Here is a 144,179-nt window from a genome sequence, read left to right on the forward strand (position 1 = left end):
ACAAATGGATTCACTCAGAAGAACAGATTTTTACATAAAGTTAATCAATTATCCAAGGTGTAAGAAGCACCAGCACCTGTTCATTGGTGAAATGCAACAGCTGTTTTGTTCTGCTCCAGCACAGCCTCACCAGAGTGCATGCTAACAGCCGTGCCCATCAACATGTCTCTTAAAATTAGAAGTATCATATCTAATAATTGGAAATATTGTATCTAATTACTATTTTTACATTAGCTTATTACCTTTAAAGGAAAAAAAAAAAAAGCATTTCAATTTTTCTAAGAAAAAACAAAGAAATTCACAAGACAGACCCCACGTTAAGACAGAACTGGGTACGAATGCAAACATATGGCCTCATCCCTATGTCTGATAAAATCTGCCAGATAAAATCAAGGCAGACCACAAGGAACTGCAAGGTCCAGGGAGTAGCTGCAGAGGTGCAATCCCTAGATCAGTTGGAATTGGTGCCTTCTCGAGGTGCACTCATGGTTGCAGAGGTGGTCCGGTGTGACCCACAGAGCTGTGGTCTCCTCCACCAGAGCCGTGCTGCAGGAGGTGGAAAAAGCAGAGCTAGGACTGTCTGTTTGATGAAGAAATTATCTTTACCAAAACCTCTGTGAAAGTCTATAATCACTGGTGATGAAATTGCTAACTCATGAAGGAGGGTTTTCAATTAATAGGTGGCCTAAGGCATGGCAAAAGGCTTAGATCTCTGAGAAGATGCATGTGGCTCTCAATAGTTATTCACAAAAATAGCAGCATGGTCAGCACGCTGAAATTTTTTTACCTACAGTATTAAAGCAACATGTATGAAAATTATTTAACTCATTATCTAATTTACATGAAAATTACCAGAAGAATTAAGATCTCAAAGGTATGACATTGCTACAATTTAAGACAAAGCAAAGCCGTAAGAAACACATCCAGGCAGGAGAGAAATGCTTTGCACATCACTAAAAACCATGAATCAGTCCCAAATCTTACCTGATGTGAGAGCTAATAGAAACAGCCCAAACAATAAGCAAAGCTTCAATCAGGTCTTGGACCTCCCCAGGCACCTGGAAAATTTGTAGGACATGACAGTACAGGACTTGAGAGCTTTGGGTGCTTCTGCTAATTCTTCAAAGCACAGAACAGGGTGAAGATGAGGGACTTGAACAACTGGGAGTCCTGCTGGGAAGGTACTACAGGGTGATTACAGTACCGTGTTACAGGGGAAAAAAAAATTATCCAGCAGATAAGTGACTATATAAAATCTGGAATATCTTTTCCTTTTAACCAACAGGGTAAACTGACTGAATATGCAAGAAGGCAGGCAACTTGGGTGAAAGATTATGTGAAAATATTATTTGTAACTCCTAGGAAAAAAAGAGAATAGAATTAAAAACAAAAGAGGTGAACTGTAAAGCTGCCAGCTTTTCTGGATGCTTTCAATTGCATTAGGGCAATTGTTTCTACAGATGCTTTGCAAACAGAGCAAATGATTCAGCTTTAAGAGCAAAATAAAAATAAATCTTTTTGCTGGATTATTTTTAAGCTGGATTGGTTTTCTGATCCAAATCACAGCTCACTGGAGAAACAGTTGTGCTGGCAGCACAGAGGGCTGCGGCATGAGAATATCTCAAGCCAGTGTCGGCCAAGACTGCCTTGTAAAAACCATGAACTTAGATTTGTTCTCTACTATGTTTTATTTTATTGTAAACTCCAAAAAAGCAATCTGTTTTCTTAAAGAAATAATGTGAAGGGCATAAATGGAGACCACCCCAATGTGAAAGGAAAATAAGATGAGTATCACGAGACAAACTTGACTAAATTGAGAGTTCTTCAATGATCTTGAAACACTAGAAGGAAGTATACGCAAGTAGAAAATAGGTCAAATTACTAAAGGAAGAATATTAGGGAAGAGTGCAAGTATGTAGGGTCAAAATCAGAAAGGCCAAATCACGGAATGAGACCTGGTTAGGAAGGAACAGAAAAGGAAATGAGACAGCCCCATAAGAGGTGGAGGAAGGCGAAGGAAAGGGCAGTGCCGCTGCTCAGCGGAGAGGGAAGGTTTTCAGATGCACCACCGAGATAACCCAAAATGTTAAATGCTTTCTTGTATCAGCCTTCACTAAAAGAGATACTATATATTTTGATTTCAGCAGAACTGCTGATGTTTGTTAAAGGTGATCTATGCAAAGCTGTGGTAAGAGAGTACACATTGTTTCCAGTTCCTAAGTAATGGTTATTAATTATTAAGTCCCAAGCCTGAAGGAGTATCCAATCTAAATCCTTACCAAACCCTTTAACATTCAGTATGTTAATTAATAACTTTGATCTTGGAAGTGTTCAGTTATTGTATGTGCAAACTGTTAGAAACCAGGGAAGAGCTGCAATACAGTATTAAAATTCAAAATCAACATAACACGGGAAGTAATCTTAAGGGGGGAAAATAGGTGTGCTAGTGAAAACCTGGAGTGACTCAACTTCACAAAGTGGTACAGTACTTCAGTACAAAGTGGGAAGCTATTAGTTAAACAATATTCTGTGGAAAAGGATTAGGACAGCAGCAAATCATACACTGAAGATCAGCTGTTACACATTTTCTTGTTGGGGTGGTGCGGGGAGGAGAGGAATAATCACACCACTGATTCGTGGCACCCAGTGTAAAAGAATAGTGTCATTTGGGAGTCACATGCAATTATGCTACTTTAATATGGCACAATATTAGCGAAATGATGTGTTGTGTTTTCAAAATCAGGCTTCTAATAAATAGATAATTGGGGACAGTCTAGACAACAGCAACAGTGATAGTCATGAGGTCTAGGAGGAAATAATGAAAGATATAGCCTGCTTCAGCTAAAAAAAAGGGCTAAAGCAAGACTTGATGTTCTATCTGCAAACACGAATTTGCTGTGAAGAGGAAAGCAATAAACCGTTTCCATCTTCCCTGAGGAAGCAAGACTTGAACTGCAGCAGTTGCAGGATTTGTATCAACATTTAGGAAAACTTGCTAGTGATAAATCTGATTTTGTAGATTTCCCCACCTATATAATTTGGGTGGTAATTTAGGGCAATCATTATGATGTTACACTTCAAATCAAGCATTATAAAATCAAATATGTTTGGAGTTAATATGGTTTTTTAAGTGGATTAAGGTACTCATTTTTGTTCTGCGGACATACAAAAAAAAAGACCAACCCAAACCCAAAGCAATCCACAACAAAAACACTATATGTTGATAAGACCCAGAAACAATATTTCATATTTCTTCCATAATTTCATAGGTACTCATAATCTTAACACTATTGTATACCATCTTTATAAGATAACCTAATATCTTTATACATTTCTAACAAGTATCATTCCAATACATTGTATTTTACTTGTATAGAGAGTTCTGTTGCTATTAAAATCACTTGAGAAGCAAAGAAGATCAATATAAATGCTGCATTTCTTTAAAACAAAACAAAACAAAATGCATTTTCATTTAAAATCTAATTCAGTTGCTTAGAACAATGCTGAAAATAGAAGTCCAGGTATGGAATATACTCATCTTGTTTTCAAATTAGAAAAGGATCTGTATTTTTGTTCTTAAAAGCTTTATCAACATTTTTGAAAAAAAAAAACCAAAAACAAAAACCAAAAAAACAACAAACAAAACTCCCTGTATTCGTTGAGTAAACATAGCACCTCTGGAATTAAGTATACTATCTTACTGGCTAGGTCACAGCTTCAAGTGCAAGGTAGAACTGACACTTACCAGTACAGCTAGCAGAGTAGTTTCATAACACAATATTTCTCAAATATTATAGCAAATTTTTTGCAAAAAAATCCTGTAGAATTAACATTTGAGTATTCACAATAACTTACGTGAATTTACAGAATAGTAAGAAAAAGTGGTCTCTTCTTGTCCTGAAGTCAGACAACATAATTTTTGTTAAAGTTATACAGAACTATGTTTATAAACGTTAATTTAGACTCCAGACAGAAAAATTGGCACAAAAGTTGTGGCTGTTCATATGGAGCCAGGAAAGATCTACTTCCTTTCGAAATTTCTGCACTGTGGCTTTCGTACTTACCTTGACTTCTATATTTCTGCCTCCCACACAGCAGTCCTGTGTGTGAGCTGATCCAATACAATGTGTGCGGCTCATGGAGCTCATCAGTTAAGTAAGCATCCTGCCTCCATTCTGCAAAGCACTTGAGAACATTCTTCAGAGCTCTGCTTTATTTGAGCACAGATATCTTGCAGATGTTTAATTTAAAGCTCATGTGTAGTCCCAGTGAAGTAAATGGGATTACTAAAGTACTTAAAGTAATTCCCTGCTGAATCAGGCTTTTAAGGGTAAGAATAAATGTGCCTAATTTTTATTCATGCATCAGATATCTATAGACTAATAGTTTAAACTCAGCAGTTTTGTATCTGGTTAATATTAAACCTCTGGAGTTTAATATCTTTACCTGCTGCATCTACCACCCCTGCACCAGGGACCTTTTAAAATACAACCCTGCAGCACAGGTTTCGCGTACATACCGTGTCATCAGGCACTCATATTTTGCATACATACAGTGTCATCAGACCCAGTGCTGTGGTAACTTACACAGCAACAAAGCTACTCAAGGTAAACTTTTTCTATTCAGCCAATATACAATAAAAATAGCACTATTTTGTAAATTACAGATAAACTGCACCTGGACCTTGTATTTTCTGAACCTTGCATGTATCAAAGACTTCAGAAAAGAACACTAGTAAGGCAGATTAAAAAAAAAAAAGTGGAAGCAATTACATTTATTTTGGGCAAAACAGGTAAACTCATTCATCTACCTGTAACTGCTTACTTCCTGCATTTATGGAGTTTTAGAATAATTTTTAACTTGATACTGGGCAGAAGTGTCCAAGGAAACAAAATCTGTGGATCTATGTTAACACATACATTCTACAGACTGCGTATGATGATTAGCTACACCCTCGCCAGAAGCAAACACAAAGTGGCATGAACTAAATTGAGGCTTATCAATGCAAAAATCTGTCAGGAAAAAAAATGTATCTACAACCTCATCAGCAATGAGACACTTGTGACTTCTTACATCATCAAGACCTGGCTGAGTGATGCTAAGAGTTCTCTGCAAAGCACTTCTATCCTCACATCTATCAAAATCTATCCCCTACTGAAAATATAATGAGAAGGCTGGCAGTGATGAATTCATCTTGCCATCAAGCATCTACTTCATTTAAATTGATTTTTTCATTTAAATGAATACACCGGGAAATATAAGCCGCATGCAAAATTACCATTCATATTAGTGTCATTTGCAGGGCACTAAAAAAAGACCTACTGACACGCTTGTGATAAAGGAAGAAAATTTATATAATTCCTTCCTAAAATTTTCATTGTTCACCTCTGGCCTATCCAATCTTGTTGGTTCATCTGATCTGATATTAAAACTTGTAAAAATTAAATCAAGGGGGCAAAACAAAGGACTAACAGGCAGATACTTATTTCATTAATGCAATGGTACAACATTGTATAATGTACAGATGTAAGAACTGAAGGCGTCCCCAATTAGTTATAGATATGGGATGTCATAGCAAGCATCAGATCAACAACTTTAGGGAGAGAGATAAATTAAGTAACAGTACTGTAACACATATACATCAGTAGTGCAGTTACACAGGTCATTACAACAGCAGATCCAGTTATCCAGTAGTACAATTATTCAGGTGGAAACACCAGCAAATCTAGTAATTCACCAATATTGAGTAAGATGCAATATCTGGGCAGGCAAGGACTTGCACAACCGTGGTTCCAGCCAGGTGATCAGGCAGCAGGGCACAGCTGCTTCTTCAGGGGAGCGGCTCAGACCCACGGAGGGGCTGTGTGGAATCCCACACTCCCTCATCAGGCCCACCTCTTCCATTGCTGACTCACAGAAGCACATGCCACCCCACTTCTGCTCCCCTCTGTGCTGGTCCTGTCCCTGGCGTGCATGGGGCACAGAAGTATCGTGTAAGACAATATGAGCCTTATACCCCTGCTGTGCACGGAGCACCCTGTAACACCATGTAAGGCAATACTAGCCCCACAACAGATAAAACCAGTGCTCAGCAGCTGCAGTTCAACCACGGCAACTCATGCGCTTCATAAATTTTCATAGAACAACATGCGATTATAAACAGGGGACCTCAATTACTAGTTTAATTGTATACCAGTATCCGCTACAGGCATGCTGACTTCCAACAGGTAGTTCCCCACACCTGTATAAAACCATTTTGCTCTTCTGAAATTCTGTTAAAACATGACAGGGCTTTATCTTGTGTCAGAGGGGAAAAAAAAAAAAAACAGAAAAAAAAATAAGACTGATAAAGTGAAAAAAGTAAACTCCTTGAAGCATGCATGCCATCACCACTACTGTTTCCAGTCTTTTTCTTGACTAGGAAATGCAAGATATGTAGGGCATGAAACCTGATGAACTGAGGAAATACTCAGAGGATACTGAACCTCATCTTCTTCAGCAATCCCACCTTCTCAGACTTCTCCTCCATTCTTGCTAATGGCCTTCCACAAAAGCTTACATTGCAGCGAAGGTCTCAGTCCTTAACTTCGGAACACTATACAGCCTTATCCAAAGATAATGTGAAAGACCATGTCTGTGCTACAGAAACACCATGCTTGCCTGGTTTTCTATATTCGAAAACTAAGGAACAAAATTCTCAGAGCACAAAGGGGCACTGAAACTTCCCCATCTTCTCACGGACAAGGCTCATGTCTTTGATCTAATTTTTTTCCTCTTTGTATGCGTATGTCCAAACATGTGCATGGAGTCTTCTCTCTATGCATACTCAAGCAGAACTAGAAATCCCAAACTCCCTTACCGGAACAGAAACAAGGCTTTATAGCACACACTTCCTCTGATGAGACAGGAGACCACAGGGGCACGTATTAGCTATGGTGCTCAACTCTCTCCTGAAGAGAGCAGAGATAATACGGCACTGAACAGTGCAAGCGTGGCATAAAAATCTACACAGAACAGCGTTCTGTGAAGCACAAAGCTTGAAAATTTATCCAAGCTAAGCAGGTATGTTTAATATGTGAAATACTTTAATTTCATTTAGGTTTAAGTCAAAAGTGCTTGTAACTGGGATGAATTTGGCAAAGATCTCTGAAGCTTAACTGTTTCAACTTCTGATGGTTTATGTCCAAATCTTTCACTTGCGATTATGTTTCTGCTTTTAGTCACTGCTGCTAACACAGCCATTGCTATTTCCCCACTTTTCCAAATCATCCGTGTCCAGATAGCACCACTCCCCATGAATAAGTACGATTCATGCTTTTCACAAAATCACCACTGAAGAGGAACATTTTCATTCAGATTTTCTCCCAGGGTCTATAACCGCAAAAGAACAAAACCCGAAGATGCGGGATGACAGCAGTTTTCAATCCCTTCTCCACTATTCTCTCTGCTGGTTCTGCACTTGTGCTCCTCCTGTCGTTTGCCCTTATGTTTTTATCTGATTATCAAATATCTGGCAAAGGAGTACTTGGCAGGATTTAGAGCCATTCAGTCACCCAACGGCCATGGGGCTGAAGGCATAATGAAAGATTCCTCACTCAGCTCCCAGCAGGGCTGTCCTTGAAAAGCCTTGGTACCGCTGGCGCGCTTGGAACTGCCGGTTCGCCCCTTCGGGAAGGTGGGCTCCGTACCTCCTTTGGAAAAGGGGCAAAGCACAACTCGGCTGCGCTCTGCAGCAACAGCGTCAGCCTCAAATTAATCTTAAGGTTCAGAGAAAGCAAGGATAAGAACAAGAAGGCTGGGAATCGCGGGTACCGCTTGTAAGCGCTCCCTTTTTGCCTACTTGTTGCACATGCTAGCAGGTGCACCCGCAGCCCGCCCGGGAGCACACCGGCCACGCCGGGCCGGGCCGGGCAGGCGGCGCAGCCGGTGCACGGAGCCGCCGGCACCACCGGCACCACCGCCCCCCGAGCCCCGGACGCCCCAGCCTTGTCTCGCCCCGAGACACGCGCGTCCCCAGCACGGGGGGGCACCTTTCCCCGGGAGAGGGGGGCACACGGAGGGGCCCCCCGGCCCAGCCACCGCCGGCTGAGCAGCCGCCTCCCCCGCGGCAGCGAGCGCGGCCCCCGGCCAGCCCCAGGGGCGCGCACCTGCCCCGCGGCGGCGGCGGCGGCCGGGGGCGGCGGCGGCCGGGGGCGGCGCCGGGCGGGGGGCGGGCGGGCAGGGAGGAGCGGGGGGCGGGCGCCACTCGCCGCCGCGGGGCTGCGGCTGGGCTGGGCGCGGGCGGGCGGCCGGCGGAGCGCTCGCAGTCGCGGGGAGCGCCGGGGCGGTCGGCGGGCGGGCAGGGGAAGGCAGGGCAGGCAGGGCAGGGAAGGAGGGCAGCAGGCGGCGGCGGCGCCGCGCTCGCCCCGCTGCCCTGGATGACGGGCGGCCGGTTCGACTTCGACGATGGCGGCACCTACTGCGGCGGCTGGGAGGACGGGAAAGCCCACGGGCACGGCATCTGCACCGGCCCCAAGGGGCAGGGCGAGTACGCCGGCTCCTGGTCGCACGGCTTCGAGGTGGCGGGCGGCTACACCTGGCCCAGCGGCAACACCTACCTGGGCTACTGGGCGCAGGGCAAGCGCCACGGGCTGGGCGTGGAGACGAAGGGCAGGTGGATGTACCGCGGCGAGTGGTCCCACGGCTTCAAGGGGCGCTACGGGGTGCGGCAGAGCCTCAGCACGCCGGCCCGCTACGAGGGCACCTGGAGCAACGGGCTGCAGGACGGATACGGCGTCGAGACCTACGGGGACGGAGGTGGGCGCCGGCGGGGGGCGCCCCGCACGCGGCAGCGGTGGCGGGGGGGGCGCGCGCCTGCGTGGGCGCGCGCGGCGCGGGCAGGGCCCCTCCCCCCACCCCCGCGGCCAACCGCCGCCCTCACACCGGTCCCGGGCGCGGCGGCCCCTCGGCGCGGCGGGGCCTCTCCTCTGGCCGCGCCGTGGCCGCTCGCGGCGGGAAGCGCGTTCCTCAGCCGCCGGCACCGCCGCCCCGGAGGCCCCGCTGGCGGCCGGGCAGCGCCACAGGTGCCCGCGCTCGCCCCGCCTCGCTCTGTGAGGAGCCGCCCGGCCTCGGCCGAGCGGGAGCGGCTGCGGCCGGGGCGCGGGCTGTGCTGCCGGGCACGTCGCTTTCTCCCGGCCAGCTGGTAGAAAGCCGCATTACGGCTGCCTGCAGGCGGCTTTCCTTTCTCTCCGCCGAGGCGGCTGCCGGGCTCCCCGCCCGCGGTGACGATGGCCGGGCCCGGCAGCGCCTGCTGGGGGAGGAGAGGAGCGGAGGGGGCGCGGGCCGCCTCGCGCCCTGTGCACCGCTTTGGCGGGGAAACGGCAACAGGTTAACAGCCGCGCCCGCCCGGTGCCCGGTCACTTTGCCGTGCCAGGGGTGTATTGACACGTTTGGCACGCCCAGCTTGTAAACAGGGCGCTGGAGGTAACAAAGCGGGTACGCAACTTGCGTGAAATCAAGGAAACCGGGGTCTGCCCTCATGTAATAACTCACGTTTTATAAAAAGAACGTAGGGTTTTAAACACAGTGCTCTTAAGTACAAGCTGCGTTGTGAAATTACACAGGCCTGCCTCTTGAACCCTTCCCCGGGAAAAAGCAAATGTTCCTAGGGCTGAGCTCCCGGAAGGCACGTGGTGAGGTCTGGGCGGCCTGCCCTTCTGGTGAAGTTAGGAGCCGTCAAGAAGTCAGGGTTCAGTAAGGTCACCCAGGACTGGAGCTTATCTGAATGGTCACTTACAGTTATTGCACCGCTGTCATTTCATGCTCTGTGCGATAAATGAGCCTGATACTTTCATTCATCCTTTGCTGCTTTAATGTCATTGGCATAAGTGAAAGTGCCACCTGCAACTTCTGCAGAGTTGCTATTCAACTTGGTTCGTTCCATTGTAACAGGAAAAGCTGCTCCTGGTTTTAGGACTGGAGAGTTTTTGGGTTGTTACAGAAATGCTGCTCGCTTCAGCTTTGAGCAACATGCTTAAGGTAATGTGCAAGAAACAGAATTTACCAAAATCAGAGGCAGTGTTCACATGATGTGACTAAAGGACTAACCCATATGCTGTTGCTGGTTTCCTCAAGGAATTTTGGTAAGAGAATTGTGGTCAAACTTTCAGGATCGTGCCAGAGAATAGATATTTTGTATTAAGCATTAGAAGACACGTTTGCAGTTGGAGTCCTTTTTCTCCTTTCTGAAATACAAAATGTAGCAAGTAGGGTAAGATTAATTTCCTTCAGAAAATGAAATGTACTGTGGCTTTTGTATCTTTAATCCCCTTGTTTATACATATTTGTAGCTGTCTGAAAATTGTTTCCTGGTGTGGAAACTTCTTATGCTCAAAGTCAGCCAAGATATGTGTTTGGAGATTTTAAAAAAGCACAACAAAGTATGAAGGAGATCAGAATTTTAGTTTCATTTTCACCACACAATAGGCTTCTCAATTTTTATGTTTGTTCTGGCTAGTAATTTAGAAGCCGAAGAATAGCTGAATTTGCGGTAGCCATCCCCCCCCTTCTAGAAAAGTAAATTGCCATTCCAGTAAATCTTCTAGTAGTGGTTTTCTCAAACTACAGCTCCTTTTCTCTTTTCCTTTAGCCTTCTTGTGGAATTTTTAAAATCTCAATATGATATTGATAATTGGAGGTAAATTCTGTAAATTTTTAGACTGAGATTCCACAGGAAATCCTTTATCCAAAACAGCATGTGAAGTGTGCAGTTTATACCATGAGAGTTTTACTCCTGTTAACTGAAATCTGTTACCATGGCCCCAGTCTTTTACGTGTTGCAGTTCATATGAACAGAGGGTGTGAAGTCCCACTGATTTTAATGAAAGTACTCATGAATGAAGCAAAGCAGTGCATCATAGATGTTTGCAGATGTGTTTTTGGTTTTATGCTCTGGAAACAATAGCAGTATTTGTACACCAGAAGAATCTCTGAAATGTTTTTACAAGGAAACCACGTTTGTATATGTGTCTTTGACGTACTGTGAAATATTTGCAGGAAAGCTCTTCCTGTATTATGACCTGAGAATACCAGCATAGGGAAATAATGGTTGAGACTATGAATTGCCAATTTGTTTTCAAACTCACTAAAATCCAGGTCTCTCTGCTGTTATTTTTTTCTTTTTTTTCTTTCTTTTCCCAATATGTTGGTTTAAATTGCATCAGAGGTATTAGGAGATATAGTTGAAGGAGGGAAAAAGAACAAGAGCATTGACAGTGTTCCTCAGTATTTCTGCACACAGCACTTTGCACGACGTAAGTAATGTATGTCATGCTGTGTTTCAATGCTTAAAATTGTCACTCAGTCAAATCTCTGAGGAAAACACTGTGAATTATAAACCATGATCCTCCTTTCATTGCATGTGTTTATGCTGGGCCTTCAAGTGGCGTGTCAGATTGTTCCCTACGGTAATACAGACTTTTATGTGTCTTTTAAACTCCCTAGATTTTGTCGAATCTGTGTGAATCTGCAAGCCTATCAGAGCATTTTTTTATGGAGAGACTATGGCCTGATTTGAAACTTCAGTATGTGTGAATTAGCAGTTCATGGTCCTGCCAACAATAGCAATAACAGGCATCTTGTTATAAGGTTGTGCATTGCTGTTCCACAGAGGCCAGCAGCAAATGCATTCTAAGCAAAGGTTCTCGATAGTATGTATGTTCGTTGATTTCTAAGTAGTCTTCTTTCTAGATGTATGCTTATCTAACATTTGAGTCTGAAAAACATGCAAAAATCTTGATGTAACAGTGAATTTGTGAAACCATGGAAGATGTTAAGTAAAGGATAAGAGCAGGCTGAGTAGTTAAATAACTCCTTGGCCTCACAGTTTTTTCACACAGCGTAGTTTTAAATATTAGCCACAAGTAGGCAACGACATTTATGACTGTAAGATATACCGAGGTTTTTTTGGGGAGGCATGGCACAATGGCACAACTCTTAAGGAGACAGGTTATGAAATTGTACCTTACAGCAACTTTCCAAGAAAAACAAAAGGAAGAAATATACTTTCTAATAGTTCTCAGGCTCAAAATAAGAAGACCTTTCCCAGGGAACAATAAAATACTAGATGGATGGTCAGTAGAAGTCATGGCTGAATGTTTCTTCAGTTACAGAGGATACCAAGCCTAGCTTTTGGAAAATTAATGTCAAACAATGTTATTGGTTTATGGTCAAATACAGTTTTAAATGGCTTGGTCATCACAATGATAAATAAAATTTTAACAGTTGAGCCTTACAGGAACTACTTTTACTGTCAACTGTAGTATAAGGTGTGCTTGTTGATCTATCATTAATATTTATATCTGTGTATAGAAATAGGAAGATATTGCATATGTTTGTATCTTGATAGATGGAAGGAGCTTTTTTATCATGTCTTATGTCATGTGATGTAGTATTTAATTATATTGCAATATTAACACACCTTATCTTGCTCATTTAAAGTTTTCTAAATTTTGTTGAAGAAGATGATACAGTTAGAGACTGATATCATCAGTTAAATTAGTGTAAAAGTCTCTTGTATCTGTCTTCTGGACACAGCCCTCTGTATGTATTAAAATACTTTTCTTTTAAAATGTAACTTGAAAAATCGAGGAAAATGAGTCAGCTTTCTAGCACTAGTATCCCTTAATGGATTTGTAATGATAGAAGAGATAGTTATTACCTGCAAGACTGCACAAAATTCCAGCTAAATATCATTGGTAATTTTGAAGGACCAGTTCAGTACAAATCTTCCATTTTCTCCTTGACTGTTTTCTCTTTAGAAGAAGCTGGTATTGATTTTATTTCCCTTTAGAAAGAAAAATTAGACAAGTAAATAGCAGCACATCAATTGTCCTTGTTTTAATGCCCTTATGGGCAACAGTGACCACTTTCACTTCTTTCTACAGAATGGTGAACAACACAAGTCCTAAATGAATTAAGTGTTTTTGAACTTCCCATGTTTATTAAAAAAAACAAAATATCAGTAAGAAAAAAGACTGACCTTTTGTATCTTTGTAAAATTCCATACTGAAATAAGTTGCTTCTACTTTGAATCTGACACTCAAACAGCAATATCAAGAGCCATGATTATGAGTTACTGCTCTAATGTAATATTGTGGTGTAATCAAAATTAGAATTAGATTTATTATTTCTAAATGAAATTAACTGGTGCAGAATGTTAGACAGATTGTTGTATATAGCAGTGAGTATACGTAGCCAGATTATTAGCTCCAGCATATCATTATGATACTGAGGGGATCCCAGATACAACTATGGACAAAATGTAGTCATTTATACTCATAAAATATTAATATAGTTCTGGGAAATGTCTGTTTAATAAGGAAAAAAATAGTGTGGCTGTATTTTTGCAGTATTTACAGAATACGTCATACAAGTGCTTTGTGCTCATGTTTCTATTTGTTCTTCTCCATATGTTGCATTTTTTTAAATAATCATGTTTCTAGATTCAGCACCCTTACAACCAGTGCAGCAGTAGGTATCCAGGATACAGAGAGTGAGAAAGAAACTAAGAAAGTTGTTTGTTTGTGTCAGCAGCCATCTGTTAAAACAAAAACCTTCCACTTGGTAGAATTTTCTGCCAACACAAAATAGTTATGTTGTGGAACCTATCTAGTATTATATAATAAAGAAAGCAGACTTGGCAAATTTAATTGCATTTTAATATTGAAATATAACTTAGCAGAAGAGGTAATACAGTAAAGCAGTAATTGGTAGATAATTGACACGTACATGACCAAAATAGTATGCTTATACAAAGGAAATTGAATCTCAAAGCAAATGGAGCTTGGTGCTACATCTAAAACTGCAGGTATTTCACAAATATTTTCACAAAAATTTAGTCAATCACTGAATTTGACATTTGATATTTAGTTCCCTGAAGATAGATCTTTCAATAGATACTCCAATTGAAGCCGATTAAAATCAAAGAAAGATATTTTAAAGATTGCTTATTCATTCCCCTGTAAGAATACTCAGGCTCAAAATAGCTTTTTTTTTTTTTTTAAAAAAAAAAAAAAGCAGTACTAGGTGGGTGACAGACTTCATTCTGAGGAGCTTAAAGCAGTCTAATGGGAATTAGATGAAATTATCTTAGAAAGCGAATTACCTTGTATTTGCCAGTTGTGGGGTTTCTGGCACCTTCCTCTGGAACCTCTGGTACAAATGCCTTTCAGAGAACAGACACTGGAGTATATATCTTGGCAAAATGAAAATGCCTTTCGAGAATACAATGAACAAATTTTCTGCAGTAGTAATCTGATAATGCTGGGTTTTGGCTCAGATGCAGCTTTGCATGGATATCCATGACTTCTCATATCAAATACCATGTTGCTCTTCCTTATATTGCTGTTTAAAAAAACCTACAAAAGTAGTTATGATTGCAACAATGAAATGTGTTTATGATAGAATGGCGTGCAATGTTCTGCTTATTACTACCATGTCTTGTGTGCTGCAGAACAAATGAAAGGCAAAAAAATTGCTAAAAGACTCATGTTTCTGACCATTTTGTCACAACATAATGCAGAATGTAGTGCCATGTTTATATGATACTGGGGATACCAAAAAGTATTGATATCAAGAGTTCTTAGTGAGATATGCCAAGGTTTTGTTCTTCCATTCAAGTACATGCACAAACTTTAAAATGTTTAATTTTACAATAGAGGTTTATAACAGTGAATCCAAAGGCCCATCAGAGCACAAAACAATTCAGTGCATTCTCAAATATGTCCTGACAAACAGAGGTCTGTATTCACCTTTAACCCAGGACAAAAGGACATCTACTACTTTGACTTGTTCGGTCTGTGAGCAGCTGGAGCAAGAGCCATGAGTGTCCTGCTTCCTTCCTTCCCTTCACCCATCTTCCCCCATAGCTGACTGCATATAATGTGGCTCTGCTTTTGCTAACCACCACCCCATCTGGCCATCTTAAAAAAAGTTGAGGGAGTCCTGCTTTAGAATTCTGGTTTTAGATTTTGTCCCTGGACAGATCCATTCAAAAAATGCTTATGGCTACTGTGTCTTAGTTGCCAAAAGAAGTTACTTCAGCTGGGAAAGTGAAGGATTTGTTAAGCAGAAAAATAATTTCTAAGAAAAACAAGTAACAAAATTAGTTTATCTACCATGCCATGTGTTGTGATTTTTCTGCATTTCTTCTTACCAAAAACAGAGCTGACAACTTGGTATTGTCTGTAGCATACTGGATGTAGAGTGCTAGGTCTTCGACTGCTTTCTAAATTTAATTTCTCCTTATTACTTTAAAAGGTACATACCAGGGGCAATGGACAGGAGGGATGCGACATGGATATGGTGTACGTCAGAGTGTACCCTATGGCATGGCAACAGTGATCCGTTCACCTCTCCGAACATCCCTAGCTTCACTTCGAAGTGAGCAGAGCAACGGCACCGTTCTGCATGACATCACTTCAGACAGCCCGGCTGGAACAAGAGGAGGTTTTGTGCTCAATTTTCACAGTGATCCAGAAGCCATGGGCATTAAGAAAAAAGGAGGCTTATTCAGAAGAGGATCCCTTCTTGGTAGTATAAAACTTAGAAAATCTGAATCTAGGTCATCGATATCTAGCAAACGGAGCTCTGTTAGGAGTGATGCTGCTATGAGCAGAATTAGTTCTAGTGATGCCAACTCTACAATTAGTTTTGGAGACGGTGACTGTGATTATTACCCAATGGAAGACCATGTTGATGCCACCACTACAGAAACCTATATGGGTGAATGGAAGAATGACAAGCGCAGTGGTTTTGGTATTAGTGAGCGCTCAAATGGTATGAAATATGAAGGAGAATGGCTAAATAACAGGAGGCATGGATATGGATGTACCATGTTTCCAGATGGCACCAAAGAAGAGGGAAAATATAAAAATAATGTTTTGGTCCGTGGGATAAGGAAGCAACTTATACCAATACGAAACACAAAAACTAGAGAAAAGGTGGATAGAGCAATAGAGGGTGCACAAAGAGCAGCTGCCATGGCAAGAACCAAAGTGGAAATCGCAAGTTCAAGGTATGTTATCACAAAATATATTTGTTCATCACTGAATTTTCAGAAAGAAAAACGTGTTACATTATGTGAGCTCTTATTGTTGACAAAAGACTCAATAGTGCAAGGATGTAAATGTTGTCTTCAGCAAGTACTTGCTTACCTTTCTGTTTCACATGTGTAACTTCGTTGACTTTAGTGGCATTATACATAGGAAACTTAGAACTTCAGCTCATTTGAGTAAAGGTCTTTGAAAATGTTCCATAAGTTACTGTGAAAGTAAATTTCCATTCTCCTGCATTTCTGCTTTTACTGAAGAGCTGCTGTATTATGACTTTACACCTGTTTGGAAAATAAAACTAGTGAGGAAACATTGAGAATTAAATTTTCACCTCACATCCCCCAGATAATATCTTCCCATAAACATGCCCCAGTTATGCATATTGCATTGATGATTTTTTGGGTAGCATCTGAGACTCACTGAAGTTGCCCATTTGACATTGAGCATCTTAAAATGTATCAGTTTATCTGAGAGACTGTGGTATGAACAGTGTAAGAATAATGGTTGAGGCTCTTGTGCTTAGAGGTTGTTCAGTTGGTTGCCAGGGCACTATCTGCCGAAAGAGTTCTGTATGAGGACTCTTGTTCTGGAGCATGCTTCTCCTGCAATCTGAATTCATCTGTATCTTATGAATCTTCTTCCCACATCACTGCCAAGTGTTTGAGATGGGGGGAGTGTATGGGTATTAGTGGGGAAAAAATATTGTTTTCACTTTGAACTCCTAACCAACAACCAAGCAAAGTTGTCTGAGATGGAATTGTTGCAAATTAAATCGGTATAGACAATTTTAGTAGGTTTTATTATTAAATCTGTGAGCTCTTTAAAAAGCTATTTAATTTTCAATGCCGTCCAGTAAGTTTCTGTGGCAGTTTGTTGTTGGTTTTAATTTGTTTCCTCAGACAGGCTTTTCTTGAAATATGCTGTGGACCAAAAAAAGAGCCCAGAAATGTGCATGAAAGAAAATCTTCATGCTATTTTAGAAAGAGGATGTCACATTACACTTGGAGCTGAACAACTGATTCCTGATTTAGTGTGGTCGCTAGTGTGTGGTCAGTGACTATCCTTTTTTTTCTGACAGTCAAAAAGAACACAGAAAAGACTGAAAACTTCACAAGTGGGAAGGCTTGAATACATGAATGGCTTATAGAGAAAAGTAGTTGAGACACAAACATGAAAAATTTAGCACAGTGTTAAAGAACCTTCCTGAGCACTGGTCACCTAAGTAACTAGAGAATAGTGTATACTCAGTTACTTTTATAAATATATGTAAGGTGTTTGTTATATGACAGTATACCATATTAGCAAAGCAGATCAGTAATAACTAACTTCAAGAATTACTGGATCACATTCATGTTCTTTCAGAACATATTAAGCCCTAGTTCTGAAAAACTTGAGGTGATGGGATGTGTGGACAGCAGGAGTCACCACTTTGAGTCCATATAAAGGTACTAAAAAGCTGTAGTCTGAGACCATTAGGTTACAAGGCACAGTGTATGCACTTCCTCTTTAACATGGGCTATGTCTCTGAAGTGTTTTGTTTGCTGTTCTTTCCCTTCAATTTTAGGTGAAGGACAGAGTTCAAACTGCTTTTGCAACAGTCCAAGAAAACAATGTTTATTTCTTGAAAAGATGTTTTTGAAAGTGCAGTAACAGAAGGCATCAGTTGTAGTGCAGCTGTGACCAGTCTCATGACTACCAGTATGAACAGCAAGATTACAGATTTAGGTTTCCTCTCTTTTAGTAGCCTTTGCACATAGTGTCAAAAGCAAAGAAACCTGACAGCTAGTCAGGCAACATCAGGCATAAAGATTACATTAACTTTGCTTGATAGTGCATGTTGGACTCACCCAGAAAGTATGATGTGACCCTTCCCATCTCTCGAGTTTTCACAATTGCCTTTAGTATCAACCAGTTGGGAGTAAGGCCATGGCATTATGTGAACTAAGAGACTCATACCGGCAGAGTCAGTCATGCTGACTGTCTAAAAGACAGATCATCTGGAAGACATTCTAGAAGAGCATCGAGGAAGAAACTTCCACTTTGAACAGTTGCTAAATTCTAGGGTGACTGGACTGGTACGGTTTCAGGATGAAAGAACTTGCTTCTGTTGCACTGAAACTTGAGGACCAGTATTGGTTCGTGACTGCTTTTTTACCAAACTGATACATGAATAGTATATTAATCCTTCAAACGGTAGCAGTGTCTTAGATGAATGTGAGGATAGTGCTCTTGTCTGTTTTCTAATGATCATTGCTACACCAAAAAAAAAAAAATATCAGATGGAGCCCCTTTTTTCATTTCTCTAATGTATAATACAAAAGTGGTTCTGCCCATGTGGCATAACCTCACCACACACTGGCCTGGCAGTTTCAAACCTGGCAGATGTCACCAGCAATGTGTGCTTACTGTAGATTTCCATTCCATTAGTGAAAGAACTCTAGGTAGACTTTTTCTCGCCCCAAAACCATCAGATGTCCAGGTTTCCATTCCAAAGGGCTAGAAACCCAGACTCTGAGCCAGAAACCTTCCTTTTCAACACAGCCTTGAGTTGTATGCTGTTCTTCCTGTATTGTTTATTCCCAAAATGTTTGCTCAGCCAAATAAAACCAGAACATACTTGTCTTCATAGCTCTCTGCTGGTCATGACAGGTTTGGCTGGTGGTTTGACCTGTGACAGATGTCCACGCAGTCGTCAACAAGACCAACCACTGTTTTGCTTTATATTCCTGATGTCTTTTTGTGTCTAAAAGTCCTTCTTAATAATCTGTGTAGTCTTTATTTATCTAAAATGGCAGTTTCATGTACAAACAAAAATCTAACAGTTGGGGTAAACAGTGCTTCTCTGAACCTGAATTTACACTGGCTTCCCTCACTCAGCCTTTGGGGTTTTGAGGCATTTGTACTGAGGTGTTCTAGATACAATAGCAACATTTCTCAAAAGCTACCAGATCACAAAATCATGTGATTTGTGGAAAGCTGCTGTATCAGGGAAATAGTTACCAGCTTCTGCTACACAGGTCTGTATCTAAAACAGATTATAAATTAGCAGTGGATAAAAATGCTTTTAAAATGATAGCTCAGCTTAACAATCTTGATTGTGTATCATAGTTTTACTAGCTATATTTAAAACAAAATATTAAGGCATAAATGTAAAAATCCCAGAATTTGAGGAATTTCAGAAGTATGTTCAATATTTTCCCCTTTTAATATATGAAAAGGCTTTTTTTTCTTTTTTTAATAATTATTATAGGCAGTAATTAGTTCAAATTCATCTTTAACCCATTTGTTCTAAAAACAGTCAGGTTTACCCTATATGCCTTTTTTGGGGTCTTGGTGCCTAAAAGGAAAAGCTGCCTTCCAGAAACTTTAAATATATTATTTTCTTTGTTATTTCAAGCACATATGAAATGCTTCAAATGCTGGAAGATGTACATTTGGAAGAGCCCTTTAGAAGATGCTAAAAAGCCCCAAATGTCCACTCAACCAAGAGTCAAATAGAAACTTGTTTTGAGGATATATAAAAAAAAAATCTCACTGGAGGGATTTTGAACTTCCTTTTCATTGCTGTCACGTGTCTTATTCAAAGGGGATACCCCTCTGCAGTTCAGTATGAACTGGAATTATATTAGAGCATTTCTTTCTTATTATGAAAACTACTTAATTTCTCATGAGAGGAGCTATTTAGTGTCCTGTATTATATTGACTTTGGCTTTATCAATACTTATGATGTATATACTGTAACATTTTTGGAATTAACTTTCTGAGTTTGAACATAAACTTACCTTCTGATTCACAGTATCACTGACTGTTTTTAAATGTATCAGTTCTGTGAGGAAACATGTAGCACTGGAAGCAGAAGGAATGATATTTGGTAACATACAACTCTTTATGTAGGGCATTCTTCCTGAAAAGTCAGTATTATGGTTTCAGAATTGAGCCAGGCTTTTGTTTTGTTTTGTTGTTCTCCCTTCAGATTTTTTTTCTAGCTAATGTTCAATGAGAAATTCTTCTTTAAGTGTTGACTCTTCAAAGAAAAAAAAAATTTGCAGAGACACACCAGGACAAGATAAAAATACAGTAACTGTAATAAATATGAATCAAAAGATAGTGTGTGGAAGAAAAGCGAGCAAGAAATCAAAAGAAAAAATGTTTCCTTATTGATATTTTTGTTCTACTCCACTGATCTTTCAGGTCATAAAACAAGCAGGTTAAAGAATTGTATCTTTTTTTATTCTCTATTCCAGAAGCTAAATACTTTCAATTACTCTGAAGCTGTGAGTGACTTTTAAGTAAGGTGTACTGTCATAATATGCTGTGAGAACTTTTGACCACCTTAAAAGCAATGTTGTAATAGGCTTTCATTACACGAGCACCTGAGGTTTGGTGAAGGATAATGGTGCCTTTGTGTTAGGCACTGCACAAATAAACTACCCTGTCTAGAGACCTTGTGGTCTGGGAAAATTGCAGTACCCAACAAATGGAAAGAAACTGGCAAAAGACTGTGGAAGGAACTAAGATCAAGATAACAGTAAAATTAATATCTTGCAACTAATAATATAGAACAGTTTCTCCTTGTTAATTAGCTCAGACAGCAGTGACTAGCAAGCCTCTAGTCAGGAAGACCTTTTAAAGGGAGCACTGAAGGGGGATTAACCGGTATCTTTTCTGCAGCAATTTCTTTGTCAGAGTAGCTTTTTGAGACAGCTCAGTTTTATTTTTAACATGTCTTTGTACGAGTCCGCAAATGCTGTGGCTTAGTTTCAGCCTTTATTTTTTAGCAGAAACTACCAAAACTCTGATTGTGATCCTGCGTCATGAGCAGCCTGCTCTGTTCTGCGTGGCTGCAAAGGATCCTTGAGTTGTGGAGGGGCCACAGGAGAAAAGTGCAGGAGAATTGACTTGGTAGTGGAAACACAGTATAACAATTCTAATTCGATTTGAGTGTGAGCCCACTGCCACAGCCTGGACTTTCTCAGATCCTTGCTCTCCCTTGCTGTCACAGTGGCCTCCTGAGGCCAGTGGCTGGCTTGTGTAATGTTTGATACTGGGGATGATTTACAGAGCTCTGATTTACCCTAAGCCCTGGCCTGGCGCTGCCCCAGCCTGGGCCTAGACACTTAGCATTGGCTTCAAGTCACTGAGCAGCACCTGCTTCTGAATGGCACAGCTCACCCCAGCACACTAGTGTTGACGGTACAGCTGTTACATAAGAAACCAGTGCTTATCTTTTTCATAACCTTAAGTTTCAGTATCCTGTGCTGCATGTGAGAGGTTTATGCAATGTGTGGGACTGTCAGGAAGGAGCGCTAAATGGTTTAGTAGGCAGTTCCTTCATTGCGTTCATTGCCTTGTGTGACTAGTGCTCTCAGCTTGACCTGAACAAACTGTGATTTCTAGGGAGAGCTGGAATTTATATGCATGTGGTAGTATAGTTTGTGTCCACACTAGATGGCAGCTGCCAATCATTCCAAACAGCACTGAATTACGTGCACCACACACAGCTTTCCATGATAGATTTAGCTGACTACCAATCTCACTTTACTCAAGAAACTAAACTGGACACTTGCAAGACTAGTGCCTCGCACGTCTTTGAGATGCTTTACTTATTATAGCTGAAATATGAACATTGTGTTTAGGAATAGGATCCAACAAATACCAAAGGTATTTATATAAGGTTGCTTGCTTCAGTACAAAGAGCCGTCTTAGATTCAAAACAAAATAAGTTTTAATCATTTTACTATATATCTTATTTGAATATAACAAATAAAATGCTGTGGTAAAACTTAAAATAAGTCTCAAGCTACTATGGATAGTAATGTTAATGTTAATTCTGCATTCTTTAGAGGAAAACCATATGTTCCTTGAATCCTGTGGGAGTTATACCACTAACTTCAGTGGGAAACATTTTCACTCAGATTTCGCAAACAACTCATTGGTAAAAGAATATAGTCTTGGACTGTTCCTCTGTTATTTGCTGGGGAATTAATACCACATCTCTTTGAAATATACAAGTTGTATAAACATCACTACACAGATTTGATTTCTTTTCTTAGTATTTAATGCAGTAAGATTACATGGCTGAAAATATGCAAAATTACTCCTGTACTGTCCCTCAACTGGAAATTTAAGAAAGCCTCATGTATTTAACTTTTTGATCAAATTACCTATATCCAAACACACCTACCTACAGCCGTAAGTCTGAATAGGGACATAATTAAAGAAAAAAAGGCAGTTCTGGAATACAGCCAATCTTACTTTGTGCTTGTATTAGGCATAGAATTGTTACCCTAGAGTTGCTTTTCTAACTTCTTTAAAATCAGGAGATTGCTAATGTGAGATTGCAAATATTATGTTTTTCAAAACATAAACTGCACCACTGCTTTTAAATAACCATCTAAGAAAGCCTGTTTTAATATACAAGCCTTTTTGAAATGTTTCTTTATTCAGATGGATAAGGATTTTTTGCCCAGTTTCCAGAATACTTAATTTAGGAGCTGAAAGAATTTTTACAGTGGCAGTCTAGCAGATGCATGTGAAAACACTAATGCTACTGAGATATGCTAGCAAAAGACTAATTTTTTAAAATTATTTTTTTTTAGCCAAAGATGAGCTGTTATGCAGATTCTTGCCTTAGTTTTTACACAGCATCTCAGTTTTTGTCTGTATTACAACAATTGTTCAAAAGCTAAGCCTCAAACAGCATCTCTCTGTACTGACTTTCAGGAGCATTTCTGTGATGGAAATAAATCTTCACTTAAAAACCAAAATCAGGATCATTTGTACTGGTTAGTCACATATGAACTCTAGTGTAAAGCCATTAGAATTACATTATTGATTGTTATAAAAATATGCTCAAAACCTAAAAGATATTTTATATTTCTAATGTATTTGGTACAACCATATTCATATGGCTAGTAGTACTAGTCAGAGTTTGAGTAATTTACTGAGTGTTCTGCTTAGAGAATAAATCAATTAATACTGAATGTTACCAGCTTCTTTCTTCAAACAAATAAGAAAATGTTATCATCTAACTGTAAAATTGTTGATCATTATTCTACAAAATAGGAAGCTTTTCAGTGAACAACTATAGCAGAAAAATATTAATTTCAGTGATTTTGTTAATGTTCCCTACATTGATCTAATTTTATATTTCCTAAATAGTAATTGATTATTTTTCTGAAAACCGCTGTAGTTCAATGAGCAATGGTGTTTCTTTGAATACTAATTGATCAGTGATACACGTTATGACTTCTGTTAATTTCTCTGGTGATTAATACATTTTTCTATTTTATACATCTAATAGACATTGCTACATATTTTCATACACTGACTTGCTTTTCCTACCTCATTATGGTTTTCCTCCTTTATTACTGCTGTATTTGTACATTTTTTATGTTTTCTGCTTCTTCATTCTGCTATAGTTATCTGCTTTCATGTGGGGGAGGTAGAGGCACAGCCTCTTTGTGTCTAGCTAGTGTCCAAGAGTAAATTTCTCCTTGTGAGCTGGTCTCCCCTCGAGCCCATGTAAATGTTTGACATCTGAAACAGCCTACTGATTATTATTCTTGTCCTCTTTATATGTTTTTCCCAGTTCTGCTGTACAGGTGTAGTCTCCCAAGAGCTCATTCCTGAGGTCACCTCAAAGCCACTTTATTCTGCCTTGCACATCACTCTTACACTTAAGTTGAACTTCATTTGCCATTTAAGAGTGATCAGTGAGTTTCATGCAGCCTGTCTTTACAGTTGTCCCTCAGAGTTCTCTTCTGTAATACTGACATTCACAAGTTCTGCCATGTAGCTTTTCACCTTTTCTCCAACGTTTATGAACGTCATTCGTTCTCGGTCCTGATCCCTGTGGATATCCAGTGGTGAACCTTCTTGACTGGGAAACAGTCATTTAATCTACTCCATTATATTTTGTTTCTGAACTAATTCTTTATTCAGTTAAGCATTTTTTCTCTTTTTTTAATCTTAATTTCCTCCACTTAGTTTCCAAAGAGTTTCTGGTGAGGAATGCTGTGCTTTGGTCCTACTATATTAAAAGCAGGGATTGTTGGGAAAAGATGTTTTGTACTTGAAAAACAGAAATTTCCATATTAGTGTCTGGCTAACATGAAATATGTTAAATGTGAATTTTCAGCTCTTTTGTTTCAGGAGTTTAAGAAAAAAGGCATATATTTCTCTTTTTACCACTCTGAATCTGGTAAGCTGCTGTTAAGGCTTGTATTATGTTAAGGCTTCTATTACTTACTGCTATAATGCAGCATCTCCACTTTGTGCTTACCTCAGTTTAATGGCATATGTAAGATGAGGGAGAGGGTTTTTTGCTGCTACTTTTACTTTCCTTTGTGGTTTTGAGGTGAGTAATTTCAAAGATCATCTTTCTCTGACTATTTAGACCATTTCATAAATAAATGTGTTGGATTATGTCAGTCTTGCAGCTATGCAAAAGGACTTAAAATCCAAACATGGAAACCGTTTCTGGAAGTTACAGATTAGTAACAAAGGTGGGGATAGCATTTATCAGTTCTATAAATATCAACAGAATAGATAAGCTGGTGACCTTTTCCAATATTCAAAAATGTTTGATTAGTACAGATCTGTTGAAGTGAGAGTTGATATTTTCTGGTGAAGAGGCTTTCCCTTTCTTGTGGTAGCTAGATTCCTTGTGCAAAACTAGTTCATGTTTGGAAGTCTAATGTTGCCTGACATTCAGATGTTCTTAACGGTGCAGTGTACAAATAGGAATGTTGACTCTTTTATATTCTCAGTTGATAATGAACTATCAGAAAAAAATCATACTGGATGTTTTACAATGCTAAGCAATTTTTGTTAGGGTATGCTATATCAGCGAAGGGTCCTTTTTTTTTTTTTTTTTTTTTTTTTTTTTCCTAATGCAGAGTCTATACCAGTTTCAGAAATAGGTTTTGTTTAAAAACCTGGGACAAATAAAAATTAGTGTATATTTTGTGTGCTCAAAATTTAGATCACCTGCAAAAGATCTAGCCATATTACTTGTTCATAACTAAACGTCATAAAAAATATAATTTGCTATACTGCCACTTGTTATGATTCTTAAATGCAACTGAGCATTTCCATGTCCCAGTCTGTGTCTGTGATATGCACAGACATGATGCATTTCTGATGGAAAAACTGCTTAGTGGAGCTCCTGGGATGAACCTTTGTTAGTAAAAGGATTAGAAAAATAGATAGCTTTTAGCTTTGCTGGGTCTGTGGCAATGAATGCAGAGAGCAATTAGTCAAATTATGGTTCTGAATAAGTTCACCAAGGAGTGTTTGCTAAATTTGATCTCATGTTTTCTTCAAATTTTAGTTGGCCAGAATATGCTCTAAATGGCTTTTAACAGTTCACTAGTAAGTTCCGACTTTGAGATGTAATGAGTATTTGATTTGAATTCATCTGCTTCTTGCACTTACAATGATTAAAAGGCTGTAAAAGTGGTCTTGAGGTCTGTATAATAGTTAAGTTGTGAGTTAACGGCTGACAGATATTGTCCCTGCATAACATGATGAACTTTGGCCGTGGACCTTAGCAGTGAGTGGACAGTATGAAAGAGCTGATGTCTCTTTCAGGAAGCTCAGAATGCAGTACAGATAGGTAAGCTATCAGAAATCTCTGACACTTTGTTGTACACCTAGATTTTTGCTATGTGCAGCAAGGATGAAGCCAGACTGGAATCCTTTCAATATAGAACACTTAGTCCTCAGAAATGTTGAATTGTGTCCTGGTGTTTGAATAGGTGTTGTACAAGTGTTGGTCTGGTGAAACCTGTGAGCTTGCTTCTTCACAGCAAAAGTCCTTCAATTTATTTGCTATTTCACAACATATTTGATCAGCTATAATGCAGGCATTTTTGGTTGATGGTTCAAAGAACATCCTGACTGAGTCTTCATAAGCCAGTCTGAGAAAAGTCAGCTTAAACTGTCTTCAGAAACCTTGCTTGCTTGTTCAAGGTCCTTGACAATTTAAGGAATTCCATTCAGCTTTCAATGTATTTAACCTGATACTTAAAAAGATACTTTTCTCTGAAAAAGGGAATGAATTTGCCTTGAGTTTGCTGGTACGTGAAAATGCATATTTGTGTGGATGTATAACATAGCACTGCTTAATTCATTCAAGAAAATAGTTCTGGTTTTGCATAGAAATTTACTTTGCAGAATTACAGTGACAGTTTCCTCTTAGATTATCTACTTTTATACATTCACTGTTAAACTTAAAACCATTTGATATCATCTGTCTGACTCTGAAACCATTTGTTGTCTTTTCCGTAGTGAAAATAGCTCACATCTTCCAGAAGCTGTGATCTTTTCCTTTCTTCTTTGATACTTAATTGTCTCATTTGCAAGTAAAAGTTTCAAGGGTGATGGAAATTGAACTTGCTTAGGTGCAAGTCAGCTGAGGAAACATGCATTTCATATGCAACTGACATTTCCATCTATTAAGAAATGAAACTTTGAAGTAGATTAAATAAGGCCTTTGGACAGTTAAATCCACTGTAGTTTGTTTCCAATTATGGTAAGGAGTGTTTTAACTCAAGTTATTTTTTTCAAGAATATTTACTGTTTAGAAAAATATTTTTGCGTGCTTTGCCTCTCCTATTCCCATGCTTTCAGTTTAAATGTTTTGTTCCTTCCAAGTTGAATATGAAGTAGAATATAAGGGGACATGAAGAGCAAGATTCTGTTAATATCCCTAGTAGTAAGCTCTGTAAACTCACCTTTTCTTAGTTTTCAGTCATGTTTTTCTGTGAAAGATTTTAAATATGACATCAAGAACTTATTATCTAATATAATAAGCATTTAACATTAATGCAGCAACAGTTTAGTAAAAAGGAGCTCAGAGGAAATACTAGAAGTCTTAAATATTAGAGCTATTATATAATTATATTAGTATCTATGGTTGCTTTACTGTCCATTCTCCAAAAAGTACTGGGTTTTTTTTCAGTAGGAGTTGTTTCAGGATTCCCATGTAGCATAAACTTCATATGCCACTCAGAAATTGCCTAGACACTTAATTTTCTGTTTGCTTGATTATCTTGAGGTGTCATCAGCTAGTTATGCAATTTGAGATTGCTGTTTGAAGTGTTTTTGTGAATGATTTCTGTCTTTGTTTTAGCTCTTCTGTTCAATTATTTATGTATGTGTCACCCATTCACAATCATTGATAAGCTATTAAGCATAATTTCAGGTACTTTTTATTTTCTAGAAAATTAAAATTCATTGTCAATATCCCCATGTTTTGACCCTGTTATTGCTCTCAGTGTAATGCATTTTCTTCTCTTGGAAAGAAATGCATTAGATGGATTAGCAAAGCACTAAAAATATCTTCGCTTAACCACCAAATTATATAACCATCCGATTTCTGTTGGCTGCTGATCTCATGCTGTGTTGCAGTTTAGAAATCTGCATTTTACAGCACATCAAGTGAAAAAAGTTTTTGGTGTACATCAGATCTTCTTTCAGAGTTTCAAATACATATTTTTTTAAATACCATTTTTTTCATTCGAAAGGTTAGAAGTAGGATTTACTGAAAGCTTCTGATAGCTATTGCCAATTCAAAATTTGAAAATGCTGATGCTTTTATATGATACATTCCCTCTGGTTTTTTTGGTCAATCTGGGGCAGTGTGTTTTCTTTGAGTTTGTTGTTTGTTTTGGCAGAATAGTAATTTAATCAGATCCACTGCTGAGCGTCATGGTATTCTGAAATAAGATGAGTCATTTTTCTAGAGAGCTCTTTACGTATGCAAGAGAAGATTTAGGCACAATGACCAGCTGTAGAGCGAAGCATCACCTTTTTTCTCCATTTTCTGTATCATTTGAAATAAAGGATTTTTTTTTTAGAGTTAATCTATTCCAGACACCTCTGTAAGGAAGAAACAAGAGGAAGATCATTAAACTTTCTTTAGATTAATAAAATCTTTGTCATTTCAAGATTTTTCTCTACATTTATCTAGAAGAGCTAAAGTAATCTCAGTATGCTACTCTATTACTTGACTGTATAAACAGGACTAGTAGTAAGTTGATGCTATAACTGAAATTTTCTTTGCACTGGTGAATGAATAAAAAAGAGGCTCAGTTTAAATGTGTAGATAATTGACTGAAATGCTTGTCAGAAAAGTTTGTGATAAGGTAACTTGGTAAACTGTTGGCTCTTTTTATTTCTGTATGGCAAAAAGCTTATGTTGTATTGCAACAGAACTGTTGCCTGTGGTCGGATTCTCTGCAATAGGGCTGCAAGATTTTGTTTTTTTGTGAATGTGACAAGACAAGTCTGCTTGTATCTTAAGGTCAACCAAGTGTCACCTTAGTCTGCAGTTGCATCCTTTCCTGCTGTTTGTTTTTCTATTGTGTAGCTGTAATGAAAAAGAAAAAAAACTGAGTGCATGAAAAAAGGAAATGATGCCATCAGAGCAGTCCCTTTGCATGTGAGGGAAAAGACTCTACATGTAATCATCTGGCTAAAGGGCATGAGAACATCCTGAAAGGTAATTGGGCACCTTTTGTTGAAATACTCTGATGTATCCCGTTAACTTGGTCAGTGTTGCTCAGAACAGTGCCTACAGACAGAGACACAATACGAGGCCTTTCCCCCTTTGTTCAGTGCCAAAAAATGCAGTTATCATAGTATACAGCAGCATCTTAAAGCTGGTATTATTTATGTCCTGCTTCTGGAGGAGTATGTACACAAAGGGTTCAAACTTTCCTCAGCAATTTTTTGTGTGCTTTCTGTTCTTTATAAGTGAATGGGAGAAGCCTGTGCTTTTTCAGACCCTTCTCAGAGTCCATCTCTGCAGTCATGCATCTTGTAGAGTACAAGTAGAGAGCTGAAGTTGCTACTGTTTGTTTCTGACTGAACAACTTGCTGTTCTGTTTACTGTCACTCCATTCTTTCTGGAATATTTGTCTTTATGTTCTGTCTCACCTTTTAAGTTGTATGGACTCAGGGGTGGGTTCACCATATGTGTTTTAAATGACTGAAATTGTGGAACTTAGTCTACTTACCATGCAAGTGTTAGTGAAATATATGCGCTAAGGAGCAATGAGCAGGTGATTTCCTATGGTGTGGGGGTATTTTTGGTTTTGGGTTGTTTTTTTTAAGTCAAATAGTATCATCTTCAAAAGCACTTTGATGGTAAGAATAAACAAGGGTTTTTTTTTCTCTGTCTCTTTTCCTTGTGAGTTACCAGGAAAGAAATTACAGAATTCTAGTCTTCAAGTCTCTAGTTTCTTCTCAAAAGGGATTTGCCCATGGATTTTCAGTTGTACGCAATTGCTGCTAGCTGTTAGAGACAGTGGAATCAAGCCATTATGGCTGTCTCTTCTGCCTTTCTACTGCTGAAATGTGGCTTAATAATTATGCCAAAGAAAATAGTCACAGATTTTTATAATCAAAAAACCCCTTAGATAAGAGCATTATGCTGAACCTAGTGAATAAGCAGTGAGCTCAAGCATGAGCATTTTAAAGTAGAAGACCTGCATTCTTCAATAGCAAGAACAAAGAAAGATTGGCATGATTCAGATTATGGTATTTCTAACAGGAAGCAGGAGAAATTCAACAGGGGGGATTCTTGTTATGTTATATGAGAGTATTTTTATTAATACAAGAAAATCATTTTCTTATTAAATTGATTTAAAAATTGCAATCAGAATAGAGAGAATTCTGTGGAGTTTTTATGTGAAAAGAATCAAATATTCCTGTGTTATCATTTGAAATAACTTACCCTTTCTTTCATGACCCTGAAGGACACCTTGAAGTGTACTTTATTAATCCTAGAGGTCAATTATGCAAAAAATGATAATGAGACTATGGTGGTAACGTAAAGTGTTTGTTTTGCTGCTTGTTATTGTACCTTTCATTTTGAAGGAATGAGCTGACAGTACGTACTCTGATCAGCAACTCACCATTGCTGTTACTTGGCTAATTCTGAGGTGAAGAGAAAAGCTGGAAAGGAGCACACAGTTTGCTGCCTAGCAGATGAAGTGGAAAACAAGCGGTGAAGAGATTTTTAAAAATTCACCTTACTACTATAATACTTCCTGTGATGTTATTTTCTTCAGGAGCAGATAAAACTTTCTAAATCACTTTCTAAAGTTTTAATTGAAGAACAGGTAAATGGCTTACAGTCCTTTTATCCTGTCGCTTTGGAGAATAAAAGTGTGAGCTGTACCTGGCAGGTTTTTAATTTATTCTTTGCATAATCTATTGGTGAAATATTAAATGTTGGCCGTGGTGACATCAACAGTAAAACTCCCACATGTTCCAGGGGTAGCAGGACACCACTGATGGAACAATTTTTTTTGTGAGTTGCATGTTTTGTGGGAATCACAGTCAGTTAAAAGACCGAAGCCAAGATACTAGAAGTTCCCAGCTGGACCGTAAGGGTTAATCAAGTACAGAGGCAGCTCAGTTACCATTGAAGGAAACCTTTAGGTTCTCAGTATGCTGCCTTAGGTGTCCACTCTTCATAATTCCCAGAAAAACTAAAATTCTTTTGTGAATTGTAAATAGAACTTTCTGAGGTTGAGTTCTTTCCCTTTGCAAACAACGACGCTTCTGTAATGAACCCCTATGGCACATTCTGTTGGCTGTTACTCATGCTAAACGCTATGCTCTTCTGCATGTGGTCCTAAAAACCTGAGATTTGAGCATGTTACAGCTCAGTATGAGTAAGGATGGCAGACAGAATTCTAGAAAGATAGGTCAGCTCTGTTGTTGAGGATATCCGTATTTCTGGAAATCAGGGCAGGGGGCTGCTTTGAAAAGCTTAACTGAGGGTATATTTTTGTGTTTTACTGCTCTACTAGAGAATCTGGTTACTGGATTTACATATATGTGAGAAAAAATATTAACAGATTACATGGGTTTGCAATGAAAATAGCTGATTACACAGGTTGCTGCTTGTTGCTTCTTTTTGCAGTGCAGCTTCTTTCGTATTGCGAAGAGCCTCAGTGTACTAGTTAACCAGATAAAAGCATCTTATCAAGTATGATTTGGTTTCCTCAGCTTTGCTTGTTCGGCTCATGTTTCCAGAAGGTCATCTAGATAAGTAGTGCCAAACTTCCCTGGCTTAGGTGCATGTACCACTTACCTAGTGGTGGGGAATGCTAGGTGGCTTATTGCATGTGTAATGCAACAGAGACTTCCACAGAAAAGAGGGTGCTGGAGCCATACAGACAGCTGGCTCACGGCTGTGCTTTCTCCCAAAGGATCTTTAGGAGCGGGTGTGGAATGTGCTGTGAAATTCTGGCAGCAGCCAGCCAGACAGCCTTGTGGTAGAGGCAGCAGCTCTGGGAAAAATGATCAGGAATGGGCTGCTACGGTATACATCTGCAGCATTGAAGGCTCTACTAAAAAAAAAATGAACCGAGTGCTTTAGCTAACATGATTAATGGCATTGTGCAATACAGAGTGAGTTTTCGTAGACACTATTATCGTGGTTCAAAGGGAAGCTAAATATGTGACATTCAGTGTATCTCCTGTATTCAAGTGCTGACCTTTTGGCAGTAGCTGTGAAATAATATACAGCAGAATCTTGTTAATTCATGCTAATGACTTAAGAGAGCCATCACGGATTACTTGATTTTTACAACTTAGCAAGTAAGTGAAACATGATGACAAAACTCCAGAGATGCACATTTTAACAGTATGTTCTCTGCGTATTTGTCCTGATAGTAGCAGTTTAGATGTAAATACATTTGTAATATACAAGTTAACGGACAGTAGTATTATTAATGAAAGCAATGATGATTTCCTGAAATGGCACTTCAGTACAGCAGCAAATTATCAACAACCTTCAGGGAAACAGGACGAATCTACTAGTTGTGTGTGAGAGACCATTGAAAAGGTTCTGAAGGTAATAGATGTTGGGTTTTGGCATTAGTAAAAATGTTCTCTTCTCATATGTGTCATACCATAGAATAAATGTATCTAGAAGTACTTGAGAGAAGAGTTACTCTGACTAGCATAGTAGTAGTATGCAGGTGTGTACATAGGTAAAAAGTGAATGAAAAGTTTTATTTTCAGGTTGACTTCTAGAGAGCTAAACTGCTAATTTATGCTCATTCTTAAAATAGTAATTCCCAAACTACAGGCTCATTGAACATCTTGTCATATGTTCCAGCAAATTCCTTAGTCTTCAAAATACAGAGAAAATATCTCCATTATGAAAATGTCTTGAATTTTTTTATGACCAGTTTTTTTTTTCAGTCTACATTGTGTTTCCACTGTAAGTACTATTAAGAATGCAGTTTCATTACTGGCAGTGTGTTCTTAAAAGAGCAAATAAGACTTTTTCAGTATGCCTTAGAAAATGACACTGAACCATTTAATATTTGTTATGCTTTTAGTGAAAGAAGAAGCTGAAGCCTCTGTGTACTGGAAACATCGTACGCACTTGTTACTGTGCATTGGTGTGTCAGGAGGGAAGTCTGACTAAATAAGGCAATGCATGAGTAGAGCTTATCAGCGTTTGACAGGAATATAGTCCACTAACAGCTGATACAGTAGCCCATCTTTTCTGTGCTATCATCGGCTCTCTACACTGCACACAGATGCATGTTTATCATCCAGTTGCTGATTGTACTTAAAACTTAGCCCTCCGCCTTTTATTTTCAGTTAGTTTATGCCAGATGTCATACAAATGAGCTGAAACCCTTAGAACGCCAAATTTATTTATATGTGTATAAAAATGTTTGTGCAGTCATCAGCTTTCAAAGTTTAGGGTTGAAGCATACTGCCCCTTCTGTTTCTTCTCCCATAAAGTAGTCTAGAGTAGGTGAATGTTATTGGATAATATAAAAAAATAGGAAACTTCGTGCATATGGGTGCCATTATGGTACTACTGTGCACTAAACAACACTTGTAAAAAGTACCCATAATTTCATGAAAGCAAGTCCTGACTGATGTTGCTTTCCTTGCTCTGAGACACAGCTCAAACAAATGGCTAAGCTCCCAGTGACCTTTCCATGAATTGTATTACGCCTTGCATGTTTGTAGATGCTTTTAAAAAAATCCGGAGTAAAATAGTATTAGTTTTCCTGTTAAACTGAGTTTGCTTGTCAGGCTTTGTCCCTGTGTTGTGCAAGAGTTTGGGATTTGGAGATTTTATTAATAAAGTTATTAGGCCGATAAATAGTCTCTACGATCTGATGGTACCTGGCCTGCTACAGAATGTCCCAAAACAGTCAAACTGGTGACATGCAAATATTTTTTGATACTGGGAATGAATGTAAATGTCTGTGCACATGTGGCCTTTCTTAAGGGATTTCTGAAAAATATCAGATATTAAATTCTTATAATTCCTTACTATGAAGAAAAATCCCTCCTTTTCTTGCAAGTTCAAGTTACTAACCTGCAAGGCCAAGGATGTTGAATTATTGGCAAAAGTTCCTATTATCCAAGATGATAAATGCCTTTTACACCGAGTGGGAATTTAAGACAATAGTGAAAAATGCCCTTCACTTCTCTATAGCATACTTTTAATTTCTTGCTCTTCCTGACTGTCTTTCTCTACTGCCTCCTCAAGTCAAGGAGGGAAGGAGGAAGGAAGGGACCAATAGATGGATGAATGATTTACCCTTTCCCTTATTTTTATTTGTTGCACTGACTTTAGTCTTTTGATATTAATCCTTTTACATCTATCCTGATCTCAGATGTGTACCCTGAATTTTTACACATGCAGCTAAAAATAGTCTTGATAAATGTACAGTTATTCTAATTTTACTGTAAATACAAAGCAGACCTTAAAAACTTCTCCGCATAAAATCATATGCAGTGTACCTCTGCCTTTTTACCATTGTACGTATTTTTTGTCACTCAATACCCTACTTTGGCAAGTCAGTATCTTGCTTATTTGTTCTCCCATATACCATCATTACTCTCTTCCTGTTCTCACACAGCATTGTCAGTGTTCAACCCTGAATTGTCCTCCTCTGTACAGGAAGCTGGCTGAGGAATGAGGAGTGCTTGGCATCCTTCTGAGCACATTCAGAAAGTTCAAAGATTGTTATGTGGAAACCTCACATTTTGTAAAAGTTGTTAATCATACTGTATGCAAAATTATACAGAGAAAGACTAAACCTCCTATAGCAGTTTAGGGAACAGTCTTGTGATAACTTTGGATCAGTCATAGTCCTAGGAAAGCGGAACAGATAAATCTGAAAAGAAACACAGTGAGGCTTTTGTTTTGGTTTGGTTCTTTCCTTTTTCTTCCTGTTATCTCTTCCCTAAACTTGCAATGAAGAGTCAGGTTTCTTTCCTTCAAAAATGCCTTTCCTATCAGGACAAAGGGACTTGCATCTCTGTGTGGGAAGAATGCTTACCTGTGTACAATCTAGCAGGGTATTTGCTCGAGGTGTTAGTTTCTTGCGTACCACTTAGTGTTACAAAAGAATAAGATACACCATTTCTGGAATGGAAGCGATGCATGTAATGCTATTGGCCTTGCAAGCACTATTTACGTTTTCCAAAGTTGGTTGTTTTCAAAGTGCCTTTTCATCATACCCAATGCAGTGCTTAAAAAAAAAAAAAAAATGAAACCCAGCAATTCTAGTTAAGAGATCCATCTTCTTCAATTCAGTAGCCTGGTTTAAATGCCTTAATGTGAATTCACAGCTCAGTAGCGTTGTTGTATGCGATATATGTAACAGAGATGTCTTTCTGTCCTCTGAATCCATCTCTGATAATGGTAGTGAAAGAATAAGCAGTTGATTGGGATGCTTGCCATTAGAGCACATGTGAAGCATTTGCAGCAGATGCACAATGTAATAATGGACTGTTTGCCATGTGTGATAATAGCTCTTGCACATGACTTTATATCTTACTCCCCTCCAAAATAAGAGCACTTTTACAGTGCAAATGGGGACATTTCCAGGCTGCCTTTTTGACACTTTCCTGCTGTGCCCAAAACACTCTGTTAGTTTTCTAGAATATGTATGTATGCAAACCTCCAGTATTGACCTGGAGGCAATATCCTTCACCTGCGTGATCTGCATGGAAAGTGATATGATGTGTCCATAGAGATACAGAAGCTGTATTTCCCTGAATTTGAGCGGAGTGACTATTCAGGAAAGCATGGTAAAGACATTAAAATTTTTCATCCATTCAGGGATGCTTTATTTCAAGGAATTTTATTAATTAATTTTCTCTTTTTAATTTCTGAAAATACATTTGAAAATAATTTAATTGTTGTAACCATATTAATTATGCAGACTTGTAATTTCACATTTTCTGGTTATTTTAAAGATATTGTGCCCTTTATAAATATTTTATCATGTTTTCACACCACAAATTTACTGGCTCTGTAATCTCTACAAAATATGCTTTGTAACACCTGAATATATAACAGCAAAAGTTTGGCAAGCTATATCATTATATTATACATTATCATGGAAATTAAACCTTAATCAATAGTACTTGAACTTTAAAAAATAACCCAATCAATACTGTCTTTTTAATTGCTAAATGAGACATGATTAGCTTTTTTAGACGTTTGGTTTATCATGTTTATACTGAAGTTTAAGAAGAGGATTGTCTTGGGTTAGGGGCTGTACTTAGTTATAAATTTTTATCGTGTGTCCAATTTCAATGTGTTTTGTGGCAAATATGTTTGGCATACATCAAGGATTGATAAAGACCTTAACTTTAGTGTGTTTTAGAAATGTATTCACTCTAGTTTTGTGTTGAACAGTGACTAAAAAAACATATGCTTCTGAGAAGTCATCTGAGATGATCTACCTGACCCTACCCATGCTATCATATTTTCTTTTTAATAATCACTTCAGAATTAAATATAAATATTTTTACTAAAAAGCCAAACAAGTATATTTGAAAATATACAGGAATGATTAAATCTTAAAAAAAAAAAAAAACAAAACCAAAAACAAAACAACAACCCACAAACAAAAACCCCACAAATCTCAGTCTCTCTGCTGGGAAGATTAGAATTTGGAAGTTATTGGCTGAGTATGATGCCCATAATAATAACAATCATAAATTACAGTTGTTAATTGTGGGAAGACATTTTTATGCTGAGATGAAACACCTAACTTTGCTACAATAAGGCTATATTTTCAGCATCTTATTAAAGTTTATTCTGTACTTTTATACAGTTCATGCTTCTTGTGAGTTCTAAATTCAGACTTGGGTGATTTTAACTTTACTGTTTATTAACTGTGATTTGTCTTTTGATCATATTATGTGTTAACAAACTGAAGTCCTACACTTCATTCACAATTTGTTTCATCAGGTTGCAATGTTTACTGCTCATCCTGCAACTCCAGATGCAGAGTCTGTGATGTGCAGATGTGACTTCATAGTCTTAAAAGAAACATTTTGAATGCTTTTATATTGAAATTATTTTAAAAATTATTTATATTTTGAAAACTGTAGTTCATATCCCCTTATCTTTTTGCATAGAACAAATAAAAGAAATTTGATGGAAAAAAATCTCTTTCAATACATTTTAACACCTGCTTAGGCACATTATTGTCCCTGCTGAAACTTTTAAGCTTTTGGTAGAGCAGTTTTCAGGTTGTAAACACAAATTCTGATTCGGGGCACCAAAGCTTTTCTTGTAGGTGTTAGAAGTCCTACTTTGTGTAACTGGGCCTGAGACCTGGAAGTGGAATATCCTGCTGCATATATTTCAAACTATGTCTTGTGGTATGTGAGAGGGCTATGTCCTTGAGTGTATAGCCTGTGTAATAAAAAGGCTGAGGTCTGTTTTCTTTGTGTATATCTGTACTTTTCTGAAGATATTATTCCAGATGTATGGTGACGTGTCCTCGTTTTCTCATGTAAACTGACCTAATTTGACATGTTTTGTCTGTTTCTGCTAATGCTGAAATTGCCAGAAGAAAGTCCATTACTTTTGTGATAAAAAGCTCAAACTTATATAAATAATTGGCTTCCTTGGAATAGTTTATGTTGTGGGGTGAATCTGCTGTTATTTTCTCCAAGAGCTGTGAGGGAAGGTTAAGAAGCTTAGGTAGTTCTTTTAAATGCATGTGGGAGAGGTATTCTCTATAAAGAGCCTATTTCTCCTAAAAGAAAGAAAAATATTCTTCTCTGCTTTGAAAAGTATGTGAGGTTTTTAAGGGGTTTCTGTAGTGTGCTAATATGGAGGGATACTTTTTCTCAACTATACTCGAGTTACAGTATACTAAGCAAATACTTACGAACAGACCTTCCAGAGGCAGTGCAATGTCAGCAGCTGCACTTGACACATCCTGGGTAACTAGGAAGCTTAGTTGCTTCCCACCCCTCTTGCAAATTCCACCTTAGTTGCCTCATTGTATACAAACACAGTACATTACCTCCTTGATTCCATCCCCAACGAATAAGCCACAATTAAAGATACTGATGTTTCTGCTGAGTAGAATCATTAGGTTCATAATTCGCTCCTCTGCTCTGATTCTTTCCCTGTGTCTCTGAGGAGTTTTTTAACCACTTAAAACAAACAGCTGCAGTACCATCTAGTAATTATGCTTGTGGCTGTGCTAGTTGCTGCTGGGCTTTGCTAAGTGTGTGACAAATTATTGTAGGGTTTTTTGCTGCTCTCTCCTGGTATTTCACACAAATGCAACAATTCCCAATTATTTCCTCTTCATGTTTAATCCAGTGCTTTTTCTGTAAGATAATATATATGAGGGTGACATTTCCTTTATAAAGAGCCTTCCTTCCTTACCTGTCTGTTGTAGTCCCTTCCAGCCTTGGTGGATAGGAGCTGGCTATTTTGCAAGTTCTATCCATTGTAGAGGTTTTAAATAACGAAGAGAAAAGGAGATGCTTGCTTATGCTGTCCTGAATTTTTTTCTTTTGGGAAGATTCGTTGCATTGTCATTCTATGCATTTCTCTCACTATTTCTGTTAGCGTATTTGTAGACCCTGGTAAGACTGGTACTGCAATGTGCACCTGTTCCTCTAAATCTTTCTCCTCTTTTTCATCTTGTCCTTTCATGAAAATGCAGGGTTAGAAGGGGTGAGGGAAAGATGATCTGCCACAGGAATTTCTCTTTTGGAGTTGTATTTCATTTGCAAGTTTTTACCTTTGTCACTGTAAGATCATGTGCCGAAGTCTTGGCGATGCAAAAGCTATAAGTTGTTAAGAATATACTCAGGAGTGGGGGTGACCATTCAGCCTGTCTGCAGCTGGCTCCTCAGTGTCCTTGAACAAGAGGGCTTGGGAGTAGGCTGGATGGATTGTCTTGCTGACAGCAGCCCACTCCTGACTCCCAAGGGTGCTCAAACACAGCTGAGAGTGGGTAGGGGTTTACTGGGTGGAAATAATGCAGACGGGAAACATCAGACTGGGTGAGCATGTGCATCGCACCCTGACTACCTCTGCTTATCTGGAGTGGTGGAGTGAGGGGCCACAACTGCCAAGTGCCTTGGTGACATGGCTGCACTGCTGTGGTGGGTCATTTAGAAACCATTACTCTATGGCAGAGACAGTCACTTAGCAGCAGTGGGAGAGCAGGAAAAGCATTTTTCTCCACCTTTCCATTCTCTGTTTTCTCGAGTATGGAGCGATATGCAGCAGGTTGTTGCCAGGCAGGAAGGAACCTAGTCTGCATATGTAAGATGAAGCCCTGCCGTGTCCCCCGCCAGGTGCAGTGGCAGGCCTCTCCTGTGCTTGTGTTGATCTGTGTAAGAAGGAAAATGGGCTTCAAGCACAGTTAATGTGGCTGTGTGTGTTCTGGAAGATCTCAGCTGCTGTGCTGCAGCCATATCTATATCTATAGTGCTCTGGATGTCTGAGTGCCGTGACAGATAATGACTTACTTGCATGCATTTTTTGTGTGACAGCATGAGCACCGTTGATCCCTTTCCCCCAGGGTGCTTTCATGCAGCCCTGCTACTGACACTCATGAGTGCTTTATGTTGTCTCTTTTCTGTAGAGTTTTTTGTAGTGTTTTGTTTAGCTTTTGAAAGTGATTAAACCCTTTGTCCACAAAAATCCTCTTTATGTTTCAGTCATAGTACTGCTAGCTAGCTTTTTTTAATCTTTCTTAAAGCACTTTGATCAGCAGCACTAGTCTGGCGCTTCCTCCTTGTAGGAAGATTGCTTTAAGAACTCCTTTACCATTTTTTTCTGTACTTGGGTGCATCATTCCTGACTCTTTTGAGCTTTTTCCAGAGTAATTAACCAGCTCTGCACAGATTTGCACTCTTTTGTAAATGAATTTTGACTTGTACTCCCTGTGTATCATAGGTAATGTTAAAAGACTTTTTTTGCTGGTTACGGATCATTTTTAGGTATAACAGCCATGGGTAACCTTCTGTCAAAAGCTCTGCTGTTCTGCACACTTACTCTGAAATCTCTCTTATTCTGGCAATTTACTTAGTCATTCATTCTATTGCACCACCATATTTTAAGCACAGTGTTGGGAGTGTTTCTTGAGCTGCTCTTAGTTTAGTCACGTCTTAGATATAGACTGTGGTGCAGTAAAATTTTGCTTGGGAAAAAAAGCTTAAGTGATCTCATATAGTTGCTAACAACTCTCAATGTTGCTTTGTGTAGATTCTGCATATTTCTGTTGCAGTGCTGTTTTGTTTGTTTGTTTTTCACCCAAGTTAGCTACATCGATATAAATTCAAGTCACAATTCCCCTCTTTCTTCCTTTCCTTTTGGACCAACTGTTTTTGTAATCCTGGCAGCAGAGTGGCCCACCTTCAACCAAAAAGGTGGTATCTGATCTCCATAAAAGAACTCTTCAGTTCGGTGGCTTAAGTCATTTTCCTGATACGTACATACTACACATTCAAACTAGGAGCAGGCATCCACAATTCAGGTTTCACGCTTCCCAATTCAGTGTCCTAATTACCAACAGAGATACAAAGGATGTGTGGTACTGCAAATTCTGCCTTTGGCACTGTTTTCTGAATACTGACCATAAGCCACTCATTCATATTTAAATGCATAAATTTAGAACTTAAATTCTTGAAAATTTAAGTCCAGATGAGAGAGTGTATTTTGATTATGTCTCTGAGCATTTCCTTCAAGCAAGTTTAAGCTTCCTGGTGTTTAACGTGCTGCCCAGTACCTAATCTATATGTCAGACTCTCTCCTAGTCACTATGAGAGGATCTAAACATCTTTATAAGTATTAGGACTATTATTCCTCATATCTAAATGCAGCATTGCTGAGCTTCATAATGCTTTGTTCCTGATCCCTGTGTCACGTAATATGTGAGCAGTTTAAATTTCCCTATTTTACTAAGACACTTTGAGGATAAAGTGTACGTGCTGCAGAGACGGGGTAGAATTGCCCAGGTAAAATAATGAATGGGTGGATGAGCTTAATGCTTGTCTTAAAGGCTGAGTACACAAAACAGTTAATGAAGACTCCAGTGTCCTTCAGTTTGCTTCAGTGGCTGTGGAAGATAGTTCCTCACTGTGCTCTTTTCATCTTAATGTATCTAAATGGTATGGAAAATACTGAAGATGATTGAAGTAAACTTCAGTGTGATGCAAGTTACAGATGTTGAGGTGTTCTTGTGTGCATGGGGAGGAGGCAGAGAGCAGACACAGGAAAACCAAGTCAAGTATATTTTAATTATACATCCTTCCCATGACATGCAACAAATAACTCCAAAGAAGATTAGGAAAGCACACTTAAATTGCATTTTTAAATTAGCCAGAGCAGTAATAGATAATGTTGTGTTGTTACATGTGTAATCTTTATTTCTTTCAACCAAAAGATTTATTTTAAAATAAATTGATTATATCATTTAGGTTTTCTTTTAATACATGAATTATGTTGCTGAAAAAAAGCAATTTATTTTTTTAATTCATTACCACTTCATTGGGTTATTTTATTTCTCAGCAAGACAAGCTTTTTCATGATGGCTTATGCTGCCAAGGAGGATTTTTAATTAAAAATCATAATCATTATTTTCTTTTACTGGTACAGAATTTCTTATCATTGACAACAGGACTAACATAATGCTGAATGTAATGCTGTAGCACTAATACAATTTTTTCACTGCATATATTGCTGAAAGAATAAAATACATAGCTGGACTTGAGAATTTTGAACTCGTACTGTTTACATGTGCAAGTAGCAGAAGATGCACCCTTCCCCCTTCATTGTTAAGTGGTAAATTGTTGCTATGGTGATCGTTCTTTCCATCTCATCAGCTATAACCTGGTTTTCCACATCAACTAAATAGCTGCAAGCAAAGCATGATCTTTATTAATTTTTATAATATCAGTTAATATTATTTTGCTATGTACTTATTGTCTTGGGACTTAATGTCAGCATCAAGATGCAGTGAATGTAAGCAAAATAGTTCTAATTTTGTATTACATAAATCTGTGCACTCATTAAAACAATCTTCATGTAGCTACAAAGAACTTTAAGTGGATTTTTTAAAGGAAACTTATTTTTGGTGTGTACAGTTGATTTTGGTTTTTTCATTATTTGAAAGACTAAGTTCTTGTAGTAAATAGTGAAAAACTTGGTAAATCCCTGAATAAGGTCTCAGTTAAGCAATTTGTTGTTAGCTGAGGTGATGAAAACAGCATAGTTGTAGTAAAATTTCACAGGACAGCTTTATTTTCTTGCAATGGAAAACAGTATGCATGGTTTAAGTGCAGAGAGATGCCTGCATTATGGTGCAAGTTAGCTGCGTGACATGTTGTAGAGTCACCAAAAGGCAAAACAGATGATTGTGGTCTGGCTGTGGTCCTATGCATATACACAACAGATTTCTGTCAAAAAAAAAAAAGGGCAGAATGAGCGTTTGGGCCATCAAAATGTTGCCCTGAAGGCAGAGATAGCCCCTCTCCGCACCACCAAGAGATTTTTTAAGGAAATGGGCCAGACGTTATGACAAGCCTTGGAGCCATAGGTAGGACACTACAGTATAGCATGACAAACAGTAATTTTTAAATAACATCTTTGAATTTAAATTGATGCTTTTAAAATACAGTGTCTATACTCACCTATGTATTGTTCATTACAGTCACTTTCCTTTTCATGTAAGATTGGAAGCACTTTAAAATGTAACCATATTGTGTCCTGCATTGCTGGACAGCATATGAGCAACTGTTTCTGATTTTACTCACATTTAAGTATATTTTTAAGTTTGGGGTTTTTTTGGTGGGGAACTTTTCCCCCTACATTTTATCTGCTTTACTCATGCATGTTCTAAATTGTGTGTCATGATCAATAAAGGAGAAGATCCCATCTGTCTCAAATGAAGTATTCTATTTATTACCTGTTTTATGGTCCACAAGAGGACCTCCACAATAAAGAAGTGTTCTTAAAGACTGTACTCCAGTCTATCATTTCAAGTAAAAGCATCCTGATTATCATATATCAAAATGTAAATGGGAATCTTGGTTTCTTTGTTAGTAGTCTTTTTGGTTTCTGTATATGAAACAGTACTTTTTCATGTCTCAAAATATTGTGCTGCCATAGGCAGACTTCCCATTGGATGTTCCTGGTCTATATTTGCAGTGAGGGACGTTCTAAAGAATGACAAAGATCACCTCTCAGCAGAGCAATCTCTTAAAGGATGTGGTGAGAGTTACCGTACCAACATGAGTATGTTACCTATGGAGGCAAACTCGGAATTGGACTGTATTTCAAGTAAGAAGGATATCATTGCACAATTTAAGTCTAGAGGAAAGTATCTTGAATTACTGAATTGCTTAGATTTTTTGGAATTACTTACTGCATGACTACCACAGGATTATGATTTTGGCCAAAACACAATTCACTAAGTAGCCTGACAGAAAGTACTCCATGAAAGTGAGGAATGACGTATTTCCTTCCAGCTACAGAGGATGAGAAGTTACTGAGAAAGTACATTGTAAAGCTGTCAAGAGCCAAAGCAGCCATTACAGTGTTCTTGTAGTGTCTGTTTGCTTTGCCTAACTTTATCAGGTATGGTATTTTAGTTTGTGAATCTGCTCATCTTAGTTTCATGGGCTATCTCATTGCTTAATTTCCCCTCACCAAAACTCTGTGATAGTACAAACTGAGCACCTGCAAAAGAATATACCAAATTATATGAGGCATGAAGTCCTTGCGCATATTTCACAATCACACAAATAGACCACAGAAAGACTTTGTTATCATGCACTGATCCTTTTTTTGTTGTGGGAGGGATAGAAGCAATTCCAGCATTTGGAGCAAAAACTATTTGTGAAAGAGAAGCAGCTGCTCCATGTTTTGTTGTTGCATTTTCCTGAGTAATGTTTCCTACAAAACCAGAAATAATTCTTCACTGAACAAGAACAGTGACTCAAGGCTCACTAGCCCCCAGTGCAAAAAAAAAGTTGAGTAGTCTTTATACGAAGCTCTGTATTTACTCAGCCTTCTTACTTCCTTATTTCTTTCCTGAAGTCTGTAGTTGCAAATGTGTTTAGTGAACCAGTACCAGGAATTAGCTGTGAACATGAGACAAGGACTAATCTGAGTGCAGGAATGATTGGCTGAGGCTGACGGAAGAGAAGATGGTTCCTCTCAGCTGTGCTCTTCCTCAGATTTAAACACACGTGAAACTCATGAAGCCTTGCTTTACCAGGATTTTTTGTCCTACATAGTCCCTTAAAGGGATCTAATGTGTTCCTTTGTTGTGTGAGTGTAAACAGGAATTTGATGACCTGGAAAAAATGTATTCAGGCAAAATGCCAGCCAGAGAAGAATCCTCTGAACAGTAGGACTGTGCACATGGGATCTAGTATTTCTTTCGGTATTATTTCCTTTTATAGTAATTGGGGTTTTTTTAATACTTCAGTTGCTATTGTTTCTGAAACTGTGTACATATTTATATAGTATAAAAATGATGCAATAGAAGACAAGTATAAAAGCAAAACAAAACCACATTTGCCACATAAAAGGCCATAAGATAACTGTTCTTCATTCCCCTTGAATGTGTGAAACTGTGCAAAGGTCACCCAGTTTAATCTTGCTAAATTCTACCTGTTTTCTGTAGCTAGTATTCCATTTATTTTTCCATCCATTAATTCAAATAGCTAGTTCTAAATTCTCATGCATGTAGTGGTAAACAGATTTTGTGGCTATGATATGTAAAACATAATAACTCCAACCTAATTTTTTGTGGTGTTGAAACAGATTAGAGAATACCTCTAAAATGATAAACAAGTTCCATGTTTGAATTTATTATTTCTGCAAAAAAGTACAAATTAAAAAAAAAAAAATTACGGTTTTGAACATCTCATAGATACATATGCTGACAAGGAGACAGTGTTGCCTCATTGCCACTCATATAAAGAAAAATAAACAAAGCAACTATTGAGGCCTGCCAGAGAGTATCTGTTGCTGTAGATTGAAACATATAGCGTCAAAATAATTTTAAGCTAGAAATTATAAATAGTGCTTTAAAAAAACCCCAACAAACCACAATTAAAAAAAAATGCCTAAACCCCTCTTTTCCTCTGGACCTGGTCAAGAATTGCAATTCTGTCTTCTACCCTAAGTGTCAAGGATGCAGTGTTTTGTCTGACTGAATGTAGTTCCATCCCTGATTTCAGAGACTTAATGCTTTTCTTGCCTTCATAACTCACAATAAAAAAGACAAAAATTGCCCATTTAAAATCATACAGGTACCAAGGAATTTCCTATGCTCTATTGTTTATTGATTTGAAGATACATTTTTTTCTTACTTGTAATTTTTATTTTCTTTACCTTGACTTGGCTGCTGCTTCTGTGTTTCCACTGTGTAGTAGCTAGCTGTTTTCACAGCTTAATTGCTACTGAGCAAATTTTGTTTCCTTACTAACCTGTTTTGCTTCTTGTCTTTTAACATTTCTGTTCTCTGACATAAGCCTGACACTGTTAAGGGGCAACTCCATTGTTCAGGGAAGTTGCTTAAACAACATGTGCTTTGTTCCTCTTAAGCGCTCTGAAAAAATGTCATCTGAAGGATAACAAAGAGAAAAACTGTCAGACCTTTCATAAATATTTTGATCTGAGATTAGTGACACTGCTGCTGTCCTACAGCTTTTCATCCCAGCAAATTGTGAGAGAAACATGATTTGATCCATCCAAAAAGCATTAAAATAAGGGAAATTTAAAAAAATAATAATTTAAAAAGAATAAATCTGATTCATAGTAAGTAAATCAACAGACAATATCAACATAGAGATTTTTCTCCTTAGCTAAATTACTTTTTAGTGTGTAAAATTTTCTATATATAAAATATTCTGGATTAATTATTCAAAATTCTTTTGCGCACTTTCAGGATAACAGTCCCTTTTCCTAGTGGGGTTTGAAAGTGCTTGATGCAGAAGGCAGTTGGCTTCATGGATTTACTCCAAACTAACTTATATTTTATAGGTAAAACAAATCTTTTTCTGGAATAATTTTCATGTGTAGGAAAAGAGACCACTGACAGTATAGATGGATAGCATTAGTACTGTAGTTACCATGAAGAGCATTGGATTGTAGAAGGTTTTAAAGATAATATGTTGACTTACTTGAGAGGACATTAAGAGAAAGTAGGTATTACCTGCAAGTAATTTTAGTTGTGACGTTGCCAGTACTAAGAGAAAAGCAGTTGTTTGCATTGGTTATTAGATGTTATACCATATTAACTGACCTAAACAACAGATCTTTATTCTTTAGTTTACTTCAAGGAGAGATGGATACCAAACGTCTCTTTTTTAAAAAAAATATTCTAAAGTTTTTGAATTCCAAACTTCACGTTGTCAAAGTTTTTGAAGCTTGTATTAGATGTAATTCATATGCTTTAATACAGAGATATTGTAGGAGGAAAAGTAATTAGCTGGAGGTGGACGACTCTTTGCTTAATTATCCCATCTCCAACAGGGCTAAATTGAGCTCTGACATAACACTGGCAAAAATCTTATTCACACAGAAGCAGCATTCAGTTGCAGCACTGCAGTACATCATGCTCCAGTCTCACCAGATGGCATTCCTTCTTCAGGTGTGTGTCACTCTAGGTGTGTATACACTTCAGGCAGGTTAGACTAGAGGGCTGTTATGTTTCTTTTTAATAGCAGCATACTTTCTGGACCTACACCTGGCTTAGGTTTTTCACACTTTCATGTAGGATAGCATAGTATAAGATGTATAAAACTTCCATGTAGAAGAATAGCATAGAAGGGGCTTCCTTATTTCCCTCCCACGGTCAGTGAGAGAATGTGGTGGGTATGGAAAACACTTGTTCTCAATTCAAACATTTCCAAAACCTTCCAGAATATCCAGAATTCTGCCTCTGTCCTGATCTAGTATTTTCTGTTTCAGATGCCCCTGCCCAGAGGTTTCTAAACTGAGCAGATAAGAATCTGCATCCTTTAAATTCAGTCCATCTTGCAACTAACATACTCTTTCCTGGACAAGATAAAAAAGTTGATTATTTTGCTACAGAAACTGCATGTTCAAACATTTCATATGCCTGCCCTTACCTGTGGGAATGCACAATATGTGAGATTCATGACTAAAACTCTATCTTCTGTAGCAACTCATGGCCTCATCAAACCTTAAAGTAAGTTCCAGCATTTCTATTGTAAGCAATTAGCGTCCATGAAGTACACCACTGAGCAGACTAATGCCCAACTGCCATAGCAAAATGTCACAGAATAATAAAGAGTTAGCAACATAGCTCTTACACCCTGCTGAGATAACTGTTTCAGAATGACAGCACCACTGATGCTCCCAACATGGACATCAGTAGCCATAATTACTCCAGTATAGGTCTCAATATTGATCCCAGTTACAGATAATGAGATAGAGCCACTTAATCTGGTCCATCACTGGTTTTGAGATAGCAGCCCACGTACAAATTGTAGTACCAAGTGCACTTTATATCTGTACAATGTTCCTGGAAGAGGTTTGATTCTCTTGTCTCTGCCCTCCTCACCGAACAAGGGGCTGTTCCCCCACGCTCAGTGTTCTACCTAACACCAGCCTGGTTGACATCTTATAGGAGTATCTTGTAAGTAATGCTCAGGATTGGCTGAGAGCAGGCAATTCAACAGTCTTCCAGTTCAACTGTCTTCCCATCTCACTTTTTTCAGGCACTGTCTTTTAGATACTAGTTTGCACTGAGAGATGAGTCTTCTTCCTGTCATAATCTGAGGCTTTACCATTGAGGAGTCTGTATGTGGAAGAAGTGGGTCTCATGGCACATCATTAATGTGTCTGGAGATTCAAAAGATCGAGGCATATGTGGATGGTTAACATCTGGGAAGTCATGTCATGTCAGCATCTTATTGATGCAGGGTCATCTTCCACATTAATGAGTGACTGCTAAATTCAATGAAAACGCTGTAGTGGACACCAGCCAAAGACAGACATGACTAATTTGTAGAGAGAGGCAAGAAAAAGAGCTTAAATATCTTTACACTGGCTCCAGTTGAGCCTCCTAAGTGGTATTAGTTGTACAGAAGGATTCTGTCAAGGAGAAGCATGCCTAAGGACAAAGACCCCAAATGACATGACCTTTCTGTGAGGAAACTATACCTCAGCTTTTCTATAGCCATAGCTTGTTCTCATAACAAAGAGCGCAATTTTTGTGAAACAAAAGGGTCCACTGTTAGCCAGGAAGTTTTACAGGAAGAAATGGACACACTGGATATCGTGGCCATTTATGGCCTGGAGTGTGTAGCTGTGTAGATTCAGGTGTTCTGGAGGAAGTGGGACCTTTTTAGAGCTCATGGTTCTTCAGTGTGTAGATTTGGTGGCATATACTCACCAAAAAAACCTGGGACCTCTTACTCTGTCTGATGGGGGACTGACACATCTGCTCTCTAACACAGGCTGCACAATTGCCAAAAGAATTGTCCCAGCACTGCAGACAGAGTCTTATGCCAAATGTTTCTGAGATGCTGCGATGGGAGTCAGCCTTCCTTTTTCTTTGACAATATTCTTGCTTCTGAGACAACTGATAGATTTAACAAGAAAGCAGAGATCTCCTTTTAACCCATGCTAGAAAATATGACCCTTCAGACTCTTATCTTGCCCTGTTGCCTCAAGACTAATTGTTAGGACCTCAGATGGCTGAGCCCTTAAATATAATTTTTCCTGACCAACCCATTGAGTTTTGGTCTTCCACGCTAGACAGCTTTCCTCTCCTTCTCCAAAGACTGTTTTCCCTGTGAAGCCTTTTTCAAGGAAAATTGACCTTCTTACTTCATGTAAGTTCTATAGATGAGGTTCCTGCTTTCTTGGCACTGTGTGTTTTCTCAAGGTAGATAAGAAAGGCCATTTCTTTCCCATATTAAAAAAAATCAAAAGTTGTCTCCGTGTCTCACTTGTAGGCTTGTACTACTTGGACATTTAAAGTGTAAGAATGATCCGTTGTTTCTGGCATTTCTACAGAGACAATGCATGATGTACCTGAAATTATAAAAAAAAGGTGCTGCATCTTGAACTTTTCCATGATGCTGTCACTCTTTATAAAATATATGATGTGTTTAAAATAATGAACTCACTTTCATTTTTACTTAGACAACCAGGTGATGAGAGAACTATAGTGCAGTGATTCATGTTGTGACCAGTATGCTCTCTGTCCAGACATGATGGAATTAAACAGCCCTGCAGTTTCAATTCTATTCAGACCCATTAAACATGGGAAAAGGGTATCATTCTTCTCCCCAGTGATGGCTCTTTTAACAAACCTACAGAAAAGTTTAATTTATGCATATGTGAACTCTGATTAAAGTGTGTGAAAATGGTAGACCTAAGAACTCCTAAAAGCTTTCTTTATATTTCTGCCTGTTTCTGTGGAATTCCAGCTTGACTGTCAGGTAGAAATCTAGTTTCCGTGTTGGCCCTTCAAAAAGAGGTCATTTTGTATGCGATTTTCTCAGCAACAATTTGAATACTCAAAAAAGTACTTTGCTACTAGACAGGTTAGCCATTCAATAAAAAGAGTAAAATGCAAGATTTTATGGCTGGACTGACTTGCACAAGAGTTAGAAACTGTCAAAAGTTTCATTTCAACATTTCAACTTATGTTGGAGGAGCTCCACAGAATTCCTTACAAACTAACCTATTACAGTACTTTATCAAGTCTTTTCAGTGCTGTACTTAGTAGAAAACAAAATCTTTATCTCAGCAGGCCTTTCACTGAACATCTGTCTCACAGACAGTGAAAATGTTATTTATTTAGTAGGATTGCAGGGTAAGTCTCTACTTGTTATCGAGTGACTTCTACTTTCCAATGAGAAATCATATTCCATACACATCCACTTGCTGCCAGAGCATGCGCATGCTGGAGCAGCGAGGCTGCTGTATGGAACAGACCTTCACATTTTATTAAATATTCAGCTAAGCATTATGTGAGGTTAGATTTCATGCTTAGTAGACATACACTTCATCGATGGATTTAGCTGAAATTCTGACTATCGTTTGTTGGAGAGATTTTTATTCTTGTTACTATTTTGCTAGTTATGTAAAATGAGATAATCTTTGAATTACCTTGCACCGGTCATCTTGAGTTATCAAATTTTTCAAGGAAGCATATGTTTACTTTCCCTGCTCTTCCATCCAAGAATATCCTCCATTCCTCCTTTAAGCACCCAGAGGCTAGGCTGAGGCCTTCCCTGTTGCTGGCTTTCATGTTTCTCCATGAGATTCATGAAATATGGTACACATTCAGGTGAAGGTGGATTTGTGTGGACTCTAGGAAGGACTATCTTATCTTGGTGTACAACCTGACAAAATAAGTTGTTGTTGTTAGGGCTGTTTATCCCAGAGAAGGAGAAGCTCCAGGGATACCTTATAGCAACCTTCCAGTACTTAAAAGGGGCCTACATGAAAGGTGGGGAGGGACTCTTTATCGGGGAGTATAGTGATAGGATAAGGGGTAATATTTTTAAAATAAAACATGGTAGATGTAAATTTAGATTACCTATTAGGAAGAAATTCTTTACTGTGAGGGCGGTGAGACACTGGAACGGGTTGCCCAGAGAGGCTGTGGATGCCCCATCCCTGGAAGTGCTCAAGGCCAGGCTGGATGGGGCTTTGAGCAACCTGGTCTGGTGGAAGGTGTCCCTGCCCATGGCAGGGGGGTTGGGACTAGATGGTATTTACAGTCCCCCAAACCATTCTATGATTCTGTTATTCCAAGATCATTCATCCAGCCCACAGGCTTGTTCCAGGACACTGCCTTTCCCAGGATTTATCAGATTTCCCTGCAATGTTGCATGCCTTTGATATGGTGAGGCTCCTTTAATGTCCTCAAGAAAAATAGCAGGCATTTTCCTGTCACCCACTGGTGTTCAGACCCATGCAGTTACCACTGGCTACCAGCCACATGAATTTCTGTGTTAGTAGCAGTTACTTTTGTAGTGTTATTTATTGAAGACATGAAAAGTGCAGAACTTAGTTGGGTATGTATGTAGAAATGCCCAGCACTTCTGGAAAACACTTTGGTGTGTGTGCAGCACTGTCGTTTAGTGCAGGCAGAGCAGATCTGGTGCTTCTGGCAAGCTATGGTAGCACTGCTCTGCATAAGGGAGAGGATTCAGCATGTGGCCCCTCTCCAGTACTCATAAAAGCTCAGAGATCTGCAATTTAGGAAGGTAACTTAATGAAGATTCTTTACTAGGAGAATAATTTTTGAGGCTCGGGAATTGCATGCCTATCAGGGCACCAGATCTCAAGACTGGGCCTTAGTAGGAACAGCTTTTTGGTGGGAGGGGGAGCAAACAATATTGCCTAGTAGGAGATGCTTGTCTTACACCTGCTCCAGTGTCACAGTTATCAAGGTCAGTAAAATCCATCAACCTTTAGATAGATCTGGAAAGTCTGATAAATCTGTATTTGTGTGAAGAGACGATAACAAGACATTAGGATTTATTATTTTGGGACTTAATTCTTCCTTTGTGGCACACTGTAGTATTTACACTAAAATTCTGCTATTAGTGACTCAGAAAAGAAAATACTTGCTTTCTAAAAGAGGCTGGGGGAGAATATCAGGGCTCCAGACAAGGACTGCAGTAAGGAAGAAAAAGTAGCAAATAGACCATGACTAGCTCTGTTTGGAGGGTCTCAAAACAGTAGACTTCATGAGTCTGCAGTAAGTTGTTACTCTCAGAAGTGGTTACTGCTAAATATATAAGAATACAACAATGAATCCTCAGCCTTACTGTGCAGATCTGCATGACTTCAGCTGAACAAAGCAGTCAAGGACCACTCAAAGCAGGAATAAATAGGCTGCTGTGAACTCTCTTTCAGCAGTCTATGGATGCCACAAAAGCCTTGTGGGCATCTAGGCAAGATCATCAACCTTATGGGAACCAACATAAAGCAACATTCCTGTTTTTTCAGTTTTTCCGGTAGCTCATACGACATGCAGGTTGTTTATTCAAATTGTGTGTTACTGGCAACTTTGTAGGTAGCTACAGAGGGTGAATATATACATATATGTTTATTTGGGTGGGGGTATATATATGAAAGAAAGTTATTTTAAAGCTGTTAATTGCATTCATCATAAACCCACGTTTTGTATTTCCTTCATGCTGGAGAGAACAAAACCTGTGAAATAGCTGTCACCTGCTCTGTCTGAAATGATCTGACATTATTGTCAATCTGCAGCACTCTTCAGTTAAAAGTTATTACATGTTTACAGATGGAAGGATCATCAAAGTCTTTCCTTTGTTTATATCGTTCAGTCTCTTGGTGTTTAATGTATAATATGAGCAACTTGATTCATATCTGCCAGCCTGGAGAAAAGTCAAATCACATACAACCATCCCTCCTCTTGAGCACTTGTTTTTCACAGAGAGCTTAGGCCTTTGGCTAATTAAGCTGTTCAGATACAACGTATCACTGTTTCCCGTTATTCAAGTATTTCTGTGAATTTTTTAACAGTTATCTTTAAACATGTCAGAATTTGTAACAACTGAAAATGGAAGAACTAATCCCAGAATGGTTTGCTAGACATTTTTCTATTAATACTATTTTTCTAGGCATCTGGCATCTGATTGGGGAACAGAAATGAACCATGCAAAGAAAGATAAGCCAAATTCAGTTTTGGCTGTCAGACTGCTAAGGACACAAAGATTAAATTTAAACACATACAGTTAATGCCTTTAAAAGGATGAAAATACTGTGGTTTTGTTTCCCCACTGGATTTTAATGCCCAAAGTTAAAAAAAAAAACATTGCCACAGATTATTTGAATTCATGTCAATGTTTGTTATTTAAAGAGCTTAATTACACCATATTCTTTTTTTAGTTATAAATGCATAAATTGCACTATTATAACTCATAAAGAATTATTTTCTTTGCCAGTATGTTCTAGATATTTTTTCAAGCCTTCCCAAAACTATTTTAGATTTAAACTTTATTCCATGGTCAATGTATCCTTTCTGTTTGCCTTTGTTATGAAAATTTCAATTCCATACTATTATTATTATTTTGAGAAAATGGCAGAAATAAATGTGTGCTACAGCTTTTGGAAGAGAGAAAAACAAATAAGCACCAAGCCACTAAGCCTTTAGTTGTGACTTTTTTCTCATTTTCCTCTATCAAGCACAGTAATGAAGTCTTTGGATTCAGATGCTAGAACTATAATATGTTATAGACTGCCAAAGTTACTTAGGAAGAGCATAAAGAATACTCCTAGAAGTATTTATGACTGGCGAGTTTATCTTACATTTTTTAAAGCCAGCAAAACCCACAGAATTTTAAATAAATTTTCACATTTTTCCTGTAATTTCCTGTAATGTATTTTTCATGCAACCAGTGTGTTGCGAGTTATATGTACTACGATGTGAAGAGAAATGAGATACTGGTTTTGTATTATGTATTTTGCTCTACAATACCTTTGGTATTCTTTGCTAAAATATCTGTAATGCTGTGGACTTTTTTGCTCTAAAATTTTACAAAAACTTACCCTTAAAAAAACACATCAGCTCTGCATAGAGGAGAGATTAAGCAATAGACGTTGTCAAGGGTGATGTTTGACACAGTTTTCCTGGATAAGTTTACTGATTAATAGAGCTTCTGTAAGTTTTCTAACTAGAATTATTATAAGAAAAAATATTTTAAAATATATTGTTTCCTAAAATTGCACATTTGATTTCATATTTTCTGGTGTTTTTTTTTTATTTATTTTATTTTTGCAAGTAACCAAAAGTGGTAAAAATCATTAGAACACTGAAAAATATTAAGATAATGTCTTAAATTGAAAAACCAGCCCAGTTTGATACAAAATAATTCATGGTCTCTTCGTGTCAGATGTTCTCATTTTTCATATAGCTATATCCCTGGGATGATGATTTGTTGTTGCTTTCTTACATGCAGTCTAGAATAGCCACCAGACATTGGTGATGATAGCCGTTGTCATACCTACTATTTTATTTCATTTGTCCCAGGTAGAGAACAGTTAAAAAAAAAATGTGTGGCTGGGGAAAGTGCAGTGCACTAAATGTACCTTAGAAATTCTCTGCGCAAATGATCACAACAGTCCATGTGTTACCATCTCCTTGAGCAGGCTTGCTTTCTGTGTGCAGAATCCTTATTACATGGGGTTCTTTTTCCTTGAAGCTCCTATTTTATGATGAAGGGAAGAGAAACATGTTTACCTCCTTTTTTTTTCTTCACTAAATTATGTTGTCAAGAGCAGCTGAAGCTCAAGTGTGCATTTATTTTTTTATGCTTCCAGCTAGATTCAGAAGCTCTTTTCAGTCAACCAATATAATTGGCTTTGGTGATTGGAAACAACAAATTGTTCGCAGATATTCCTTTACCCCTTTCCAAAAAAAACTTCTGTCTGCAAGAATTAACATTATGGTGCCAGGGAACTGGAAGAAAATATTGTGCATAAGGAGACTTGGTAATAAAATAAGATAGGGTATGGTCTCTCCTATAAAGTAGCATAGACAAGTGCACATCAAGAGTTATACTTTTCTCTAGATCTGCTTGGTGCTTAGTGACATGAAAAGATACTATCAGTGAAACACCATTGGCAAAAAATGGGGGAAAATGCTTATGTGCATAGTATACAGAAGTGTATTTTGCCCAAAGTGTACATTTCCCTACAGGAAAACTTGCTTTCTGCTTGAAATGATGTTGTTCATCTTGCTGAAACTGATGACTGTGCCATCTTCAAGATTTCTGCACCAGTGCTAGGGTCAAGTGCAATCAATATGAAAGCAAAACTTCATTCATTCAAGTTCCTGACAGAATGATGGATAAAATTGGATACATTACATGAAGAGCCAGCTCCATTATCCAGGGGCAGATTAGCTGACTTGCACGTAAATAATGCGAGGCTAGTGGGGCACCTAAGGTTAGGAAGAGTCCCATGTAGTTGCAACTTCTCTAGTGATTCTTAACAGCAATTTAAAGCCACTTCTTAAATTCATACATCTGCATGTGAGTCTTTTTCCAAACAGGTGGGCAAGAATGAGAGCCTGAAAGACAGACTAGGAAAAATGAGCTAATATATGTCAATTGTTAAAAGAGAATTAAAAGAAGTACCTTCTTTTTATGGAATCCTGTACTTCATTCACTTAACATCTTTCTGAACTGCTGAGTACACATGTGACATAAGTTACAGAAACATGTACCTTAGCACCCCCGAGCTGCTGGGCGGTTCTGGTTTTATTGGCATGGACCAGAGAGATCTAAACGAGAATGCAAACAGGTTCTGAATCTTGGCATAAGAAGGCAACTGATTTCTCAACAAATGCATATATTTGTGTTTGCTGTAAGACTATTTGTATATTCACAGGCATAGCAGAGTATGTTCATACAGACCATTACAGGAGTCTGACATCCACAGAGTTCAGAAGACCAAACTGTAAATAGTTCAAATTTCTTATTTTTAATGGAGTAAGAGAAGTGCCTCCAATGATATGATCAGAGCACTTATGTAAGATGCCTGAAATACCTAATGTAAACAGTCCCTAAATCATGTAATCTCACTTCCTGTAAACAAAAGACCATGTCATATTTTTCTCAGAAAATGGATTAGAGGACTTCTGGTATGCTGCCTAATAGAATGTGAAAGACTTAGAAAGATCCATCTGTAAAATATACCCAAAAGATTTCAAGGTTGACTATGCCCAAATTCAGCTTGTAATTGTTGGACCAATTTTGTCTTTATCTGAAACACTTGTCTTCCCCATTTCGTCTTCCCCATTTTCTACTGTCAGACACCCATGTGTATACCACGATAAGTGGCTTTTCAGTCTTTAAGAATGAGTTGATATGAGGCTCAATAAGTTTTAGTTTAAAAGCTTGTCTTTTTAGAACCTCAGCTGTTCTGTGGTCCTGACATTTCTTTTTCATTCTTGACCTGTAGATGGGCTGGGCATTGTTCCACTAGTGGGTTTATGGATTTTGGATTAGTAGTACAGAAAGAACAAATTCCTGTTTATACATGATTTCCATCTCTACATGTATGAAGACCACATTAACTCTTCCTTTTGCTGCAGTGTGTCAGGCTAGCCAGCGTGATCTTACACTCCTTCTGTGCTTTCCGTGACAGTTTCCCAAACTGACTAGATTTTTGTTTCCCAGTGTTCTGTTTCAGTACAGTTAAATTCAATGGGGTTTGGAGTTATCATTGAACTTCAGGTTACAGTAAACTTTAGGTTGCAGTAATGTTACATTGCAGTAGGGTACAGTAAATTGTCCTCTTGGGATTTTTTGGAATCAGAAGTTATGTAATCTACTCTACCATAGTATGTTTTAGCTTGTATTGAGACATTATAAAAGTTAAATATTAAACTGCTCTAGAGCAAAACCCAATTCCTACGGTAAAATGCACATATCAACCCTTTGCTTTGATGTCTTTTGCATTAAGCTTTCAGATGTGTCAGAGGGTGAGCTTTTAATCCATTTTGATGTGCCTTATTAAGTCCGTGTAATTTATGCTGTTGTTTAATTATGTTGCCATAGGGTACAAAATCAGAAACCTTGAAAACAATCCAAGTATGTTAAGTCAAGGCAATCTAGATAAGGTATAGGACCCATAATATTTACATGTGTATGAAGTGTTTGGCAAAATACTCTTTGTTAAAGCATAATGTCCAGCACAATATACTATTAGTCTGTAAATTGTTGTGGTTGTAGACCCAGTTTATTTATGCTGTTACTTATGCCCAAGGCTGACATCTGGCTAACCAGTCATTACCCCCAGGTTATTTTTTCAAGTACTGAAATCAGGTTGGCTGTTTGCCAATTGTAAGGAATTTCCTCCATTTTTCAGTTGTTGTTAAACTGAAGGTTAGAATTTTTTCAGTTCTTCTAATATGAGTTAGGCCTGAAAAAAACTGAGAAATGGATTTAGATTGGGAAGGAGGAGTTTTCAGAAGCCAAATCCATTAGGTAAAATGATACAGATCAATGTGCCAGCAATGTGTACATAATAAATGTGCTTATCCCTACATGAGACTTGACCAGTAGTACCAAGGTAGTCCAGTTCCTGAGTGAAGTCAGTTCATGAAGAAGGAGCCTCCTGGCTGAAACTACAATCTAGCAAAGCACAAACAAGATCGATCAACTAAAGCACTTTGGAGAGTTTTTAAGTTCAGACTTCTTGATTGAGAACATGTAGCTCATTTGTTCAATTCAGTTTGCAGTTTAGGAGCACTTTAAGTTTCTCACTGACATGAAGCTCTTTTATTGCAGTATCTGTAAGTCTTCTCTGTAACTCTCTGTGACTCTCATTTCTAGCTGGTATTCAGTGACCTGCCCTAATTTCTGAGGTATGTTACAGCAATGAGTTGCTGAGAGTGATGAAGCCAAGAGTTCTTGGGTGGCTCTAGTTGTACATGCATGTGTTTTTAATCCTACCATAGCAGAATATTGTTTTTCACCCAGTATTATCACTGAGAGAAACTGAGGAGGATGACTAGCATGCCAGTCTCTCACTTGCAGCGTTAAAAAATGCATAGCTGCTAGCATTCATTACTGATCTATAATATCAGAAGAATATGGAAATAAAATGGGGATAAGGAGAAAATTAAGCTACCAAAGAATCATTCCTTAATGTTTTCCCCTTCTTCTTTAACTCCTCTTTTCCTGGAAATACTGTTGATCTCTAGAAGTTTTATCAGAGCTTGGCTTTAAAGAATTGAGCCTCCAATAGATAGAAAGAAATATAAAAATGTTAGAAAGTCTCATACTTGGAAAAAAACAACAAAATGTTTTTCTCTTTCTAGAAAAATCACTGAATTTTAGAATTAAGGGAGATGGGATTGTTTTTTAGAGAAGTCCAGTTTCAAAAAGGATTATGTAAGTAGTAACCCACAGTATGTAATGTTACTCAGACAAACCTGATAGCTGTCGTAAATTAAATGTATCTTTAAGAACTTCGTGGGGGTTTAGCCTGTAGTGCTTTTTTTTGTTTGGTTTTTGGTTTGGTTTGTTGTTTTTTTGTTGTTTGTTTATTTGTTTTTTTCCCCGATACAGACATCTGTTAATAAGTAACTTTAAGATTATTACTTTAGGATAATTTAATAGGAATGTAATTGTGTTTCATATATTTGGCAAATAGATAATATTATTTGTATCATTTTAAGAAATAGAAAGCAAGCTCCTGGAAAGCTTTATGCTGGAATCACTGTGTTTAATAAAAGCTGAAAAATGAAACAAAGTAAACATATGTTGCTTACATTTTTAGTTGACTCTGAATGAGGCAGCATTACAAGTGCATTGAAGGATACCATGGAAATACAAAATAATCTGGAGGGAAATGGACAGTTCTAAAAGGGTTTTAAATTTAGATAAACATTACATAATGCATTCCAGACACATGGCATTATAAATAAACATTGTTGCTGCAGAATGCTAGATAATGTTTAAGCTCTTCAGCCCTCAGTACTCCTCCTTCAAGTCACTTTTCAGACATAAGTAGATAGAAATCTGATTGTAGTATTGCTGGAAACTGCTTGTAAGAAGCCCCTGACTGTGCTCATAATCTGATATGTTTACCTACCCAACCAAACACAGAATGGAAAAGTATCAGTAGTGATATCAGTTCTCCCACAGTCTGGAAAGCTTAGGCTTCTTTCAAAATCAGACCCTAATATGAGTCTAAATAAAATTTTGAACAACGAAGTTACAGCTAGCCGCTGGTCCTCCACATTGGTGCCTCCTCACCCACTGGCAACAGAGACTCGTAGATACAGGGACTCCGCATGCTGGCACCAACACTCTGCGTGAGCTATAGCTGTGGCTTCCTTTTTAATGTAAGTACAGTTTGATTCCTACCACAGATGCAACTTAATTTTGTCCCTGTCTTGATTGTATTCACCATTCCATGAGTCCACCATGTGGACTCATTAGTTAACAGGTAGATTGTCCCTCTAAATAGGAATTATTTTCTTTTAAATACTTTAATTTTGTATTGGTTTGAAAGCTTTCAAGCATGTGTAGGAGACATGACATGGAATAATAATGGTAGGATGATACTTTCAAGTAGATAACACACATAAAAACACATGGCACTTTAAAAGTTAATAATGTGTATTAAGTGTTACAGTTGCTGAGAATTAATTTTTACAAAGGACTGCCTGTTCACCTGAAAGAAAAATCATTAAAGGTCCTTTGCTGTGGGTTAGAACCTGAATGCAGCATTGCAAAGCAAGTCAGTCAGTATTTTCCCATGCTGTTTTGCAGCCAGTTGATTGCTGCCTACTTCCCTGCATAGTTTCTATTTTGCTGCTGAAAATTCAGATTGACTGTTCCTGGAGCATGCAAAGCCTGCTGCAGTCTTTTCCTTAGCTAGGGGAGAGGAAAGGAGACATTTTTTTGAGTTTTCTCTTCCAAAAGTTCTCATAAAAATCTGTTGTTGTGGCAAAAGATGTAGAGCTCTCTGGGAAAATAAGAAATTCCCAGGTAGATGTTGTCACTGAAATGTGGGTCATTTCGACTTGGTTTATCATAGACTCACATTTGCATTAATAATTACTGATAATAAGCAAAACTTTGAGACTTTACAGTGACAAAATTACTCCAGGAATAAAAGGTAAAGGTGGCTTTCCCAAACTGTGTAAAGCATAAATAGAGCAAATGGATTTTATTCCAGTGGGGCTACCCTGTTTTGGTAGCTGTCCCTTATAAACATTGTCATTCAAAACTAACATATTTCTCCATAGTCATTGATAATAGCACTCTGATAGTGTGGAGGTCAATGCAAGGCAGAATGAAACAAGTACAAACAAAATGTAGTGTCAACCAGCAGTAACTAAGCAGGTAATTTGGTAAACATACAGACAAATTAAGTGTGGAAGTCAGAATAAAAACACCAGGAAATTAAATAGCAACAGAAAAATTATTTGAGTCCCACACTTTTAAGTGTTCCAAAAGTGAAAGAAATGTCTGAATATGCAGTTGGAAATTGAGATAATGAAGTACACGTTGCTGAAGTTAGCCAGGAAAGCATCCAAATGGCAAGGTGATAAATAGCAGATAATGCAAGTAATGAAGGGCCTGCGTTCACAGGCAAAGCTCTGCTGGTTTCTCCTGTTCTTTTCACATTCACTGTATGTCATCATCAATGATGGTGGCTGAAGAGACCGTCAGGGAAGTGTCTGAGCACAGCCATGTGCACACGTTTCTGTTTGACTGGTGGAAGGCCTGCTCAGGAGCATAAATGCTGTTCTTGTGCCTTACGCCGCTGTGCCTGTTTAGTTCTTCTTGCTGCACTGTCTCTCAGCGAATGTACAGCCCTGAGGCTCTGTGCAAGTGTGTCACAGAGACATGCCTTGGCAGCGTTCATCTCTGAACAGTCAGTCACTCCTGTTCTGGTCTGCTGGAACTCCTGACTGTGAGTACAAAGGGACAGAGTAGCAGGAAGTGCAAGTTGAAAAAAAAAAAAAAAAGGTGTGAGATAGGGCAGCGGGGGAAAGCAGTGCTCATTTACCTTCTGTTCCATTGGCTTCTTCCTGCTGTGACTTGCTTTGCTCAGCTTCATGTGACAAAGTTTCACTAGCTTATTACTCATGTCACCATTTAATTCCTTAACTAATTGATACTGTATGTTTGGCCAGAATGTGTGATTTGCTTCTTGGATATAATAACAGAGAAAATTCACAGACATCAATAAATAACTATTATACTGGCAGTATGTTTTCCTGATGCTGGTCATTTACTATATTAGATTTTTAAATGTCTATTCGAGCAGTGGCAATAGTATAAGACTATTTTTTTATGGGAATAGTCTGGTTGTTCTATCATCACAAAAGGATGATCAGTGTCTAGTTTATCTATGTGCAGACTACATTATTGTCTCACAAAACAATGTCCCAGTGCTGGGGTTGCTTCATTAAGTTTATGCTACATAGACACAATTATGCAGGAGCTAAGAATAGCTCATCTAATTGGAAATAGTGATTATAGAGAAAGAACGGGTTTGATTACTGTTACTAAGCGAGCACATACCATACAACCATTCATGAACTGCATGGAACACATGTGGGATTTTACGGTGTATTTGTTTTGATTAACAGTTTCTTTTCCCCCATCCTGAGTACAAGTCAAAGGTGTTACTGCTTATTTGCTCATTATCTTTTTTCTCAGAGACCTAGAGGGACCTGCAAGAAGGCAGCATGAGCTGATGATATTTATCCGTAAATTATGACAAGCAAAGCTTTGAAATAACATTCAACATTTATCTCCACACACATTTTAGGGAGGATGTAACTTAAATAAATCTTCTCCAGGCACCACAGATGAAACTGTCTATGTGGGTTTTCTATGTCTGTGTTTATACTAGTACCCTACAGGATTAAACATCCTTTTAGAAATGCAAAGTCTGCCATACTGTTAATCTCTTGGTGTTCAGTCTGGTTAATGCTAACGTTTAATTCTTGCTTCATCTAAACTACATAGAATTCTTCTTTATTCCTTGACACCTGAATTTTTACAGCAAAGTTGTTGAAAGTTTTCATTTATTTGATTGTTGTTGGTATCACCAGGCACATGGGATAAAAGTTGCTGCTGCCATTGTCCTCAACTAATTTTTCCCTTACTTAAGTATCAGTTTTCTACTAGAATGTTATGAGAAAATTCCTGATATCATAAGATTTAATATTCCTGGTTTAGAAATCTTATTAATATCTCTAGAGGCTCAATAAACTTTGCCATGTTTAGCTTCCCGTCCATTCTAATGAGCCATTTCATAGCTCTGGGCGATGTGCTAATGCTGTAAAGGCACAGAGAGATCACTGCCATCAGGAATTTTTAAATAGATGACTGTTTTAAAAATGAAGTGGGGAGGGAAGATGGGACAAACAGTGGTGCACTCCTGCAGTAATACAACTATCAGTTTGCACAGTCTGGAATCAGAGGCACTTGCACAAGCTGTTCTTGAGGCTTTTTAAGAAACAGCAAAGGAAAAAGTGGAAGCAGAGGGCAAATTGCTTTACAAACTTCCAAACTGTTGTCTTGACTTCAGAAAAGTTGCCTTTTCAGATTGTTTTAGATTGAAATTCAGTGAGTTACAGGAATTTGTAACTTGATCTGTAAAGTCCCCATTTATATAAGTGCCTTTTGAAGCATCACACGCATTTTCTATCCCATTCCTTTCCAACATGGTCTGATTGTGGAAGACATTTCTCATTTTTTTGGGCCAACATACCTCAGTTTTGCCCTCCAAAAACTTTTACATGGCACCCAACACTGAGCATTAACTTTGAAATATTTTAAAGGTAGTAACATTCCACAGTCCCCGTGAACATTATGTATCTTGGTTTTGCAGACCCCTGTTTAGGAGACAGTGTGGTGGCCCAGTCTGACTTTCTGTACACTTTTGTATACATTCTGGTAACATGTATTAAAATAATAATCCCAGGGTTTGGTCAGATACTATTTTTTTCTGTTTACAAATTATAATTATAATCTTGGGCTGTAAATTGTATACCTACAAGTAAATGTAATACAAGTATGAGCAGGACAGAAGAACTGAGGGGAATAATGCATTGATTCTGAAATACTTTGATTTGTAGTTACTCACAGCAAGTGGGCATAAGAGTGCCCTATACAGACAGCGTTTGGTAGTTGAGGAGATTAGTCCTTTGCTCTTACATTATTGATGCAACTTGTAAAATACTCCTCCACATATAAACTGTTTTCTACTCCATACAGAACTGCACATGCAAGAGCTAAAGCTGATGCTGCAGATCAGGCTGCTCAGGCTGCTCGCCAGGAATGTGATATTGCAAGAGCAGTTGCCAGAGAACTTTCACCAAATTTCTACCAACCAGGTAATTGTGAACTGGGTTTTTTGTGGCTAGGTTTCTTTAATTGCAGTGAAAAGGTTTTGTGTGAAGGGAAAAAGTTGATTTCATTTTGAATGTTGTCTTTTATACAGAAACAATAATCATTTGTAAGTCATGAAGAGTGTACATTGCCCAAGGAGGCTTTGTTTTCATTTTTTAATCATTTGATGACTATTGCTTTGTATAAAAACAGTTGAGTGTTGAAAAGTCAGTATCAAGCATACAACTTTGCCGCAATACCTTCTTTGGGACAGTGTCAAAGAGATTTCAGAGAACATAAATTAAAAGAAATTTGGGTTATCTCTATAATGTGTTTTTTAGGGGAAAGATCCTTAGCTTTCTTTACTGTCCAAGGGAATTTTTGACAGTCTTGGTTAGCTAAGGCCTGAATCCTAGAGAATGCTTTACCATTATGCATACATATACATAACCTGTGAGGGAATCTTCCTTTGTTATGCCTGTGGTGTTCTGTGGAATGTTAGTCCCATACTCAATATATCACAGAATTAAGTCTGTGTCACCTATATCAACATTGCAACCCATTTTCACCTGTCATGTGGTTTGGAAAGTTGTAGAAAGAAGCATAGAGGGTTTTGCTTTGTTTTTCTGGTATCTTTCCATGAAGTTAATACTTTTGTGTACTGCTCTTTAGCTTAAGATTAGATAGATAAAATGGGACCCTATTTGCCAAATTAATGTATTTTCATAAGCTGGTCCTTTCTTTCACCTGTCAAATGAGTTGTCGTATCTTGTTACTTTTCAAGGATTTGCCTGCACTTGTATGCTAATATACGTTATCACTCTGAGATTCATTTTCACTTATTGTCATCTTCTGCACACACTTGTTTCAGACACAAACCCCTTTATTCTTAAATGTACCCATATGATGGATGCAGGCTAATATGACCCACAAAATCAAAGAACAGGAACATTCTTCAACATTTTCTAACAATCCATCTACTTCCTTCAATTTTTAGTATAAATGACCACTGTATATAACTTGTTACTAAATCATTACTGTCAGTGAGGTTAAAGAATACTTGTTTTTTCTTTATTCCAAGTATTTGGTTGTAGAGAGCAACCTGTGTGGTTAGGTTGCTCTTTTTCATTTAATTAATGCATAAGTCAAGGGCTGGTCACCTCATGCAAGTTAGAATCTCCATTCCCCTTATCAGTCTTGCAAACTTTCTTTGTACACGTCATGGTGTAAATTCATCTTTCTTGAACATAGCTGTCCAGAACTGTAGGCAAACCTCAACAGAACTATTTCCAGTAGTAAGACTTTACTAGCTTTTAAGTGGTATCAATATGTACCTTTCATGTTTGAAATTACCCCAATACAAACTCTACTGTAGACTTGTATTAGAGGCCCAATTACTCCTATGAGATACCCAAGTCGTCTTCTTTTTTCGTTACTTTATTCATCCATCTACTCCCAATTTATAGCAGCAGTTCATCAGTCATAAGATAAGAAGTCATACACTTAGCCATGCAAAGTACTACTAGTAACAGGGATCCTTTTGAAGGAAAGCTTGATAGACAATAGAAGTAAGAGGGAATTAAAGCACTTGGAATGAAAGTATTTCAAAGCTGCCAAACCCTTGAAATAAAGAAATGGCTAGAGTACTTGAGAGAAACAACAAACATCTGATGGTGTGAAATTTAACACCAAGAAATCCCCCAGATCAAGAATTTGTTAGGTTTCTTTTTTTGCTTCCTGCCACAGGATATGAAGTAGCATTGCTGACAAATTGGCGGAGATCTGGGGAGACAAGGTGTGGGATTCTTACTTTCCTTTCATTTAAAACTTTTATTCCAATTACAGAAGTAAAGAGTTTGTATCCCTTCCCCAAATGCAGCTGTATATGTTTACAATGATGTAACAAAACTTTTCTCAAAGTATATGTACTGTATTCTTTGTGTGGAAATGTCTGTCAGTTAGCTAGCTACCTATCAAAAGATAAATACTTCTTTTGGAGTCTATATTTTAAATTTCCTCTTTAATTTCAACATCGCCAAATACAGCATATTTATACACCTTTTTTTAAAAAAAAATTGCTATTCCCATTGCTTAAGATGGCAAGATGTTAACTAAATTTCAGTTATCCCAAATAAGCTGCAGCAAAACACCAGATGCATGCATCATTGTGATCCTTTCAAATGCTGTCATGTCAAAAATACATTCCATCCTCAGCGTTCTTGATTCCTTTTTCAGATACATTCTTTCTGAATGGTAACACTTAACCCTGAGACACACCTGTACACATATTTGCTTATTTAAGTATTTCCCAAGTCTCATGCTATGAGTGACAGGACAATGTTATCATTAGGTTTTTTCATTTATGGTAATAAAATAGATAAATATCTTTAAGTATTTACGTTCACTCACACAAACAGCAGTAAATATTTGCTTTTAAAATAGCATTTTGGTATGTTTGAATGAAAACAAGATAACCATTATTGCTTCCTAATAGCAACTTCTCAGTTTTCTTCTGTTGCTTGAGCTTTTTATTTTTACAGTATCTTTATATGTGTCTGTTAATGCTACTAAAAGGTAATGATAAGTATTGTATCTCAGTCTCTGAAACTATAGTTAAGAGAAAGCTTTCCATTGTGCAAAATTGTCTTGAAAATAAATTGTTGTGGGCAGAGTGTCATTTTCCTCTCATTGCTTGAACTGCTTAGTACAGTAGGCAAGCATGCTGCCAGCAGCAAATAAATGTAATATATCAAAGTATTTTGAAAGTTCAAGAGACAAAAAAAAGTGAAATAAAATACCTCTCTGTAAATAAGGTAAGCATTTTTTTCCGTCTTAATGAGTGATCTCTGCATTACCTGCAGCTTAAGTCCATTTAAATATTTGAACATCTTTTGATAAAGCTTTTAAATTTCACATTGTTAAAAAGCAACCTTCTGGGCTGTATAGCCTAGTATTACACACAATTTGTAATTACAGCAGATATTCATCACTCATTGTACCGTGACAGTTCTTACTTCCCAATTATTTTCTCTCACATTTCAGTTTTATGTTCATTAAGATACTCATCAGAAGCTGCTAAAGAGGTTCTAGCTTTGTAATGTAGTTTAAAAGGAGATTGAAAGGAGAACAAAATTGTAGGAAGCAAAGTAGCATCCAGCAGGTAGGAATAATAATGTCAGTCTGAATCGTGAATATCGAGGTACCGTAAACATCTTGAGATTTAGCTTTCCAAGTAACTGATTACCTTAATATTTGCATAGAAAGAAAGCAATAATGGTTGAAAAGGTCACTGCCATGGTGTGAGGACTTAAAAGATTACAGTGAGCTGTTTTCCCTAAGCTTGTTCACACTAGTCTCAGGCAAGACCCTGCTTCTACTTTTGCTGTTAGCAGAGATTTGGCTAGTTGATTAATATCTATGAGGATGATGTATCTTTGCAAAGCCCTACCCACAAGGCAATACGTTTTGTAGATTTAACAGAAAATTGCAGTCTTTATAGAAGCCATAGTTTACAGGCCTTTTATCACCAAATAAAACACATTTTGAGAAATCCCAGCTGTGACCTGTTTGTTTCCTCTGGGCATCACTAAACTTGTAGATGTGTCAAAAAAGAGCATACCAGGACAGGAAACAAATGAAACCTGAGTCATATCCTCATTCAAAGGAGTCATCCAGGGACAGTTTGAGATTGTCTTTGCTTAGAGATAAACAATAACTGCTGGTTTGTGTCTCTTGTTAAAACCTAGATAATGGCAAATGACTAAATGGGAGTTCTGTATCAAAGGTGTAACAGAGAAGAACGGCTTTTGACACCCAGTAAAAAGGGGAAATATTGTTCTAGTCTTGCACAAGGTTAACGGAGGCTTTGACTTACCCATTCATTCTAGATTCCACAGGCCATCTTTAGGATGTAGTCTTGTAAACACACTATGAGGAGGTAAGCTAAAGTATGAACTTGCACAGACTGGACAGCTAAGCCATAATTGTCTGTGTGCATATATATCCTGCAGCGAATGGATACTGCTCTTTCATTCAGTTTGAATGAATAACATTTGATTAAATGAAAGAGGGGTAAAACTACTTTGCTGCAGGGTAAGAGCAATCTGGGCACTTTACCATGGAGCAATTAAGGTCTGGAAATTCAGATGTGAATTGTTTTATGGCAGATTATTTGTCAGGCCAGCCAGCTGCCAGATGAACGTGCATGGCTCACCAGAACAATTTATCCAGCCTTTGACCTCCTAAACAAGGCATGAGAGAAATCAAGGAGCAGTTTATCAATTAATGCTCTCTAAAGGGATGGACAGAATCACTTTAGGTGAAATATATGAGCCGAGAACAAAGATTTTCTAATGAAAAAAAGTAAAAATTTGTTGGATTTTACCAGTACTTTTTCCTGTAATGTTTGGTTACTATTACAGTATCAGTGTTAACATGCTGAACATCACTAGTTTCAGAAATAAATATTTTAACCTTGTAAGTCAATTTCTAATGGACTCTAATGGCTTAAAGAGCAACTGTGCTTTACATTCTCTTTCGACCAGTGGTGCATGCCTGTACCCTAGGAATAAAACACATCCTCCTCATCTTCTTCCTCTCTGCCATCTCTACCTCCTCCAGTTCACAAAATGCAAGCTCCATATGGACAGGAAAGTGAGATTTCTGCCTGATCCTAATTAACTGGAATGTACTGGCTAAATGCATGTGGACCAGGCCAGATATTTTTATTTAAAAAGCAAAATACAATGAGCATTTTGCCTGATTAGAGTTACCAGCCATGCCATCGGTTTGTGCCTTAAAGCATACGGAAGCTCACTAGTTATTCTTAGTCATACAAGTGCCTCTTCGTTTTCTGAAATTATTCAACATACGGCTTCATCATCCTCACACAACTGTTGTTGAGATTCTTGCTATGGCATCTTTTCTCTACAATTTATTACTTCTGTCCTCTTTCTGCACAACTCTGGAGAAGCCAGAGCCTATAGAACTATCCTAAGGCATTTCTGTTGTATCTAATAATCAAAGAAAGAAGGTGTGTTAAAAGATATCCGTTTCAAGCTTTATTCTTGTTCTCCCCTTTTATAACTCTTGTCATACCACTCTTCACAACTTTACTTCCAAATTTATCAAGTCTCACCAAGCCCTAGGTACAGAATCCCCCACCCTTCCACATCTTTCCTCTTGCCCAGTGTGAGGTCCATCCAACTTGCTGGCAGCCTGCACCCATCCTGCCCCACTGCCATACAGCCATTCTGGCTCAACCCACTCTGCAGCTTTCCTGCAGGCATCTGAGACAAGAGAGACGTGCGTGGGAGAAGGAAGAGGAATGAGAGGTTGCAAAGGAGTAGCCTTGATTCTTTAGGATGCTTTCTCAAGATCTCCAGGATACTTTTGAGTCACATATTCAAATGATTTGCTAAGAAAAAAACGTGCATAATTAGTTTTGAGCAAACTTTAGTTTTTAAAACTAATAGCAGAGAACCACTTTCCTGCAGAGAGATAAAGCTGTTACAATCACTGTAATTTTCACAGGACTGCATTAAGTACTGGGCTAGCTAATTTGCATCTAGATACAACCTGTGGTTGTAAAAGCTACAGGGCCTGACTACGAAGCTAGCTGGATAGTCAGGTGACTAGCCTGGACTAGCTTCAGTGATGTCTCAGCTATGTTGCTATCTTGTATTTTCTTGACTTCTACTCTAGTTATAACTACCTGAGCTGCCACCAAAAGAGTGTTAATTACAGCTATAATCTGAGAGAAAGAGATTAGTGCTACCTCAGAGTTTTAATTGCCTCCTTTCTCCTGTTTAAAATTATTCATTTGCTCCCAAAAAGAACCATTCTTTCCAGGACATGGAACCTGCCCACTGTCAGCCTACTCCAGTAAATTTCTATATTGGTCTGTAGCAATGTCCATCAGCCAAGGACAAGATGAAGCAGGGCCTATCACATGGGAGTATTATCACTGTGTCAACATTTCCATTATAAACCCTATTTATAACTGCGTCATAAATATTTGTTCCATGTTGAAATTCAGCTAGCAAGGTCTGTAGTGTGAGAACTTCCCTTACTGTGCGAATTTTCTGTGGCGTATGGTGATTTGTTTCGAAGGAATTTTATTATATTATTTAAGGATTAAATTATTCTGAAAAAAAGGTTAGATTTCTCGTGTTACGTTTTTAACATGATATGGGTTACATTAGCACATCTTTACAGCTGTGCTGGTTACAGCGCCTTGCTACTTGACCACAAGCAGTTAATGCTTGCTGTGGGCATTTTTGCTGTTGTTTTTATAGGAAATGGGGACCAAGGGATGTATTCCAGAGGAAAGGGTAGATCATTAGAGGAAAATCATCTTTGCAGCTACATTCTAAGTTTTTCAAGGCCAGAGAAATAGATGGCTAGTATACATGGCATTTTATTCCAAGAAAGTCTGCAAAACTAAGACTTCCTTAGACGTAGAGAGAGTATAGAGAAAGATCTGAAAAAGGTAGATGTTATTCAGGTTATAGCCCTGAGTAATGTAGAGTAATGTAGTGTTGTATTGTTCAGTGTGATGCAGACATTCACACGGAGAATTTGGAGATGAAGTTTTCTACCTGTTAGTCCTGTAACAGTTATTCACATAGATCATAATCTGAACCAGGAGTCAAACCTGAAACTGAAACACAGCTGGCGTGGAATTGGTAATTGACTCTTTTTGTAAGGTGAGATTAAACAAGGTGAAGTTTATGAAAAGAGAAGGCAGAGGGACCAAGAACAGAGTAATCGGAGATTACCTTGTGAAGGTATAGTTAAAAAAGTTAAGGCAAAATGAGGTAAATAAAAGGATGGATCACAGACATTAACAAAGGAGAATTGCTCTGGAAGAGGAGGATGGCCGGCTGTGTCAAAGAAGGATGAGGCTAGAGTAATGATACTGAGATATGATTAAGAAATCAGCAAAGGCTTCTCAAAAAGTATCAGATGAAGAGCAGAAGGTATTTTGTCAGCGAAAATTGACAAACCATGAAGAGCATGGGATAGATATGGAGAAGAGAAGCAAGAAATTAATATTGCAAATTTAGAATTTAGAAATGAAAACTTAGAGCACGGAGGTGAAGGGAAGAAATGACACTGTGTGAGGTCAGAATGGTAAGTGGCATGATGGCTGGGGTTTCTCTTAAAATACAAAAGATCAAGAACATGTTGGGAAGGAAGCCAGAATAAGATGGAAGACTAAGCATATCACATGCCCTAGTTTTACCAGAATTAAATTGATTGTTGTATTTCTGTAGTTCTGTTATTTGCAGTGCAAAAGTCAGTTCTGTTAGCCCACTTCAGATTTTTAAGCTTCTTGAGCCCATTGCTAGATAAATTAATTTTGGTGGAAGTGCAGTACAGCTTAATGAATACTGTTTCTGAATATTGAAAAATACTGGATTAACCCTCTGCCTTCCAAGAAAATTCATAAAACCATGTATTTTAAAAGCAGTAAATTTGGAGTCTCTTCATTTTATTCCTGCTTTTGCATCTTTCAAGTTCATAATTTCAAGTGTATTTTCTATAAACACAGGGGGATAAAGGAAACTTCTAAAAAAAATGAAATCTAATGTTATTATATAATGATGAATCCCTTTGAAATATGTAGAGTTTAAGTAAAGGCTGTAATGCATATCTAAATTTGTGACTAGAATGAGTGGAGTCTAAAACTGTTTAGTTATTTCCATGTTACTTTTCCCATCTAAATCATTCAAATGTAATTCCAGTTGTTTGGCGACATGCATGTATTTCATGTCTTCCTGGTATTGAGCCTTATTGGCACATATTCCACAGGCATAAGAAGTGCTGACATCTAGGATCCAAGCCCTGGGCGTATATGCTAGGCTCTGCTTTTTTCTTTAGTGGAAGTGTGGAAGGGTATTCAAAGAAAAATGATGCAGGCACTGTTTCTTTGTCAAATAAGGATTTTAAAAGAGCCAAAGTTATAAGAGCTTCAGCAAAAATTTCACCCGGTTATTAAATTTACTGAAGAGCAATACCATTGTATCAAAAAGCATCTGACAGCTATGAATTATATTTTTCTCTTCCTAAAATCTCTGAATCATGTTATTTTGTGGTTATTTCAAGTTGCTTTTAATCTGAAGCTGACTGATCCATATCAGCAGAACAACTACTATGATTTCAGTGATTTCTAATATATATGTTAACCTACATATGTGGACAGATGGACCAGGAGCTTGAGGGTTGGTTTGTGAAAGAAAATTGTTCTCAATATATGATATCAAATTCTACAAAGACAATCAAATGCAAGGAAGAAAATCCTGCTACTTCCTCCATGTTTTTGGCCCAAGAGGCAATGTATCTGATACAACTTTTACAGTCTGTTAATGGAGTCTCACTGGGAGCTGTTAAAACTTCTGAAGTGGAATAGAAAGGCAAACCTAAGACTGCTTTGCAAGAGAAGAGTATATACTAAGAGAACAGTAAGTATTGAGCCATAAGTATTTTAACGTACAGCATGGCTGCGAAATTAGTTTCAGTTTTGATCCTGATATTCATCAAATATATTGTATTTTCCTGTTTAGCTAAAAGACAAAACATGAGGGTTACTAATCTGTAAAGTTTTCAGGAGACTCAAATGTGTTTAGATATGTTTCCTGTCTGATTGCAACAGGAATACTGGAGGTTGCTGATGAGAAAAAAAATAATAAATTAAGTGCAAAATGGCAGGGAGAGAGAAGCCTGATAAAGTTACAAGGAAATTAGTAATCAGTTCATTGGAGTCTTCACTAATGATTGTCCAAATACCATGGGTGATACTGGTAGTCATGGTGCATAGTTGTATAATAAGGTGAACAGCATATTATTTAAATCAGCAGGTAATAGTGAAGTGGTATGTTGCAAACAGAAGCTGGAACAGAGAAAAACTGTAAGGAATGATAGGACATGGCCTCAAGTTGCACCAGGGGAGGTTTATATTGGAGATTAGGAAAGATTTGTTCACTAAAGGGGCTGTCAAGCACTGGAACAAGCTGCCCAGGGAAGTGGTTGAGTCACCATCCCTGGATGTAGCACTTAGGGACATGGTTTAGTGGTGGACTTGGCAATGCTGGGTTAGTGGTTGGGCTTGATGATCTTAAGGGTCTTTTCCAACCTAAATGATTCTATGATTCTATGAAAAACTAAGTTCTCAGTTAACATTCCACATACAGCTGAAAGTAGGTGCTACCATTTACAGCAGTGATCACTCACCAAATGCAAGCCAGTTCACATTTAAACTGAAGATAGTGACTTGCTCCTCAAAGTGCCTTAAGAAGTCCTTAAGGACTGACAGCCAGCCAGTTGGAGATGAGATGTGAGCCCGCTCCTGTTGAGGTCAGCTGCCAGTCTCCCATGGAGCAGGGGGAGAGCCATGCACTTGATATGTGATATGTCAGGAGAAGCAGCTAATACTCTTCCAGGCTGTATATACAGAAGAAGCACGTCATGGAGAAGAAGGGTAATGGTCCCTTCTCTGCATGATTTCAGTCACACTGAATCTGAAATATTGTGTATTACTTTGGGCATCGTCATATTAAAAAGATATGGACATACTGGGAGAAATGTAAAGAAGTGTGGATGCTACTGAGTAAAGGCAGCTACTATACGACATTAAAGGTCTCTTTATATATATAAAAAATGCATCTTTTCAGACAGTATTCAGTTTTGATGAGAACAGAGTTATAGCCTTTCACTTCTGCCCATCATTTATGATAGATATAAAGGAGCTTAAAGAACGCTACTGCTGCAGTTAACATTTGCTAAATGTTCCAGTGGATTTTTTTCTAGTTTTCAGAAAAATGTTCCCTTGATCAGATGTTCATGTACCGTTCTTGATAATAGCAGTAAAACATACACTGACACTAGGTTCAGTCTTCCTCATGCCCCGGTGCAGCTCAGCTGAAGTAATGTAGGCTCTAGATTTTCTGTGAAAAAGCTAAAAACTTACCTTATCAGTTATCTCATATTAAGCAGTATGCAGGCTCAGAAGCATTCAAGTAGATTATTGTACGTGTGTTATTTAGCTGGGAACATTCACATGAAATACAATGTGTGTATATTATCTAGCCTGGAAAAATTAACCCTGTCCTAAATATAGAAGCCATATGCAACACCATATAATCTTGTCAAATATTTTTTGAAGTTCTGTCAGTATTCATCAACAGAGTTAGGGTAAGTAAAGCAAGCTATAATTAAGATTCCTGGTCATGAGCAATTTCTGTGTCCCTAAGCTGATGTCCCATGTAAATGAGGTGTTAGAGCTGCCCAGCACTCATAGTGCTGTCAGGTAGGATAAATCTGTTATATTTGTATGATGGGTACTGAATCCAAAAGTATAAAGGCCTACACACTGTAATATGCTATGTAGATACAATTATGAATTGTGCCCTGTTTTGCAAATGTTCACAGCTACTTCAGTTACCTACTAAAGCAATCACAGAAATGGAGCAGAGATTGGATTTACAGTCAGAATAAATACATTGTTCTTACTTGGTGCTGACTGCAGGAAGTTTTTGAATTCATTAGTCTATTCTTTCCTGCCTTCAGATCTTTCAGTGTGTGTATTTCTATTCTATAATGATGCATTTAGAAACCTTTGAGGAAGAAAATCTTACTTATAGGGATTCTTTTATCCTTAATTATGTTTCAATTATTCATTGGAGGATACAGAAATGCAAAATACAAAAATACTGTTTATGTCTTATATTCAGGTATGTTAATGGTGGGATGACTGAAATTAATTTCAGATTTGGAGGAACTGACAGGAAGGGAAAGAAGAGATAGTCTAGGTTTTGTACAGATAGGAATTACATTAACATCTATGTTTTGTCATCCTACTGCTAGACTCACGAGTTTGTGGTGTTGCATATGATTTGAATTGTTTGGTGGAAGTCCATTTTGTTTGTTTTTTACCATTGCTGTTGCTAGCAACTCAAGTCAGTGTGCTGGAGCAGATGTTTTGATATTTTCAAGAAACATTGTGAGATAACAGTGCCATATACTTTTAAACAGGTACCCGTGTGAAATGCAGAGACACTGGCAGTAGTCAGTTCACAGACCACACTAATAGTTCTCTTGTGCTGTGTAAACATTACAGCAGAGTGGACACAGAGACATAACAACTAGCCTTGGGTTTGGCAAAGTGTATGCGTGTCTCTATGTGTAGCTAGTAAATAAGTAAATTGGCACTCTTGATCTTTGTCTAGTCCATGACAGGAAGAATTTGATGGTTTTGAGAAGGCCCGATCATTTTCATTGATGTCAAAACCAGGAAAATAAAGCACTGACAGATATTTTAAACATGGTAGATAGGTATTCTAAGAATATGTATGTTTGGTTTTGGAGTTCTTCTGCATGAGACACGTAATAAGCAATTCCTACCACTGATTTCTTATTGTAGGTGCTTATCTTTACTTAGCAAGAAGGGAAGGTTGTATTTAAGGCTGCATTAAAACCTGCTTGTATTCAGTGATGCTGCCTTTTAAAGGTAGAGTATTTGTGTATTCTAACTTTTACATTGCTGAATGATGATGTGGCATTGTCAGGTTGTGGCAATAGTATAGTATCACATTATGTGCTTGCTATCTTTGTGTTATATTTTTAGGTCATGTCAGTAGTACATGGTTTGAAGGACAGCAGGCTGCCAGATCAAATCACAACAGTTCATAAAATAAATACATGTAGACATCACTCTCCATGACGTTCATGTATCTAGTAAGTAACTGTTGGCACATGCTAGTTTCAGCGTTGCCTTCAGTGCAGTAGGAGAAAGGATACTAGGAGTACTGCTTAAGGAAGCAGCAACGCTAACAACAGAGTGAGAAGCCCTAGAAGTGTAAGCTGGAGAAAATTTCAGCAAAGGGAAGGTATTTTCATGGCTGGAGGAGGAGGAAATGAGGAGCTGGGACTAAGAGTGAATGAAGAAAGATTATAAAGCATTCCAAACAGTAAACACTGTATTTTAGAGTATTTTCAGATCATGCAAAACATGCGCTCTTGTGCATGGTTTCATTGTAGTTTGCTTTCCTAGGCAGCCATGGTTCTTCCATGCTGGTGGTATTAAGTCCAGGGGAAAAAAGAAAGTATTGTAGGGCAGCCAAATGGAATTTAAAAATTAATCCAGGCAGGTTTGGGGAGGGGGTGGGGGTGGGGTGGGGGGGTGGCGTTATTTGCCCCTTGCTAGGGAAGCTGCTTACTGGCATTTAAAATGTTGATCATACCGCATCAAAATGCAGGTGCTATCAGAGGCTAAAAGTTAAAGCAGGCATCCAGACTTAGATTTCTTTTACATCTCACCAGATAGTGTCAACAATCCCTTCCATTTCGGTTCTTCATTCTCTTTTGTGACATGCTTTATTTTTAAACTTTAGCACATGTGTGATTTTATTTTCTAAAGCATTCTTAAGTACAGTTAAGGAGAGCCATTATTCCAGCTGGCATAACCAACTTTAGATGCAGCCAAAACAGGGCAACAGGGCCTACATATGTCATTTTGAATTAAGGAATTATTAAATAACATATGTATGCATCACTAGGAGTAGGGCATTTCTTTCTAGGGAAATCCCACCTCCAATTTGGCAATCAAGTCAGGTGCCCTTTTACTGTCTGGGGGCCAGAAATCTTACATACCTTGCTGCACGTTGACCCAACCATGAAGCAGCTAGACTGTTCCATGTTCTAGTGCTGGGGCACTGTATCCAGCAGAAGAGTGCTGCAGATATCTGGGGTGATAAGCTCCTAAACTACCACCAGGAAGCTTTTCTTTACCAAGAGGGTGTTCAAACACTGGAACAGGCTTCCTAGGGAGGTGGTCGATGCCCCAAGCCTGTCAGTGTTTAAAAGGCATTTGGACAATGCCCTTAATAACATGGTTTAACTTTTGCTCAGCCCTGAAGTGGTCAGGCAGCTGGACTACATGATCATTATATGTCCTTTCCGACTGAAATATTCTGTTCGATTCAATTCAATTTGATTTGATTTGATTCAGTTCATATCTCAGTTAAGCAGAAGTGATATCTCAGAGCCCCGTGCCTCTTTATGCACCTTTCCTTTTATCCATCAAATTCTCTATGGCTGTAATCCTTATCCCTTAATTTCCAGCCCTATTCAGTCCCAGTTCAGTCTGCCAAGGTGGCAGACAGGGCTGCCAAGCATTACTAAAACCATAACCTTATCTCTGCTCCACCGAGTTCATCAGCACATTCTGCACATGGCATTGCACAGCACTCCATCCTTTTGGCCTGAATTCAAGCCAGCAGCCTAGCAGTTAAAAGCCGCTTTTTTTCCCTGTTATCAGTATAACCTTCAGACAAATAAGAATAAGACAGAGGATGTACTAATGACATTAATTATGGTTCTCACACACACATCTCCATAATGAAGTCATAATAATAAACCCTATCTTTCTAAAATTTTGTGAATATAGTTATTTGCACTTTTGTAATGACTCATCAAATCACTTCTTTTAGCAGACTGATAAATGATTATTTTTATTTTCTTCACCTACAGTTACCATCCTGAATGCTGAAGGATTAATATAAAATAGATGTCCTATCCTGAAAAATCCTAATGTAAAAGCATTTCAGATGCTTGCAGGAAAAAAACACCCTGTATTAATTGATCCAAGTCACCAGGCTTTCCAAGTTTTATTAATGTTCATCAGAGTAGCAAATAAATCTTATTATAAGAGCGTATATATTGTTGCCAGCAGTGATACATTAGAAAACCATCAATCGCATCAGAAAATAACAAACCAGCTGGTTTTCACCACCTTATTTCTCAAACAGTATATAGCAACCCGTAGTACCAACAGCAAACTATATATTTTCCTTTGAAGAGGAAGGAGAATCCTCACCTCTTGTGCAGCAGCCAAGCAGTTTACAACTGGGAGTACTGATCCACCATGGGGACCAGAGACACCCAGGTGACAAGGCTGCTAGTCCTATAGCCTGTACTTACCTATAGGGTCTTACAGGACCTTACATACTTCATTCACGTATGAGTCCGGGGCTGCAGGAATAGGCATCTTCTGTCATGATATGGTCAGAGGCTCTCATCTGTATTGCACAGTGTCTTGAGCTTGGCTCAGAGAAACCTGCTCTCCCAAAACTTTTTTTCTTTTCCTAGAGAGTGGAGTTTCTAGTGGAATTTCTCACAATATGCCCTCTAAGAAGGAGTACATCTTGCACTGTGAAAATGTTTCCTGTGGAAATTGTTTGTTGATATCAATGGAATTCTCTGTCTTAAACAATTTTGGTTCAGGGAAAAGCTTTTAAACCTGGGTGCCCACTGCATACTTTCTTTTTGCATGTGGATTGAATAAGATGTTGCAACATGTCCAAGGTCATACAGGAGTACATGGAAATTTGCAAAACAATAGAATGCAGTGGATTAACTTAAAGAAAACAGTGCTATACAGAACTAAAATGTACTAGAATATAGTATATTTCAGTTTACATAGTACTGTTTTTAATTCAAAATTCTAATATATTTTAATTTTATAAATTACTTACTACTCTGTTACTTAATAATATTAGAAAACTACAGAAAGTTCTTGTATTACTTGAAAATGCATTGTCCTGCAGTCCTGCTACAGAACATCAGAATGTTTTATTTGGTTTATGTGTTACTACAGAATTCCTTTTGCCAGTTAAAAGAAGTATTAACTTATTAGGTTTGACAATATAGAAATCATTATACTAAAATGAGGCAGAAGCTCATTTCGTTATGGAAATAAGATTTACGGCAGGTTACTCAGTTACACGTATTGACTATGGAATTCAGAATCGCTTCTTGAAGGATCACCAGCCCTACTTTAAGGAATCTTAGAGCCTTTGGTAGTTTGAGCTCATCATCATTCATTTGCACCCTTTTCCCATATCCTCATCTTTTCTCTTTTGCAAAGGGGCTGGAATACATGAAATTGGCTGGGTTGAATAGGCAGGGCTATGACCTGAAGCTCATATATATAAATATATATGTATATGCCTTTTTCCTCACTATCCTAGGTGCGTTCTGCAATCCCTATGAAGCTTTAGATTTCATCCTGAGCTGATAATGCACAAGGTCTCTGCTTATCCTTCTTGGGAAACACTGGCTGCATTTACAGTGTCCTGCAAAATGACATTTTCAGATGCTGCTTGAGCCACAATCATGAAACAGCCCTGTGCTGCCAATACATATACCTCACCAGGCCATGGGGGAAAGCATGCGGCTGTCACCTCTCTAAAAATGCTGTGGCAGAACCAGGGCACCCTTCTCTTCTCATTTACAGGGCTGGCCATGCTGTCACATCACTTACTGGAGCCCTTCCAGGAGGAAAGACATATTACACAAGAAATCCACAAGAAATTCTAGATTTAGAACAACTGTGAGTGTGTCTGCAACCAAACGAGAGCTTCCCTGACCCCATAGCCATCAATGAAATGCTGTTCAAGCAGACCAGCAGGCAGTATGAGACTATGTGCATACATTGCACACATCCACACAGTCCTTTGGCTTTCAGAGGCTATTCCCTCCAAATACTGGCTAACACACTTTAGTGATATCATCCAGCTGCTGGCATCACAACAGCTGTGTGAGCCAAAACCACCCCATGGCTGACCTTCATCCAGAAAAGATGCATCAGTTTTGAACCAACAGTAACAGCATGTCACTGTAAGAAAACACCCAGGTTCATCCACCAAGAAAGCTTATATTTACTTGGTTAGAAAACATTTCTTGGTTCTGCTTTCCAGACCAGGTTCGCCTTAGGAATTAAGAAATATCATGTCTAGGAATATATCTTTTGGTTGCTTGAACTGCAAACTGAAGAACAGAACTCTGTGTTTATGTCTTAGGCAGATAATCCCACCTTACATTCTTCCCACCCTCAAATCATGTTCTCTTCCTCGTTAAGATCAGGCAGCTGAGAAAGCTTGTAGGTTTGCATGTTAGTGACTCTCTCTCTTTGCCAATTCCCTTGGCCCTGGTCCTTTAAACTCGTGCTGTAGAGTGCTCTTATACTGAAGAAAAAGGACTCTCTTGCCTATGTCTGTAGTGTTAGATAATGCCTTTAATGAAGGGGACAAGGTAAGTCTTGTCAAGTATTCTTAGTCCTCAAAAGGGAGCAGGAACTCTGTTACTGCTGCTTGGAGTCAGTGCTTCAGGCAGGTGCATCATGTGATTGTACTGAATACAGCGAACAGACGTAAAAGAAGTCCTTGGACAATCTCCAAAGCTAACTTCAGCATACAGCCAAGAATTTCAGTGTTGGAAAAACCTGCCTGGCAAGATAGGAGGCAAGGGATGTATCTCTAATAGTCATATGTGATGTACCGGGGGGCAGGAGGGAGGGCTGCTGTGTTATGTTAAGGCAATTGCTGAATCTCTGGTCAGACACCCTCAGGTGCTACTTGGATGCAGATGGCTACAGCTTTCTCCAGTGTGGCTCCGTTTCACTTAGCATCAGATATTGCCAAATATCCAGTAGGAAGACATCACTGCTGGCCTATTGGCACAACTTCTTTGGGAAACTCCAGTTAAAGATGCTATTCTTGTTTTGGTTTAGGTTTTTTTGTTTTCACTCTATCAGTCTCTTGTGGAGACCTGGGCAGCTGAGACCTGGCTCCCTTCTTGTTTCAGAAATTCCAGCACAGTTCGGAGGTCTCAGGAGGAGAGAGAGTCCCTCTGGCCAGCCTTGGGAGGCTTTTAGTTGATCATAGGAAGCAGTGGAGAGGGGTGACATTACTGAGACCCAGATGTGTTCTTCATGGAAGTGCCTTCAGTCTATCAACTGCTGTCAGATATTAGTAAAAGTAAATATCTTTACATATATTGGGTAGTGGAAAGCTGTCACAGAAGATGAATTTTCTAGATAGGTTAGGATCAGATCAGGTGCCATTTGAGCAGCATTTTAAGGCTGAAGAGATGGTATTCCAACTGGGATACTTTCACCACAGCAGTCATTAGGAGCAAACTAATGTGAACATAGATGTGTCCATAACAAAGAGTCATTGCAATTTGACAGCTCCATGGCTTGGGCATAAAGGTTAGGCAGAGATTTTTTAGCTATCCTTTTCTCTCTACACCCCTAATTATATCCCATGTGAAAAGAGAAAACCAAAGTTTATTCATGTTAAAACCCTCGGTATTACTTTATACATCTCAGCAAAGACGGAAGGAAATCACCTTCATGATGAATTTTGTGAATGGTGATCGTAACTGTAACTTTATATATGACAACTTTTAATTTATGTTGTACTGCCTTTCCCTATTACCAAGAGGATTATAAAAAGCTGTAAGAACCAAGCCTCCAGTCCTCTCCCTCTGTGCAGGCTTAACTCCTCAAAGCTTCCTCCTCAAATGTTATTTGAGAACACATCCTGGCTTGTCTACATCTAGCCCTCTTTCTCAACAGCTCCCTGTTTCCACCCCTGGTTCTCAGACATGCCAAAACCATTGTGATTTTCCTGCTCAAAAGACATTGCATACAGAGTAATTCTTCTTCTCAGCAATGTTTACTTACCAGATGACTCAGTGACTTCCAAAAACTTCATGCTGCTCTTCCTCTCATCTTAGTCCTGTCTAGTGATGCGTACACTTCTGGCATCTGTAAAAACACTGTATCGGCCTAGCACAGCTAGAGCCTCCTTTAAACTCAAAAGCAGAAAAATGTGTGCAGACGTTCTTCTCTGGGCACAGAATTTTTCTATGACATAAAACGCAGATAAGCCTCACTTACAGAAGGTAAAAAAGTCAAAGGAAAGTAGTGGTGCTAGCAAAGATAGAAGTGGAAAAACAGTTGCAATGTATTTGGCAGAAGCCGTTGCTGAACATGCAGCAAGGTCCTTGCAGTTCTTTGTTCACAGAGCTTCCCAGCTTCTGACATCTTAGGGGACCGGATCCTGGAATCTGGAATATGGCCTCTAGGGAGAAAAATAGCAAACACTACCCACAATACAGAGATTCACAGCAATTTTGTTTCTTCAATGGACTGTTTACTCAAGTCTTAGCATTGAACTATTAAATCAGACAACCAAAACCTGGAGCAAAGCATCTCAGCCAGCTTGTCTTTATGTAAACACATAGAAATGCACCTTGATAAGTGAGTCCTAGTAGTGAATGTGCTCATGGGTGTTTAGCTAGGAAGTGGGGGGAGAATATTCTTCATACTGGCTGCTCTGTAAGTATTTCTTTAGTGAATGTGAGAGAATTTGTCTTCCTAACTTCTAAGCAGGAATGATGTTAATGACTAGAGTGGTTAACCTCCATCTTCATATGGTAAGTGATCAAATTAGGAAGGCAAAACCAGTGTCTGAGAGTTCAAGGCACACACACACATATATATATATATGTATGTAAGACAAACTAACATGCACATAAAGGGGAAAAAAAGTGATTCAAGCCCTATTTCCTGTAGGTTATAAAGACAGAAGAGACATTTCATTGTGATGGTTAATTACTTCCATGTCAAACAGATCCTATGATCATGAGGGTAGCAGTTAGATAGATTGGGGTAATTAAGCAAGACATACCTCAAAAAGTGCCTCTCAGAAAAAGAAAGCATGCTAGATATGTGTCAGTCTTCAGTCCCTCAGACTTCACTCAGAGACAATTTATATCCTGTGACCCTTTGCAAAGTGACTGAACCACATTAGTAAGTAGTCCCAACAATTACCAAAAAGTACAATAACTTCGACTGTGGAGCAATTTAGAGTAAAACATTACAGATGTCAGTGAATTTTTGGTAACACCCACCCCTGCCAGTGTTTTAGCAAGGCAGTGCTGTCTGACATCCCAATGCCAGTTTTACTGTGAAGTCTTATTTTTGTTTTAATCATAATATTTCTATTACATTATTTTCCAGGCCCTGATTATATCAAACAAAAGTTTCAAGAAGGAATGGAGGTGAAAGAAAAATCTGAAGAAAAAGTTCAGGAAAACCCAGCTACCCCAAAAGAGTCACCACACTTTTATCGAAAAGGTACTACACCCCCTCGAACCCCAGAAGCAAGTCCAAGGCATAGCCCTCCTCTTTCTTCTGAACCTTCTCCTTCAAAGCAACTGAAAAAGCAAAGCTCCGCTTCTGGGGCAAGACTCAATCAAGAAAAAAAGCTTTTAGCCACTGAGAATATAACACCCACAATTAACAAGCCTTTATATTCAAAAGCACCAATGAAAGAGGAAGTAGCTGTGAAAAACCAGCCAAAGTTTTCAGCCCATCACAATCCCATCAGCACAGAAAATGGGGAGCTACATGGTCACTACCATGGCTATTATGTAAAAATGAATCCAACAGTGCTTCCACAGGAGCTCAGGGAAGAAGATGAGTATGTCAACCCATCACCGTCGACACTTGCACGGATACCACCCTCACAGAAGCCAAGTCCTGCTAGATCTGGGGGTAAGCCAGATGCCAAAGAAAACAAACCTGACACAAAAATTAAGAAACCAGAATTTGCTGCACCAAAGAACCCTGCTAATAACGAGTCACATTCAACATTGGAAAAAGAAGTAGAAAACAGCTCGGTGAGTAGCAAGAAAACTTTTCATTATCCCTGCCCTTTTACCTCCAAGTGCTGAGCTATGCAACCTAAAGACGGAAAAAGCTCACTTCTGTCAAATCTTCATGTGGATACAGTCTGCTAGCTAAAACCCAATACAGCAGACTGGAGTGAGAAACAAATATTCCAGTCCTTTATATTATCCTTTATGAAAACTGGGAAGGGATAGTTGATAGCCAGATACTGATGGACTTTTGAAACATTAATCCCTATTGCATCCATAAACACAAAAATGTGTTAGTGTGCGTATTAGTGTGTATGTATATATATATATATACACACACATATATAAATATATATGTATATGAGCATTTTGTGTGTATGTAGACATATACTTGCAGATATGCATATATATAGATCTGTTTCCCGCCCTGCCCCTCCCTCCATCCTCAAAACAATGTTTGTTGTACTTTAGTGGATAATTGGGCAGTACTGGGAGTTACACTCATGCTCTTCCCCAAAGGTCTACTCTTGAATACTGCTGGAGGTAGGATGCTGGCCTGTGGTCTAACCCAGTCCAGACAATCTCCCATTTTCATTTTCTTCTCTATGTTGATTGTAGGCTCTAAAACCAGGCAATTTGCATCAAAATATAAACTGTTTTAAAATACATACCTCTAACAATACTTGTGTTTTACAGTGTGGTGAAAAATTTTACTTTCTTTTTCATGAAGAAATGGAGGAGTTTTAAAACTATACATTCAAATCAGTGTGAATTGAATCTCTTTATTATTTAGAAATAATAGGACTATCAATGGTTAATGCAGTAAAGGAGAGATGACTAATAGCATTTCTATATCAAGTTATGAGAAAAAGCCAGGTTATTGAATTCAGAATCCCTGATGATGGTAAAACTATTTCTAGGCCAAGAGAAATTCAGGAAAATAATAGGTTTAGATCTTAAAGTTAAGCTTTAGCAAATGAAGAGGTCCAGATAATTGTCATAATGTTTCTTTTTTATAAGCATTGTTTCTTGAATCATTTTTGGTACTCCAGTAGAAAAAAACCAGTGTGTCATTATTGATGGGATAAACATAATGACCCATTTAATGAGCTCCAGACAGCCTAGCACTGATCCCAGGCAAAGCAGTTGAATAATTGACACATAACTTCATTAATAAAGAATTTAAAAATAAAAAGTTGTAAGAATTTCCAACCAATGTGCAGTGTAAAAGATCTTGTCAAACAAGTTTGACATCTTCAGGTGTGACAGAGGAATCATATCCTCAATCAAGAAGGTCACTTGATTTGCTGTGATACAATTATGTATTCTGACAAGAAAGCCAGAGTAATGCTAAGACTAAATGTCACATTTAAATATTTTTTTTAAAATTACTTACAGTTCTGAAAAACTAATTAGAAAAACATCGGTAATTTGGTATTACCCTGGTGAGGTCATTCTTGGATTAATTCCGCTGCTCTATTTTATTAACATTTTTATTAATGACATTGAAGAGGACATGAAAGTATTACCTGTGAAGTTTACAGAAGACACAGAGACGAGGAAAGTGATAAATAACAAAGACAGTTGTTCACCAATACAAGCCGATCCAAATCACCTGCTAAGAAAGATGCAAGTAGTTATACATGTGCAGCACAGCAAAATGTCAGATTATATACTGAAAGACAGTTAATAGAGCCTGGCCATGCAGGATCGGAACTGGAAAAGGTTGGTGGATCAGGAACAAGAGATGCAGCTGAGCATAAGCATCTAGTCTGCTGCTGCTGTTCAGAGATGTTAATATAATCCTTAGATTTATCAACAGGAAAGATTAAGCAAGAGTACATGGGAGTCTGTTTTATCTGGTTTTGGCACTGGTGCAACCACTTCTGGAATAAAATACAGTGTCCATAAATCAGGGATTTAAAATGAGAAAAAACTTAAGGGAAAGCCCCACAAAGTGCTGCAAGAATGATTAAAACATACCTTACAATGCAAGATTCAAGGCAAAAAAAATCTGACATGTTAAATCACTTTCTGTAAATGCACATCATAAAATAATTTCCCAAGCTAACAAGCAAATGTGTAAGAAGATCCAACAACTGGACAGATTTAGATAAAAGTCTTAGTTTAATTTGCTTTTAATGATGTTAACTAAATGTAACATCAGTTTTCAAATGTTGAGGTTTTGTAGCCATCATTGAATAACTGAATAATGAGCATTCTGCCAAGATGATATCCTCTAGTTCAGCAGGAAGCTTATATTCTGTTCTCTGCAGATCAAAGTAGATGTTCACAGTGGTTTTGTAATCTGCAAATCTGTATTACAGCTGCTATTAGCCCTTTAACCTTTCAAACCTCACAGATATGACTCCTATGTAGGGTAACACAAAGCTGTCAGGCTTGTGAATGTTGAGTGAGCATGCACAGAATTTTAGCCTGAATTGAAATGTTTTGTTCAGCTCTGGTGAAATTAAGTGGCTAGAAATAGTCCTTATTTTTCCTACATTCCATCCAGACCAAATAGTGGAGCTGAGGGCATCTTCACCGCAAGAAACCAAGTAGGGCACCTAAACAGCAGTTTATTGACCTTCTAGAATAATCAGGGTAAGGACCATGAACCTATAGCCTGTTATCAGGAAAGGTGGAAAAGTGATAAGCTATTATCACTTTATTAGTAAATTAGCTACTGTTTGTTTACTGATATTACAGGTTATGTGGGAACTGTCCCTCTGCTTCAATTGGATCACCATAATTGCATTATTCTTATTATCAGCATTTCAATAAGGAAGGAGGGTAGAGTTTAGAATCTCATTTTTAATATAACAACATTTTAAGATACACGTAGATATATGTGTTTTATTCAAAGATGTCTTCCAAATGTGTCTATAAATTTGCCCTTATAGAATAAATTTCCTACATGCTTATTTCTTTAAAATGCTGAAATGAGTGAAAATCCTAAAACAATTAAAGCAGGAAGAAGCCTACTGGCCTAGCAGACTGAGGGAGATAGTACACAATGACTGTTAACATTGCCCGGAGGCTTTTCTTTTTCATTGTTAGTATGACCTTTCAACTTCAGAAAAACAGTAGTCTGTTCTGCAGTGTTCCTGGACTGAGCTGGGCTGGAGTTACGCAGTGCATAGTCACTGAGTGTACTTCTCTTCATCCCAAACACTTCTGAATGTTGAGAGACTTCCGAATTCTAGGGCTGCATTGGAGAATTATTTTGCTTTAGTCAGTAACTGCAATTGCTTCACAGTCAGCCTGACAAACGATTTTGTGGTTTGAAAGTAAAACTGCCTTAGATCCTCCATAAAAGTTTAAAAATATATTTGTTAAGGAATATAAAGAGAAAACAACTCTCATTTTCATGAAAAGAGAAATAAGAAAACATGGATTTGGAATGCAAAAATGAATCTATTACATTTATTGAGCACTTTCATTAGATTATCTGAAAGTGCTGTATAAAATTGTGCTGTGCTTTTTCCAAGTTGCCATTTATAATGCATTAAGAACATAGATACAGAATGTAAGATTTGCAATTCTTCCTTCCATGTGTCTAAATCAAAGCCATTTCTCACATCTGAATGAAACGTAAAATTTAATTTGCACTTTAAACAACTTTATTTACAGAAAATTCTGCAGCATCTGTTTTAGTAATCAAATTCACGTTTCTTATTTTCTGTGAATCTATTATATTCTTAAGAATGTCATTGAATATCACCTGTGTAATAAGTTAGTTATAGGAACAGTAACGATTCTCAAGGTGGCCCCATTTCTGGCATTATACTTGAAAAATATCAGCGCATACCTCTTATGCCACACTTCTCATGTAACTATTGCCTGATGTTCAAAAATCGAAGTTTAAAATCATTTCAGAGCTCATAAGAAAGTCACAGTTTTATCAAGGTGAAAACATGCATAAAGCACAATGACAGCCCCTGTTCATCAGCTGCTCCAAAACAGCTGTTTGCAGGTATTTACCCTAACGAATGAAAAGTAAATCATCCTTTTTTCACTGATAATTTGGCACCTTGAAATTACCTTATTTTTACCACAGTGCGAAGTGTGCACTGACACTTGGCCACAAATGAGGACTAACTGTTGGTTCTAATTGCTCTTGCAGCCTGTAGCCCCAGTATCAGCTTGCACACTGCTATTCCACCTTGAATATGAGCTGATTTGAGATTGTTTTGGATTTGGGTAAAAAGTAGGATGGAGTTGCGAAAAATACCGTTGTGGTGTACATTCACGAATACACATTTTGTTTGCCTGGTATGTATCCATGTGTTGCCCGAGGTCAGGTACAAGCCCAGGCACAAGCGCTCTACTATATTGTCATTTTTTTTTTCATTTTGTAGGTGAAGATTTTTAAGGCACACAGAGTGTTTATCCTGCTTTTTACCTGTAGTTAAAATCATGACATTTTGCTGAACATTGCCCAGTGTGCTTCTACTCTGATCTCTTTGTCCACTTAACATCCAGTTAGTAAGGGATATAACTACCATAATGTTAGAAAAATAAATCAGTATTTGCCTGATCCTAAAAAAACCCTCTGAGCAAGAACTTTATGCTAAATTTAACAGGCATTCCTAATGCAGTGGGATTACAAGACTAGTCTTAGTATTTCCTGGCACTACATTTTAGGAAAATAGCCTTCTTCCTTACCAGATGAAAAATAATCGTACGGTTATATTTTTAACTGTGTAAGTGTCTGACTTACTAGAAGCTGAAAGGGCAGTTTTTAAGCAGGACTGGAGTTTTTCTACCACAGCTTCTTTAGTGCACCTGTTCTAGTCACTCTTGGACTGTTCAGACTAATTTTGTCTTTTGCTATTTTAAGCCCTTGCAGGACACTAAAGTCTTAATTATGGTATTTGTCTTAAAGCATTAAATGCTCATTTCATAGGTGTCTACAAATACAGGTAGTAGTTTATTCATAGTAACCATATGCTCCACAAATATTGTTGGATCATTTTTAGTATATTAGGAAATTCTTCTTTAAGCTGAAAGTTGTAATTACCAGAAGAGAAAACAAAATGCACATAGCAGGCCAAAGGAGATGAGATTTACTTCTTTGTATAAGGCATAGACTCATTATCATAAACAGATAACACATTTTTCTTTGATCTTCATATAAAACCAACAACCCAGTTCTTAAGACGTCACTTTCTTCTGTCTTTATAGATGAGATTTCTTGATGCACACCATAGCCCCTAGGTTTTTTTAGCCTAATCATGTTACTGTGGTGACATTGTTGTACCTAACCTGACTGCATGAATAGAGCAGTCCCTTCCCCCTCCATGAAGCTTAATTCCATAAAACCATGCGCTAATGATACCGAGTTGCTGTTTGAACTGCAGTCTCAACTTGCCATTCAGCCAAAAGCTCTCTTGCAGCTATCAGGATGCTGTTTCAGGATATATTTCAGGCTCCTGTGAATAGTTCCTGGCTCCTGTGAGGTCCCCATAGGTCCAAATTTTTCCTCAATAGTAGTAAATCAACTTGATTTCCATGGATTTTATTTACAAATACACAAAGCATTAGATGGCCAAATCCCAGTGAGTTTTAATGGTGTTAGGCAATGATCTCCTTCACAGTTCCTTGCAGCTCCTGGTGCACTATAACTGTAAAATCTCTGGGTGGCATCCCAAACTATAAGGGAACTATTGATCTGATTTTGATAATACAGGGAGTCCCTGTTAGAATTCTAGAATCATAGAATGGGTTTGAAGGGATATTTAAAGATCATCTAGTCCACCCCCCTGCCATGGGCAGGGACATCTTTCACTAGATCAGGTTGCTCAAAGCCCCGTCCAACCTGACTTTGAACATTTCCAACGATGGGACATCCACAACTTCTCTGGGAAACCTGTTTCAGTGTCTCAGCACCGAAGAGAAAGATGCTGAATCCAAATCTTAGTGTAATCACAGTTCCTGTAGAGAGATAATGTAACAAAATCATGTATGTACTATTCTTGTCTGTCATGAGATTCATTAAATGGAAGGTTCATTCTAAGGGTGTTGACACTGACATTCCAAGACGGCAAAACTGAGAGATTCTCAAAGTAGCTGTTGTGTCATGTCACGTAAAACATGTTGTATAGTTCAAAGTCTTCCAGTATAGCTTTCATGCATAAATCTCACAACTGCCAAATGCATTTGGTGGGAATCCTGATGGAAACTTTGATTTCCCTCACAGTAGAATAGTGTAGAAGTACCCAAGCTAGCACAATTGTGACTGTGCCAGAAAGAGGAAGAAGAAATCAACCTTGAGTTATGCACTACTACAGCAATGCTGCTTACAGTGCTGTGATCAGAAATGTCACCATATCTGGAGCCATGCTTTCCTTTTATGCCTCTTGTCTGTCACCAAGTGTCTCGTATTCTTTGGCGCATTGTGAGTCATTTCAGTAAGAAGGAAGGAACAGGGTTCCACTTCTGTGATCCAATGGTTAAAACATACCACTGGTGAGTGGGAACTTGATATTCAAAATCTTTTTTACTAAGGTGACATTAAACCTAGTCTTCAATTTTCTAAAAAATATTTTAGACATTCTGCCATGAAGCAAAATGTGAGTGTTGCTGACAATATCATTACCCCATGGCAACCTTTAACTAGCCTCCTAATAGTTTCAATCGTAGTTTGAACTTGAACATCTAGTTCCTCAGCATGTGAACAGACACCTCTGAAGAGGCGCAAAGGGAACTTTATGGCCTTTATGGATAGAGGTGCCGATTGCGTTTAGACTCCCCAGAGATTTAAGGAGTACTTGACATAACATATTTTGTGACTTATTTAAGAACCTGGCATTTCACATCTCACCTTCCATCTTAACTACTATGTAAAGATGTGTTGTGGCAGAAAGTGTTTAATGAGACTGTTTCAGGATGAGAGCATGTGATATAATAATCACACAGGTACTATTGAATATCTTCCCAGTGACACTGCTGCAGCAAATTAATAATAGTAAGTTCTTACACCTTACCATTCCAGAAATTACATAGCTAACGTTAGCATTTTCATTAAGCATAATGAACTTCTCTAAGGCATGCCTCATGTGGAAAGTGAAAAACTTTATATGTCATTTATAATGAAATATGTAAGTTCTTATGCAAGCCAGTGATCCTTATGTAGCCCAGAGGACAGTTTTCTGCCGAGACTTTTTGGTGGGCTTTTTTATGACTTACAGAAGTATTGTCTGAGTGAAGAGTTTTTCTGTTTCTACTTACAGTAAATGTGCAGTCTTAAAATTTAGGTGTATACAAATCTCTGTGAAATTATGTTGTAGTAAACCAAATACATTTAGAGAACAGAAGAACTGAGCTGTTCTGGACGTTATTTCAAGCTGCTTTTTAGAAAGCATCCATGTTTAAAGAACTATCCAAAATTGCTGAAAATAATTAAAAACTTTGTTCTCTGGCTTCACAGAATACACTAAAATTGTGTAATGATTAAGTTTCCTAACCAAGTTTAGATCTAGCTAAGAAAGTAAAAAGTATTTAGACTTTTCATTTCTTCAGTATATAGGTCTGTAAGATAAAGGGTCAGAATAAATAAAAAAAAAAGTTTAATTTTGCAAGTAAAATTATTTTTAAATCTGTAATAGAAGCATTTATAGGTAAGTTAGTGCAACAGTAAGTAACTTTTTATTTCCTTTGATTATCAGAAAAAGGGTATTTTTTCGTAAAACACTTTGTCATGTCTGTTTTGAAATGGGTTGGAATTAGGGAAGGAATCTGCTGTAAGGTTGAAGAGCAGTGGTCCAGCTTTCCTGAAGTAGTTCAAGTTCTTTGTTTTGCTTTATCTTAAGGTGATATTGTTTTTGTGTTGATGGGTTTGTTTTCATTTGTTTATGCAGTCATATTTGTGAGATGGTTTAATCTCAGTGTAATTAAGAACAGTGTAATAATATACACTCACCTGTATTTATCTAGCTTATTTTCACACAGATAATATTTAGTTCCCCTGAATACCAAGGGTAATGGCTATGTTTCAGGAGCAGAGTCTGTATGTTTAATATTTAGGTAATCCTTCAGAGCAAAGTCAAAACCGGTAAAAATTCCAGACTCAGGACATGTTCATTGCTGTACACTGTGGAAGTTTGCATTAATTCTGATATCTTCATTTTATTTTCAGGGCCCTAACTCAGTCATGATCGCCCTCGTAATGCTGTTGAATATTGGTTTAGCCATTCTTTTTGTCCATTTTCTAACTTGATTGGAATTAGGAAAGGTAAGAAAGGTCTTGTTTTCATATAAAATCACCATATCCACCCCACCTCAAATGATAAAGATTTAATTTCTTTGCATACTTTTAATGTTCCCTACTTCAATCTTAGCTATGCCTGAATGTGATTCAACATAGTTATTTAATAATGTAACTGTTTTGACCCTTCAGTGAAGTCATGACAACTAGTGGTGTTAGCCCACAGTTCTCTGCAGTTGTGTCATCAGCCTTTTAAATGGCACCTGTCAGACACAGGGAAGGAGGCTTGGAATTAGGATGGGACGCAAGAGAGATGAAACTTGGAAAATTCAGCCAGGGCCCCAGATCAGTTTCTCTGCTGATGGCTCGTGGCTTTGGGGTCCTCTGAAAGCTGAAGCAAGCAGCCATGTTGGAAAACAAACAAAATAATCTGCTGAAGCAGCCCTGCCAGTGAAGTGAGTTGGCTTCTCCATCTGTTCCAGCAGAGTGTGACTAAACTGGAAATGTACGGAGCTGCACTTTTTGTTGATGGAAGCTAACAGCTGCCTTACTATTTTACCGTCTGATGTTTTTAGTGGGGAGATGGGAAAACGACTGCCAGAGGAATGTGGTCAGAGGATTCTGTTGCTGTGGAAGTGATTCCAGCGTTCACTCCTATCTCGTTAGAAGAAATAGTTAGCAGCATCAGTCACCAGTCTTATTCCATTACCTGCTGCTTTTAACATCTCCTGCAGTGCTCTGGGAGATTGAATTTCATTTGCCTGTGCATGATTCTGTTCATTCGTTGTTTATGAAATTTGATGTATAGCCATAACATAGTGTCTAGTCCAACCTGGAGAAAGCTACCAGTTCTGCCAAGCAGCAGAAGCAAAAAATGAAATATCTTTTTCTAATCCAGAGATAAAAATCTTAAATCAATTTTCCTAAACCTGAAGAGCCCTTTTGCTCTAAGGTTTAGTAAGAAATATACCATGACTGCAAAATTTAAAGATGTTAGTATCTTCCTAAAAGTGTTCAAATGCTTACGCCAATAGCAAGCAAAATTTTTCATAATAAAAGAATAAGAATCTTAAGTTGATATGAACGTATTCTAAGCAGGATCTGAAATATCAGAATAAGCCAAGAAAGGCAAGATACAGGTTTTGCATGTTGACTTTTTTTTTTTTTTTTATTTGGTGCTGTGGTAATTGGTGATTTGAATTATTATGTTTCAACACTGAGGTATTTTGCCAGCAGTTAAAGTTTTGTCTGAGTGCACATTGATGCCAATGACAGTTAAGCTAGCTAATGCTCATAATAAATTATTGTAATTTTAAAATACTAGCTTTGTGTTGAATACATTCAGGTAAAGCGTTTAGAAACGTTAAGTGATTGCTTATCAATTTGATGCCTTCAGTGTCTTTAAAGTCCATTTATAATTTTACCTCAGCATTAAAAAAGCCTCAACATTTTTCATTTGGAAAGTTTGTCTTAAGTAGTTCCACAGCCCTTTGTTCAAATGATGTGATCATGTTTCTTTTTATGTGCCATTATACTGGAATTACTGTACCCTATATTAATCAAAAGCATGCTTGTTTACTGAAAATATGTGGTGTGGTCATTTGGCAAGTAAATATTTTAATTTAAAGCTACAAAAAGCAAAGGGCTTGTATTATGGTTTATTTTATCTTTATTAGAAAATCTTTCATACAATATAGTTTTTGAACCTGTTTGTAAACTTTCTAAGTGTTTGCATGGTTTAATGGGCAACATTCTTACAAAGTACATTAGCTATTTTTTGATGCAGCATATTAAAGTAACGTAAGTATGGACTGAATATTGTGCAGCGAAGTAACTCCGAGCAGGGCAGTAACACCATGGTGTTTTTTACAGAAGTATGTTGAGAATCCTGTGTTTTGACCAGTGTGGATAAAGAAGAAAGCAGAAAGAGAGCAAATGAAAATAAAAATGTATATTTATTTTTTAAGAAAAGTTAAAATTGTGTTTTAAATTTAGGAAAGTAATTTCTAAATAAGAACAAAATTCTAAAAGTTATTGTGTAAGCCTTGACATAATGGACAAAATGTTCCATCCAACAGTGAAATCACCCCCTGTCTCCTTACATGGAGAGGTAATTTTGTAACTGACGTATTTAATTCCTCTTAAATGTTTATTTAAAATACTTTATGCTCTGGAAATAATGGGTAACAAAGCTTATGAAAATGTTTATAAATTTAAGTAAGCATGTTAGTGCCATTTATAAATATGTACAATTTATAAGCTTTTTTAAAACAAAGCTCAGACAAATTGTTGGTATTTTTCTAAAATGTGCACAGCTGTATTTTACATGAAAAGCTATTTATAATTGGTTGTTATACTGTACACTACATTTTGGACAGCACAATGAAGCCTGCCAATGTACTTAATAATGTCATTTTGTCTATTTGAAGTTTCTTGCTGTCAAAGAATGAACTCTTTATCTATGAGTTTCTCTATTTATAATTCTTGACCCAAAATGTACAATGTACAGTTTTCACAACTGTATTTGCTCTAATAAAAATAAGTTGGTTATTAATGGAGTTTCAGGCTAGTTTTTTCTGTTTATGATCTACTTTGTTCACTCTCTGGAAACAATTTTTCTAAGAAATTCAATAAACGAGAAGTGAAGCAGGAAAATGGGTGAAGGCCTGCCCCTTTGAAACCATTGGAAGTTACTGTTTTCAACAAAATAATTCTGGGAAACAATTAAAAGTAAAAAAAAAAAAAAAAAAAAAAAAAAAAAAAAGTCGAGTTTCCTTACATGCCTTCTTTTATCTTCTGATACAGAATGTTTGTATCTTTATAAATTTAGTGTCTTAAATTATATTTGCAGTACAGGGATAGTTCAATCACTCTTGTTTTAATCAGTGAATGACTGGTCCATCAACAGCTGTTCTTGTAAGTGAATCAACAACTTTTTTAGACTTCCCTCCTCAAGGTCTTCATAGGTTCAAAATTAACATGAAGTTTGTGAGCCAATATTCTACACAGAGAAAATTCAGCATTACAACTGTGTTAAAGCCACCCCATTTGCTGAACTAATAAATCAGCTAAGAATTTTATTTTCTGTGATTCCAGTTTGGCTTATTAGCCAACTGTACCGAAATCCTAATGTTTAGTTGAAAAGGAGAGCAAATTTTCTTAGTAGTTCCTTTTTAATGGAAATATATCTTTAGGAAGTAATTGTTACTGTCTTATTCTTTAAAATAATTCTACCAACATGAAGCTTAACTTTAAGAATTCCTATTTTCTGTGCAATAACCCACTCCCTAAAGAAAAATTTTGGCTCTTCGAGTAGAGAAAAATACATTCTCAAGAAAAATAAATAGCTGTAATGCAAGAAAATTTTGAAGTCAGTTTCACTGAGACAGCTCTTCTCTGTCATTTTGGGATTGACATTGTATAACATGTTCAATAATAAAAGTAAAGTTGACATTAAATATTTTTTAAGTCCGATGAATGTGATAATAGTCTCAGGCATATATAAATCGTAACAGCAACAAGCAAAGGATCTGCCCAGAAATGGAAGGGAAAATGTTCTTAATCAGCTGAGAAATATGACAGCTTTCCCTGCCCATGAGGGTTTGTAATTTTAAAAAAATCAACATGTGCATAGAAATACAACGATTTTTCTATGGTGTCTGAAAGCAGAGGGACATTCTTCCTCTGAGATGTTTTTACCGGTGGTTTATATCTGTTGTCAACTTGCTAATGGGGTTACATGGGAATGCATCTGCTATGCCTAAGGGGAAGAAAAAAAATATAGACAGACAGTGCAACTTAGTGCTCCAAGATTTGCTCTACTGTAGCATGGAAAACTTTACCCCACTTCAATGCAAGGAAATTTTTCCCAGGCAAAGTAGCTTCTCCTGGCACAGTTGTGTGATTTCCCACAGAAGCTGTGAGCTCTCATCTTTGAATTTGAGGTCTGGTTTCTTGGGCAACTCCATTTACCTGATTAAACAATATATATAGTAGACGCAGAAGAACAGTGAGTAATGTTGCAGTGCCAAAGGCTGATGAAAACAAATCATCTTTCATCATTGCTTTTTAGCATAACCAGTCCTTTCTTCACTTAGTATGTATAGTCCTTACATTTCCTTCCATCAGAAAAGCAATAAGGAATGCAGAGTTTTTATTTACTTTCTAAAAGGAGGGATTTGCTTTCAAAGCAGAAATTTTGTCACATATGACTACAACTTGCCTTTCAAATACAGATGTTAAAAAAATCATTAATACAACTGCTGACTTTAGAAGGAGTAAATGCCTCTTTATGAGTGATTAAAAGTTGTGAAGTAGTTATTTACATAACTTTTAATGATGTCATTACATATCTATTAAAAGCTCTGTTCAGGTACAATATTAAAAGATTCTGACAATAATGGGGATGCAATGATAAAAGTCTGCAGAAATTCACTACATATTGAGCTACAGTAACATTCCTAGTTAGTTGTTATTAATGAAACATGGTTGTGAGTTATATCTAAATGGTTTTACTCATCGTTCATTTGAACCAGTTAGTCAGGGCAGACAGTTCTACATACCATTCTCCTATGGAAATGTGATTCAGTAAACAAAGAAAATGAAGAGAAGGGAAATTAAATAAGCCTTTCAAATGAAGTAGTCTTCTCATTCTCGCGTTTAATATTCACAGCAACAGGAAAAAATAGAAATTATGTTAAGTCTGAGCAAGAAGCTGTGTATACCAACATGCTGTAGCTGAGGCATCTACAGTATCCATCTCTTTTTTTTTTTTTTTTTCCTACTGGATGCAGAAACTGCAAAATAAGAGACATTACACCTCCTACCAATGTAGGAGGTAAATATAATTTCCATACATAACATCTTTAAGAAAAAATGTCTATAACATTACTGGTTTTTAGACTAGGTGGAAAAAATTAAAACTACATCTATCTGAAGTTTATGTTGTGACCATCACTGTAACAGCTGAACAAATCCCTCACCCCCATAAAACCAACAGCAAAAATGAAGCTGGTAACAGAATTTGTGAATCTCTCACGTTTCTTCCTTTTGTTTGTTAGACACTAAAAAAAAAAAAAAAAAAAAAAAAAAAAAAGGCAGGGAACTGACCAGCTTTTCTTAACCTGATAATCTACATTTCATCATGTAAATATGTGTTTGTTTCAGCTAAAATTTTTCACAATCACTTTGGACTGCTTACCTAGGAGAGTTTAGGTGCATACTGGGGGAATATTGAGTGCCATTTCTCCAAGAAGGAAGGTTTTGATTTTTTTCAATGATGGAAAAGAACAGGATTTTCCTTATCATCACCCTTGAAAAGGTTTTGGTTTTATTTTTTCAGTGCTTCCACAATTTTATAGATTATCTTTTATCCTTCACTGCCCATCCCACCACACACACACCCCCAACTCTTCTAAGCAAATTCACCTTGCTCTCCTTTTCCCCACACATAGCCATTTGCCCCCACACTTCAGCTACTTACTCCAGTAACTCACACTTTATCTATTGGGCACGCTTGTTTAAGCAGCAGCTACTTTAGCTCTCTATAGCTATGGAACTCATCTCTCTTGCAGTTTGTCCTACACTGAATTGCATGACTCATCACAATTTTCATTTTGTCCATTTTTTTGCATACTATTGATGCTGGTTTATGCAACTGTATTGTAGTATCAAATCTATACTCACCGTCTCCACTGTAAGGACAGTGATTTAAACACAGTATGTGAAGAGAAGAAAATTACTGAAAACACTATACACAGAGATTTCTAATGGCTCTTCGTAATTCATAGAAACCAATGTAATGCTGTCACCATTGAGAAAAAAATATGGTATCAACTGGGTTAATGAGCTCCACTACAGATATCCCCAGTAAGACTGTGAGAAAGACTGGCCATACACGTGAAACTAATTCTCAACTCAGAAGACCAAGGAGTCCTACTGAGGGTTGTGATTTACTGGGACAGTGTGGTATGATGATTTCTGGACTTGATATACAAACATGTGGATTGTTAGACAGAATAAAATATATTGGCTGTTGGAAATGTCGTTTTGCTCACTTGCCTGAGCTTTCATGTCTTCCTCCATGTCTTACAGTGATTAATCAGATGGCTCTGTGGAAATTGGGGCACATACATTTAGACAAGGACTACGTTTTAATTTCACAACTGCTTTCAGTGTTAATTAACTAAAGAGCAATAAATGACAGAGAGGTGAAGTATAGGCTTTAAGCCATAGGTTTTGAGCTCTGGGGGGTTTTATGCTGATTTATCCAAATTGGAAGAAAACAGAGTATAGTCAAAGAGTAGAATTCCAGTTATCATTCATTGTAATAATGTGTATGTCGTACGTTGTATGACAGTGCCTGAATTCCTTTGGGATCAATACATGAATGTGAGAAAGGAGATGGCTCTTTCTCAAGTTTCCAAATTGTTGTTCACTGAATAGCAGCTTGGCAGAGACACTTTATGAGACCACAAAAGACAGATCTTGACCAACAGGTTTGAGAATGACTGCCTATATTTAAAGTTCTTAAGCTATACTTAATGAGCTAAGTTTAAAAATTTTCCAGCTCCTGAACACCTCACAGTTACTATTCAAAGACATTTGCGGGAGGGGAGGGGGAGAAGCGGGAGGAAATCAGATACTAAGCTGAAAACTGCAGGCTATGAAAATGTTGAATCTGGCCTACAAATATGCGAAAGGTTGACAGCATTTGGATCTGGATTTCAGATCAGCCATTGGAGCTACAGGCTTTAATTTGGGGATTTCAGTCAGAATCCAAATCTGGGTCTGATTCCAAAGGCACACAACTGGAATGCTTGGACTGGGAGTGCTTTCAAGGAAGGGGCAGGGGGGAAGTTAGTTAAAATCAGGCTGCAGTAACTCTGGCTTAATTAAACCATTACGTTCTGTACTTCTGGAACAGTGTCATTAACTGTATTTAACATTGCAATTTTACTATATTCAGGACATGTTCCACAGAATACCTCTGAATGTATCATAATTTAAGATAATAGTGCTTAATTACTTACCCATTTTTAGCTGCAAAGTACTTTTATCATGTATTACCGCCCAGTTTTCAAAAATATTGTAAAACCATCTTCCATTTTAATTATAACAGTGCTAGATTTTGTTTAGGCCACTGATGAGAAAGTCATGAAAGGATGGGATCGGCTACCATGGAAACGATGAAGGCAGAAGAGCACCAGCAGCATTTCACAGGGGCTGGGACTAAAAAAGACATTTTGCAAAGAGGAGGTAATTGAAAGACATTTACATCACAGCGGATGGCTTCCATGCATTCCTGCCATACCAAGGCAACACATTCCTGGCATAGATTGCAACAAGCCTCCACAGGCACCCATGATACATACAGCAGAACACACATTGCCAGAAGGATTGGAAACAGGTATTTAGGAACAGGGCGGGATAGACATGTTGAAATCGAAAACAGAAGAGAGTAGAAAGCATGCGGAAAGGTAAGAAAGTGAGTGGAAAGGAGAAACCATGGGGGACCTATATATGTTAGAGAGAAAAGGGCTGTTTATGGAGAGGAAAATTATGAAGAAAATGGATGATATCAGACACAGAAGAAAGTGAAATTTGTTAGACAGGAATATGAAGAAGGTAGAAGACTGAGAAGTAGCCATCCTAAGTTTGTTAGACAGGAATATGAAGAAGGTAGAAGACTGAGAAGTAACCATCCTAAGTACACCAACAGCTACTCTAGAAAGCTGCTTTCTGGGCCCACGGGGATTAAGACAAAAACAGATGGACTTAAATTGCATGAAAATTGAGATCCATAGGCATAAAGAAAATTATTTAATTGTAAGAATAATATCTTTGGATTAGATTACTACAGAAATGGTAGGATTTCATATTTTTACTCTGGACAGTATTACAGATGGAAAGATTGCTGGGTGTTCCCTAGTGCCTATTTTCTGTGATTCTATGCTAATTGATTCCATAAAGGAACCTGGGCATTAGACAGAGGTGTGATGGGAAGGAGCTGGGGGACTGGGAATGAGCCCTTCTTTACAGGAACACATATATTACATGGGGAATAGAAACTTAAAGGAGAGTGTACTGCAGAATTAAGGTAGGAGGATGTTAGGAGAAGACAGATGGTAGGAAGAAGAAAACGTGAGCAGCAGGGAGTCAAGAAAAATGTGAGGATTTTAGCAGAAGGCACACATGAGTGGAAGGGATAATTGGCCAAAACCCACAAATGCTAAACTGAGGAAGATGTGTAAGTGCAGGAGGGAGTACAAGCAAGAAGTGGGCTGGGAAGCCTCAGGCAGTCCTGCAGGAACACCGCGCTGAAGCGCAGCAAAGATAGCTTAGGAGCCCAAAGAAGACCCAAGAAGCAACAACAAGGCAGCAACAGGTCTTCAACGGCAGCACAGGTGTCCCATCTCCTTCAGCTGAAGATACTCAATGGACTTTCACACAATGTTTATATTGTGGCAATAATTGAAGTTATCAGGAGGCATCCTTTTATTAAATGTTCAGGAAAACATCTGTGTCCAAAACCTGCAGAAAACAACAGCTTGCTGTTGCAGCAGGCTGGCCTGAATTCCACTGAAAGAAGTCAATAATGCAGACATGGTAGAAGTACATTTTATTGACTGTGTAAAATTGCTCTAAGAAAAATACTTTATATGATAGGATTTTCCTGCTAGTAATAAAGATGTGATAAAACAAGAAAAAAATTGAACCACTGTATAATCATACAAGCTCCTTATTTGAAAGATTAATGCAAATTTGCAGGTTTACTCCTCTGTGAGCATCTTCTAAGACTGGGACCTGTCTAAGACTAAAGATCAACGAAAACTGTTGGTATTTACACCGATTTGCTGCTGTACCAGATGTTGCATATGCTCTATAGACTGTATTGTTGTGAGTCATGCAAGAAATTACATAACAGTTGGAATTACATTCGGTCATCTGCTTGCTACAGAAATATTGCTAGCAGATTCTTCACTCTCTTTTGTCTCCACAGTCTTTATCACCCTTGTTAACTGTTATTTTCATGCAACTTCCTCAGGGGGAGATGACTTAACCAGAGAGTAAGCTGTAGTGCTCCATTGACACCAGCGGCCATATGCGCTGGTAATCCGGTACTGCCATCCCCTCATCCTTGACAAAGCTGTCTACTGCACAGGGGTTTAATTGCATCCAGACTATTACTCCGTACTACATACTAGTGCAAATGTTAACGTGAACAGAGTGAATGGCTACAGAACCTGATCGGTAAAAAGCACGATCATAAATACAGCCCTCCTTCCAAGCAAATGTCAGTTCTCCAAAGCATCAGCACTCCCTCTCTGACCATGCATCATTCAACCTGTCTCCTGTCTGACCATGCAGAGAGGAAAGATGAGCTTTTCCCTAAAGGTGAACATTACAGGATCGAGGACGGCTTTTAGCCAGCAACTCCTTCCAGATTTCACTCAATCTGGATTTACCTGAGTGCTAATTAGTTTCTGCCAGGTCCCCAAAAGGCTATGTAGGCACACACACACCTTTGAGGATTTAGGGCTTCAGCCAAGACCCACTTCTTCATGGAAGGTGAAAGGGGAGGTGGTGTGGTTTGGTGGCTTTTTTTACACACACACACACATGCAAAATGTTATCCAGTGTCCTTTCTTCTCAGACAGCAAGAAACAGCAGTTTTACTGTTTCCTGCCCGTAACTGGCCATTTCTCTCAGTCAAGCAGCCTGAAGGCACCAAAGACATTTCAGAGTCTCAGTGTGGACATGTGAGCTTCATCCTTTACCCAGGAGACTGAGCACTTCCATAGTCCACTGCTGCCAGGTATGTAAAAATACTGGATGCATAGAGCTTATAGCTAGCTGTAAGTCTATTTATTATTAATGCTTCTGGCCACTTTTACAAACTTTTTTTTTCTTTTAAGCATCAGAGGTTTTTTTAGTAATTGTTTAATTTGGAAGTCTGTAGTGATTGACACAAAAAATACGAAGTGTGGCTTCAGCTGCCAGAGATACAGACTGCTAAGTGTTCGGATATGTAAGATGCTATCTTATAAACAAAAAAAAAAAAAGGGAGGACATTTTCCATTCACCTTATGACTACTAGCTAATTGGCTGACATTTCAAGACCTTGCATTCACCTGTCTCACATTCTTTACACTAAAACGAGAGCTATTCAAAACACTGAAGAACAAGTATTTTCAGTCATAGGAAGAAACATAATTTGAATTCGTTTTGGATGGAAATGACAAGTGGTTTTAGGCTATATTTATGAGTCAGAGAACCTCAAGGACTATTGGTATACAGTCGTATTATGTCCAGTGAAGCCAAACCTGCATCTCGAAGGCTGGCTGGACAGGCTGCTGAGGACATCCTCTGTGCAGTGACAAGGTTTCTTTCAGTTCACTATTCAGATGATGCTACAGCTGCCAGCCAACTGTAAGTACAAGTTATAAGGTAAAGGACTTGTGATGTAACCTACAGCTGGAAAGCAGGAGGTGGTGAAGCAGTGCCCCAGGCTCAGTCACTGGCAGGCAGAGGCCTCCTGACACCTCCGTTCCCCCCACCAAGGCTGGGTCTGGAGCACCGATTCCTGGCGGGGGCGGTGGTGAATAATGGCACATACAGCAGCTCTGGGCACGTGCCCAACTCCCACAGCTGTGCTGGCCCCTGAAAGCTAGGTGCTTACGGCATGCCACGAACATTTTGCTTATTACAGCAGAAACCAGTTGTTGCATCTAGGCACCTGTGGAGCATTTTCAGTATTGCAAATATGCATCTATGGAAGCTCTGTTGAAATACCGTGAAATACTGATGTCAGAGTAAAATAAACAGAGAGAGTAGCAGAAAAAGTTGCCGTCTGCAAGACAAAACCAGAAACAAGAGGCGCTTCCATCCTTACAGTTTGTGCACGTGACTCGGGAACAAGGCCAGCAGCCAAAAGCCTCTCGATTGCACCTATCGAGTGTCCCTGTGTTGGGAGGGAATGTCCTGAGGAGCTGGCTGGCCACTGACATTTGGAAAATGAATGAATTGTGCTTGCCAGGTGCTTGAGAACAACATTTGGCATGAAATAGCTGGCATGACATGAGCTTGCAGGCTGTATTATTATTTCCTATTCTTCTAGACCTTCTCATTGTATCAGGGGACTAAACACAAGCCTGTTCCAGAACACAGCAAATAGTCCAAGGGGGATAGTTACAGATGTATTAATGGTGCATTAATTTGATTAACATATTTAACTAGAGTAGAATTGCCTATGGGGTATTATCTCGAATAACAGTAGTGGAGACCTGAAATGCATCTGGAGTACATCTGTGGAGACACTGGGAAAAGCTGAGAAAAGGTAAGAAAATGTGAAAAGTGGCATTCTGTTGTCTATAGTGGCTGTATGATTGCACCCTCCTGCATTTCTCTTACTGCCCAGTGCCTAACAAAGTGCATTAATCACTTTTCTTAACAGGAATCCTTGAACCTGTTTGATATAACTCTGTTACTTCCAGAATTTATGAAACAGATGAATGAATTTTGCAAACCTGAGCTACCACTGCTGTTTAGAGACCTGCTTTAACTAGGAACGGGATAAGGCCTTCTCCCCTCCACCCTTAACAGTTCCTTTTTGGTTTTTTACAGTGCCACTCCAATATTTCTAACCTTAATACTCACCATGGCAGAAGTAATCGAAGTCAAGCATAAAACCAGATCTAATACAGAAGTCTGGCACACATCACTCCAGAACGACCTTTCAATCTTTAGCAATCTGCATCCCTTAAAGAAGACACTGGGTCTTTCCTGAAGAAGAGGCTTTGTTCCTGGAAGCCACAGGTGCTGTTTGTGGCACATCTACGTCAGAGAGCCCTTTTTTACCTACCTTTGTTGCATTACTCAAATCATATAAGATAGAAAGTTAATACTCTAGTTCAGTGGTAATGGTGGTCAACCAATACCTATTATAAACTGTAGAAAACGCAATTGCAGTAAAAACGACTACTCTATAGCTGGATAGGAGCTCTTGCAAGCTAATTTGCTTTCTACACAGAAAAATTACTTGGTTTTGAAAGAATGTTGACTAGTGACTTGGGATGAATGACACGAGTAAAAAAGCCAGACCAGAAACGGAAGCTACCTATTTCCTCCTTATTGTTAAGGTCTACCTGTCTCACCAGAGTTTCATGAGTTTTTCAATATTCTTCAGAGAATCACACAATTTGGCCTTTTGGTCTTTAACATAAAGGTGAATCAACAATGCAAAATGTAACATTTTATTACTGAATATGCAAGAGGTTCCACTCTACACTGATTTTCCTTTTAACTACTAAGAGACAAATGTCATTCAGGACATGGGTGCAAAATGTGCTGTGCTGACACAGCTCCAAAGAGAAGCAGCAGTTGATAGTAAACATTCGCACCATTCAACCTGGGAGACTTCAAAGGGCTAAACTTTGATCCTGCCTATTAGTGCTTTGAAAGTTACAAATGGTAGTCTTAACCTTAGCCTTTCCTTCATCTCCCTCTGGCTCACCAATAAATCTCTGATATTTACTGAAATGTACAGCTTGTTTAAGGACACGGAGATGCTAGACGTTGTTTCTCCTTGACTTCACAGACACTATTCTTGTCAGGATCATATGACTTCAAAATGAATACCCATCCACTTGAAAAGTTCATGTAGACCAACACATTAATTGACTTACTTTCTCCCACGGACAAATTTACAGTTTTCACCAGAAAGAATAGGAAATTGATGCTTTTGTACCCAGGTAAACAAAATCAGAGTACGATGAGAACGTAAATAATTACTTGGAATCTAACAAAAAGATAGGTGATCATTTATTACATTAATTCAATTCCATTAAAGATGTAATTAACATCTACTTATTCATAGCATTACCATAACAAATGAATAAGCAAGCATTCATCCAAATGCAGGAATACTCTCTTTTGGGGAGGAAGGGGCGTATATGGGACATTTTCAGCTTGTTTGCTTAAATTAGATCTCAATCAAGATTAAACAATGAAATTAAATTGAATCTCTCAAATTTTGCTATTTCACTACCTTTGGAAAATTAATCCTTAATAAATTTGCTCCTAAGTATTCAGCAGAATTCAAGTAGGGCTTTGCAGAATCCACAACTCTGGGCAGATGCCATGTTAAATGTTAGGATGCTCATCCTTGAAGTAGAAACTAAAGCCTTTCTGCTAACAAATTTGGGATAGCATTTGCAAAGGGACCTATATTTCACTGAAATGAGAGGGATGTGAGCTTTTGCGTGTTTGTGTCCTTTAAAAATATGTAATACCGATGAGATTTCAGTTCTTGAGTAGGCACTTTGTAGATTTTACACCTTTTCGTAGTAACAGGATAGGTGCCAATGTCAGTGTAGTCACACACAAAACTTCAAAGCAGTATCCTGATTTTCTAACACTACACTGGCTACTGCTTCTGCCTGGGATCCTTTATCATCCTGCATTATAACAAAGCACCTATGGAAATGGTCCTACCCAATGGCACCCCATGTACCACTTCCACTCAAAACTTGCAACATACCTTTTAAAGAAAGAGCAATCCGACAAAATGAGTGTGTTCACCAATTAAACCTTATATGAAATAGCTACAAAAGCAAGCAGGGAATGTTATTGCAGGGCCCCGTACCAGAGGTAGCAAACAAAACCCTGAAGCAAGAAAGTAAAAATTTCTTCCTAATCTTGTAATCAGTTATTTATGTTTAATGGCAGGAGAGTTATGATCCCTCTTACCAGCTGAGTAAGCCTGTGAATATTCTCACTGATCACAACCTTGCTGTAGTGGGAGTTTGGGTGACCCCAAGTCCCATGTGTCCCCTACCTACCTATCTGTGTGCCAGAGAGCTCAGGCTAATCCTCCCAGCAAGAGTCAGTCCTCTTTCCCCACAGCCCACGATGTGGTGAGCACTCCAGCCATTTGCCCATACAAATCTAATGACTGGCTTCACACACCTACTCAAAGGAGTGGAGTTGCCTAATGTCTCAGAATTTATGTGTCAGAAATGACACTGATTCATGAGCAGAATATAAAGTCAATAGATCTCAGTCCTCAAATCACTGTCTTGCAATGGCCACTTCCCCTTCACCTGCACAACACTACCAATGGAGAAAAATGCTCAAGAGTAGCAACTAATCAAAGAAACTAGGATAACAAACCCAAATATCAAACCAGAATATAGCTACGGGTATGCTTATGAGGTTTAAATGCATTGATGGATGTGGGTCTAATTTATAAGCCATCATATAGACTTTGATGCTCTCTAACAGCTAATTGTGTTTAAAACTATCAGTACCTTAGGCGTCAGATGTGTCTGCTTGCTTTTCTATTAAGTGAAAGAGTAGAGGAATAATTGACTTTAACTGTGTACATTTCTGTCTTACTCTTTGGCTTGTTGTGTGTGTCGAATTGTCTTATTGCTTAAGTTTGATATTCATATGATGTTGCATACCTCCAAGTCTTCCCATCCATCCTCAGCTCCCTTGCTTGTACAGTATCCCTTTTTTTCCTTCTTATTATCACTGCTGATCGGGTTGTATTAAACACCGGTATGTTCAAGACTATTCTCTATCCCTTTGCTCTTGTGACACAGCATTCTCATTTGTGACCTGAGTTACATTTCCCAGGGATCTGACTTATTCTAATGTCACACTCTGCACTAGCTTTCCTTTCTCAGCAGAAACACGCCCTTCACACATGCTGCTCACTACACAGCTTGCCTAGCTCCCTGTGCCTCCAAAGCCTCCTCCAGTTACATCACGTTAAATGCATGCTCTGACTCCTGTCTTTCCCCTGTTTAGCTGTGAATTGACATAATTCTGTGCCAATTAAACCATTTTAGGTCAATTAAACCATTCTGAGCCACAGGATATCACGTGTCACAGATATCTTCAAACCTCTGCGGGACCAGAGTCCAGTTACACGTCCTGATCTTGCTCTTTGGCTGGTCTTCCAAGAACAGGTGTTCATCAAAAGTCTGTGAAACAAATAAGTACAATAATGCTCTCTCTCAATTATCTTTACATCTGTATATAGGCAGCACTAATACATATGAATAATTACAAACTGCAAGGAAAGAATATGTGACAAAGTTCACAAAAAAACTCATTTTTTTTGTGAGGGAAAGGATGAGAAGTTGAGATTTGGCCAAGGTGGATGCCCTGTTGCAAATCATCAGCCAGGTCCACGTGCTGCTCAGGAACTGGTTTGTGGAAGCCAAGCCTTGGGCCTGCCTAGTCCCCTCCTCCTGCCAGAAACAAAAATAGTTTTATGGTGGCAGCTGGAGGGGGAGGTAGCATGTGGTGTCATTGCGCATTACGATGAGGTGAAAGAGCAACCAGGGAGTTTCTTGTGTGACACAGGGAACGGTGCTCGTCCTCGGGGCTCCAGAAAGTTGGGACTTGCATGCCTGCGTTTTGGAAGCGCAAGCCACACAAGTCAGCAGGCACACGAGCACAGGCTGGTGAGACCTAGGCAGGGCCTGCAGTAACCTGCGGCTGAGGCACGATGCTGCTGCAACACCTCAAAGCGCTGGGTTCTGCCTGGCTTCCCCCCACAGCCAGCAGCACTCTCTCTCTGCTTGCAGCTTTGATACCCGGCACTTTAAATCACTTTGTGGGCCCTGGCACCTTTCCTGCAGCTGACCTCGGAGGCGCTGCCAGCACCCAGGGCACACTAATGGGACAAGCCCACCTGTGCAATGGAACTGGTGGACGGGTTCACAGCCTCCATGAGGGAGGGGGCCACGATGGGCAGCTCCGGCGAGCCACGTCACAGCCTAGCTGAGATTAACAGGTGTGACAGCAACCAAAATTGCACAACACACCTGCTGAAAAGGTCTTGTACAACCCAGCTACGCATCTCTGTCTCCGTCCTACGAGGGGCTGTCCGTACTGTCCATGGGAGTGGGGGGAGACCCCATCCCACACACACTGTGCTTCAGCCTTGAAATGCAGACTTCACACTGAGACTCCCTCCAGCTAAGACAAGCTAAAGCTGTTAAAAACCAGCCTCAGACACCTGACTTTGGTCAGATGTAGGATATGCTGGCCAATGCCCTCACGGCAGGAGGGTGCTGGGCATGTCTGCTCCATGTTTACTCTCACAGATAGCTGCGCTCTTCACGTGCTCGTGTTGCTGAGACCTACAAATTTATTTCACACAGCTAGCACTCATCTGTTTTCCATAGTATTTTGAAACTGTCTGGCATTGAAATTCTTACTATTTATAGTTTTACGTGCAACTTAATATTTATTCCAACCTCCAATAGGGATGCTCATTGTAAATGTCAGCGGATTATTTACTATGGCAAATTAATTAGTGACATAATGATTCTCTTTTTAGGGAGGAGAGACTGCTAATACTTGCTGGATTACTCGAACATTATGATCCTTTGAAGTTCTTCAACATTTTTGGATATTTAGTCCAGGATCATGCAACTTTAAAGTGACCAGTGCAAATAATATCCCAGAGCTCAGGCATAAAGAGAATTAAACTCAGGTATTAACAGTACTTTGGCTCAACTGAATGTGTCAGTTGTGCTAAATTACAATGAAATTCCAGTTAAAGCATATAAGATGGGAACATTTAATGAATTTATCTTGATGAATGTTATTACAGTGACTATCTGCTGTATTAGTAATGATCAGAAAACTAAAGTATCACTAGCTGTTACTAACCAGCTAAACAATACATTTTTCCCCTTGTGCCCTAAAATAAATTTTAAAAAGAGAAAGATGAATACTAAAAGATAGAAATTCACATTGTTTTGTACTTTAACTCCCTTTGATGTTTTCTGATTGTAGTCACTTCCATTTTATCTGCACAAGATGAATGCATATGCAAACAAATGATTGTATAGCAAATGTGTTACTTGATATAAAAAGGTCCAGTTCCCTGTGAAATATGACAGACTACACACTCACACCTAGCACCACAATTAAAAAAATAATAATTAAAAACTGGCAACAAAATCCAGCTGCTTGCTAAAGTATCAAAGCGCAGACACAGCATGGGTTGTCAGGTGCAAAGTGCTGGGGGTTTTATATATGACAATGGGGAGGCTGTACTGACAAATTTATCGTTACTGGAGGCCCAGCTTAGCAGCCAGATATGCAGAGCAGTAGTAGAGGCAACTTCTCTGGGATGGGACTAGATTTGACTGACTTCATAATTTTATTTTGTACAACATATACTTCACTTGTAAAGCTCACAAGTAAATAATATTTACTTCTTTGTTGTCATCATTTAGCATCTATTTGGAGATGCAATTTTTTTCTTTCCAGTGTAATTTTATTTTATTCCTTCCCAAATGATAAACGAAAGAAAAAAAAGAGGAAAAAAAGAGTTTTTGTTAGCAGATGTCAGTCCACCCTGCTTTTAGAAACCTCTCAAGAGCAAGAAGGATGGGAAGCTGTCAGGAAATGGCTCCAAAAACTGCACAGCAAGGCCAGGCTGGAGAAAATACATCTGAAGGAGCTCTCCCCAGTGGGGATGGTTGGGGCAGGTCTAATGGTCAGCCCAGCAAAGCACGCAAGCAGGAAATCAGGGAAACAGATGGAGCTGTGAGACAGTGAGAGGGGAGAGTACAAAGCTGGTGAGCTAAGCAAACGGGCACCATTGTTTCCAAACCCAAGAAGCTCTTCTACCGGAAAGATGACAGATTGCAATTAGCATCTGAGCTCTTTGGTGTCCCGAAATTTCTGCACTCAGGGGTCCCATTGAGTTGAGGCACAACTTCCCATCTTAGAAATAATGGAGTAAGTAGGAGACTTTTGCTGTAAGATTTATCTGTCTGGAAAGATGTACGTAGCATATCCAAAACACCCTGCCTGTCCCCAGCAGGTGGCCTGTCCACAGTTTCCCTGATGCACTCATGAGGTGCTATGCAGTGAGCATCCAGCTCAGAAACACACTCTTGTTCCATTTGAGGACCTGTTTGAATTGAATTCCGTTCTTGTGCAGGCATGGTGGGAACATGAAAAGTATCTTCCAACTGAGTCCCTACAGGATGACAGCATATCCGTACCAGAGTTGTATTTTCACTGCCTCTGTGTTCTGACTGTTGTTTCTGCTTGTTCAGAGTCATCGTTGCTCAGAGTTACATTAGCATCAATACAGATACAGTAGAAAGGAAAAAAATAATTGCATTGTCTGATTACATTCTGGTTTACGTATATTCAGCAAAATATTTATCTAGTAATGAGAATAATTAGTGAATTTAAATCACTATTACAATTATCATTATTTTATTGGTACTGCTTGTTAACTTCAAGCCGTCCTGAGAGTCCAGCATAGCGCAGCACTGTTCAGGAAAACAAATTACAGACAGCTCTGTTAAGCCAATTTTTCATCTCAAGGCTATTAAGGACTTCAGAGAAGTTGCATCTCCATTACCGAGATGAGAAATTGGATCATCAGCTGATCTGGTTGATGTGATTGGACACTGTCTCTTCTTTTCATAACAAGTCTCCATCTAGCTGCGAAAAGAGAATCCTAAGGGATCTGAAAAGGCTTACTTGCAAATTAACAATAAAAGCTTTTGAGCCCATAAGATACTGTAAGTACTTGGACTAAGTTTATCATGCAAAAAACCAAGGACCAAGTTTATCATTCTAAGACCAAATTATATCTTCTACATTATGGATTTTTAAATACAGGTCTGAGTAGTCCTGCCCATGACTACAAAAGTGTTTAAAGTACAAGCAATTTTCTGGTGTCTCTGTGTTACATGTTTCCAACATATCAGCACAATTTAAAATTAAATATGCATAAACCATATGTCACATATGTATTCAGCAGGAAAGAAGAAGGTTATCTCAGCTCATACTGCTAGCAGAAGAGAGAATGGATATCAGCCCATTTTAAAAGAATATTTATCAAGTTCTCCCATGAAAGCAAAATTTGCAAAGAGTCACTCTGTAACAGCCACGTAAATTTTCAGTTCCTTCAAGACTTACCAAAACTTTCCTGTTGACTGTATTGACAATAATCTGCAACCTAAGACCAGAAGAATATAAAAATGCATATAATTTTTACAGTGGCCATTTCATCAAACGTACAATTACATTCAAGTTAATATCTATTTGACTTCCTCCTAAATGAGAGTCAGATAATCAATCTGAACATGATTTAGCAGGTTCTTCAATGTCAGCTCAAAAATTACAATCTCTCTATACATTAATTATTTAAGAAGGTGCGTATGGACTTGCAGTAAATAAAAGTACTACTATATGAATAAAATAGCAAATTTTAATTCTAACTACAGAAATAATCCGGTACTAGATAAACTCTTCCTGATTATATGGGTCACTCACAGCAGATGGTATTGTCACGAAGAATTATGAGTTTTGGAGTTTGAACTCTCCTGCAAATCAGTCTAGGATGGAAGATAATTGGACTTCCAGCCAGCACAGGTGCCTTTACCCTCAGCTCCCACTTACAGACATGGAGATTTCTGCCAGGAACCCAGGATGGGTTCAGCCAAAAGTTACTGTCCTTTATCTCATCAAAGTGATGCCATCAGGGTGCCTCACAGAAATCCAGTTTGCAAACGATCTACAGGGGTAAGCTCAAGAGGTTCATGCCCCTTTCTCACAGCTACAGCACACCAGCAGCACCTATGCTGCTCTCAGGGTGTCTGCTCAGCCTGGTCCCAAACCTCTCTAGCGAGGCAAATTCCCCTACCTCATTAAGCAGCGTGCTCAGAAATTCCTGTGTGGAAAAAAACCTGTTTGTAATGTCTAAATGCATGAATATTCATGTTTCAGATGAGATTACTTCAAATTCACTGGAGTGAACACTCAAGCAGAGTAAGTTTCAGAAAATCCATGATCAGTCCAAGATGAAAGATGGTTTACATACATTCTCCTAAGCAGGTCTGTGCTAAAGACAGGTAAAAAAAAGGCCTATCTGAGGAAAATGGTTTCCAGCAGGTTGCATGGTACAGTGAACAGGAGGTTCTCATTGAAGAGTCACATGTTATCTCTTCTGTACCTTGTGACAGAGGCCCTGATAAAGAAATTTGACAAAACATTGATCCAGATTTATTCTGGACTTGCCCTTTGAGAAATTTGCTTTCCCCTAAGGCGTTCAACTTCATAACATTTTCTTTCTATATAACGCAAAAAGTGAGCTGCTTAATAAAGTATTTCAGATCTTATTTTAAATTTCATGTCTTATTTTAAATGAAAATACTGCATAGGAAGAAAGAACAGATGCTGAAGATAAAAAATCTCAATCACACCTAGCTGAAGTCTGACAGTTGTCATCGATATAAATCTCATGACGCTTCTCCCAACATGGAAGGTAAACATGGTTAGCCGAAATTTTTCTGTATGTAACATTAGTGATATTCCTGCAGCAGTTTCAACTTAATATGATATTTGGTACTTTCTGACAGAGACTGTTACGTAGGATGCTGCGAGCTTTCAATCTGTTGATGCATTTCTTTCCAGAAGTGGGTGTGTTTAAGTGATAAAATAGACAAATAAAGGCAGAAGTCTGAATAAATCTCATAACTAGGCAGTGCTGCACGCCCAGTGTGAAGTCTTTTTGTACACCCAAATCATAAGCATGGTCTTCCTACAAAGCGTGGCACATTGTTACTGTTTACAACTGACCTAGACAAGAACGTGTGGTTCTTGTTCAGCAGCACAGCTAGGGGCACAAGCAGCTGATCACCGAACCAAGAGGAATCAAAATCCTGGTACTGCCAGGCTGGTGCTTTCACATTCAAAATAGCACCAGGGGAATGAAGTCAGCATCAGCGTTGCTAACTGGCATCAGCAAACTAGCCACTTTGGCAGATTTATGCCAAGTAATTACACTGAACCTTTTTCTAGGCCTGTCTTTGGTAGTACAGTTTATATAGTAAGATACAGTGTGTCCTCAAAACTATGTATTTTTAGTATTCTTCACAACTAAAAAATAGAAATTTGCCTCTGTTTATGCCTAGAACAAAAACTTCTACCAAAACCACATCTACTAGGCAGGCATCCTAGCAAAAACACAGATGCACCCCGAGCACATGAGTGTTAACGCAGCCATTTTACCACAGACCTTTCCATAGTCTCTTTGAAAGCTGCACTGCTGATCGAAATTAACAATCTGAGTGGGTCAGCATATAAGCATATTCTCACTTTATAGTACTGTGATCAGACTTGCAGGTCACTTCAGTGCTCTGGGATGTGATCATGGTCTGATATGTGGGGTCTGGCAGGAACATATAATGGGATTTTCAAAACTGTCTTGAAACAACCCAAAGATAATGCCCGCCAAGCAAAACAAGAATAGAGGGAGTGTGTTATTTGGCAAAGTAAATCAATGTCAGATTGTTTTCTGGGTGCACATTGCCAGGTTTCTACGAAAGTGTGTTTATCACTGACTTTCTGGAAACTAATAGGAACAATTCAGCAGAAATGGGAGCTTTTTCTCAAGCTAATTCCAAAAGCCACAATCTCCCAGTGATAGCATAATGTGGTCATCTTTGAACACCAAAAACTAGAGAACAGGACCAGCTTTAGTTTAGGCTCAGGGAAAAGTAGGAGAATTGAGGTGGGGAAGCAGTTCCTCCCCTCTAGAGGCCCAGTCACCTGTCTGCAGCACCATGGCCAAGCAGCCACAGCCAAGTGAGGGGTCAGTGGTCTTGCCATGGTCACTCGAATTCAGAACACCTTTCTCAGGATGGGGTGAAACACTCTCTGGTTGTGTCTCTCCCATAAGTTTGTGGTTAAACACAGTTGATGCCTCTGGAAGCGTCCATCCACAGCAAAATGTAAACCATGGGTTTATCCTGACTGCAGAGGCTGAAAAAAGCCCAGTATTTAGGATACAAATCCTCATCCTTGATTACTATTGGAGGCAGAATTTTCTGGAGTTAAATATGAACTTTTAGGAGAAGCTTGTAGGAGAATAGCTAGGCAATGTGCTGGGGTCATGGCCACTAACGGAGCAAACAGCATCATGTCTTTGGGAGCTTGGTACCCTTTGTCTTGCCTGGACGTGGCTGGAGAAGTCCAGACATCAAACTCCATGTTAACTCCACAGGCACAGCCCTGAGCATAAGGCTCTCCGATCTTCTTTTTACACTACCTATACATCAGCCATCCAGCTGTCAGCTTGCATTTTCCTATTGCAAGTCTTGAGATGTTTCATATTCACAGCTATTTCATTCATATCTGCTAGGACTAGACACTAGACAGTGAGATTTCAAATCCTGAAGCTGCTCAATTGCATTAAAAAACGTTCTTTGTCTCTTGTGGTTACAAAGAGAAGACAGAAAACATGGCATTTTCAAGCTCAAAATCCAGCAAGCAAAAAAGTCCAGGATTTTAGTGTATTTTGAAACATCATTATTTTAACGCTCCGATTCATGCATTTTGAATGTCTAGGGATGGCATTTCTATAATGTAAATACAGACTTTTAGCTCACAGGCTGTACCTCTGAAAGGAAACAAATTTAATCAGCTAAAAAGAACACTTAAGATTTTTCTTAAAAAAAAAAATGTGGAAACAGTGCCTCAGTTCATACTTTGCTGTCAGCTCAGTGCAACTTTCACATAAACGAGTACACCCTGAATTCAGCTTTCACCTCCTAATGCATTATGTTCTTCTCTCACAACTTCATACCAATAATTAAAATGCCAAATACTGTATTTATTTCTTAATCCCACTCTCTTATTGTTCTAAAGGCTGAAGTAGAACTCTCACAGATATCAGCAAGACCAGCAAAAATCAAAGTGATTTCACAATGGGACTCAAATGTTTATATGTGTCCATTTCTGTTTTCTTTTGAAGAGGACTGTAGTCTTCCTTGAGAAAGATTATGATTCACATCAAATTCTAAAAGCCCTTACCTCTTTATTCCAAAAAGAGACCTTTTTTCCTGTATTTCAATTTCCCAAAACATTGAAATAAATTGATATTTAGTCTGGAGATTTCAGAGTCAATATGTGAACAAAATCCGATTTCTAATCAGATTTCAAAGGACGAACACAATACTGCTTTAATTCAGTCTTCTCATTTCAGAAACCTGTGGACTGGAAGAAAATTTCTCATTTTGTTTAAGACTCTGCTCTGGGGTTATGCTGCTTGAACTATCGAAAGCACTAGGGACAAGGAAAGCATGGGAGTGATGGAGCTTTGCAGTAACTTGCGGAAGATCAGAGAGTCGGTAGCAGACCCGAGAGCAGACATCACACTTCCAGTCTGCCCCTCAGTACTTTCGCAGCCCTTCATTTCCTGGTTTTCTCTGCAAGGTTTGGCAGCCTTGTTTTTTAGGACAGCACACAGGAACCCAGAAGGCATCACTCTTGTAACAACCCGTTGCTGGGATTCAACTGTTGCCTGCTAGCTCTGCTGGGGACTCACCTGGCCTGTTCAGCAGCAACCTGCCTATCAGCCACAGAGAAAACCAAGCAAAGAAGAAAAATAACTGCAAGGAGGAAAGGGAGATCGGAGGGAAAGGCTTAAATATTTTTTGTCTGGTGTAAGGCAGCTATTCTTTTGAAACCTTTATAACCTTTGAAAAATATAAAGTGACACATAAGATGCAAACGATTTCTAAAGCTACATTGTGAGAAAGTACAATTAATTTACGCTGTGTCAATTGGAATTGGAGTCTAGTCCTTCACTTGAGCTGTGAAAGCTAGAAAACCCAGCCCCTAATTACTACATGCTGTGTCTGCTGCAAGAAATACCGTGTATTTTTTAAAAAATAATTGATAGTTTTGTCATTCGTGTAATTTAAGACTTCATCCAGTCGATGAACCAATTGTTTAATTAAGTTGTCTCTTGACTTCCCGACCTTGTTAGCTGAGCAAAAACATGCTTAGCTTCTTCCCCATTCACAATGGGGGCTTACACTTACCTTTGTTTCAGTATCAGTACATTTCTAATGCCTGGAGATACATGTTGTAGGAAGGCGGCTACGCTTTGCAGTTCACTTACTCCAGCAGATTTTGATTCCATCATATGAATCAGAGAACCGGAAATCATTGATGAACTGAGTGTATTAAATTAGCATTCTAACAAGCACGTTTCTGTGCGAAAAAATAAGCCAGTGCTCTCTACTTAAGCTTAAACTATAGGAGAAAATATCCTCCTGAAAATTTAACACTGTAAATTCGAGAAAAACAAACTAGATTTAGCCAGAGTTACACTGAGTCTTTAGAACAAAAAAAATTGTCTTTTCAGTCATTCCTGAATATTACCGCTATTTTCTAAAGTAAACTCTATAATTTAGCTGTTACTAGATGACGTGGCTCATGTACCACTGATCACGGCAGTCCAACTGTAAGCCAGACCTGTGCAACACACACCACAAGCACAGAGTAGGGGAGAAAAGCTGAGACCTGGTAACAAGAGGCCAGAGCTGGGTTTGGGCACTGCTGTGTGCATGAGTCCTACCCCTGCCCTCCAACCCTGGCAGGACCAGCACCCAGCACATGTGTCCACCAAGCTGTTGGCTTGACCTCCTTGCCAGAGCTGGACGACCAGTGGGGATCCCTGTGACACCACAGAATTTCATGCTCCTCGTTCACATGGGCTGACACCTGGATGAGCAGGCGTGCAGAGGACACCTCAGGGGTGTCCTTCTCTCCTTCACCCCACGCACAACCTCTGCTGATTCTCTCACGGCAGAGGTGAGAATGAGCCAACTGTTTTGCATTTGTGGTGGGACATTTCTGTAAGTAGAACTAATTGCTGAGGACAAGAAGGAAGTGCTCAGCTTATAATGTGTTGACTAATACCAGCCAGGATCTGGCTTGGAACATCTTTTATAGCATTTTTTATTAGTCAGGAAAGAAGGAGCTTTTTGTACACATCACCTCACAGCACCAGGAGAACGAACATTATTTAAACCAGCACTGGTGAGCTGCTAGGAGCTGGAAATGCCAATAGCAGGAGGAGCACTCCTTGTAGCGGTACAGCTCAAAGAAAGCCCTGCTTGCGCTTACTGCCAGGGTGACAGAGATTGTTTTGTGGAATTTCTTTTCTGTCCTGTGTTGAAGGAACAGGAGGGACAGTGACCTGGCACTAAAATGTAGTCTCTATCATGTCAGAAGGCAACAGCATTGACAGTTTGCAAACAAATGAAATGTGGAGGGAGATCTTTAATAATTTCACAATGGTAACAGAAGCCAGTGTCTTTTATAGAACAAACAAAAGCACTGCCCAGCTTCTGTCCTCCCTCTGCATGCATGGGCCATGCTTCATGCAAATGAGGACTAAAGGGAGAACAAAGAATTCATTCAAATTCAGGTTTTGTGCATCAAAGTGACTCTATTCTAAGTTTTTCCCAAATATCAAAAGACAGCCATATGGCACAAAAACAACCTAAAAATGGTACAGAAAAATGAGAATCATATTCACTGCAGCAGAATAATGGTAACAGTTCAGAAACTAACAGATGTCTATGGCTCAGTATTTTAAAATTTGTTATTCTGTCACAGTGACATTTACAGTATGGTGACAATAATTCTATAATTTGATCAACTTGAATTACTTTTATTTTTAACATTTGCAATGTGTACAGTGTTACCAAAACACTTTTGATAAATAACTGGTAAGTACTCCTTTACCAAAATACTGAATTATATATCTTTAAAAAACAATCGCAAAAAATCAGTATATGTGACTGAAAAATAAGTGGCAAAAATCTTCTTGCAAGGAAATACAGGAAACTAGTGATTCATCACAGAGGTGATGGGTCTGCCACGACAGTAGTATCATAGCAGGATTGCCAGATCATCACTTTATCTGAAGCTCTAAGTTTTAGGTTCTCTCTTTTTTTTTTTTTTTTTCTTTTTTTGTTTTTGCCCAAGATACTAACTTTTCCACTGACAATTTCAGGTACACATTTCTGAAAAGCACTGCTTCTCTCTGCATTCATTTACCAAAGAAAGATTTCAAAGACGCTTATATAAAATAGGTGTCACTATTCCTGTTTTAAACACTGAACTAATCAGTTACATACCTTTCTCTAGCCCAAATCCTTTAATCAACAACCTTTTTTCCAGCCATTTATAAAGTCCTGCTTTCAAACAATGTAGTCACTAATTTAAAACAAAGCCAAGCATTAGCTAGCCCTGCCCAGTAACTGTAGATGATTAATTATCTAAGATGTCTAAAGAAGTAATCTTCTTCCATGTGCAAATCATTCAACAGTTTATTCCATTTATCTCCTAGACTAGTTATTCCCTGACCACATATTACTATTCCATCATTCTATCATTTCAGGCTTTCCAAATCAATTCAGCTTCTCCTGCAGCAATGAAGGCCTGCGGGGTTGCTTACTTCAAGCAAAACAACAGAGACTTCTGAACACCAAAGGTAGTCAGGAAAGCAACAAAGGACATAAATCATCAGTATTCACTGAACTTATTGTTGCATCCATACAGATCTATTTCCAAAAACATCGAGTACCTCCCTCTTCCACTGATTTTACCAACATTTGCAAGAAAACTTTTTTAAAAACTACACTATATTTTGAAGGAATTAAGGATATGAAAATATGAAGGTTTGATTTATTGGAGAGTTAATATATTATTTCATATAAAATTTTCCTAACAGCCACCATTTTGGCTGCAGATTTAATTTATATCAGCTTCTTATTTGCATTTAATTAAATACATTTAGATGACTAAATTTAAACTCCTCCATTTAAGAGGCATTTCAGCATGGCCCAAACTTGCAGACTGCTTCATTCACAGGTGCTTGCATTCTTGAACAGAAATAGCAGTAGCAAGTGCAAAGTGGCAGCAACACAAGTCCCCTTGCGGAACGAGGAAGCAGCACGAGGACACCGGGTGTCAGCTCTACCACTCCTCTGATGCCCCTTCTCACAGGCTTCTCCCAGTTGTCGCCAAGCCCTGAGCAGTGCCAGCCACCCCAGCTGCCATTTTCCACCTGGCCACCAGGTCTGGCCTGGCAGTAACCTGCCATACCCACTCGCCTTTCCTCACCCTGCCGCTCTGCTTCACAACGGGCAAAGCGTTTGAACCATGTTTCCCCTTTTTGTTCAAGGACTCGATGTCCGTCACCCTGAGACTTTAATTGGAGGTGGGTTTCCTATTATGGCTTCATAAAAGTTTTCTCTCTGTATCCGCATGTTTAATGCCAATTTGTTATAGAAACACAGCAGAAATATTTCAGTACCCTACAGTTTCCTCACTCTGCTGAAAACCCATGCTGTGTACCGTGGTTTTATTAACTGTTCTTATTCATAATTGTTCCTGCAAAGCCTCATTAAAAGGAGATGAAAACATTCTCTGCAGCTTCCTCCCCTCCCTCCTCAACCTCATACATCCGCCTTTTCTCTACACTGTGCCAGCAGGCTCACGAAGAGCCGGCTTTGCATCGCCATCAAAGCGCCTTGCGGCAGAAGGGTGCCTGAGGTCACCCCAGCCCTCGAGGAATGCCGCCAGCTTCTGGGCTGCTCACAGCAGGAACAGCATCACCCATAGTGACGTGTTATTATTATTATCATCCTCTTACCATCATCATTTGCAGTTTCAACTGTGAGTCTGGCCAGGGCTCCGGGCATGTAAAACCAGGCTAGATTATCTCTCGTGCCCAAGCCGGGCTGATCCTGCTTCTCACCACCCCCACATGACCGCCAATTACATGGTTCCTTGTGGTGCCAGAGCAAGGATCTCTCTTCCTTAGGACAGCATAATCACATCTGACATTTGACAACTGGAGAAGGAGGAGTGGGCTGGGGAGAAAGCAAAGGAAAAGCTCCATCTTCTCTTCCCAGCTGTGAATTTCAGAGTGGCCTTCAAAGCAAAGCAGGACAAAGGGCCCAAAAACTGTGGGCAGCATCTGATGAAGAGATTGTTAATTCAGAAGATGGTAATACATTTGGGAGTGGTTTATTTGTGACATTAAAAGTTTCTTTTTGAGAAACAATATAAAGAAGGGGGGGAAGCATCAGAAGGGACATCAAGGGCCAGTCACATGACAAGATAGGGAAATAAGGGAGATGCTGATAAAGACATAACCACCTTAAAAAATACAACACATGCACCAAAAGGGCAGTTTCCCCTCTTTCAGCCCCCTCTAGCAAGCAGTGTCCCTGAAAGCCCCCTGTACATCCTAATACAAAAGCTCTTATGTCTGCATATTTATCATTAGCTGCCTTAAATTCAAAAAGAAAAGAGAAAAAAAGCAAAGGTTACTTTCAACCCTGATCTACGCCTTTGAAATACACAGGGGCACTATCACAGAATTTTTCCACACTCATTAACGCCAGCACACATTTTCTTTTCCAGAGAGGGATTATTAACAGCTCCTCCTGACCCAGGCTGCTTTCCACAGGCTCCCTTGAAACAACAGGAGGCAAAAAGCCCCTGGGTGCTGCCGTCCCCTTGCAAAGCCTATCAGTTTGCATTAGTCACAACAAACCTCCTCCCGTCACCCAGCTTTTGCAGGGTCCTTTCTTTGGGAACAGTTGCTGGGCTGAGGCTGCTCTGCTCTTATCTCTCTAGGTTGCCAACAAAAGAAATTACAGGTGACTGACAGGCAGGACCACACTCGGTAGAGTTTGGGGGTTTTCTTGTAAAAGAGACTTTGTTTGTCCCCTGGAACAGCAGCCATCAAGCTTTAGTCCACAAATCCCAGACACATGGAGGGACAGTTTCTAAATCTGAAAGGCAAGCATAAAAGCTTGATTAAGAGAAGTGGAGATTTTTTTTACTAATTTTATGACCTTGAAAGCTATTTTTTAGGAGACTGTAGGGAGTACAGCTTAAAACTTCATGCCTCATACTTTAAAACTGACATTTAAAAAAATGCTGGGTTTTTGGGGTTTTGTTTTTGTGTTTGTTTTGGGTTTGGTTTTTTTTTTTTTTTGCCAAAGAGCAGAAGGGAAGAAAGTAGTGAGGACAAGCTCTCTATATATTTTCTAATAGGTGCCTTTTCCAAAAGTAAATTTCCCAGCTTTTATGTTTAAAAGAACTCAGCTGGACCGTTTTAAAAGCTTCCCAGAGCACAGAGCTTCTAAAGCTGGTTCCCGAGCTCACTGCCTTTTCCCACCTTGCTCAGGCCTGTGCTGCTTGTTTAGTTTTCATTTCAAAGCCTGCTGTTTCCAAGAGCACAAACTTTTCACTGGGGTGGATGTGGTCACACTGAGAAGGCTGGTCATGCTTTAGCAGGTATTAGTTAACGCCTGTTACTGTAACTTCTGACTTAGACCAGACATTAACAATTGGTTTTAATTGCATTTAAATTTTAGAAAAAGAAACATGTGCTATATTATAAAGCAGGATTTATCTTAGTACTTGTCCTAACCAGTGAAATTAAAATACATTCCTAACAGTGGTTTCAAAGCAAGTGCAGAATGACAACAAATACAAAATATAAGGTTTGTTTCCAGTGGGATTTTTTTGGTTTTCAACCAAGTAATGAGACCTAGAAAGGTAACATACCCTCTTCCAAGCCAGTAGCTGTGTCTCAATCTATTCTGTGAGAGGATCACCTTGTCGACTCCAAAGTGTATATATTTGTGTATATGTGTCAAAGGAAATATCTTAAAATCCATACATACAGTATTCCGAGATTAATTCAAAGCACTTAAATTTTGACAGGTTTACATCCTGCCATGGATTTGGAGAAAGCATGGACAATTAAGTTAATGACAGCCAGTAAAACACAAGCAACAGCAGCAGAGAGCCCACAAAGAACACTGGGCAAGGAGGAGGGGAAAAAAAGAGGGGTAGAACCCCCCAATTATATAGTGATTCCTGTTGTATAGAATCATAGAATGGTTTGGATTGGAAAAAACCTTAAAGACCATCTAGTTCCAACCCCCCTGCCATGGGCAGGGACACCTTCCACCAGACCAGGTTGCTCAAAGCCCCATCCAGCCTGGCCTTGAACACTTCCAGGGATGGGGCATCCACAGCCTCTCTGCGCAACCTGTTCCAGTGTCTAACCACACTCATAATAAAGAATTTCTTCCTAATATCTAATCTAATTCTACCTCTCTCAATTTAAACCAGTTACCCCTCGTCCTATCACTACGCTCCCTGATAAAGTTCCTCCCCATCTTTTCTGTAGGCCCCCTTTAAGTACTGGAGGGCTGCTATAAAATTCCCTGGAATAGGTATTTATAAAGTATGTATTTACATATACTTTTTAAACTATATATTTAATAATGTAATTAACTTCACATAGCTATCCACACCAGGAAAAGGCACCGAGCAAATTGCAGAGAAAAGGGAGGAGGAAGAACATTAAAAAAGGTCTGCAGGCCTAGGCTCCATTTCAAGACATCTGCAGCTCCAAGCAAGTGAGGCTGATGTACATACAGTGCATGACGGCAAAATCTGAGAAGCACAGCCTTGGCTGCATCAAAACACTGCTGGCATCTATGCTTAATGCTCATTCTTGTACCTACCCGAGTGGTTATTTAGACTTGCAGCAGCAATGCTTAAGCTGTTTTGATTTGCAAGATGCTAATATGTACCCGGTGATTTGGTTATGGTTCCCAGTCTCACAGATCTAAACCTACCACAGTAGCCCCACTTCTGACTGTTGCCTCTGTCTGACCTTTTGAAGGAAGACCAGCCATGGACCACAGGCTGAGGCTGCCTGCTGTAGGGTAAGCCTCTAGACAGAGAGAAGAGTAGGATGAGACATCCATTAAGGAATAGCAAAACCACATTAATTCACACATAATGATGCTATATTGCTCATCACTACCATGCAAATGCTTAGGCATATTTTCTGCATTGATTTTAGTGGAAGAAGGCGGCAACTTCTATAGCACTAACATTTCTAGATAACTGTCATTTTAGCAAGTAATCTTATATATTCCCAAAACTCCTTGTCCAAACAAAGGGACTGCCAGGACAAGAACGTGTCTCTCCAGGCCACAGCCCCTCACACAATTGATGAACCATTACTGTCCATCTGATTCATGGCACAGAAGGACCATATAAGCTGAGATTTATATGACCCATTTTGCTCTATTTCTTACTTCTGTGATCTTATGTTACCCTGCTGTATTACCTCTATTTGATTTTATTTATCATCATTAAAATGTAATCAGGGCACTACACTGACACCTCCTGTGGAAACACAAGCTGGTTTTATGTGAGTGGATGCTTAAGTTGCTAGCTTAAATGTCATCCAAACCCTCCATTTTTCACTCACTGGATAGGGAGAGTAATAATATGATGTAAGGAAAATCACTGATATGCTGAGACCACAGCGTGTGAAGCTGTCCATTGCCAACTCCAAACTTTCTCATCCTCCTCCGCCTGAAGCCACCCATTTTCTCATCGTCCGGACAGGGTGGAAACTCCCCTCCCTCCCAGCACAGCCCAGTCCTGACCCAGACCCACAGCTCCTGGTCAGTAACAGAAACAACACACTTGCCTTCGCAGAACATCAAGAAATATGGTCCTATTTACTTTGTATAAAAATAACTTTTTCTTAATAACTCTAAGCAAACAAGCAGCTGCCTGCAGAGGGATAGCCAGAAACCCTTGACACGCTCATCCAACACCTCTCTCTTGCATGCAGGAGCCTTGGCACTCTCAAGACACTCATCAATACCCAGCCCAGCTCTTGAAACTCCTTACCCAAACCTCCACATGCTCTGGGAAGTTGTAGTATCATAATACTGACAGCGTGAAAAACTGCGAGCTTGCAATTTGAAAGCTCATCTTACCGATACTTTATCTCCTCTGTAAAGCTAAGGGGGATGAATTTGCAGCACACCTTATGAATGCTATCTTCAACCATACCATCGAGCTGCAAAGTCATTACCATCAGCTCTGTTCCAAGAAAGCTGGACAAACTACCAAAACCGGGCTTTCTTTCCATGCCTTGCCCAAGTCTATGAATGTGAAAGTCTAAGACCTCACCACTTCATATTGCTCAGGTCTTCTGCATGAAGCTTCCTCTCCCTGCAGCTCCGTAGCAATGCTGCAAATGATCTGCTGCTGGTCTTACAAGTAAGTAAGAAAATAATTGACTGCTTCCCCTGCAAGCCATTTATCTAAAGGCCAGGTCTTTCAGGTGGTTATCAGGTTCATTTTTAACTCCTGAAAAAGGACACATTAAGACGACAGGTAACTTAACAGCTTGGTAAACAAGAGTGGCAAATTTTCATTCGGCTAAGCAGGACAAACCGCAACAAAGAGGGATTCAGAGGATAGTCTCTTGAGCGCTTTCATCAACTTTTCCTTCAGTGGTGGTGCCTGACTCTGAGACCCCCTGCACCAGAACCTGTGCACCAGGCGCCAGAGAAGCCAGCCTGCAGATCAACATGAAGCCTGGGCAGCTCCCAGGTTTGGGGGATCCTCTATTCCAGCTCCTCCGTGCATCCTCTGAAAGGGGCTCTGGCAGTCTGCTGGCAGTCACTCCCGCACCGCTTCTGTTTCATTCACTCATTGCAGTGCATCCTGTCCTAGCTGGGTGGTAATAGTCATGGTAATAACCGGATTTCAAAAAGATGTACATGCAAAATAATGGAAGATTGTGAAGGCTGTTTTCCATTGATTCTGCCATCAGCTGGCCACATCAAATTTACTTTAGGGAGAAGGAGACCCAGGTAGTCCAGTCTGCTATGCAATGACCACTTGTGTGTAGCTTCTCACATAAATCTTCTGTGACTCTCTGTGAGCCAGGTGAGTCTGTGGATGTGTCCGTGTGGAATGTGTGAACAGGTGGAGATGTTGGCACTGGGGCAAGAGATGGCATGCTCAGCCAGAAGGCCCATCTTGGTAAGACCATCATTCATTTTAGAAATGAAAATTAATATTACACACAATTGAAGGACAACTGCAGGGGATAACACCACAAAGAGTAATATCGAGTAGCCAAAAAACTTGTTTAAGCATGCCAACCTCTCTAGCTAAGCTAAGCCCATTTTGTCAGGGCTGGACAGTTTATTTTGCTATCCCATTGCAGTTCCCACATGACAAGCCCTGTCCTTGAGATATCCTACCCCTGAATCAATAACCACTGGCACCGGCTTGCTCTGGCTTCTCCAAAGCTGCTTTGCAGGAATCCATGCCTGCTGCAGCAGCACATATTGCTGTCTTCATTACTTTCTCCCACCACATAAATCTGTATTGCTTTAATTACCTTCACCTGTGACCTGATACTAAGGCACACACAGGGGGCCACCAGATTCCTTGCACTCAGCAGCACCAGAGGGAGCAAGACTTTCTTCCTCCCAAGGTATCAAGTCTTTTACAAACCGCACAAAGTGAGCTTGCTTTCCAGGCAGGCTTTTAAAAGCTCTCCTTTCTTTGTTATGTGTCAAAAACCCTTTTTCCTTTCTCTTTTCCTGTCAAAGAGAAATATGGTGTCTCCCTCGAGTCGCTTTTTGTTATTACACTGACCACCTCTAGTTTCTACTATTGATATTTCTCAAACAAATAGCATGCCAAGGCTTTCCTAATTCACTTGTCACTGAGTTTAAGCCCTTTCTCTTCTGTGTATTTTGGGAATAGTTTTCAAGCAAATCTCTAGCACAAAGTGATTCTATGATGCAACAGTTTGATAAATATAATTTTTAAACATTCTTATTTTACCCCAGGACCAAGACAGCAATTTATGAGGTTATTTTTAGCCTTTATTAAGCTAAATCTTTATTTCCTTGGACGTTTCTCTTCATCTTCAGATAAGCAGTTTTTATCCTTATTGAAACAACTCACTTTCAGATTTTTTCCACTGCATAAAGTTTTTATTTGTATACTTATAGTTTTGTATTTATGCAAATATATTTATGTTCATATTCATACATTCATTCATACTCAGCTTAATCTTTTTCATATATGCTTAAATTCTTTGTTAACTACAGATCAAAAGGGAGGAGCTTTCTATGCCTTGTCTGAATTATGAAGACTAAGAACAATCTCTTCCTTAGTTATTGTATTATTCCACATATTTCCAAGAATTTGGGGATATTTCAAAGCTTTTGTTACCTGATTTTTTTGTTGTTGTTGTTTTGGTGTGTTTTAAAACATTCTTAATTATTGGTATTTTAGGAACTACAAGACTAACTCTGAAATAGTGAAAAGCATTGATAATTTAACTGCCAACTTAAATTACTTCTAATACTATAATCAAATTAACATCTGTTAATCAAAAATACTCTTTCTAAAGTTAAAAAATATAGTGGCAATATCTTCTATTATTCTTGCAAATATATTGCTTTTTTCATACAGCTAGAATTCATCTATAAAGATATTGCTGGAAAAATATTAATATTTCCTCTGTCTTTTCTGTTGGATTTACTTCAGTTGGACATACACCTAGGTAGTAGTGTTTTAAGTTATTTGCAGGCCAGTTACTTTGTAGACTTGCATTCTCAGAGTCTTAGCTCAAATTCTGTTTTACCATTGTATTTATTTCTTTGGTTGAGCTGTTTCTCAGGTTTAATTATCCTATTAATACAGGATTACAGAACTAAAGATTAAAGACACTAGATAAGTTTAAAACAAAAAAAAAAAAAACAAGAAAGAAGAAAAAATACATTCAAAGACCAAAAAAGCCCATTTATTTCTCTAGAATTGGAGACAATCGCTGATTCCATATGGTATCAAAAGTTTGAAGACTCTTCAATACCGGCTAAAAGTACACCATGGAAATTCTCATTTGTAAGATACTGATGCTAGGACAGATGGAAATTGCAGTCCCAGTGCTAGCCTTCCCTCCATGGGGTCTGGGAAAGGTTTACCTTTCACCCCTGAGGCTTGATTCAATTTCATGCCAAATTTAAGGTAAGATGTGGTATTCAGATGAAGAAAAGACTTCTGTTCCAAAAAACCCAGATCAGGAAAATTCCCCCTAGACTTGCAATGGGCACAGAGGCCCTGTGCTCTCCTGTCCTGCTCTCCATCAGCCTTTCAGGGATCTGCCAGGGCAGTGAGGGCTGAAGCCTGAGCATCATACCACGAGCATACCGCAGGACGTGCTGCCCACCCACGTAACCTCTCCCTCCAACCCCAGGAAGAGCCCATAGCTGAGGCACAGGGGGAAGGTCTGTGACAGCAGGACTGCTTATTTTGACCTACTATCCCAGGCACAGAGAATCTCTGTGCTTTGCCCACCTGGATGCCAAGGGGTTCCTTGAGCCAACCAAGTGCCCTCATGTGTCATTCACTTCTACAGGGTCAGTTCTCCCTGATCTGATCAAGCTTTCATGCTTTGGTTGTGAGTTTTTTGGACTGACATTTCAAAATCTACAACTGCATTTTCCTGCTGCATAAACAAAACTGGCAAAAGTGTCTAGATATGATGGTTAACTGCAATTAAAGGCATTTTTCCTTTTCCTGTTCTCTAGGCATAAGACTAGAAGGAATCTCTTCAGTCCCAGGATATCACAGGCAACCACATCACACAATCCCTTTCATCAGCTGAGAGAATTCCATGCTAACAGATGCATTTCTGTCCCTAAACTCTGGAAAACTATTCCAGAGCCCTGCTTCTCCAACACATAGGAGTCATCTAGTTTCAAGCCTACAGTTTTGGCACACTTTTTAAAATTTGTGATTGATAAAAAAAAAAATAAGGAATCTACCTTTAAATCTTTGAATAATTCCAAAACAACCAAAAAAAAACCCACAAACAAAAAAACCAACTCCTTGAAACAGTAGCTGGTGCAAAGGCATCCACTAAATCTGAGCCCTGAATCACTAAATAGGCCCGAGTATTTAAATATGGCACTATGGGAATGGTTTGTGGGTAGGAAGACAGACCTGTCATTAAGCAACTTTACTGAACTGTACTGCTTGGTAACAATGGTGTGTCATTCATGAGTTAAGGATGACAAAAGAATGCTAGAAAAAAATTGGCCCTATATAATGCTGCATTATTGGCAGGTAGGGAAGTTCAGTCACTTAAATTTGCTTGGCTGTGAAGTTTCCCAGTTAGTTACTTTATAGCAAAAAATGTGGAGATACGCAAGGCCTGAAAAATGTTTTTACATCAAATGTTTCATACATGAGTTGTTGGAGTTCCATAATGCTTCAGCACTAAGTACTGTTTGCCGTGGAGGACAGCGACACAGAGGAACATTGGTGAGTCTGACACCAGTGCAATGCTTTTCCTTCAGTACTCAGCGTGAGGCAAAGGTCATTGCCCATGGCGTCCCAGAGAAGAAGAAAATCTGGACAACCTGTGAACTCAGGACGTGTTAATGTACCTGCTCCCCTAGATGGCTTGGAGGCATGAAGGGTCTGGTCTGGGTACTCACAGTACCCATCAGCCTGTCCCAGTACCTGAATGTGGGATACTGAGAGCATACACATAACTACTTGAATTCAGTTTTGGCACCAAACCTTAACAATGCAAAATCAACAGCCCAACAAAGAGAGAGCAAGGGGACAGGGACGGGGGGGGGGGAATAATGTATTCCCTACCTCATAAGCATTACTATGTTGCACTGATTATTACAAAGAGCTTTGAAGAGGCATGTGGGTGACCAAGGTAGGTGAACAGTGGCCAGGCTGGGAGTTAATACAGTGGCCACCAGTGGTCCCCTGGGAGAAGAAAGGGGAAGCAAGAAGCATGGCAGAGCAGCGTGCTACTTCTGGCCCAGAAGCAAAGGCAACAGGTCCAGCTTCCTTCAGAGAGCCTATGTGGAAAGACGTACATTTAAGTGAAAGGAAGTATAATTATAAGCTTCCCTTTGACTCTGATTCAGGTGGGTTTGAGCCACTCCCAGCACCTTTGGAAACCCCAGGGAAAGAAGATTTTCAAGTGCAAAGCCACGCTGTGCCTGTTGCAATACTGTGGCTAGGAAATTACAATGGAGCTGAGCAGTGATTCAGTCTTACTGGACAGATTATGAACTTCCACGAAAGAGATGAAACAGAGAAGCAGACGCGTCACCTGGGAAGTGTGCTCAGAGATGACTACAGGAAACAATGTCATCCTCCCAGTAACAGCAACAGTCTCTTACTTCCAATGACATGAATGAGCATGTGCAGCCCAGGTGGTGCAATGCGGAGGGCTGCAACTCCTGAGAACAAGTGAGAAAGGGAAGAGACATTTATCAGAAAGGAGGAAACCACAGCCTAGCAGATCCGAGGCTTGTTCTCAATAGAAGAGCCACCCAACTCACCAGCAAATGAAAACAGCCTTTCCCACTTCCTGGGAAGGTGCAGTTAGTTGAGATTCTTAACAGAGCAAAATAAAGCCACGCAGCCACAAAATATTGCAAACAGAAATGTCTCTTCTGAGTCAGGGCTTACTGCTTTTTTACATTCTTACTAATTTATAATTCATCAGCCAAAAAAAAAAAAATAGATGGGGTCAAAGCAAATTGTTCCTTTCCCAATATAGGATCTTTGGCTCATGATAGAATAGCTCATCTGCATGCATGATTACTGCTAACAGCAAAGTAAATGAGCAGATATGTTGTACAAGAGACAAGCTGCAACAGTAGGATTGTTACTAGGAGCAAGAACATTCATTCTTCTTTACTCTGGTACTGAGAAATGCGGATGATTGCCAGCAGAAAAAAATAAAAAAATGGCAGGAAAAGAATGGAAGAAAAGCGTTATTATAGGCTTTTTGGGTCCTACCCATTTTTCTAAGCTTGCCTGCAGTGAAAAGCTTTTTTTAAAAGTTTCATAACACAAAATACAGCAAAGTGTGCTTGTTTTGCACTCTGTCTACATGGCACCACCCTCACCTCCAATAATCTTATAGCATGTTATGGTAAACCAGGGCCTCAGCCACTCAGGCATTTGAAAGACATGTTATATTCAGGTTATCACAGAGCACGTTTTACTATAGAGCTTTACAATCACTTGAAGGTCTTGGGGAAAAAACAAAACAACATAAACCAGCTGACCTATTTCTGGAGCAGCACATTCTTTGCTCCACCTTTCACCTGAACATCCTGTGCCCCTTCTAGAAGCTCCTTAATTAACCCTTATTTTATCTTACAGCCATCAAATGTAAATTAATAGTCACGCAGGGTCATCTTTCCAAGGTTACACTCCATGGTATCCACCTGCTCCTGCCTGTTAGAATTATAACTGGAGAGTGCTGAGTTGCTCCATAATCTACATCATTTGACGATACAGCTTTTCATCTATACAAAGTGCAATCTTAATTTGGACTTTATGAGGTGAGCAATGGATTGCCAGGAAAGAAAACCCCCTCTTTACAAAACTCTCTAGGGTGGGGGGGGGGAAAAAAAAAAAAAAAAAAAAAAAAAAGGATGAATATCCATTGTTTGAGGGTTTATAGCCTTGCTTAACTTTTTTTTTTTTAAACACATGGTGAGTTTATTTTAAAACAGCTTTCATTAATGAGGAACAGAATTCCCTTAACTGACCTTAGACATATGCAGCGTCCCAGATGGGAGGTAAGGGTACTTTAGGCTAAATAAGCAAGTGATGTATAGGATATAAAACTAGGAGAATACTCCTCCTGTTCGCAGGCACCACAGCTGCAACTGGTAGCATATAGTGAGTGACCAGCACACAGCATCACAGGTCTGTGAAAGAAGTTTTATTCCCCCCTCAGTCCCCACAAATGACAAACACAGCCATTCAGATGTAAAGCATTTTAAAATACGTTAGTATTAGGCTGTTGATTCTCTTGGAATAGATATGCCTTCTGTTTGCTTGGAAAAACTCTGAGGGCTAAATTTACTATCTGAAAATAGCGAAATCTGAGGCATGTTTTTATTGGTGACTTCTTAGCTAGGAACTGAAACAGACTGAGTGTTATTACACAGCAGTAGATAGAGTAAACTGTATGTACACAGTCACCCCTCCAGTAATCACTGCTAACAGCTGAGGCAAATAAATACTTTAGAGCTAATAATTTTAGCAAATATGATATTTCCCAGTACAAATTTTTACCCTTTTATCCCAGAGAAAAATATAAAAATTGAAATGAAATTGCTATATATCCTCTCCTTCACTCTATTCAAGTTTTTGAACTTTTTTTACTATAATATATAAAAGAAAAGACCAGGAAAAGACAACAAAAAGCAGTGAACAAGCCTTAGAAGAAATCCTGTCATTTCAAAGAACTTGTAATTGGATTTATTATTTTGCATTTCACTTCCAGATCAACCTCATTAGAAAAAAGCACACAACCTTGTAAACAGTCTTGCAGTATTTTCATAAGATTTATTTCCCTAAATATAACCGTTTTATAAGCTGAAACACTAAAACAGAGTTCTTAAAAGACTTCAAGATTTATCTAGCAAATCTGTGCCAATGGACTCCATAAATGAATCTTCCACAGTCTTTGATCTAGCAATTCATAATGCCAACCATCTTGTACAAATGCATTTTAATATCTAAATCAGAATAATTATTCATTCTAAACTGTTAAATTGTCCATGTACCTGTCAGTTCATGTAAGTTCGTAATAATATTCAAAATTAAAAGTATTTCCATTACTTCTCCCAGGTGGCATTCTTCATGAAACTAAAGTTGCTTAAACTTTTACTATCAAAATAAAAATACAAGAAAGATACATTGAGGAGACTGATACTACTTGTAAGAAGTACCTCAATTCATAACTCAGGCCAACCAAACCTCGAAAAACTCCAAAACAGAGTAGTTTCTGCACCGTAATAACTTCCCTCTTCTTTCCAACATACAACCACATAATGTATGTGGGTACATCATACATATGCATGTACTCCTTCAGTTACATTGACAGCCCTGTGTCTGGCTCAAGGAAAAGCAAGCAACATTGATACAGGTATTTGTTTCTGATACTACCTAACAGCTCATGGCTGGAAGCAAAGGCTATGACTTTAGTAGTTAGACTAGTATACTTGTTGGTCAGAAATGGGGAATTCAGCAAATCCATTGAGCCAAAAGACATCTGAATGTATGGCCTTTCTACCTTTCCATTGTTTTCACAAGCCTGCTTATTTGGCTGAATTCAGCTACTGGTATATCATTTATATAATCAACTACCAGTAAATACTTTGTAAATCAAATTGTTAAAAAGGATAGTATGCACACATGCTCACAGCCAGGTGTGTACACAAAAATAAAGAATAACACATTTGTGCCTTGGGTTACACCAGCGCCACGTGTAACAGGAACTGGAGAAGATAAACTTCCTTGATCAGGGTATAACAAGAGTTATTTTGGGAAAGGCAGGACGTCAGGAGGAGCCCGGCCTTGGACATGATGAAGAGATCCTTTCTGCCTGTTTTCTTAGTGAAGAGGAGACAAGTTGGCTACATTAAAAACTACATCCTGTTGAAGCCTTTAAGATGGCTAATAACTCATGCCTCACCCTCTAGCAAGATACTACTGGTAACACTCCTGTGAGGCTGGGTGTGCTGTGTATTTCCACCATTGCCTTTTGCTGGGCAGAATCACATCGAGTATGCCCCGTGGCCTGGGCATTAGGCTGTCAACAGAAGTTCTCAGCTGCTTTAAGTGGATGTAGCTCCATCAACTCAGTGGAGTTGTGTCCAGTTACATCACTTGTTGATGAAACTGTGCACTGCATTTGAGATTTCAGCATGTGAATGTCACTCCTGTCCCCATTCTTGTCATGAAATTCCAGTGGAACATAGTGCTGGGAACAGCACCCTTCTTGGGCCTCTCTAAGACATCCCACCTGGGTGGTGTTTCAGTGGCAAAACCAGACATGAACTGGCAGGGCAGTTACTGCAGTAGAACTGTAATAAAAGCACATCTGATATTTCATGACTAAAACTGTATTCTGCGCAAGTTAGTCCACTTTTTAATCATTGCCCACTCTTTGCCCATCTCTGTCAAACACTGCTATTGAGGAAGAAGGGGTAGGATTTTTTGGCCCTGCTACTCTGACTAGGAGATTAGAATCCTTATTTCTGTTAGAAGCTTCTTTCTGTTCTACATATGCATTTATTGCAATGACAGCATTGCTCTTTAGTTTTAAGTGGTTCCTTTCCTCCCTGGCCTTTGTACCTTTGAGGCATTCCTAGAAAGTAATTCATTTCACTGGGCAGAGTAACATATTCTTAGTATATTCTAAAACAACATTGATGGCGTAGTAGTATTTTTTTTCTGCCAGTAGGATAATGCGAGTTCATAATACTTGCTTATGCATGACCAGGACAACACCCAGTCTGCAGGGGAGATCTCACCGGGGCCTTGCAGAGGGGTAGATACAGTTTCTCTCTATAGAGCTAATCCCCATGGAAATCTCTGCTGGATGTGAAACATTTGATGTATTTCAGTATCCTAAGTGATTTTTTTCTCCATTACTAACAAATGTTTCTGACATTTCTTTCTCTAATTTTTGACAGATAAACTGTCATATTGCAAGAAACTGCTGTCATTCTTCCCTAAAAACATGAGCTTGCACTTTGTTCTGTTAAATCTAATCCTATTTCTCTTACTTATGTATTTATCACAGTTATCCCTTTTTTCCTCATCAGAATGCTCTCCATCCTAAAACCATGTTGTCAGCAAATTCCATTAGCAAACAAGTACTCTCTGTGAGAAGGTCATTAACGAACACATAGAACAGGACTGGAGCCAGAGCTACAGTCATGACCTCTTCCCAGTCTGACAGTGACCCTTCCAACACAACGCACAGTTATTTCCCTGTAGCTGGTCCTTCAGCCCTTTTCTCCAACTGAAACTTCTCCTATGGTCCCATATCAAAGGCGTCAGTGCAGGCAACAGTGGCTAGGTATTGCCCTGTTTAGCGCAGGTTGTCAGAGGCAGATACCTAGCTAAATTTGTTCATGTCTCTCACACTGAGTTTCATCCCTTTATTTAAATACAACCTTAAAAGTGTCTTTAAATCCCTGAAGTCAAAGTAGCATACCATAGTAATCTAGGTGATAGTAAGAGTGAGGTTCAGGAAAGAAAGTAGAGCTCCTGCTGGAGTGGGGCTGCAGCCCCTTTACAAACCCACTTCAAAGAGACCTCCAATCTCTTCTCAGATTAAGAGCTTCAGCTGTTTTCCAGTCACTGCCTGGACAGATTCATCAAACCAATCTCATGGCTGCGACTACCATCTCTACCACACTTGACTAGAAAAGTCACTTCTGCCTTTACTGAGGGCAGGGAGCTCATCGGGGCTCCTTCTGTCCTTTCTCCCTACCCTTCAGAAGGGCTAACATGACAGTGTCCTCCCAAAGCTTTATCTCAAGACAGTTGTTGATGTAATGAAATATCAAGTCTCCTCCATGCTGAAGTCTTTGAGTTCCTTTCCCCAGTTGGTATCAAGGCTTGTTGGTTTAACAACAGAGCTTTTCTGTCATGCCCTCACTGCTCACCAAAAGCAGACACAGAAATGGTATTCCCTTTTGTCAGATCAAAGTCATATTGGTGAATAACTGTTATTCAGCAATAACCACACTGTGTCATTGCTCGTAACATGTTCTCCAGTCCATAGCTCGGAAGTTGAAGCTTTCAACCATGATTCCCAGAAGACTGTTTCTGCTATCATACACAGCTCCTTGTATACTCTAAGGTCAGAGTAGCAGCTCTGTAGTTACCTAGACTAATTTTTCTGTGCCTCAACTGCTCCCAGATCTATAACAACTACTTCCCATATGCCTTCTCTAGACCTTCATATTCCCCCTCACTTAGACTGGTATATTATTCCCAAAATTAAAGCACCAAGCTTTACCAAGTTGCATTTCAGGTATGTGGGATGGTTGCCAGAGCACATAAGCTACAAGCGCTGCCTGAAGAGCTGAATATCTTCTTGTCGCAGCACTATCCAAACTGGCCGGCTGCAACAAGCTTTCACCATCCCATACCAGGTTAACTTCAATAAGTAGTTCCCACACCTTGCCCTAGCACAGCCACCAACCCCCCACAAGGTTTCAACAGTTCACCTACTGTCTGTGCTGTTTCTTCATCCTCTGCAGGCCAGTCCACCCTGCTTCTTGCCTCTACTTGTGTCTGGATTCTCTCTTCATCCAGGATTCTCTTTCAGCCAGGCTCTCCTCATCCAGCCCCCCTCCTTCTCTCTGCTTCTCCTGGGGCCTCTCCTTGTTTCTCCTACATCCAAGGCACACTCTTTCTCCTCCCTCTGCTTCTTCCAGATCTCCATCCAGTGCTCTCTCTCCATCTGATACCTCCTCTTCTATCCCCTTAGAGCTATTTAACTACTTAGCAGGCACCAGCCACAGCTGCACATTATCCATGTCAGGCAACCCACCGCCCCTGAAGCCAGCCCTCAGCTGTGTATTATCAATGTTAATTAACCTGCATTAATTCCTCTATAATTCCTCTACACCTCCTCTGGTATAGCATAAAATAAAACTGAGGGGTTGTTGCTGTTGTCACCATTACTACTTCCAACAGCAGTAAACCAAAGTAAGTTTAAGAGCAAACAATCTACACAGTGTTGCTCCTGCTTACCTCCACGCCCAGTTTTTGTCTTGTAAACCCTATCACTAAGACAGCTTTCTTTAACGTGCCTTTGGTTCCTGGTTAGCAATGACTTTCATTTTTCATTCTGCTTTTATACATCTTTTTGTAATGGGTTTGTATGTGCCATGTTTCTCTTTTTTTTTTTTCCTACCTTAAAAGCCACTTGTCTTTGAAGGGATTCATCAGCGAAATTACCTCATTGCTCTCTTCTCTGTGAATGGTTTTCACAAGTCCTGTCATGAACTGATTGAGGATAAAAGTGAGGGTTTTTTCAGAAAAGACACATGAGAACACATTTCCCAACATGTCTCGCACAAGTAATTTTTATTGCTAGATGCATCGCTACAATTTGCAACAGCATCAGACCTGGACTAGGACCCAGCTGTGCATGGTGCTGAATAAATGCAAAAAGATGATCCTTGAAACAAGGATTTTAAAGATGAGAAACATCAAATATGTACAGAAAGAAGGAGAACGCAAGGTGCTGTAAACTGCCTTCATTAACAGCATCTTAGATTAACAATAATGGAACCTTTTTAAAAGCTAAGCTAGTTTTCACCATTCATGTCATTTGCTTCCTTTTTTCAAGTTTTGCTCAACTTGAATCGTGACAGTTTCATTTGTACTTCAGGCAGTTCTGTTGTCAGGCAGCAAACCTACATTGCAGTTCTTGTGTTGTAAATTCTTAGAGGGAATACTTTCAAACAAATTACTTAAACAGAATTTGAAAGAAAATCTTGAAAACCCTTTATCTTGAGGATTTTGCAGACTAAATATCTAAACTTTGGCTCAAAACTGACATGATGCAACTTCCCTTGGATGTTTAACAGATCTATTATGCATTCTGCCTTTGTACAAAATACAAGCATGTGACTAAATTAACTCTTACTTTTTATTCATATTCCACCCTACATGTAACTATCAATTATGAAAGTAAAAACTGTGAAAGGTCTGAACAGCTAGAATTGATTTTCTTCTCAAAACTGGAAGATGTAATGCACAGAAAGTAGCACAAGCTGTTAACCCCCACATTTTTCTGCTGTGCTGCTGCTCCACACTGAATACAACAGCCAGAAAATAAGCCCCTTTGTTTTCCAAAGTTCAGTGCAATCACACGTTGGCTTCAGTGATAAATTTGATTTTTGTGCCACTCCAAGCATTAACATCCCCAGAACATCTTTGAAGAGAGCAAGCATTCCCATCAAATTGTAAGTAATCTTATTCATGATCCAAAACATAACATGGAGCTGAAATATCTCTGGACTGCTGAACTAATGACTCCTTGAAATAGCTCAGGATTCAGAAATTTATCTGTAATAACCCAGAATTTCTGCTCTCAAAAAGAAGAAAAAGGACTAGGTATTATTTAACAATGACAGAATAGCTCAGAAAAGACCTACAAAGTCTTACTGCGTCTGCAGCAGCATTAGTGTCTACCCTAGAATTTGGAAATAAAGTAGTTTTCATGCAGAAAATACCTTAAAAAGAGATTTTCACCATCAACCCCAGAATAGACATTTGATTCCTATGAAAAGCTGGGGAAGTATAATCAAGAGTAGCTTTTCTAGGCATAGGTGCAGGATGCCACACATCAGATGTTTATGCTGTTAACCTGCAATGTGAAACTAGAAAGAGGAGGGAGAGAGGAGCTGTGGCACAGTATTGTCAGCTCTCGTCTCTGCAGCCCTTCCCTCCTATGCTCCCTCAGAGCTGCAGGCCATGTCTACATTAAGAAGTCACATCAGCTTTACTGAAACTGATATACTTAAGCCAACAACTTGCATGTGTGCAAGCATGTTTCAAATTAATTACTGACATGACCTGAAGTGATCTAAGTCAGCCTTAAAACCCACAAAAAATTCTTCCAATTTTAATTGGCACCAGATTACAGCATTATTTAAACAAGAAAAATATTGCAAGACCTCAGTCTTACTATCTCTGAGACCCAGGGCAGGTAAACTTAGCTCTGGTTGGGCTGTTTTCTCTCTTCTGGCATTGCAAATACAAAGGCAAAAAGCATAGGTGGGAGGGTTCAGAGGAGCTGGATGAACTTGGCCAGCGGACCTGGTATGGCAGAGGTTTATTTATAGCACAGTAGTAGTGCAGATGCATTCTCTGAAATACAAACCCATCTTGCATGAAGCAGGCACGTTTCCAAAGGTGTTTGGAAGGAAGGCAGGACAAGAAATACAGACATGCTACAGTTGGACTGTAGCTGCTGTTCAGCTGGTTTTCCTTTTATGTAACATATTTCCTAGCTTCATATTTAATTTTTTTCTTAATAACTAGCTTCCTACTTATTTGAGCTTGCAGAAGGGAGGGGCCTGGGGAAACAAGGGGTTTCCTAGTGACTAAAAGTTGGCACAGAAGAAATCAACCATGTTCCTTAGCTGGCAAAAATTACAGCATAAACTGGCATGGTGATACTGGCATGAAAGCTGCTTTCCTTAATTAATGCAGCAAGATAGATAAAATTTAGATTGCAGTGGGTTGCCTTCAGCCAAGCAGGCTCTGGGGGTACCAGCAGCAGCTGCCACCCCTGAGCTGGGATCAGCCTCTGCATTGCTGGTGGCTGGGGGCTGCATGCCCAGCTGCACCTCTACCTGCTTTGCTGTTTACCTCTGTTCTTCCCAGGCCTTTTGTCCACATGTTCAGACATTTCTATATGTAATGGCACTGACTATGTTAGAGGTTGGATCAGGAGAAATGGTGTGAATGCCTTGCAAAACTGCAGGCAGACTGCAGGCTGGTGCCAGCCAAGGAGAGAGGATGGTGAGGGTACAAATTCCCAATGATTAGCTGTGTCATTTGGCCAGACAGGGAACTGGCTGCTGGTCCCACAGACAAAAGTTCATGTCCTAATTTGCCACCTGCCTTTTGTCCTTCATCTATGCTATTTACACACTTGGGGCGGCAGACACTGTTAGCCTGCACCCCCAGCTCCCTGATACCATCCTGCAAACAAAGCTCTCAGAAAGACATACACGTTCTTGCCAAAAGCCTTTAAGCAGAGAATGGTGTAGGTCAACCCTGGAGATTTGTACAGATCAGCAGGTGCCTGAAGACAGCACAGCCCTAGCTGCAATCAATGGTGACGAGGGTAACATGCGCTTCCCTGCTGCTGGGTCCTGCCAGCCACAGACAAGAGGTGACAAGTAACTCACCTAAAATCCATGCAACACCTCCTTCCCTCACCTTTCAGGAAGCAGACAGTGGTCTCACAGGACACGATCTAACTAAATAATCTGCCAGTTATTTCTTAGGCACCCTTCAGATGCAAAATAATGAATGTAAAAGATCAATGGGTGAATTATTGATCCTGTCAAAACTCTTTATAGCTAATTATAGCACTGAATGCTAACTGAAGTGGCTGTTGGCTACTACCACTCACAATAAGGTCACCAGCATGTTTACAAAAAAATCCCAAACAACTCTAAACCTTGCCAAGGCAATGCGCAGCACTTGGATTGTTTGGGGTGAGGCAGTATTTTAAATACAATCTCATTTGTCCCTGTCATCCAAAGTTGGGCACATTTCTAGCAGCAGGAAGCGTCACCGGCATTTGTGTGCACCTCCATCTTAGCACAAACTCACTGCAAGGCCTAATGTGTGTTAGTCACAGTACGCATCCCCACCTTGGAAAATAAAAAAGCTTTGAAATTATTTCAGACACTCTGCTTTCCCAGTGTCATTTCTGTTGTATTCATGAAGGCTTTCACAGAAGTAATTGAGCAACCTGGGTTTGCTGCAGCAAGGGAAAGTAATAGCACAAACAGCATTTCGCCTAGAACTGAATCTGTCTGGACCCCATCATAATTTTTTATTAAAACAACAGGACTTTTTAAAGGTGATTGGTTCATATAAGTCAAAGGTAAAACTTCACTGCTCATCCCTCTTGTATTAACAAATATGAGATGCTTTTAATTTTGTTAGTCTCTTTCCTGAGGTCTCCTGGGCAGGAACAGTTTTCTCTTTCACATTTTTAGAGGAAACGTTTGTTCTAATTTCAATTCCAAATGATGTTAATGCTCCCCAAAGTTTTCCACAAAATGCAAGGCATTTCCCTTTTCCACACTCACTAGGATAGCTGATAGTGGATACTTCATGTATGGGAGAGGGAAGTTCAACACCCAGATCTAACTAGAGTACTCCCAGGACATGAATCGAGGTTATTCCTCATAGCCAATTGAGCACACTCTGTCTCTCGGAGTATCACAAAGCAAAAAGCTCTAGTGGGAGAATTTGTTTCGAATCAGTATGCTTTTACCAATCCTTTCTGCTTCTGTGAACTGTCATTTTCTAACAACAAACACTCATCCAAAAATCCCAACCAGCTGCACTGTCATCCCAATTTATCAATCCCCGGCACGCTGAGACTTCACAGCAGAGCTCACCTCGTGGTACACAGGACACTTACATTGAGGAGGCTGCTGTACTGCTGCGTAGTGTCAGGGGGTCTTGTGCTGTCTGCAGCCTACAGGTAGTGTAAGAGAAAAGTTTGATGGTGCTTTGATGGAAAGGAGGGATGTGAGTAGAAAACTGAGAATCTGTCAATAGACTACGTAAAGAGAAAAGCTGAGAAGGCAAGATTTGGATGCTTTTGCAGCCATCCAACCTGAGCTAACCTTTTCACAACGATGCATACTTTCATGCAGGGATTCATTTCCCCTGACTTTGCAGTGGACATCTAAAGATGTCTCCACTGTCAGGGGAAAGAAGTAGGTACCCCTCAGGCACAAGTCACCTTATATTACATTGACTTCCAAAACACTTCAGAAGTAGCAGTCCCACGTAGCTCCTTACTTCTCTCCATTGATTATTATAGGATGGGTTGACAGATCACTCAGATGGAGACATTGCAGATGTCTGTAGTTTGACAAGAGGAATCTCGTTCTGCTTGTGGCTGAATCACACACCATGTACCCATGAATGAGTCTTTGAAATACAGGACAATCCAGAAAGCTCTATTTCAGACATGGTTCATGGATGAGTATGATTTTTGCTTCCTACACTATCTCTCCACTGAATCGGTCAGCAGTCTGAAAGAAGACATTTTTTGTCTTCTTTTGAAGAATCAGACCCTTGATATGAAAAGGGAACATTCTGGCAGGACACAGAGTGCCTAATATTCATGAACTACTTTTCTTTTTCCTTTTTATTTAAATAGAGATTTCCTTGTAACTTGCTCAGATGGCATACTCAGTGCCTCAGGCAAGCCTGTGCAGCTGGCTCTACAGCTTGCAAAAGACTTGGCTGCATTACAAGTGTCATATTTTCTCACAGATAAATTGTTCTTGAATAACATTGCCTAAGTAATGGGATTTCCATCAGTATTACTTTGCATACCTCCTTCCCCTTTTTCGCCCCACTTTTATTGTACAGATGCTTAACTGTGACCACTGCAAAGAAGCTCTATTTACGCTTTATTTCTCCCAAGTCCCTCTTGCCATCAACAAGGGAATGGATGGCATATGGGATCATGTTCCATATTCCACCCTCATGTCTTTTTTTAGCACCTGCTTTAAAAAAATCCAGGGCCACGGTGCAATGGACAAGGTTTAGTGAGTATCCACAGCAGTTGTTATACAGTAGGCTAGTGACTGAAAAGAACTGTCCTCAGCCAGCATTCCCACTTCCAGGATCCATTCTTGCAAGTCCCAGGACTTGTGAGGACTCACTGGAGGCAAGGGGGTGGGGTTTGTGCATGCGTGAGTGAGAAAGGTGTCGGTTTGCAAATTCCCAGGAAGGGATTGACTTCAACATACCAACAGAAATACAGCTATTTTTGTTTATCTAAATAATCTCTCTTAGTTCACATTAAATATTTAATACTCATCCTCTCCTTTGCAGTGCTGAAAAGGGACAGTGTGACACTAATACATAGCCATTATTATCCTGAAGGAATTCTATCCTCCTAATTAAAATCTCTTCCTCTGCCCAAACAGTCCCCCTGATGACACAAATTACTCATGGCATGAATGGCAGGACATCAGACTGTGTAACCTCCTGAAGACCATGGGAACAGCACAAAGCGGACATGCAAGGTTATTATTACAGTTACGGACAGTCCACCCCACTCCCTGTTCCTAAACCTGCCTAAACAAAAGATTTCAAACTTGCATGATGAAAACAAGACTTAAAATCCACTGCACCCTTGTCTGCAAGTAGGCAGCCCCTCTCTGTTCTCCGGAGCCGCTCCTCATCCCGTGTGCCCCGCAGCCTGAGCTACCCTACTCAGAGCTGCATCAGCAGAAGTTGCAGCTACTATTAAACCAGTAGCATGGCGGTCTTCCTCACCAGCTGTCAAAGCTGGACACTGAGAAACCTGAGGGATCCAGACACTGTATTTGATCTCTTTTTTAGGATAAATTTTGAATAAAAGGCAGTCGTCTGCTGTTGGATGGGGGTAGAAGGGTTTGTTGTCCTACCCACACTTTCAACAAAAATTAATCTATGCTCTACCAGGAGAAGCGACAGGGAGAGCAACATGAGCTCAGGCTAATACTTATAGTATTTGCAGTACTGTGTCATCCAGCTGAAGACAGTAAGATGACACTGGATAAAATGCCAACAGCTTGTTCAGATTTTTCTGTGTTTCTGCTCCCAGCATTGTTACCACTGATGAGGGCTAAAGCGAAGGCAACAACCAGAGGAAATTTTAGCTAATGTTCAGTAACGTGGCTGCAGCCCAAGTCACCATCCAGAATGTAATTCCACTCCTCTGAAGACTCAGCAGGGCTCATTGCAGCAGATAAACAAGTCACTCTGTTACCCTGAGGCATGACAAATACCACTGCAAAGCTGCCTGGATAGAGAAGGGATTGAGCTCAAGATCCAAGTGCACATTCCTACCTGGGAAGGTTGAAGAAAAAAAAAATCTTAGCTTTCTGCTAGGTGCTGTCTTTTCACAAGCAGAGCACATATCCCATTTCTGACGCTGGGGCACCAAGGCAGGACTTGAAACAGAATGCAGCTTTCTCTCTTCTTGCCTAGGCAGAAAATGTTGAGGGTGCAGGCAGGGCCGTTCGGGTTCATTCCGCTGCAGTGCCATGGATATTAGACAAATCACTTTGGGTATGCCTGTATTAAAAGGGTAAAGATGTGGAAACCCTCTCCACTCTTCTGGGGTCCCTTTAGGCCTAGAAAGAGAAGTAATAGAGAAGCAAAGCACATACTAGCTGCCCTGCTAGAGTGCAGGAGCAGGACACCCTTCTGACACAAGAGCTCTGCACAGTTCTGCATCAACACTTTTGTATTTTTCCAGCCCCAGGCAGTCATACCCCTGCAACACCATTCAAATTTGCCTATTTGAACAAAAAAAGGAAAAAGAAAAAAGAAAGAAAACCCCAAACAACTCAAACCAGTCAAACAAACAAACCTTTTGATGTGCTGAGGTAGGAAGCAACATGAAAGCCCCAAAGAAATATCTTGTATGTCATGATAACCAGTGAACTCTGCCTGAGCCTGTGACATATGCCTTCCATTAATACTCTTGGAAAATCAATGAAACTTGTGCTCCTAAGGAACTTAAGTATTCTTTTTTTTCCACAAACTGGAGACACAGGACTCCCAAAAAGTATCAGCAGCATCCCTGCACAGAAGAAATTTAATTTGTCAGACAACAACATTGTGAAATATTTCACAGCTGAAATTATATTGACTTGACAGAAATGCAAGCCGGTTAACACCTCTTATTAGAATTTTACTTAAGAATAATGTTTGGGCAAGATGTTCTTAGTCAAAAAAAGCATGTTTAACTTCTAACATTTCCTGAACCAACATAAATTTTACTGACTGCCTTTTTGCCCTAACATGTTCCTTGCCTCTTGAGAAAATGCAAAACCACGAGTGAAGATTTAAGCCTCTCTCTGACCACCACAGTTCAAGGCATCGACCAACTATACCATGTACCAAAACACAACACATATGGAGTACCTGCAGTCATACGCTCAGCAGACAATGCTCCTCTTGGACTATATAATTCCATCTCGTGGGGAGATAAAACATCATAGAGATTAATGTGTGATCAGATTCTGCCACAGAAATCCGTAGTCATGCCTCTAGTTTGTTCCTAAGGCCCTACCTGATTTGGATTGAACAACAACAAATGTGCAGAAAGCTGCATATTACTTGTAAAAAGCTCATAAGCTGAAGAAGCAGCTAAATTCACAGCAAATCTCAAGCGCTGTGAATTATTCATTCAGTTTAGTTACTCTATGTGACACTCATCAGAAGAATTTTACTGGCAGTTAAATGTTCTCCTCAAACAGTTACTTGCTGAAAAATAAACACTGTACACTCAATTAAGATGTAGTTGATATGTGTTTGGGGACTCCTGTGCAGCTCAATCCTATGCAGACTTTGGTCAGCTAACTGGAGTGCTATGCAGAGGAGCTATTAAAGCTCTAGTATTTACACTATCACTACCAACACTTGGTTAATTCTTGCTTTTTGCTACATTTCTACTTAAAAGACCAGTCAAAAAATCAAAGTTTTGCAGCTTGTTTTGTTCAAACTGCAGATGGTATCTGCTGTTTTGTTGGTGCTGCCTGCTTCTTCACCAAGACATTACAAAGTCCTTTTACTTGAAAACAGCAGATATCAAATGAGACAGTGTCCAAGGTTGCTTCACGCTCAGTCCCAAATGCTTTCTCTCCTCACCTAGACTATCACATCGGCCCGTGTGTCCAGCACTCTGCTTCTGCCCAGTGTGTGCAGCCCTTAGAAGCACCAGATGTACAGCCGCTATATGGACACATTATATGGCATAGCATGTACACAGTGAGTCCATCACGTGTGGGATGGACAGGAACCACTGCCCCAGGGCTGCACAACCAGTCAGACACATCTGTGGTGTTATAGACATGAGATGGGAAGTGATACTCAACAACTTGTTGTCTAGGATTTCTGTGTGTAAAACAGCCCAGATGGAGTCGCTCTTGCAGGAGCTCTGAGCAGAGCAAAGGGATTGAATCTGCTCCTCCTGAGCCCTGGGAAGGTGCCTCAACATTAGCCTTTGTACCTTTGTACTTCCCACGTGCTCACTGATGACCCGTATGTAAACTATTTGTGACACTAGCAACAGGGCAAATCCCAAATCCTAAAAGAACTGTCACTTAAAGCTGTGACAAACCACAGCCATAGCTCTGAACACCCTCGCGCCACCTCAGCCCACAGGCAAGGATGTGCAGGGGTGGATGGGCAGCAACACAAACCAGATGTTGGAACAGATCCTCCCCATACTTTTTGTTACTCTTCACTGGGACCTCAAAGAGTCTTTTTTTGCAAGCAGCTGAGAATGGTTGCATCCATGTATCACTTTTCCCTTGCCAGGATGCTACCTGAAATGTAAAGACCTTTAGCCACTTCCCATGGATCCGCATGGTGGATCCATGCAACAGTGAAGCAAGGGCGTTGACAGATGAAACCTGGCAAGTCTCCCTGAGCCATTTCAGGATTTCTGACCTCAGAGGCTTGCTCTGTCAGAGATAACCATCCCGTGGCAGAGTCAGCAAAAGAGATGTGCCTCGGCTTCTGCAGCTGGTGCCAGTGCAGCATTGCGGAGTGAAAAGGGCTGTCAGGCCCTAAGCAGACAGACCTTAAAGGCTTCGCCACAGTAAGTTTGTTGCTATTCTTTTGCCACCTCCCTGCAGAATTGCTTTTACTTCATTACGTACTTGTCTGCTAGTAAAAATTTCATTTTCTCACTGGACTAAGGATTGCTTCTTCTTACATATGCTGTTTACTCATGCGCAAAGAAACTGGGTATAGCGACCCACCTTTCAGTATACACTCTGTTCTTGCTACCAGGCGCTCTGCCAAATAATTACTGAACTTTTAAATGAACAGGCAATAAAATGTAAGAGGGAAATGCAGGTGAATTTCACATTCACTTACCCTTAACAGTGATGTTATTATGAGCAATATACCGGTGTCAGACATAAAAGAAATGCTACGCTCAACACGCCTTTGAATTACACCTCCAGCCTTGTGTAACAAGGTTACTAATCCCCTTTGCAATTTAAGTTCCCTGCCTTTCCCCCCCCACACCACACTTTAACCCATTGCTGGTGTAGTCCTGATACAAACACAGGAGCAACAGTGGACCATGAATGCCTGTACATCCCAATATATCAAAGTGAACCACTCCATCTCAGAAAGCAGCAACTGTCCTCATACGCAGAAGCTGAGAGGCTTAAACAGCAAGATGTAATGTTTTAGTAATTGCCCGTTTTCTCAGCCACATCAGGTGGAGGGAAACATTTGTCGCTGACTTGGAGACATCCCCAGCAATAAAAACCACGGACTGACAGTACTTGAGAGGCTGCAGTGGAGTCAGCTCTAGCCAGTTACTCCTACTAATGAGCAAACACTTGCTGTAAAGAGAGCTGGGGAGCAGCTTTTCCAGAACACTTTCAGGCAGTCTGCTTTCTTGCCAAACACCGAAGGACTGTAGAGCTTCTTTTTAGAAGGGAAAGGAAGCTATCCACTGAAATCCACTGAGCAGCTTTGGAATTAGCATATTTGACTCAGTAACTAGCTAGTGGTGAAACCCTTTTCTTTGAAAACCTAGCCCCTTCCATCTTCCCTTTTGTTCATATAAAGCAAGCAAAGTCAGGCAAGGCAGCCAGGACTGGTGTTGTGATTTGTAATTGTAGGACTGAGAATCTATTTTCATTGACTGGACAACAGACAGAAATGGTGACTCTGCAGCTGACTCCCAGGACAGTATGTAAGACATGCATGGCATGCTGTAAGCTTTGTAGTCTCCTTGGCAGAGGAAAATTCCCTAGATAAGGACAAGGGTAGGGAAGGGAAGGAGGAACTGACAG

At 39.2% G+C, this 144,179-nt stretch overlaps 1 protein-coding gene and 1 long non-coding RNA gene across 6 annotated transcripts; both read left to right on the forward strand.

Annotated features, from left to right (window-relative positions):
• Positions 1-8,414: 8,414 nt before the first annotated feature.
• On the forward strand, positions 8,415-92,552 carry JPH1 (junctophilin 1). 5 transcript variants are annotated; one of them, XM_080381424.1, is made up of 6 exons: positions 8,415-8,796; positions 15,298-16,054; positions 62,163-62,281; positions 81,145-81,806; positions 89,926-90,021; positions 90,128-92,552. In XM_080381424.1, the coding sequence occupies exons 1-5, from the start codon at positions 8,418-8,420 to the stop codon at positions 90,004-90,006; spliced, it is 1,998 nt and encodes a 665-aa protein (XP_080237550.1). In that variant the 5' UTR covers positions 8,415-8,417; the 3' UTR covers positions 90,007-90,021; positions 90,128-92,552. The 5 variants fall into 5 exon arrangements, with proteins under 5 accessions (XP_080237550.1, XP_080237549.1, XP_080237551.1 ...); XM_080381423.1 differs by having other exon boundaries at positions 90,187-92,552; XM_080381425.1 differs by having other exon boundaries at positions 90,480-92,552.
• Positions 92,553-101,233: 8,681 nt separating this feature from the next.
• On the forward strand, positions 101,234-103,433 carry LOC308061468. Its single transcript, XR_013927238.1, has 2 exons — positions 101,234-101,332; positions 101,620-103,433. It is a non-coding gene; the product is annotated as an uncharacterized lncRNA (long non-coding RNA).
• Positions 103,434-144,179: the final 40,746 nt, after the last annotated feature.

This window comes from Falco punctatus, assembly GCF_963210335.1.
Source record: "Falco punctatus genome assembly, chromosome: 3".
NCBI classification, from domain to species: Eukaryota; Metazoa; Chordata; class Aves; order Falconiformes; family Falconidae; genus Falco; species Falco punctatus.

Excerpts from the sequence above, each read along its gene's own strand:
- JPH1 (XM_080381424.1), top strand. The coding sequence starts at position 8,418 with ATGACGGGCGGCCGGTTCGACTTCGACGATGGCGGCACCTACTGCGGC. Across the intron at positions 62,282-81,144 it reads ACCAAATTTCTACCAACCAG|GCCCTGATTATATCAAACAA; the intron begins GTAATTGTGAAC and ends ATTATTTTCCAG. Across the intron at positions 81,807-89,925 it reads AAGAAGTAGAAAACAGCTCG|GGCCCTAACTCAGTCATGAT; the intron begins GTGAGTAGCAAG and ends TTTTATTTTCAG.